Source organism: Ranitomeya variabilis, chromosome 3 (genome assembly GCF_051348905.1).
Source record: "Ranitomeya variabilis isolate aRanVar5 chromosome 3, aRanVar5.hap1, whole genome shotgun sequence".
In the NCBI taxonomy this organism is placed as follows: domain Eukaryota; kingdom Metazoa; phylum Chordata; class Amphibia; order Anura; family Dendrobatidae; genus Ranitomeya; species Ranitomeya variabilis.
The window spans coordinates 452779575-452885970 of record NC_135234.1 but is presented as its reverse complement, the minus strand read 5'-3'; the positions used below and the strand labels follow the sequence as shown (position 1 = coordinate 452885970).

Here is a 106396-nt window from a genome sequence, read left to right as displayed (position 1 = left end):
CTTAAAGAATGAGAGCGATGGCGCCAAAGAGTATATACTGTACAGTTGCTAAGGTGGGGCCCCGACATGGGATAATCACCACACCACCACGGGGATATGAACACACACACAAAATGCGCCACACACTACCACGTGCTCGAACACATATACCACCCTCAGCGCACATTTCACCACACATACACCAACCTCGCCACATAAAAGTCAAAACACAAAAGTCGCCGCTCAAAACTCGCCACGCGCAAAACTCTCCACATGCAAAACTCGCCACATGTGCAAAACTCACCTCATGGAAAACTCACCACACGCAAAACTTGCACACGCGGAAAAATTGCCACATGCACAAAAGTTGCAACACATGCAAAAGTTGCCTCACACAAAACTTGCACATACTCAAAAGGCACCACACATAAAACTCGCCACGCGCAAAACTCGCCATGCGCAAAACTTGCTGCACACAACTTGCTGCACTAACCTGTCACATGCAACTCAACACACAAAAAGTTGCTACACGCATGTCGCCACACAAAACTCATCTCACAAAAGTCGCTACATGCATATCGCCACACGCAACTCAACACACACAACTTGACACACGAAACTCGCCCTAAAACACACACAAGTCTGGTATTATCCTTCAAAAATAAAAATCTGATTAATAAGCAGACAAACTACAAGAGCAACAAATGTACCATATAGGAATCCGGCAGCTGTCAGTCACATGACCAGTCTATTATGTGTATGTGTGAGCTAATATATACTGCCAGGGGGTAGGCTTCCTGTTGGCTGGGGATTTACCAGGCTGCCAATTAAGCTTACAAATACTGAGGTAAAAATACTGACCAAATAACGTGTGAACGAGGTCTAATACAGGAGGAGATGACATACAGATATATACTATATACAGGAGGAGATGACACACAGGTATATACTATATACAGGAGCAGATTACCTACAGGTATATAGTATATACAGGAGGAGAGGACATACAGGTATATGCTATGTATAGGAGGAGATGACATACAGGTATATACTATATATAGGAGATGACACACAGATATATACTATATATAGGTGAGATGACACAGGTATACACTATATACAGGAGATTACATACAGGTATATACTATATATAGGAGGAGATGACATACAGGTATATATATACAGGGGACATGACACAGCAGGCATATACTATATACAGGAGATGACATACAGGTGTATACTATATATAAGGGAGATGACAAACATGTATATACTGAGGTGAAAATGAGTGGTGTGAGGTGAAAATGAAAAGGTGTGAGTGCAAAATGAGAGGAGTGAGGGAAAATAGTGGAGTGATCGGAAAATGACAGATGTGAGGTCGAAATGACAAGTGTTAGGGGGGAATGAGAGGAGTGAGGGGGAAAATAAGAGGAGTGAGGGGGAAAATGAGAGGTGTGAGGGAGAAAATGAGAGATGTGAGGGGGAAAATGAAAGATGTGATGGGGAAAATGAGAGGCGTGATGGGAAAATAAGAGAAGTGAGGTGCTATAACTAACCACAGATATTTACTATGCCCAGGCAACGCCGGGCTCTTCAGCTAGTTGTTAATAAATGAGGAAGGAATCCAGCAGGAGTGAAATGGAAGCACCTCTCATAATCTACCGACGCGCAGAAGGTCGTGAAGCAAGTTTGTGAAGACGACCGGAGGGACGACAAGTTGGCGAGACCACTCGGCACAAGGATGTTTCCCGACGCCAAGGTTCACTGCACTCTCACTTCTCATGAACCACAGCACGTACAGCCCAAATTTCAGTACAACAGATCGTCTCTTTTAAAAGTTACAGCAATTTTTACAGGTAAAGTATCGAGTGAGTCACCCTGTAGGTCGGGGCCCACGACTGAAAGAAACAGACCCAATATAGTCAAAGTGGGTCCGTCAGACAGTGCTGGTGTAAGGGTATGTTTCCACGTTCAGGATTTGCTGCGGATTGGATGCTGCGTGCAGCCGCAGCGTCCAGATGTTACAGCATAGTGGAGGGGATTTTATGAAATCCCATCTCCACTATGCATGCAGAGCCCTATCCAGCAGCCCTGCGTAACTGGACATGCGGCGTGTCTTTCCAGACCGCAGCATGTATTTATCTTGCGGAGACGCAAGATTAATAACCCAGTCTATGAATACGATGCGGTGATTCCGCACGGTTCAATGAACACATGCGGAATCACCGAGCATACAACAGGGGGCAGCGCGGGGGATCCGCTGCGTCCAAAGCGCTGCCAATACGCTCCGTGGACACATACCCTAAGCAGGAACAAACTACACATAGGACAGAGGCACACACCGCCAGACCAGCAAATATTTGACCAATGAACTGTCCGTGTGCTCAACAAACACACTGACTCAACCAGTGCACAAATGCCACTAGTTCATATGGCTGACGATATGTGTGAAAGTAAATTACAGAATGCACATGTCGGGTCTATGTAAAGGGAACCTGTCATATCCCCAAATGCTATTAATCTGCATATATGGGGTTAATCTGGAGCCTAAAAGCATTCTAAAGCGGTCATGCCGCTGCACTGATAGTGCGGCTACCAGGAGGAAATTAATTTTATTTGACTTTTAGCCATAGTCTCTAGGGATTCCCTGGCACATTGACTGACAGAGATAACAGTTATTCAATGTGCCAGGCGGTGGTTATAGTCTCCGCTCACTGTGTACCGAGCGGTGACTGAAGACAAGCCTTTATGATGGTGCAGACGAGAGCAGTAAATTTTGCCTCCTCCCTGTAGCCACTCTTTCAGTGCAGCTTTAGAATGCTATTATCCTACAGATTAACCCCATATCTGCAGGTTAAAGTGGTTGTCCTAGTAGTGGACAACCCCTTTGTTAAATTTAATGTTCAGCCCCAATAAAATAATAAAGCCTATACTCACGTCCCATGCTGGCGCCATTCCAGTGGTGTCGGCACTTGCAGTCTCGGGGCTGTGATACGGTGGAATGACACGTGATGCCCAGTGCCCAATCAGCACTGGCGTGTGTCTCCGCCCTCAGACAAACTGACCACGAAGAGGAAGCCAGGGATGAGATACAGCCCTGGCTGCTTCTTCAGTTTGTCCGAAAGTGGAGACAACTGATTGGACTCCAGCATCACATGTCACAACACCGCATCACAGCCCGGGGAGAGCTACTGCCAACACTGCAGGAACAGCACAGTAGGCGAGTATAGGCTTATTGTTTGATCGTGGCTGAACATTTAGTTTAAGAAGTGGTTTTCCTAGTAATGGACAACCCCTTTAATATCATTTGGGGACAGGACAGGTCCCATTTAATGGACCAGACTAGTGCATGTCAATAGCGGATAGCTTCCACACCTGTCTAGTATACAGACAAGGACACAGAGTCAGCTACACATGGATGTGACTTGGCCAAAGTTTTAGTACCGCCACAAGAACCTGGCATTGAGGGGAGTCACACAGCCATATAACTTGGATGAGGAGCCAGACCCTTCTAACCTTAATCTCATGTCAACAGTTCGATGGTACATTGATTTGGCCTTAGAATCATTTGTGCAGCCATTTCTCCATTGTCCTAGGAGAGGTTTTTCAACAGGACAATGCCAGGTCATTTGTTGCTCATGCTACTATGAGCAGCCTGTGCAGCCTAAATGAGACACCATGGCCTGCAGCATCTCTGGACTCGTATCCCATCAAACACATATGGGATGTAATTGGTTGGCAATTTCAAAGGAAGCTGCCATGTGCGGATTTTGACGATTTGCATGCTCAAGTGCATTCACCATGGCAGACCAGTCCTCAGGCAATAATAACCTTATTGTTAACATGCCAAAGCATCTAAGTGCGTGTATTTCTGCACTTAGCACTCATATTTAATACTGAGTAAATAGATTTTTCAAAATTTTGGTTTCCATTATTTCCATATTTGCATATTCTTAACATGTCTATCAATCTTGTTATTTCCAGGATTTTTTCTTCTTGGTCTTGCAATTTTAGTGTTGAGTGTTTTTTAGGAAAAATATGGCAGGAGTGTTGTCTAATATACACCTCCAATGCATGCTACTGTATAGCCATACATGAAGTATTCACCCCCAATGTAAAAAAATGTATAAATACAGGACCTGACCAACAAATGTGCTGGAGACATGAATTTCTCACACTTGATTCTGATTCTCTGCATTTAGTTGTGTTTGACCCTTAGATAGACTGTAGGCCACTTCTTGCCATGCTCCTGTTTTCCACGGCTTCTTCCATTTTGCTTGATGCTCATTCACATGTCATTCTAGATGGTATTTAGCCAAAGGGTCTTCGATCTCCAGTTTCCTTTTACCCCTGACTATTCCAAGTAGTATCTCCTTTACTAATGAATTTGCCCTCTTCACATGTCTAAAAAGTCAGTTTCTGTCTGGTGATCTTGCCTTCTAGGGACAATTCTGTCTTTATATGATCAACAACATCTTTGTTGGTGATCCTTGTTGATGGGATTCATGGCATACATTTTTCTGTATGCTTTCATGAATGTCCACATCTCACAGTCATGTGTTGCAATTGGGAACACATTTACAATGATCAGTTTTTGTTTGATGGTGACTGAGATATCCTTACACTTCCATGTTTGGTCCATGCTTACTACGGCTGAATGCCCCAGTGCTAATTGACGCTTGACTGCTGCCGTCAAACCATCACTTTGATTAATGAGGGGCCCAAGAAAAACAATGCTGTGGACAATTTTATTTCTTAATTGTTGATCTTTATGGGTACTTGGTTGGTGGTAGTTATGATAATCTTCTTGATGTTCAGGTAAAATCCATTCTTTTTGCTTTCACCTTCAGGATCAGTTTCTTCAGGTTCTTGACACTGTCTACCAGCAGGGTTGTATCTCCAGCATATCTTAAATAGCTGATGTTTCTTCCAACTATTTGCAACTCTTGAATCATCAACATCAAGTCCAGCTTCCACTTGATTACTTCTGGGTATAATTTTGATTAAAAAAAAGGATAGAGGATCTTTATCCTATGCCCTTTGTGATTATGAATCATTCTGTATCTCAATATCTGGATCTCACTGTAGCTTCTTCATCATCATAGGGTGACTTGATTAACAATCAGGTGCACTGTGACTAATACTTCCCTCAGTGCTTTCCAAAGCTTATTGTGCTCAGCGCAGTCAAAAGCCTGGGTATAATCAATGAAACACAGGTAGAGCTTCTTCTGGATACCTTCACCTTTTCTATATTCCACCTCAGGTTTGCAGTGTGATCACAGGTCCTCCTTCCTTAATGGAAACCAGTAAGGCATCAGAACGTTCTCCATCAATGATGTTGCCGAAGTGCTTCTGTTAGACAGCAGCAACACATGCGGTGATTACCTGTTTGTCCAGCAATCCCCGAATGTCAAACAGCCGAGAGACAAGCATCCGAGGGGACTCGAACATAATATTCGAGCAAGTCCAAGACACTCGGATAGCAGCCCAAAATCCAGACAAAAAAAATCTGCAGTGGCTCTGGTAAGTGTGAACAAGCATCATAGGTAACCTGTCTAAAAAGTGTTCTCGATATTTCTCGCTAGACTTCCCCAACAACTGCTGATCTATTTTCTTATTGTGGCAGACATTGGGGCTCCCTTTGGCACCTGTGTAGCTGCACAGGCAGTATGTTAACCTCTACTGTTTTTTGTCATTAGGAATCAAAGCACTGTATATAGCAGGGAAGACAAAAGTTTTCAAGTTGCTTGTGTTTTAATTTTAAGGTGAAGTTTCACTTTCAGTAAAACAACAATTACTCTTTATTTTGTAAATTCACAGAAATATAAGCACCTTTTATAACACTGGTTTACAAAAAAAAAAAAAAAAAATTTCTGGCATGGACTTTAAGAACAGTTTTAGGCCAGTCTCACACGTCTAGATAATTCCGGTACCGGAAAAATCGGTACCGGAGTTATCCGTGTCCGTGTGCTCACGTGGCACATCAGTGTGGAACACGTGCGGCAGCCGTGTGCCGCCCGTGTGCCCACTGAGGACCACACGGACCATGCAGGAGACAGCGCTAGAGATAAGCGCTGTCCCCTGCATCTGGTGCTGAAGCCGGAATTCATTCCTTCTTCCCAGCAGCATTCGCTGGAGAGAAGGAATGAAAAATCATTGTTTTTTTATTTTTTTTCTGGTTAAAATCAAGTTCCCGGCAACCTCCCCCCTCCCACCCCCTGTGCGCCCGCCCGCTGGAAATAAAATACTCACCTAGCTCCCTCGATGCTTCCTCTCAGTGCCGCAGCTTCTTCCTGTATGAGCGGTCACGTGGTACCGCTCATTACACCACCTATGGGAGGTGGAGCCGCATATTCATCACTGTAATGAGCGGCACCATACACTCATACAGGACAAGCTGCGGCGCTGAGAGGAAGCATCGAGGAAGCTGGGTGAGTATTTTATTTCCAGCGGGCGGGCGCACAGGGGGTGGGAGGGGGGAGGTTGCCGGGAACTTGATTTTAACCAGAAAAAAAAGAAAAAAAACCAATGATTTTTCATTCCTCTCCAGCGAACGCTGCTGGAGAGAAGAAATGAATGGCGGCTTCAGCACCACAAGCTGGGGGACAGCGCTTACTGTAGCGCTGTCTCCTGCACGGCACACGGACAGCATCCGTGTGCGGTACGTGTTTTACACGGACCCATTGACTTTAATGGGTCCGTGTGATCCGTGCGCTCCCACGAACACTGACATGTCTCCGTGTTTTTCAAACGGACACACGGTCTGTGAAAACACGCTGACATATGCAGAGACACATTGATTTTAATGTGTCTACGTGAGTCAGTGTCTCCGGTACATGAGAAAACTGTCACCACAGGTACCGGAGCCACTGACGTGTGAAACAGGCCTTAGATTAATTTGAGGGTGCTGAATTCAAATCTGATCTTATAATTTCTCTATCACATCACGTTTTTGCGCTACAGGTATAAAGCCCATTTTCAAGAATTCCATGATAAATATACCGTAAGTAGTGTAACTTTTACAGCAAATGAAGGCGGGCACCACTACTGGGGAACTCCCGTTGCATGCGACAAAGGGACCGAATCAACAAAAGCACAAGAAAAGAAGGCATGCATAAAACGGGGATCACCACACGAAAGTTATCAAAAGCAATAATACATTTTATTGAATGATAGCAAACACTGCAAAAAAGTTAAAAACATTTAACCCCTTACTGACCTCGGAAGTACTATACCGTCCGAGGTCAGCTCCCCTGCTTTGATGCAGGGCTCCGCGGTGAGCCCGCATCAAAGCCGGGACATGTCAGCTGTTTTGAACAGCTGACATGTGCCCGCAATAGGCGCGGGCAGAATCGCGATCTGCCCGCGCCTATTAACTAGTTAAATGCCGCTGTCAAACGCAGACAGTGGCATTTAACTACCGCATCCAGCCGTGCGGCCGGATATGACGTCATCGCCGACCCCGTCACATGATCGGGGGTCGGCGATGCTTCTGAATGGTAACCATAGAGGTCCTTGAGACCTCTATGGTTACTGATCGCCGGTGGCTGTGAGCGCCACCCTGTGGTCGGCGCTCACAGCACACCTGCAATTCTCCTACATAACAGCGATCTGATGATCGCTGTTATGTAGCAGAGACGATCGGGCTGTGCCTGCTTCTAGCCTCCCATGGAGGCTATAGAAGCATGGCAAAAGTGAAAAAAAAAAGTTTTTAAAAATGTGAAAAAAATAAAAAAAACGTAAAAGTTTAAATCACCCCCCTTTCGCCCCAATCAAAATAAATCAATAAAAAAAAAATCAAACCTACACATATTTGGTATCGCCGCGTTCAGAATCGCCCGATCTATCAATAAAAAAAAAGCATTAACCTGATCGCTAAATGGCGTAATGAGAAAAAAAATCGAAACGCCAGAAATATGTTTTTTTGGTCGCCGCGACATTGCATTAAAATGCAATAACGGGCGATCAAAAGAACGTATCTGCACCAAAATGCTATATTTAAAAACGCCAGCTCGGCACGCAAAAAATAAGCCCTCACCTGACCCCAGATCACGAAAAATGGAGACGCTACGAGTATCGGAAAATGGCGCAAATTTTTTTTTTTTTGTGTGCAAAGTTTGGAATTTTTTTTCACCACTTAGGTAAAACATAACCTAGACATGTGAGGTGTCTATGAACTCGTACTGACCTGGAAAATCATAATGGCAGGTCAGTTTTAGCATTTAGTGAACCTAGCAAAATAGGCAAGCAAAAAACAAGTGTGGGATTGCACTTTTTTTGCAATTTCACTGCACTTGGAATTTTTTTCCCGTTTTCTAGTACACGACATGGTAAAACCAATGATGTCGTTCAAAAGTACAACTCGTCCCGCAAAAAATAAGCCCTCACATGGCCAAATTGACGGAAAAATAAAAAAGTTATGGCTCTGTGAAGGAGGGGAGTGAAAAACGAAAACGGAAAAACGAAAAATCCCAAGGTCATGAAGGGGTTAAAAAATATACACACCACAACAAATACATTGACCCATAATAGGGTCATGCCCTTGTCAACCCCAAAAACAATAGATCGATGTAATAATGCTAAAGCTCAATCACAAGAACACAGTATTATCCTAATAGTACAATATAGTAAATGTTCATATTAAAGTGGTCCCAAGCTGATAAGTTACAGGGTGCAAGAATGCAATCTCCAAACTAATATGGGCAAATGCATGTCCTTTAAAGAGTAAAGGCAATAAGGCCACCTGCATGACATAAGCCTAAACAAAGGACTCACTCCAGTGCAAAAATACACATGACAAGCCTATAGGGACAAATAAACGTGCTTGTAAAAAAGCACTAAACTCAAGGGCAAACATACAATCTGAGGAAAGGGCTTCCTAAACCGGATCCATGTGAGGAGCAGCAGTGCAATATAAAATGAGCAAAGAAAGAGGGGTTGGCTGGGGCACTGAACGCCCGACGCGTGTCGCCAGTGAGCCTGGCTTCTTCAGGGGCAGTGATTGCAGTGTATGTGCAAGCTTATTAAATACCTTAATAATTTGAACGAGTCAGGAAAACAGCTGGCGTGCAGGGAAGTTTGAGTACGAGGCGCCACCAACATTAGAGGAACCGGAAGCGGCCAGAACGTGAGCGCTTGTGCAGAAGCATAAAAGAAGTCACCGCTCCTGTTTAAAGATATGTAAATATAACCATGAGCCACCAAATAAACTCGTTGCTGAGGGTAAATCACCCTCCCTGGACATCCCAAATGGGTCCAATACAAAGGACAACTCCAATTAGATATAAAACACAAAACAAGGAGTATATAGATCCAAATCATCATTTTTAAAAACCAGAACAAATTTTATTAGATAAATTACACAATGACAAATGTTAAAATGCAATTATTATTAACATATCCAGTACACAATAAAGCAGAGGTATCAAGAGGGAGACTTAGAGGTAGCCGGATCAGATGCATACTACAAAATACATCCCAAACATGGGTGATAGTGCAAAAAATCGAAAAAGAGGTATTAGCTGGGACACTGTCACAGGCAGTGTAAAATACACAATCTCCCGTGCCCTATACAGAGCACAGGGTCCACAGCCCACCGTTACAACATGTCAATAATTAACATTGCACGCTTACCCATTAATGAATTCAGAGGGAAGCAATCTGCATTTCACCCGGCGGCCCCGGACGCGCGTTTCGCGGAATGGCTTTGTCAACAGGGTTCACCCATCTCTCTGTCTCATGTGCTTTTAAATACCATACACCGGACGTGTGCTCGGTAATTGGTGCATGCGCAGTGACGCACCACGCCAACAAAACCTGAGGACCGTCACTGCTGGGCACACACCAGGCGGAAATCCGCCATGTGACGTCATGTAATGTGCGGCCAGCATCTATAGACGGACGCCAGGAGGAGCCGGTTAAAGGAGCACTCACCGCGCATGCGCGCATACCGGCGACCATTTCTAAGGAGCCCAACAGGCGCGGCCATATTTGTAAGGGCACAGAAGGAAGGACCTGGACTAAAGAAAGAATAACTGTGAGGTGAAGATATAAAAGTGAATGAAATACTATGCGGTTTCATGGCCAACAGTGCAGGGCATAGTGACCGCAATTAAAATTGTAAATCATACAAAAATATTGATAAATCCTGACAGAGTGACGTGTAATAGTACCGCCATGTGAACATATATAAGAGGCACCAAGGCCACAACATAATTATTACATAAATAACAATATATGAGTAGTGAAAATAATAAAAGTACAGTAGTGAAAAAAATAATAATAAATTGTCCAGAAGTCTTCAGAATTCTGTATACACCATCCAACAGTATGGCCAACATCCATTGCAAATCGTAAGGCTCATGGTAATTCTATATATAAGGATAGCAATAAGCTCTAAAAAACACAAAAGAATAAATTAAAATTGAGTACAGGGACACAGATCATCATCTATAAGAAGGCAGGAAATCCATGCCCAGCTTGAAATAAGCTGAGACACTCTGCACAGGACGAACGAAAAGAGGGGAACAGAGGAAGAACCCCCCTACGATATCATAAAAATGGAGCAAAACTAAACTGTTCATTCAGTCCTCTCAGGGCCATGGTGTCAAGGGTGACAATCCACTTGCATTCACGCTGTGCTAAGATCTTAATCATATTGCCACCCCTAATGCCACCATGAACCCTATCAATGCCTCTCACCCTAAGGCCAGTGGGATCCGAACCGTGATACAAGCGAAAATGCCTAGGGAGAGTTTTTAGGCCAGATATATCCAAGGCTTCCTTTCCCGCCGCTATATCCCGTACATGTTCGCGTGTCCTAACCTTCAATTCAATAGATGTGAGACCAATATAAATAAGGGAGCAGGGACACGTCTCATAATATATCACATGGGTGGTGTTGCATGATATAAATTCCCGTATCTTAAATTCCCTGCTCCCATTAGATGTTCTAAAGGTCCCACATCTCAGGATGTTAGAACACGCGACACATGAACCGCAGGGGAAACAGCCCTTTCTTGGGCCACTTGTACCAAAGGGACGTCTGGTTTGAGCCACATAGTGGCTTCTCACCAGACTATCCCTCAGGTTTCTTCCCCTGCGTTGTGTCATCAAAGGGAGTTGGGTAAGTTGGGAAGCCAGAATATTATCTGTTAACAAAACAGGCCAATGTCTATTGAGGCTTTCACGGATCAGATTCCACCGACAATTAGACGTTGAAATGAACCTAACCTCAGAAGCCTGAGTGGATTTGTTTGATTTGGCTTGACACAATAGGTCCTCCCTACGTGCAGACCTAGCCCTTCTATATCCTGCCCTGATGCAACGGCGGCTGTATCCCCGGGCTCTAAAACGTTCGGTGAGGATGGTCGACTGTCTCTCGAAGCGGGCCTCCGTAGAGCAAACCCGCCTGTTCCTCAAGAATTGTCCAACTGGGATGGCTTTAATCACTGAATAATTGGAGGCATGTAGTAAAGCATTTACGGATGTCTCTTTCCTATATAGGTCAGTCTCAACAGAGCCATCCTCGGCTACACACACAGTGATATCCAGAAAATCAATTTTACTCTTGTGCCAAGTATAAGTGAATTTTAAGTTAAAGTTGTTGTCATTTAGTTCCTGCATGAATCTGGTTAGGCTGGTTTCGCCACCGTTCCAAATCATAAGAACATCATCGATGTAGCGAAACCAGCCCACCACCGGGTCCGCGGCATGTGCCCCGTCACCCTGAAAAATGTGCCTTTCCCAAAAACCCAAAAACAAATTAGCGTAGGACGGAGCACATGCCGCGCCTATCGCAGTACCTTGTATCTGTAAATAATATTTGTCTTTAAATACAAAAAAATTATGGGATAAAACAAATTCCAACAACTCCAAAATAAATTCCAAAAAGTGGCCATCCCAGTTGGTGTTCTCGAGGAAGAAGCGGGCAGCCCTCAGGCCATCCTCATGTCTGATAGATGTGTACAGAGACTCTATGTCAATAGTGACCAGGAGCATGCCCGCCTCCAGAGACAGCCCCTCAACCCTTCTCAACACGTCAGTAGTGTCTCTGACATAGGAGGGCAGAGTCTCCACCAGTGTTTTTAGGTAGAAATCTATAAATTTGCATACATTTTCACATAGCCCTCCTATGCCAGAGACAATAGGACGGCCCGGTGGATTGACAGCATCTTTGTGCACCTTGGGCAGGACATAGAAGGTGGCAACCCTAGGGAATTTAGGCAATAGACCATCTAATACCTTTTTGGGTATAATACCCAGCTCATAAGCTGGTGCCACAATGTGTTCCAATTTTTTCAGAAAAACCTGAGTAGGGTTTTGAGCTAAGACACGATATGTCTCTTTATTTCTAAGCTGCCTAAGAGCCTCTCTCTCGTATTTCTCGACAGGCCAGACCACCACATTCCCCCCCTTGTCTGCTGGTTTAATAACCACCGAGTCCAGGGACTGTAATTCCTGCAAGGCCTCCCTTTGGGCCAGTGTCAAATTGTCCCTATATAGACCTCTGGGTATCTTCATAAGGTCCTCAGAAACCAACCTACAAAAAATCTCTATCTGAGGACACAGAGACAAGGAGGGGAAGGTGGTGGACCTGGAAATAATTGATGTCGGAAATTTACCTATATGGTCAGGCTGTTGTTCCTTCAATAGATCTTCTAATGCCAGAAGTGCCGTGGCCTCTGCATCATTCAGTGTACCACAACCAGCGTTTTTCTGACCATGTAGTTTCTTGAGCAGAAGCTTTCGGCAGAACAAATGCGTGTCTTTTAAAGCTGTGAAAAAATCAAAGCGATTAGACGGAACACAGTTAAGACCAAGTTTCAGCACTTCAATCTGTGTCTCAGATAGGGGATGGGTGGACAGATTAATCACCTCTAAGTTGGTATTTTTTGCCTTTCTCTCATAAATCGGTGGAGAAGTAAACTTCCTCTTATTAGTCGTGTACTTCCCCTTAGCAGCTCTGCCTGGTTGGGTCTTCCTACCCTTATCACCACCAGCCAGTATGGATTGATCAGATGCTGCACTTGACTCGTCCATGGATGTCATAGAGGAAACCGAGCCTGTTCTCATTTGAGATGGGGGGCGATTTTTGGTTCTATTCGTCCTCCATCGATACACCCTGTTCTCGCGGTAGTCAGAATTATCCGGCTGCAATTGTTTTGTTTTTATGGCACTAATCTCTTGCTCCCATTTAGAAAAGTAGGGGGGTTCTTCCTCTGTTCCCCTCTTTTCGTTCGTCCTGTGCAGAGTGTCTCAGCTTATTTCAAGCTGGGCATGGATTTCCTGCCTTCTTATAGATGATGATCTGTGTCCCTGTACTCAATTTTAATTTATTCTTTTGTCTTTTGTGTTTTTTAGAGCTTATTGTTATCCTTATATATAGAATTACCATGAGCCCTACGATTTGCAATGGATGTTGGCCATACTGTTGGATGGTGTATACAGAATTGTGAAGACTTCTGGACAATTTATTATTTTTTTCACTACTGTACTTTTATTATTTTCACTACTCATATATTGTTATTTATGTAATAATTATGTTGTGGCCTTGGTGCCTCTTATATATGTTCACATGGCGGTACTATTACACGTCACTCTGTCAGGATTTATCAATATTTTTGTATGATTTACAATTTTAATTGCGGTCACTATGCCCTGCACTGTTGGCCATGAAACCGCATAGTATTTCATTCACTTTTATATCTTCACCTCACAGTTATTCTTTCTTTAGTCCAGGTCCTTCCTTCTGTGCCCTTACAAATATGGCCGCGCCTGTTGGGCTCCTTAGAAATGGTCGCCGGTATGCGCGCATGCGCGGTGAGTGCTCCTTTCACCGGCTCCTCCTGGCGTCCGTCTATAGATGCTGGCCGCACATTACATGACGTCACATGGCGGATTTCCGCCTGGTGTGCGCCCAGCAGTGACGGTCCTCAGGTTTTGTTGGCGTGGTGCGTCACTGCGCATGCGCCAATTACCGAGCACACGTCCGGTGTATGGTATTTAAAAGCACATGAGACAGAGAGATGGGTGAACCCTGTTGACAAAGCCATTCCGCGAAACGCGCGTCCGGGGCCGCCGGGTGAAATGCAGATTGCTCCCCTCTGAATTCATTAATGGGTAAGCGTGCAATGTTAATTATTGACATGTTGTAACGGTGGGCTGTGGACCCTGTGCTCTGTATAGGGCACGGGAGATTGTGTATTTTACACTGCCTGTGACAGTGTCCCAGCTAATACCTCTTTTTCGATTTTTTGCACTATCACCCATGTTTGGGATGTATTTTGTAGTATGCATCTGATCCGGCTACCTCTAAGTCTCCCTCTTGATACCTCTGCTTTATTGTGTACTGGATATGTTAATAATAATTCCTGTTTAAAGATGTCCGATAGTATGATGGGACATTACAGGGCTGAAAGGACTGTTATAAACAGTCTGTTTATAACAGTCCTGTCAGCCCTGTAATGTCCCATTATAGCGGTACTGTGCAGGCGCCCGTTGGCGCTATGTTACTGCATCTATTTATGGCCGAGATAGACCCCTTAGACATTAATTGCTCCTGCTCGTACTGCGCACGCGCCGATAGGCGCATGTGCAGACATCATACTATCGGACATCTTTAAACAGGAGCTGTGACTTCTTTTATGCTTCTGCACAAGCGCTCACGTTCTGGCCGCTTCCGGTTCCTCTAATGTTGGTGGCGCCTCGTACTCAAACTTCCCTGCACGCCAGCTGTTTTCCTGACTCATTCAAATTATTAAGGTATTTAATAAGCTTGCACATACACTGCAATCACTGCCCCTGAAGAAGCCAGGCTCACTGGCGACACGCGTCGGGCGTTCAGTGCCCCAGGCAACCCCTCTTTCTTTGCTCATTTTATATTGCACTGCTGCTCCTCACATGGATCCGGTTTAGGAAGCCCTTTGCTCAGGTTGTATGTTTGCTCTTGAGTTTAGTGCTTTTTTACAAGCACGTTTATTTGTCCCTATAGGCTTGTCATGTGTATTTTTGCTACTGGAGTGAGTCCTTTATTTAGGCTTATGTCATGCAGGTGGCCTTATTGCCTTTACTCTTTAAAGGACATGCATTTGCCCATATTAGTTTGGAGATTGCATTCTTGCACCCTGTAACTTATCAGCTTGGGACCACTTTAATATGAACATTTACTATATTGTACTATTAGGATAATACTGTGTTCTTGTGATTGAGCTTTAGCATTATTACATTGATCTATTGTTTTGGGGGTTGACAAGGACATGACCCTATTATGGGTCAATGTATTTGTTGTGGTGTGTATATTTTTTAAAAGTTTTTAACTTTTTTGCAGTGTTGTTTGCTATCATTCAATAAAATTTATTATTGCTTTTGATACTCTTTCTTGTGGTGATCCCCGTTTTATGCATGCCTTCTTTTCTTGTGCTTTTGTAAATATAATTAGTGTATGAAAAGTACTGGTTTATACGGTTTACTAAGGTAAATTTAGTTTTCATTTAGTCTCCCAATAAATGTGAGAATATCTTTGTTTTCTTTGAACATGCATAATTCTCATTTGTTATGATAACACCCTTGTTTTCTGTGCTACTGGACAGTAGAGCTACAGCAGAGCATTGGGTGAAAACTGAATGGCCTCAGCGACAGAGTTTGGCATCTGGCGATAAGAATGTCATCCATGATCCTCTAGTGGATAGGAAGGACATTGTCTTTCCTCCCTTACACATAAAACTTGGATTGATGAAGCAGTTCGTCAAAGCTCTCAATCACAGTGGAGAATGCTTTAACTATATATGTTCAACTTTTCCTGGTCTTAGTGAAGAGAAGAAAAAAGGCTGGAATATTTAATGGACCTCAAAAAAGAAATCTTATGAGAGACCCAAATTTTATCACATCAATGAATGAGAGAGAAGAAAGAGCTCGGAATGCATTTTGTAATGTGGTGCAGAATTTTCTAGGGAATAAGAAAGCCGACAACTATGAAGAGATTGTGGAAGAGCTACTAATGAGTCTGCAAAATCTTGGATGTAGAATGAGTATCAAGATTCACTATTTACACAGCCATTTGGACTTTTTTCCAGAGAACCTTGGGGATGTGAGCGAGGAACAAGGGGATTGTCTTCATCAGGACATTAAAACAATGGAAGAACGGTATCAAGGCCGGTGGGACTCACATATGATGGCTGACTATTGCTGGAGCTTGATCAGAGACAACCCAGAAGCTCTACATCACAGATCAGCCAAGAAAAGAAAGTTCAAATAACTGCCATTTGTCATTCATCTGTGTGCCATATATATGTGTTTTTAAATTTTGTAGTTTAATTCTGTAAGTATATTTGATTTGCTGTAAATAGACTTTGTAATCTTTGTTATTCCTTGATTAAAAATATACAATGTAGTATCGAAAATCATGTGTTTTTATCATAAACCATTAGATAGGAGTAATTTTCATGAAAAATTGAAAATCTCGAAATCCTGATGTGATAGCCAAAAACGGAGGCCATATTCGTAATCAGCAGCCAAAATTGACTTAAAATATGTTTTAAAACATTTTGCCAGAAAAATTGCGTTGACCAGTGTAATATTTCTTTTCAGAGAAATGTGCTACTTTCTCCACATGGACTAATCTTTCACTCTCAAACCTGTATTAAGTGACAGAATTTCCCATAACGGAGACAGGAGATGGCAGTTGGTGCTTTTAAAATTCTATGGGGTGGTGGAAGAACTAGAGGCAGACACCTGAAATTCTGCTTCTTTTCTCTTGAAATGACAGCTACTGTTTTCCATAGAACTTTATGAGCACTAACTGCCATATCCCTATGACAGCAATTTGAAAATCTCAGATTTTACCTGTGAATTTAGAATTTTGAGAATGAAAAAAAAGCAGATTTCTATAATAAGATGTATTGCAACAACTTCATACTCCGTACACCTCCTCACCAATACTATTGCCAATGGATCTCCGCAGCCATATTCTTGTGAAAAGCCTTCTAATACAATACAAAGTGTAAAAGTCTTGAGAAAGGGGAAAGTAATTCACCGTCAGGCACAAAAGTAAAAAAAACACCCAAAACAACTTAGCTCAGGTGATATATTTAATAAGTAAAAAAAAAAAATAATAAAAAGGTTTTGTCCATCTAAGCATTTATTGTAGACACTGAAGAAAAATATGGTGCAAGTTGTACATTTTAGAGTAAAACAATTTCACATTATCAAACCAGAGTGGACAACAAATGCTCTTTCCTCTGTAACATATTAAAAGATTTCTCTTTTATATGTGATTAATTATACATCAGTGTAATACAAGGCAATCCACAGTACAATGTTAAAAAAGAAATAGGTGAAATACATCTTACAATGCTAAAAATGTAAAACCTCTGGTAGGTAACATACCATTAAACAGTTTCCAACAAGGGAAACTAGCAGTTCATGCTTCTCTGGCACTTCTGTGAGGAAGCAAGCGCTTCTTTCCCAGTTCAGGCAAAAAGTGGTGTGCCAATTCACATCAAATATCTAGATTTCACGGTGCAAAACAGTACGAAGGAGTACAATCAGCCTCGGTGCCCTGCTGCTCATGAGCTGTGGTCGGACATTGAAGTCTCCAGCATCATATCACTTTCATTCATCTCAATCTCAAGAGCTTCTTCCACTGGTGATCTGGCATCAGATGATTTCGGTAGCAAATGAGACGTCTCCAAGGCCATGATACCACTTTCATCAAGGGACTGGCGCTCAAGATCAAATTCTCTCCCTTCCCAAGGAGGTGAAATGATGTTCTTCAAGGTTTTCATTGTATGGACGTCAAAGTCATAACATCTTAACTTGTCTTTAATCTCTGTTCCTAAAAAACATAACAGTAGATATTTAAAGGGATACTCAGATCATTTCCTTTGAATATAAAGTTCCAACTCCTCAGCATATATTCCCACAGCATAATTGGTTTAATCCCATGATGCATTAACACGTAGACAGTTTCTACTGTGCGGATGAATTCCCGTGAACTAAAGGATGACAGCACCAACTATCAGATTTCCCTGGCAACTCTGAAGCAGTCCGACACACTCCCCTCTTCCCAAGCCCTACAGTCTTTGTTCATTTCTGTGTATGAGAGCAAAGACATAGTAGATGAGCCCAGACAATGGTTAGCTGTGCCCCTAAGAGATGTTGCATCACATTACTACCTCTTCTCTCCCGAATTTAATTAAAGCTGACAGGTAGAAACTCATCAAAAGCAGGGGACAGTGGAGACGGGTTATCATAGGACTACACAGACTCTGAACTGTAGTCAGCAAACAGCGGTCGTATATCACAGACTTTCTCTGCTGCCCTAACATAGGACTCAGAGCAATGCAGCGTAATCCCTACCCCTTTTGCAAAGGCATCATGGAAAATGTAGGTTTAATTAAAAGGTGTTTTCCAGCATATTAAATCATGGCTAAATGAATGTCAAACATAATAGCATATTCCTAATTGCTCCACGTTCGTGGTCTGCTAGTTAAAGGGAACATGCCATGTTGTACTTTCACTCAGATCTCTGGATGCTATACAAAAGGAGAAGTTGAGCAGAACGATATATAGATTTGTGGGAAAATAGTCAGTGTAAGGGTTCGTACACACCACCGTATAAATTGGACGATTGCGAGACAATTTTTTATTGGATAGATCTCGGACCAGTGTTATTTAATGAGGCAGGATTGATGACCAATTTTGTGTGCGAAAAAAAATCATCATACTGCGATTTCACTCAAATGGGTGCGAGGAAAAAAATGGGATGACATATGGAGGCACAGCATCTGATTTTTATGGCTACGTTACAATTCTGAATCATAGAAAACTGTAAATGGTCCTGTAAACAGTCAATGGCTGCTGAGTAAAAATATGGATTGCGTACGAACAGCACATGGATAACTAGTGAGAAAAAAATCATCCCACTTTTCAGAATGAAAATTGGACCACTCGTGTGACCCTAGGATAACTTGTATTTTCATCATAGAAATCTCTGGTGTTTGTTGCATGAGTCTATTGACCGCTCCTATTCAATGATTGACAGCTATCTATGCATACTATTGATCACAGAGTAGGACCATCTACTGGACTCCTATGTATACAAACACCAAGGATTTCAATGATTAAAATACAAGTTTTACATACAATCCCCCCCCCAAAAAAATGTATATCAATCTGATCAGCATCTCCTGTGCTATAACATCCCGCCTGCAGACCAGATATCAATTCAATATGGCAGGTTTCTTTTAATGTGTCAACTATCCTGTGTTGTGCATATGGCTGCCGTCACAGCAGTATTTGGTCAGTATTTTACATCAGTATTTGTAAGCCAAAACCAGGAGCGGGTGATAAATACAGAAGTGGTGCATATGTTTCTATTATACTTTTCCTCAGACTGTTCCACTCCTGGTTATGGCTTACAAATACTGATGTGCAAATTGACTCTTCAGAGAGGAAGAGGACTAGAACTCTAGTGCCACCTATTGGCACTAGAGTTCTAGTCCTCTTCCTCTCTGAAGAGACAATTTGCATATTTCCCAGAGGAGCATTGCGGCTTTAAGTCTCCTCACCTCGACATGCTTATCATGTCACTCTCCGGAAGGAGAAACGATACTTCTTAAATACTGATGTAAAATACTGACCAAATACTGCTAGTGTGACAGCAACCTAAGACTGGAAGCAGAATGGCAGACACCCATGACCGGAGAGGCTCCAGTACATAGGGGCACTAGGGCTTCTATTGAATTATTAATTACCTTATGAAACCTAGTATTTAATAATAATAATTTTATTTTTTCAGCAACAAAATATTCTGCAACACTTTACAAATACTTTATGTTCAGTTAGCCACAATTTTTATAGGTTGGAACACTCAGTACCAGTACAGACATATGACATACTGATACATCATATGCCGGCTCTCTGACTTTGATGCTGGCTCGCACGCCGACCCTGCATCTTTCCTGGGAAATAACGAATTTGTGCCCATCAGCGCCCCAGTGATGCGATTATGGCATTGATGGGTTGTCATGATGTTCTTCCTGTGTCTGGCGTTCATAGGGGTTCGCAATTTTCTCTATACATAGCAGTGCTGATGCACCGCTATGTATACCACAAGCGATCAGACAATCACAGCTTCAAATCCCCAAAGGAGAATATCAACCCCTTAACTCCTGGGCCATTTTCAGTTTTTGTTCCCGTTCTTCCCAGAACCATAACTTTTTTAATTTTTCGGTCAATATGGCCATGTGAGGGCTTGTTTTTTGCGGGACAAGTTGTACTTTTGAACGACACCATTGGTTTTAACCAATCGTGTACTCGTAACCGGGAAAAAAATTCCAAGTGCGGTGTTCACTAAATGATAAAACTGACGTGCCATTATGATTCTCCAGGTCAATACGAGTTCACAGATACCAAACATGTCTAGGTTTTTTATTAACGTAGTGAAAAAAAATCCAAACTTTGTTAAAAAAAAAAGGGCCATTTTCCGAGACCTTTAGCATCTCCATTTTCGTGATTATTGGCTGGGTGAGGGCTTATTTTTTGCTCACCGAGCTGACGTTTTTATTGATGCCATTTTGCTGTCGATACGATCTTTTGATCTCCCATTATTGCATTTTATTGCAATGTAACGGTGACCAAAAAAACGTAGTTCTGGCGTTTTGACTTTTTTTTCCCTAGCTACACCATTTAGCAATCAGGTTAATTCTTTTTTTATATTGATAGATCGGGATATTCTGAAAGTGGTGATACCAAATATGTGTATGTTTGATTTTTTTTAATTGCTTTATTTTGAATGGGGAGAAAGGGGGTGATTTGAACTTTTATATATTTTTTTTAATATTTTAAAAACCAACTGGGAGAATAGAAGCTGCAGTTGTCCGATCGGCTCTGCTACATACAGGCGATGATCAGATCTCCTGTATGCAGCAGAAATGCTCACTTCCTGTGAGCGCCGACCACCGTGCGGTGCTCATAGCAAACTTGCACTGACAACCATAGAGGTCTGCTGGAGACCTCTGGCTGTCATGCCAACCCATCGGTGACCCGCAATCACGTGACGGGGTCACGGATTGGCGGGATTTCCAGCACGCTTGCCGGAAGCACAAGTTAATTGCCGCTGTCAGAGATTGACAGCGGCACTTAACTAGTTAACAGCTGCGGGTGGATCGCGATTCCACCAAACGGCTGTTAGAGGCACCTATCAGCTGTTGAAAACAGCTGACATGTGGTGGGAAAGATGTGGGCTCAGCGCCAGAGCCCACATCAATGGGAGGGATTCCGACGTATTATTACGCTCAATGTCGTATAGGAGTTAAATACAGTAAAAAAAAAAAATTCAAACAAACCCACAAAAGCTCCAGTTACCCCCCTTTTGCCCCAATAAAAATAAAACAAAAAAACCAAAATGCATATATTTGGTATCGTGGCATTTGTAAAAGTCAGATCTATCAAAATATAAAATAAAGGAACCCAAATGGTAAACGGTGTAATGAGAAAAAGTCAAAACGCCAGAATTACGTTGATGAGGCAATCAAAACATCGTATCAACCTCAACATGGTATCAGTAGAAACGTCAGATCAGGGAGCAAAAAATAAGCCCTCACCTGGCCACAGATCACAGAAATTGAATGCAAAGAGAAACAGAAATCCAGGCTGGCGCTCCCGAAAATTGTGACATGTGATAGATTGGCTTATCTAAAAAAAAAATAATTTTATTCTGAAATGTACCAAGTAAAAATAACACGTTTCGGCTTAAAAAAAGCCTTCAGGTAAAACATACATCCCAAGGAAAAAACACGTTTCGGCTTAAAAAAACCTTCATCAGGTAAAATATACATCCCAAACTAGGATCTTGGAAAAACTAGGAAAAACTAGGAAAAAACACGTTTCGGCTTAAAAAAACCTTCATCACTCATCAGGTAAAATATACATCCCAAGCTAGGATCCACAGGGCCAATACGCTGTTCCTTCAACCTCAGTTTGGTGAGTACATCAGCTTTGCACTTTTATTTGTGATAGTTTTAATATTGCGCTTAAATCCTGAGCGGTGCTGTCCCTTTTATATTCGCTATCCTCAGGGTACTACCGTACTTTCGCTTTGTAAGATGCACTTTTTTTCCCCCAAACTTGGGGGAAAAATGGGGGTGAGTCTTAGAAAGCGAACATGCCTTACCGAGATTGTGGCTGCAGGCTGGGATGAGGGGATGTCCGGGTGTCTCCGGGTGCACGGCGGTTGCTGGCCTGTGCTGCGTGGGTGTCCGGTGCTGCCCAGGGTTCTGCCGACGTTTAGCGGCAGGCCAGAGCCCCGGCACTTCCACGGTTCCATGTCTCCAGGAATATGGGAGCCACCGGGGGCGGCGCATGCGCAGATGGTGATCTTGGGATCAAAATCTCGAGAGATGAGATTTCAGCAGCACCGGACATCCCTGCAGCAGTGCGCCGCACATCAGAACACCCCCTCATCCCAGCCTGCAAATTGTAGCATCACTCCTGCCTCCTCCAGCAGCGACCCTGAGACCCCGCTTCACCGCAGCCACCATCCCTGATAAGCAATAAGATGCAAGGATTATAAGGAGCACCATTTTATTAAAAAATATTTTCTTATTTTTCTTCTCTAAATTTGGGGTGTGTCTTATAACCCGGAGCGTCTTATAATCCGAAAAATATGGTATATAGAAATTGAATGTGTTAAGGGTTTCGAAAAATGGCGACAAACTTTTTTTAATTAATTTTTGAATTTTTTTTCACATTTAAAAAAAAATAATAAAAAAACAAACAAAAGAAAAACACACGAACCTATGCAGGTTTGGTATCGGGGTACTCATACCGACCTGGAGAATCATATTGTCAGGTCAGTTTTACTTTATAGTGAACATGGTAAATAAAAAATAAAAAAGAATTGTGAAAGTCCGTGTTTTTGTTTTTACAATTTCAATACACTTGGAATTTTTTTTCCCGCTTTCCAGTGCATCACAGAAAATGAATGGTGTAATTCAAAAGTACAACTTGTTCCACAAAAACAAAACAAAAAAAAAACAAAAACTAAGCCTCATACGTCTATGGGGATGCGAAAATAAAAGTTTTTACTCATGGAAGAAAAAAAAAAAAGAAAATGGCCACAGAGAGAGGGGGTTAAAGGAACCATATTAGAAGAAATCAAGATGATCCATATGACACATCAGCTATGAAAGGCTCACTGTAAATACTTTAACTCTGACATCAAGCTCAGAAGATACCACAAACTTAGGCTATGTGCACACGTTGCGGATTAGGCTTAGAAATTTATGGTGCGGATTCTGTCTCTACTGGCAGAAAACGCACCTGCGGTTTTTTGTGCGGTTCCGCAGCGTTTTTTTGTGCGTTTTTGCTGCGGTTTTCTTGCGGATTTGCTGCGGTTTTTACCCCTGCGGTTTTCTATAATAGAGTGGGTACAAAAACGCTGCAGATTCATAAAAAAGAATTGACATGCTATTTCTTAAAAACCGCAGCGTTTCCGCACTGGATTTTCCGCAAAGTGTGCACAGCATTTTTTTTCCCATTGATTTACATTTTACGGTAAATCAATTGCGGATCTGCAGCGTTTCTGCACCTCAAAAAACGCTGCGGATCCGCAGCAAATCCACAACGTGTGCACATACCCTTAGAGAAACAAAATGTACATTTAAGAGGGTACTGCCACTATTTACATTTGTCACCTAGCCACAGGATAAGTAATAAATGTATGATCCCTGGTGGGGGTAGGTTTTAACCATTGGCCCACCGATTTGAAGACCGATGGTTCAGCAGTCTGCATGTGTGACCATCGCTCAATCATGATTTTCATGGCTGTGGTGATTACGAGAACTTCAATAAACCCATAGAAATGATAAGAGCATTGGTCACACATGCTTACCACTGCTCCAATCACACAGGGGCCTTTGTCAGTCCCAGATTTTCTGTAATATATTTATGACCTAATCTATTTGGTGGAAAAACATTTTAAAGGGACTCTGTCACCCCATTCTGTAATGCTGTAGAAAAGCCCCCGATGTACCCTGAAAGATAAGTAAAACAGGTCATACTCACCCAGGGGCGGTCCCGTTGCAGTTTGGTCCAATGGGCGTCGCGGTCCGGGTCCGGCGCCTCCCATCTTCATGTGATCACGTCCTCTTCTTTGCTCCCTGCGGCGGCTCCTGCGCAGGTGTACTTTATCTGCCCTGTTGAGGGCAGAGCAAAGTACTGCAGTGCGCAGGCACCGGGAAAGGTCAGAGAGGCCCAGTCCCTGCACACTGCAGTACTTTGCTCTGCCCTCAACAGGGAGACAAAGTACACCTGCGCCGGAGCCGTGACAGGAAGCAAAGAAGAGGACGACATCATATGAAGATGGGAGGCGCCGGACACGGACCGTGACGCCCATTGGACCGCACCGGGACTGCCCCTGGGTGAGTATAATCTAACCTCTTTTTCTTATCTTTCAGGATACATCGGGGGCTTATCTACAGCATTACAGAATGCTGTAGATAAGTCCCAGATGGCGGTGGCCGCAGCTTATAGGCCAAAAATGGGGTGACAGGTTCCCTTTAAAGAACCCAGCAGACGGAAAAAAGAAACAAAAATATACAGGTAAGATGCATCTGTAAATCTTATATTTATAACTACTACTGCTTAAGCAGCGATTTTATTTGGTGCGGCTTACCAATGTATGCTTCTGAATCACCAATGTACATTTCTATGCAGTGTCCAAGCATTGTAACAGAAAATGTATCGTCTCTTCTTAATCCAAGTGCCTGGGAAAAATGCACAAGTTAAAAGATCAAGAAATGTCACATACGACTTCACAAGCATTAGCCTTGGATTCTCAAAAATGTACTGTGTATTACTGGTTTTAAACAACAAGCACAATTGTAGCTTAAATAGGATGTCCTATAACAGGAAAAAAGCATCCTCCGAGAGGAAGAGCAATCAAACTCTACTCCCACCTATCAGGGTAGCAAGACAAAGTCAATATCGACCCTTTAATGAGCCTTGTCACATGACATAGGATATAAAGCAAAACCAGACACTCATTTGCAGTCGTGTTTTGGGATGTTCTCTCGGCACTACTGCAAAGCACGAGATCTGATTTGGCTAGGTGAGAGGCCTCTGACATCTCATCTAAATGGGAATGTTTCTCCTTGGAGAGTGCCATGCTGATGCAACGCTCGTTAAAGGGTCGATAGGGCACTAGAAATTTAGACTTGAAGAGGCTATTTACATATTTAATTTCCCAGAGAAGCATTGCATGGCTCATAAGTCTCCTTCTGCCAGCTTTGAAATCTACATAAGGAGAATCAATCCCCCCTAGAACTTCTAAAAGACATTGATGGTGTGTCACTAGCACAAGGCGTCAAGGTCCGAGCCAACCGATGAGACCCATACTGTGCCTCTTTGTCTCCGGGCGGCTCTACCTGGCTTTCTCAAGAGACTGTAAAGACAAAAATTAGAGCAGCACTTGCCAATGCCACTTGGTTGTAGCAAATCAATGGGAGTTTTAACAGTTGCACCCCTGCCAATGTTCTCACATGCATATTCTAGCAACATGTCATCAATGTTTGCCCTGAGATAATCCCAGAAATTAAGACTTCTCACAACCAGAGCCTTTAGTCTGGACATTGAAATTGTTATATTCTTTTAACTTTGGGATTTATGAAAAAAATATCCGAAATAAAATCCTGAAATTGCACTTCTGTATCTGTGATTTTAGGAGCTTCATATGGAAGAATCAAACTTCACAAAAAATGGATACCTGAACAGCTGTGATCTGCCAAATTTGTTATTGAAAGTGTCAAAGCAACAAACCTTTACCTCTTATGAATGAGCCTATTTGGGACCTTCTAGACTGAGCTACCATTATTTTCATCTATGCATTCCAAGAGCTCTCATTTTTTATTATGATGTGGCCACACTCAGAGACCATTCATTTTCTACTTTTTGGTAAGATGGATTTGTATTTTTTTTTTCTTTTACACATATAATTGTAGACCCAGCAAATCTGTAATTCTTTTTGATGTACAAAGTAGCTGAAATAATGCAGTACAGGTAGTTAGGACTGCTGCAAGACAGATTTGAGCTGCGGATGGCAAATTCAGGTGGCAGGGGGAAGGAAACAGCAGCCTCAGGAGCCGCCTGGGTTGGATCCGTGGGGTTGCTGAAGGGTGAGCATGCCCCTGTTTATTATTTTAAAACCCTTTATGCATAAAAAAATAATTTAAGTATTGGACAACGCCTTTAACATTAAAAAAAAGAAAAACCTACATGATTAGCACATTCACGACTGTTCCTAACTAGCTTTAGACAAGTTCAAAGGTCAAAGAATTGCAGGAGAAGACCAGCTATACAGCCACTCATGTCAGGAGCCATAATCGATTTCTTGATATAACCAATTTATATATATATATAAGAGGCATCATGATTACTCACTAATCCCGCCCCGTGTACAATAGCTCCGCCCCCATACATCACCACACACAATCCCGCCCCCCACATTACCACACACAATCCCGCCCCCCCCACATTACCACACACAATCCCGCCCCCCCACCACATTACCACACACAATCCCGCCCCCCCACCACATTACCACACACAATCCCGCTCCCCCACCACATTACCACACACAATCCCGCTCCCCCACCACATTACCACACACAATCCCGCCCCCCACCACATTACCACACACAATCCCGCCCCCACATTACCACACACAATCCCGCCCCCCACATTACCCCACACAATCCCGCCCCCACCACATTAACACACACAATCCCGCCCCCTCACCACATTACCACACATAATACCGCCCCCCCACCACATATAACCCCGCCCCCACCACATTACCACACATAATCCCGCCCCCCGACCACATTACCACATAATCCCACCCCCCCACCACATTGCCACACATAATCCCACCCCCCCACCACATTACCACATAATCCCACCCCCCCACCACATTGCCACACATAATCCCACCCCCCCACCATATTACCACACGAGGCTCTGTCCCCACACATTACCACACGGGGCTCCGTCCTCACACATTACCACATGAGGCTCTGTACCCACACATTACCACACGAGGTTCTGTACCCACACATAACCAACGAGGCTCTGTCCCCACACATTACCATACTAGGCTCCGTCCCTCCACAGTACCACACGAGGCTCTGTCCCAACACATTACCACACGAGGCTCTGCACCCACACATTACCATACGAGGCTCCGTCCCTCCACATTACCACATGAGGCTGCGTCCCCACACATTACCACACGAGGCTCTGTCCTCACACATTACCACACGAGGCTCCGTCCTCACACATTACCACACGAGGCTCCGTCCTCACACATTACCACACGAGGCTCCGTCCCTCCACATTACCACATGAGGCTCCGTCCTCACACATTACCACACGAGGCTCCGTCCTCACACATTACCACACGAGGCTCTGTACCCACACATTACCATACGAGGCTCCGTCCCTCCACATTACCACATGAGGCTGCGTCCCCACACATTACCACACGAGGCTCTGTCCTCACACATTACCACACGAGGCTCCGTCCTCACACATTACCACACGAGGCTCCGTCCCTCCACATTACCACATGAGGCTCCGTCCTCACACATTACCACACGAGGCTCCGTCCTCACACATTACCACACGAGGCTCCGTCCCTCCACATTACCACATGAGGCTGCGTCCCCACACATTACCACACGAGGCTCTGTCCTCACACATTACCACACGAGGCTCCGTCCCCTCACATCACCACACGAGGCTCCGTCCTCACACATTACCACATGAGGCTGCGTCCCCACACATTACCATACGAGGCTCTGTCCTCACACATTACCACACGAATCCAGTTTGCTTTTGATTTTACACTGTGAATAAAATGTATTAGTATTATTCTGATTTTTAATTATTATTATTGTTATTAACTTAAAATTAAGTTAATTTACCACCTGCGTAAGCGCTATTGAATGTTGTCATTATTTACTTTAGTTTAATCACTAGCAGCGTTAGTTAGATAGCAATGAGCGTGCCGAGCGTTAGCTGGCTGGAAACCGCTAGTAACTTTATATGACCAAAAAGTATCCACAGCATTGACAAACATTAAGACGTTGGAGCTGAAGCCACAAACATCCTGACGTTGCATTTCAGTAGATGTGTATTTTTACACGGATGACATGCACTTGACTGTGACAGTCCATTAAAAGAAAAATGTAGACAATAGTTTCTCAATAAAGAAAATCTGTCATAATTCTTATCTTAATAGCTTAAAATGAATGTCAAAAGCTTATTAAAAGGGTTCCAATAGATTTTTCAAGTGATCAGCACTCAGACAAGAGGAGCACAGAAGGTTCACAGCATTAGCTACCTTGCTGCCAGCAGTCGTATAACCCTGATGGAATCAGAAGTGATTTCTACATCTTACCGTATGAAAGTAATCAATTGCACTTTCAAAGTTTCCCATTAAACTATGAATGTACCCAATGGCAGAATAAGTTGAAGCATTTTGGGGTATTAATACCAGGGCCTGGCGATGATATTCCAATGCATCTTCATACTTTCTACATTTAAGAAGAAAAAACAATTTAGAGAAAACAATTTTATATTCACAGTGTTAACAATAAATCTAATTGACGATTGGAACTATGTGTGTCGACAACATGGTGGAAATGGGCTCAGAATGTAAAGGCTTCTTTAAGACAATAGCATGTATTTTTTTAATCCCAGTATCCTTTAGGAATGGCCGTCTACGGCCGTGTAATGGTCTTGTAATTTCTGATATGTCACATTACCCTTGTTTTTTGCATAGGATGTCTGATTTCCAAAGAAAATTTCGGGGACAGAATCTTTATGACAGTAAGGCCTCATTCAGACTTACGTATGTGTTGCAACCTTTTTTTTTTCACGGATACAACATGTGGTTAACCACATTTGATGCCTCTAGCCAAGAGCACATGTGTTAGCTATAGCACCGTTTCTGTGCTGAAATTTTCCTTCAGACATGGAGATAACCACCACAGGTAGTCAAAACAATTTCTGCATTTACTTACTTGAGTTTTCTTCGGACATGACCCAAGTTGTTCAGCAAAGGTTCCCATTTATCAACTGTAACCTAGAAAATAAAGGCAAAAAATAATCTTACTAAATCGGTGCTCATCGAAATACCTGTGCAGACATTTAATCAGCATGAATAGGTGTTATAGGACTGTTAAAATACTTTTACCTCATTGCCAATTGCTCTAATTTTTTCAAGTGCTTCCAGAAACCATTTCTCAGCAGTTTTCCAGCTGAAAACAAGAAACAGAATTGCGGATCCATAAGTTCAATCAGAAGTGACAGTAAGAAAGACGAGTAGAAACGCTCAGACTTACTCTCCATTTTGAAATGCCACCACGCCAACTTCATGCATAACAAATGGATCTTCTGGTGCGATACTCAATGCTTGGCTGAAAAATCGTTCTGCTAACTTTGAATTATTCGTGAGCCCATACTCCAGTCCAATATACAACATTGGTAAATGACATCTAAAAACAAGTTCAAGAAAATAAGAAGTCTAGAAGGGGCTTCCACATAAAAAAACAAACATTTCTGACAAACCGTTTTAATAGATAAGAAATATCTAAAACAGTAACTGTAACTGATGAGACTTCGTATTGACCCAAAGTTATGAGTGGCTGGGTCTCCTCGCATGCATGGTCATCCTTATATGGGAAAGAAGGAAAAGCACCTTGTTCCAGATTACTGGAATCCCCATTAACCCTATCACGACAGAGCCCTTTTTCGTTTTTGCGTTTCTGCTGTTTTACCATACCGTGTATTCTAAATTGGTAAAAAAAAATTGAGTTCATAGACCCCAAACATGTCTAGGTTCTTTTTTATTTAAGTGGTGAAAAAAAATCCAAAGTTTGTAACTAACTGCATCATATTCCGAGACTCGTAGCGTCTCCATTTATCAAGATCTGGTGCTGGGTAGGGACTTATTTCTTGCGTGTCGAGCTGACGTTTTTAATTATACTATTTTGGTGCAAACACGATCTTTTGATTGCCCATTATTGCATTTTAATTCAATGTTGCGACGACCCAAAAAAATAATTCTGGGGTTTTGTCTTTTTTTTATTTATTACGCCGTTTACTGATCGGATTAATTATTTTTATAGCTTGATATATTGGGCAATTGTGAATGCAGCGATACCAAATATGTGTATGTTTGATTTTTTTATTGTTTTATTTTGAATGGGGCAAAGGGGGTGATTTGAACTTTTTTTTTTTTTCACTTTTTGCATGCTTCAATAGTCTCCATGGGAGACTAGAAGCTGCAGTTGTCCGATCGCCTGTGCTACATACAGGCGATGATCAGATCGCATGTGTGAGGCAGAAATGTTCACTTGCTATGAGCGCCGACCACCGGGCAGCGCTCATAGCAATCCAGCTATGACAACCATAGAGGTCTGCTGGAGACATCCGGTTGTCATGCCAATCCATCGGTGACCCGCGATCACATAAGGCTGGGTTCACATTACATTATTGGCGTCCGTTAGACAGACTACGTTACACCGCAGCATAACGCGGTGTAACGCAGTCCGTTAACGCCGCCATTAAGACAATGTCGGACGCATCGCTAGCGCACACCCACAATCGGCGTGCGCTAGCGATGTGCCGTCATTGAGTGACGGACCCTGGGACGCGGGCTGCAGCGTTTCCGGGTCCGTCACTGATAGCGCACATAGAGCATCTGCTAGCTCTATCTGCGCTAGCGCGCTGACATATCGGCACTTACGTTAACAGCAGCCCGTTAACGCAATGTGAACCTGGCCTAACAGGGTCACCGATGGTCGGGATTTCTGGCGCGCTTCCAGTAAGAGATTAACAGTGGCATTTAACAAGTTAACAGCCACAGTTGGATCGCGATTCTACCAGTGGCAGTTAGTGGCACATGTCAGCTGTTCAAAACAGCTGACATGTGTCAGGAAAGATGTGGGCTCAGCGCCGGAGCCCACATCAAAGGGGGAGACAAGACATGTGCTGTACGCGTACGGCACTTGTCGTGAAGGGGTTGAATAGGTTTATAGAAGTATAAACTGTGGCTGTCTAATCCTAAAAGTTTTCAAATCAAGAAACATTTTTTCCATTGCAAAAAATCAAGACAGTTTTGAGATAAAATTATATAGAAATGAAATCTACAATCACACATAACATACCCCTTCATCAGTTGTGCTGCTGTGAAATAGGCAGCCATTGCCTGGTCATGTTCACTCTCTACTGCAAATGAGTGACCATAAGCAATCCATGCAGGCCCATAGCTTCTCTCCAATGTGGTGGCCTTGCTACAAGGTAATAATCATAATAATAATATTTCAGTGGAAAATTTGGTAATTAACTATAGTGCATCATTAGTGCAAATGTGACAATCATATTAAAGGCAATCTCTTCTACTACACTGTTCTACAGCCAAATTGGTTCAGAGATAAAAACAGTTTAACTTAACTAATTTTGTGGTGCTGAAAATGAATATGATGCTGAAAGGGAACCTGTCAGCAGGATTGTGCATAGTAACCTACACACTTGAGTTAACATTTTTTTTCTCCTTGATCAATTAAACAAGCAAAAGGAATTAAGTGCTCAGTAACCATGCGATTATGCTGCAGTGCAGGTGTCATGGCCGCAGACCTGCCTGCAGAAGTGTTTATTTTTTTTAATTCAGTATGTGCTGGTATTCATTATGTAAACTAGGGGGCAGGTCAGTGAGGGATCAGTGACCTATCAGCAGTCTGCATTATGAATATCTAATCAGAGCACCACATACCCCAGCCCCGTCTTAGGGCACGGGCATATCATTAACACAAAACTGAAAATAAAGATTAAGAAACAACCACAAGACAGATTTCATCAACCAAGGTATCATTTTAATCAGTATAACAGCGCTGACCTGACACTGTGTGTAGGTTACTGTGCACAACCCTGCTGACAGGTTCCCTTTAAATTTGCTGATTGGCTTTAATTTTCAAGATCCAGAGGAGGTTGTAATTACTATGACACCTTTCATATAGACTTACAGAAAAATTGTGTCTTTATTATTTCATCATCATTATTGCTCTGTTAGTAGCTAGGCTATTACACCTTCTATTTAGTATCGAGCCTTCAGCATTCTATCATTTTAGGGTGACAAAACAAAAACCCCAACTCAGTTCTGATGATGTAATCCTAATTACAGTTGCATCACCTTCTTTTACAAATGCTCTCTATGTAATGTATACAGATTTAGGATTTCTTGGCTTAGTTTCTTAGCATATTGACAGGTTACAATGTGTTTTTTTAAGATATGCCTTATTTTTGCATTAACAAAGCGAATAATTTTCACTACATATGCAGAGAAGTTACTTTTGTGTCACAAAGGTAAAACTTGACCACCATGATAAGGAAAGCCTACAACCTGTATTTTGGCTGCAGAATAAGAGATCAGGGCAAGAGTATGGCTCCACACATATGCTGAAATATATGCGCATCACATCTTACCCAGTGGCTTCATGGGAAGAGGCAATCTGCCTATTGCAGTCCCAATGATCTGGAGAGAGCCAACTGATCACACTACCAATTGCTATTTCTGCATGGTAACCCCCATTATGAAAGGAGTTTCAAAGAAGAAGTGGACTTTACAGTATCCAAGCATTCCATCTACACTAAACCCAGTACCACATACAGAATAACTGTCTGTTCCAAAAGCACCAGAAACATTTTCAGTCCAGTGAAGTGAGGAAGAAGAGGGTGATTGGTGTCATGAAGCATCTACTTCTCACGACCCAGACTTTCTGTCAGCAGCCTCAACTGAACCACACCTTATAACACCAAGTGAACTGAATGATCTTGTTAGAGATTTGGATCTGCCCAATGTTAAGGTTGAGCTCTTAGGTTCCAGGCTACAGCAGTGGAATCTCCTAGCAGGCGATGTTCAGATTTCTTTGTTCTGCAACCGTGACCTTGCCCAATACTTCTTCATGGAGGGCGATCTTGTGGCATGCAACAACATCAACATTTGAATAGAAACTCTGAAGAGAAGTAATATTTCGGAGGAATGGAGGCTCTTTATCGATTCGTTAAAAACAAGTCTAAAAGTTGTCTTTCTGCATAATGGCAATGCGCGAAATTCAATTCCAGTTGGTTGTGCAGTTGGCATAAAAGATACCCATGACAACATGAAACAGCTGTTGAGGTGCCTGAACTATGAACAACATTTGTGGCTCCTCTGTGAGGAGTTAAAGGCGATTGCCCTCTTACTTGGTCTCCAGGGTGGATACACAAAGTACTACTGCTTTCTGTGTGAGTGGGATAGTTGTACAACAGAATATCAATAAGACTGACCTCTCCGATATTCACTTCAGCCATGGAGTAGAAATGTCCTGCATCCTGCACTTGTTGACCCACATAAGATTATTACTACCATTGCATATCAAGTTGGACCTACCTAATGAAGAACTTTGTAAAGGCAATGGATACAAATGCAAAAGCATTCAGGTATCTCATTGATAAATTTCCAAGGTTGAGTGAAGCAAAGAAAGAAAGAGAGTCTTTATTTGACCTCAGATTTGTAACATTCTTCAAGATGAGGAGTTTCACGGCAAAGAAAAGGCTGCATGGGCAACATTCACATTAGTGGTAATTAACTTTTTGAGAAACTCAAGAGCAGATAACTATAAAGAGTTGGTGGAAAATCTCCTCAAAACATATAAGGATCATTGGCTGTATCATGTCCTTAAAGAGGTATTTATTACATTTGCATTTAGACTTTTTTCCACCAAACTGCAGAACAGTGAGCGACGAGCACGGTGAGGAATATCACCAAGATATTGCGGCTATGGAGAAACGATATCAAACAAAATGGAATCCACCAATGCTTGAAGATTACTGTTAGATAATTGTAAGAGATGATTCGACAGAGTACAGGAGTACAGTACAAGAGACAAGCAAAAAAAAAAGCTGTCACTGAATGAGGACCAAATTTTGTAGTGCAATTTCCATATAGTGCCTTGCGAAAGTATTCGGCTCCCTGGAACTTTTCAACCTTTTCCCACATATCATGCTTCAAACATAAAGATACCAAATGTAAATTTGGGCAATGAGGCAAATGGGCAAGAATTTCAGTCTCTCGATGTACAAAACTGATAGAGACATGCCCCAAGTGACTTGCAGCTGTAAATGCAGCAAAAGATGGCGCAACAAAGTATTAAGTTAACGGGGCCGAATAATATTGCACGCACCACTTTTCAGTTTTTGAATTTCCCCAAAAATTTTAAATAACCAATAAATTTCGTTCAACTTCACAATTGTGTTCCACTTGTTATTGATTCTCACCAAAAATTTACATTTGGTATCTTTATGTTTTTTTTTTTTTTTTTTTTATTCGTTTATTAGTTCAGAATAAACAAACATTGCACACATTTGCAATTATCGTCATTAATTATAACATGAAATACAAACAGTTGCAAAATGTCGTAATACCAGAGGTTACAAAGGTAATGGAATGTGCACGTTAAATCATTAGTTCCTTATAAGAAAATACCTATCATAGAACTTTAACAACTTTAACTATTAACAGTAAGTCGCCAAAAGAAAAACAGATTTAAATCCTGCTCTATGAGCGATGCCCCTGAAAACCACAAGCCCACCTTCCTATGTAGATGTCTGGTCAGTGCAGACTATAGAGTGCGATAAGAGGAATTCCATCCCATATCTTCTCGAATTTACCTGGACATCCTCTATTTTGATACATTGTTCTTTCATATGGGATAATTGAATTCACCAGGTCAATCCAAACTCTAAGGGTCGGGGGGAGCCACCCATCCATCTTAACGCCAATACCTTCCGTGCCAAAAAGAGCGTCTCTCGGAGAAAGATCCCAGTATAATGATCCCAAGTCTCCGTATCCCACACCCCGAACAAACAGGTCAGTGGTTCGAGCGGGACAGGGATCGACAGTAAAGATGTTAATAATGTCGTTACCTCTCTCCAGTAATGAAGAACTACAGGGCACCTCCAAATCATATGAACAAAATCTGCATCAGGCACATGACACCGTAAGCAATCTGACAAATGTAAGCGGCCCATTTTAAAGAGTCGCGTCGGGGTCAAATAGGTCTGATATATGATATATAACTGGGTCATCCTATTATTGATTGAAGGGGAATCTTTAGTTGGAGATTCTAGAATATCTTCCCATTCCTCTCCCAGTACATCGGGAAGGAGTTCCTCCCATTTCCCCTTGACAGAATTGATGACAGACCCATCTCCCACGGATAGTAGATATGTATATGGTATCTTTATGTTTGAAGCACGATATGTGGGGAAAAGGTTGAAAAGTTCCAGGGAGCCGAATATTTTCGCAAGGCACTGTAAATGTTTATAATTTGCAATATTGTTTAGACATATTTTAGTTATTTGAATTGTTGCCAAGTTTCCTTCAAATAAATAACAGAAAATTTGCATAACAAAACAAAAACATACACCCATGGTTAACTGTGTCCCCCAATGAAGTGATAAAGAAATAATGTTTTCAAAGTACTGAAACTTTTATGCATTAATTATATGTAGCAGTAAAAAGAAAAAACTCTTTGACATCATAGAAACAAGAACCAACTAAACATTTTCATTGTCATATTTGAAATCAGGAGGTCAAAATTATTAGGAAATGGCTGATTTCATAGCTGAACCTGACAACTTTTGAAAATATGTAGAACAGTGCTATTAATGGTGAATACAATTTTTCGCTCTCTCATTTCCTCCGGATGTCTGGTTTGTTCGAAGGGGTTGAAAGTGAAGCTGTGGCTGAATGGCCGCAAAATCAGCGTGACATAATAGAGGAGGCATTTTAACACATTTAATACATTCATTTTATATTTCCTGTAACTGGAGCTTGTATATTAGCAACAGTTGAAGGGGAAATTCAGCCTCCCTTGTCTGTATAACAGAGCTAATTAGGTCCTCTTTGACCAAGCAACTACTGCTTTTTCCCTACACCCAGAGATCACATGACCATATGTCTGGAGGAGGAAGCACTGTCAGTGCTTCCTATACTGTATACACAGCGCTTGTTCATCTCTGTGCATACAGTGATCTGGAAGGCTGCGACAGTAAGGCTATGTGCACACGTATAATGGTGCACTGCAGATTTTTCAGCAGCGGATTTGATAAATCTGCAGGGCAAAAACGCTGCGTTTTTTCTGCAGATTTATCGTGGATTTACCACGGTTTTTCTGCGGATTTCACATCGGTTTTACAACTGCGGTTTTCTATAGGAGCAGCTGTAAAACCGCTGTGGAATCCGCAGAAAGAAGTGACATGCTGTGGAATGTAAACCGCTGCGTTTCTGTGCGTTTTTTTCTGCAGCATGTGCACAGCGTTTTTTGTTTCCCATAGGTTTACATTGTAATGTAAACTCATGGGAAACTGCTGCGGACGCGCAGCATTTTCCGCATCGTGTGCACATAACCTAATAAATACACCGAGGGTCAGAGAAATTGTGTTTGAATGCGAAACAGCCGACACCCACCCTTCTCCCTTGAATATGCACTTTTTTCAATAAAGGAATAATTTTTTATACAGATTGACGAGTGAACCATTTCTTCTCAGATACTATGGACTTTTGCTTTCCTTACATTTAATATCTGAGCACCACCAATACTGTTATAGCCTAAAACATGCGTTATGTTTTCTAAATGCCTTAGTGAGCAGTGCAAAATGCTATTTTCTCTGTGTTGGACAGTAATAAATAAATCTCTGCTCTGTCTACGGGGAGTCTGGCTGTGTCTGACAGAAGATTCCTGCTGCACGATGTGATGCAAGCAGCTTACTATGCATTGCATGGATGTTCTAAAGTGTCAAAGTAAATTGCAAACCAGTCTATCAGCAGTCTGGAACCTATTTAATAATCTGTGTAATTTAATAATGGAGGTACTTCCTACCTTAGATATCGCCTGGCATGTTCATTCTTATGGCCAACCATGAGATAATAGCACCCTACTGCAAACCAGGAAACCTGAAGTAATATAGACGAAACACAAGAATCAGTTTTTTATATATTACAGAACAAAAACAATCTTAAGAGGTATTATCATCTAATGACATCATGACATAACTAGATTATGCCACATTACAATACGTGTGGATAAGACCTCCAGGACTTCTTTTGAATCATGAAGACAACGGGAGAGATGTCCCATCGGCATATATCGTGTACAGTGACACTTGAAGCCACCTAATGTGCAGGGAACAGCAACAAAGATCCGTTCAATTGAACCAGTGAAGAATCTAAAACCCCTTATCCACCCGATATGCCATATGATGGCATAGCCTAGAAAGCCTAGGCAGTGCAGTACTTTATATTGGTGGCCTATCCTTAGGCTAGGTCATCAGTACCATTCTGGTGAAGATAGGACAACGGCCCCCCACCAATCAACTGTTCCCTGTGCTGGCGGCTGATGGAATTACTCAGTTGTGGAGTTGCATAGCTCTGTCAGATGTATCGTGGTCGCAGTCGGGTACTACACATCCGCGGCTAATCAAATCAATCCATATGTCGTACTCGGCCAAGGTATGAAATTCCAGTCTTAAAGGGGTTGTTCGGTCTAATTCGATAAGTCTGCAGTCACTGTGTGGTTTCTGGGACAGGAGGGTATGCATGAGTTATACATAGTACCAGCCAGTGGGCGTGGCATCACTCTAATCAAGTGTATGGAGGATGAGGCCAGGCCCACCAGACAGCAGTATGTATAATTCATACATACCCTCCAGTCTCAGCTCAGAAACTGGAGAATCCTTGCAGCGCACAGTGTCTGCACTTTTGGGGGATTCATAAATCTGCAGTCACACAGAGTATTGATTTAGACCAGACATCCCATTTAATTAATCAGGGCTATTGAGCAGAAATAAAAATTATACCGAAAAAAAGCCGAACATTGACATCACTTAATAAATGAAATATTAATACTTACAGGATTATTAGGATATAAATCAACCAGTTTATGGGAAAGATAGAAAAGTTCTGGAAAGATAAAGTCATAAAGTTTAAAATATCAACTTGAACTAAGAAAATATTGCATTGATGTAGTAAGGGCATGACAAAATCTCTATTGAGGGAACTTACCGTTTGCTTTGTTCAGCTCTACTAGAGTGCCTATATGTACAGGTAGACAGTTTGCATGGAAGGGATCTTTCTCCATTACTCTGAAAAACAATGAACGTAATAAGGCCACATATGCCAGAAAATGCTATACACTACAGTCAGCGAAACCTTTATATACTGCAGTAGTGAAGGAGTACTGTGCAAAACTGATTGACTGTTGCACCTTGTATATTCTCAAATACAATTTTTTCATTTTGAGTGTGTCCTTATTTTACCCATAGTGAGGTTCTTTACCCAGACTAATGTAAAGACGACCCCGACAAAAAACTTCCACAACATTATAAAAACGATATCCCCCTTGTGCACATAAGTGACATCTCATCTCCAGAAATTGTTGGACCCAGTGGAAAACATAACTGTGATTTCCAAGTACCGTGGAGTGAATTGCAAGGTAAGGGATTAATATTTTGTCTTTTTTTTTTTTTGCTTAATTTGGCTGTACAAGACTAGAAGCAGGAGGGGGATGTTTGTCTCTGGAGTGCCTTTAAATATCAAACTCTACCCTGAAGGCTTAGTGCCAATGTCATAGATTTACTTACGCAGATGTAAGTTTATAGCACATCTTGAAGTCACAATTGTAGTAATGTCTTTCTGCTAAAGAAACTACTACATCCAGGTTATCTTGAAGACCATCTGCAGATTCTGGTATGACGGTTTCACTGGGCTTGTTGTACTGGGAAAAAAAAAAAAAGATTAAAAACAAGAAAAGCAACAAAAAAGTATAAATATTTAACAGACCACTAACAAACTGGCCACCGAAGGTGAAATCTTTTTTTTCTTTATATGCATAGTACTCTCATATGCAGGTATGCATGTTTCTTTTTGCTGAGATCACATCAGGACCTTTGCTTTCTATATAAAATATAATGTAGAAACACACAACAAAAGGTAATACAAACATTAATGGGAATCTGTGAGTACGATCAATCTTCCCTAAGCGCATATATAGGCTTGCAGATCTTTGAAGTGTTCTCTATTGCTGCACTCCAGAGTCTTCATTCATGTGCAAATCAGACACACTCTGGGCATGACAGAGCACTAAAGAAGCCACTGCCTCCCTAGGTTGTTTCCCTGCCCAGACCAAACCGGTTTAGCTTAATTGATAGCTCACTGTCTGATTTAATTGTCTGGTATCTGACATCACACAGTCAGTGAGCTATCAATCAAGCTAGAGAGTCTGATGCAGGGCAGAGAGGCAGTAGCTGCTTAAAGGGAGGGTGCTGTGATTTTAGTTTTTGTATTAATAATTATTGATTATACAATCAATTATTTTTAATACAAAAGTAAATGTACCTCTTTCATACTTTTTTTATTTATTCACTTTTACATTCACCACTGGAGGCCGCCATTTTCATTAGTGTGGGTGTAAGTGTCTGGGCACGACACTTGCACACCTCACTTACGGCAGCCATGTACATAGGAGCCAACGGTCAGGCTCCGACCGCATCTCCTGCCTCTCAGCTGTGACTTGGCCACGCCCACTGAGCTGCCGCGTCACAGCTGTGAGAGGAGATCGCGGCCATTTTGTTTATTTCCCTCTGCCATCGCACACACAGCTCAGTGCGTGCGATGGCAGAAGCTGCTGCTGGGAGAAGCTGCTGCCGAGGGTCCAGGGTAAATATCTGCAGCGAGGAGCTGTGATTGCAGCCTGTACTTAGTATTACATTACAGGCTGCAATCACTGCCGACCTGTTCAGAGCAGAGCAGGGAGATCGTCACACTGCTCTGCCCTGAACATGAGTCAGCACTTCCTGGGAGAGGAAAGAAGGTAAGTACAGGGTTTTTATTTTCTTATGCATCTACCACTGCTACCAGCCCCTATATACCACCTAGCACTGCCTGCCTCTGTATACCACTGCCTGCCTCTGTATACCACTGCCTGCCTCTGTATACAACTGCCTGCCTGCCTCTGTATACCACTGCCTGCCTCTGTATACCACTGCTGCCTGCCTCTGTATACCACTGCCTGCCTGCCTCTGTATACCACTGCCTGCCTGCCTCTGTATACCACTGCCTGCCTGCCTCTGTATACCACTGCCTGCCTGCCTCTGTATACCACTGCTGCCTGCCTCTGTATACCACTGCTGCCTGCCTCTGTATACAACTGCCTGCCTCTGTATACCACTGCCTGCCTCTGTATACCACTGCCTGCCTCTGTATACCACTGCCTGCCTGCCTCTGTATACCACTGCTGCCTGCCTGCGTATACCACTGCCTGCCTGCGTATACCACTGCCTGCCTGCGTATACCACTGCCTGCCTGCGTATACCACTGCCTGCCTGCGTATACCACTGCCTGCCTGCGTATACCACTGCCTGCCTGCGTATACCACTGCCTGCCTGCGTATACCACTGCCTTAGATACACGGCTCAGCAGTCGGTATCACAGGACAGGATTAGATACACGGCTCAGCTGTCGGTATCACACAGGACAGGATTAGATACACGGCTCAGCTGTCGGTATCACACAGGCCAGGATTAGATACACGGCTCAGCAGTCAGTATCTAATCCTCTCCTATGCACTCCTCTCCCCCCGCGTGTCTTTCCTCAATGTGGTTTATTATTTTTGTTGTGGGAGATGAGGGAGTCGAGGATTATGCATTCGGTATGGATTAAAAAAGATTAATAAAGGACTTTATTCTGGCCGAGTCTTTATTTACAATACAACTATAGGATTAGTAATGGATGGGTGCCTTATAGACGCCTCTCCATTACTAAGCCGTGGGCTTGATGTCACCGGACAATATGAAGGTGACATTAACCCCACAAATATGAACCCCACTTGCTACCGCTACAGGGCAAGTGGAAATTGCCAGGCAAAGCGCCAGAAAAGGTGCATGTAAAATGCGGCTGAGAGCTGATGTTTTTAGCCTGGGGGGGACAGTATCCATGGCCCCTTCCTAGGCTATTAATGTCAGCCCGCAGCTGTCTGCATAATATTTGATGGTTATTAATTATAGGGGGCCCCACGTCTTTTTTTGGGGGGTGTCCCCCATTTTAATAGCCAGTAAAGGCTATAAGTACAGTTGCGAGCGTGTGAGTGTGAGCACACCCTCCCACCCACAGACCAGTACACTGCTCTCCTGAAATACTGTGCTCCTGTCACCCTGCTCCTTCCACCATACGTCTCTCACCTCCCTAGAGCAGCACAATACCATATGGATCACGTATAATTCCGCTATATATATTTATCACATAATACTCCCATAAAGACCACACATTATGCCGGGATATTATAATATATATATAATATCACACATTATGCCGCCAAGTATTGTGTGATCTATGTGACGGTATTATATGAGATCTATATGGCAATATTATGTTTGATCAGTGTTGTGGAATGATGTAAAAACTATATGACGGTGGTATATGAGAACTATATTGTGGGATTATGTGTGATCTATGTGGAAGTACTAGGTGAGAATTATATGGCGGTATTATTTGTGATCTATATGGTGGTATGTGAGAACTGTATGACAGTATTGTGTGATCTATTTGATAGTATTGTGTGTGATCTATATGGCGGTATGTGTGATCTATATGGCGGTATTATGTGAGAACACTATGGCAGTATTATCTTCAGAAAGCGGACCTATTCTATGGTGGTTCTGGCTGAGCACCTGCACGCGGGTCTGGGGTAATAGAGGGGGCAGCATGACCTTCAGTTAGGTGCAGTCAGGGCTGGTGAGGCAGCTGAAGAGAGGGGTCTCATTTTTATCGTTACTATATGGCTACATTTCCTTCCCAGCATCACCCCGGACTGCGCCTGACGTCTCGCTTTCACACATCGCCAGGACAGGATGGAGAAGACAGGATCTGAGGAGGGGAATGGGGTCTTTGCATGCAAAGTCTGGATCAGAACAGGCCATCTATCCGCAGAAATGTTTCCTGGATTTCTGTGGAGCAGACGGTCCATCCATGTGTATAAAAGACAGCGCTCTATGTACAATCCCTGGCTGCTCCGCGCACTGAACATGGTGCCCCCCCATAGACCAGCACACTGCTCTCCTGAAATACTCTGTGCTGCTGTCACCCTGCTCCCTCCACCATATGTCTCCCAGAATCCTTGCTGCCTGCCATCCTCGGTGACTGTCTACTTGTCAGTATAAGGCTGCAGTCACACTATCAGTATTTGGTCAGTATTTTACCTCAGTATTTGTAAGCCAAAACCAGGAGTGGGTAATAAATACAGAAGTAGTGACGTGTTTCTATTATACTTTTCCTCTAATTGTTCCACTCCTGGTTTTGGCTACAAATACTGAGGTAAAATACTGACCAAATACTGAGGTAAAATACTGACCAAATACTGCTAGTGTGACGGCAGCCTTACTCTGCAGTCACCAACAAAATGGCTGCTCACTGTGTTCCTGAATATCATCCTCTTATCCCTTAGCAAACACCCAGAAGGGGAGGGGAGGAGAGGAGTGACATCACACACGTCAGCAGACTCCGCCCATAATTACTGCAGTGCAGTAATGTGAGCTAGTTGTACACTAGGTTTTTCTGAAATTTCAGCAGCTGCTCCCCCTAGTGTTTAAAAGTGGAAATTCCAAAACTTTTCAAATTATTTTTCATATTTTACTAAATTATAAACAAATGAAAATATTTTTTAAGAAAATTTAAACATTAATTCTTTACATTTTTACAATTGCTGTAAAAAAATTTTTTTTTATGGCACCTTCCCTTTAAGTGCTTGGTTATGCCCAGAGCACTTAATGCCTCATTTGCATACAGATGAAAATGCTAATTTCTCAAGAATGCCGCAACAGATTGAAATATAAATCCATCTTTATATACTGTAAGACCTGTATACTCATGTGTGGTTAGGGAAGACAGATTTTACTAACATATACCCTTTAAGCACAGAAATAAGCACTAAACTATACTCATCTAGTCATACATGTCTAATTTTATTCATGTTTTTTAACCCCTTTCCGACGCTGGGCATATTAGTATGCCAATGTCACACTCCCTCCCTTTGATGTTGGCTCTGGCGGTGAGCCCACATCTTTATCAGCACATGTCAGCTGTTTTGAACAGCTGACATGTGCCCGGAATAGCCGCGGGTGGAATCGCGATCCACCCACGGCTATTAACCCATTAAATGCACCTATCAAACGCTGACAGCGGCATTTAACATGCATTTCCGGCAATCACGCCTTTCGGTGGTCCCCTTCACGTAATCAGGGGTCACCAATGGGTTAGCATGACAACCAGAGGTCTCCTGGAGACCTCTATGGTTGTCACCTCCGGATTGCTATGAGCGCCACCCGATGAATCTAATCATCACCTGCATGTAGCAGAGCCGATCGGGTTATGGCAGCTTCTAGTCTCCCATGGAAACTACTGAAGTATGCCAAAAGTGAAAAAATATATATTTTTTTTAAATATTAAAAAAAATTATATAAGTTAAAATCACCCCCCTTTTGCCCCATTCAAAATAAAACGAAAAAAATCAAACATACACATATTTGGATCACCGAGTTCAGAATCGCCTGATCAATAAAAACGATTAACCTGATCGCTAAACGGCGTAGCGAGAAAAAAAAAAAAGTCAAAACGCCAGAATTAATTTTTTTGTTCGCCGCGACATTGCATTAAAATGCAAAGATTGTATCTACACTAAAATAGTATCATTAAAAATGTCAGCTTGTACAGCCAAATTAAGCAAAAAAAAAAAAAAAGCCCTCACCTGCCCCGAGATCACGAAAAATGGAGAGGCTACGGGCATCGGAAAATGGCGCTTTTTATTATTTTTTTTAACTAAGTTTGAATTTTTTTTCACCACTTAGATAAAAATAACCTAGACATGTTTGGTGTCTATGAACTTGTGATGACCTGGAGAATCATAATGGCAGGTCAGTTTTAGCATTTAGCGAACATAGTTAAAAAGCAAAACAAAAAACAATGTGAAATTGCACTTTTCTGCAATTTCACTGCACTTTTCTGCAATTTCACTGCACTTGGAATTTTTTTCCAGTTTTACAGGACACAATATGTTAAAACCAATGGTGTAGTTCAAAAGTACAATCCATCCAGCAAAAAACACGGCCTCACATGGCCATATTGACAGAAAAATACAATAAAAAAATAAAATAATAAAAAAAAAAGTTATGGCTCTGGGAAGAAGGGGGATCAAAAAACGGAAACATGAAAATAACTCCGGTCATGAAGGGGTTAAATACCATGTTTCTCTGAAAATAAGACAGGGTCTTATATTATATTTCTCTCTGAAAGATGGGTTGGGTCTTATTTTCAGGGAATGTCATTTTTTTCTCCATGAGCAGCAATCCTCAATAATTCAAATATAATCATGTCATCACATACTACACACACACACACACACACACACACACACACACACACACAGTTGTGCTCAAAAGTTTACATACCCCAGCAGAAATGTTGTTTTCTTGGCTTTTTTTCCAGAGAATATGACAAGGCCAAGTCGACCTGTCATTGGCTACAGCAGAACAAAGTGAAGGTTCTGGAGTGGTCATCTCAGTCACCTGACCACAATATCATTGAGCCACTCTGGGGAGATCTCAAGCGCGCAGTTCATGCTAGGCAGCCCAGGAATTTACAGGAACTGGAGGCTTTTTGCCAAGAAGAGTGGGCAGCTTTTACCATCTGAGAAAATAAAGAGCCTCATCCACAATTACCACAAATGACTTCAAGCTGTCACTGATGTTAGAGGGGACAATATACGGTATTAAGAAATGGGGTATGTGAACTTTTGATCAGGGTCATTTGGATGTTTTGGGTTGTCATTATGATTTAAAAAGAGAAAACACAGTAGTTTGACAATAAATGGCTTCACTCAACCACTAACCATGAGTGGAGATTAAGTTTTGGTGTTATCGTTTATATTCTCTGGAAAAAGGCCAAGAAAGCAAAAATTCTGCCGGGGTATGTAAACTTTTCAGCACAACTGTATACGTACACTGCACATAAGGGTACTGTCACACCGTGCAATTTTCGTCGCTACGACGGCACGATACGTGACGTCGCAGCGTCGTATGAGTATCGCTCCAGCGTCGTAGACTGCGGTCACACTTTGCAATCACGGCGCTGGAGCGATGCCGAGGTTCGCTGGTAACCAGGGTAAACATCGGGTTACTAAGCGCAGGGCCGCGCTTAGTAACCCGATGTTTACCGTGGTTACCAGCGTAAAAGTAAAAAAAAAAAAAAACCGTACATGCTCACCATCTGATGTCCGTCAGGTCCCTTGCCGTCTGCTTCCCTCTCTGACTGAGTGCCGCCGTACAGTGAGAGCAGAGCGCAGCGGTGACGTCACCGCTGTGATCTGCTCTCACTTTCCGGCCGGCACTCACAGTCAGAGCGGGAAGCAGACTGCAAGGGACCTGACGGACATCAGATGGTGAGCATGTACGTTTTTTTTTTTTTAACTTTTACGCTGGTAACCACGGTAAACATCGGGTTACTAAGCGCGGCCCTGCGCTTAGTAACCCGATGTTTACCCTGGTTACCAGCGAACGCATCGCTGGATCGCTGTCACACACAACGATCCAGCGATGACAGCGGGAGATCCAGCGACGAAAGAAAGTTTCAAACGATCTGCTACGACGTACGATTCTCAGCAGGGTCCCTGATCGCTGCTGCGTGTCAGACACTGCAAGATCGTAACGATATCGCTAGAACGTCACGAATCGTACCGTCGTAGCGATCAAAATTGCACTGTGTGACAGTACCCTAAGGTACATACCAAACTGTCTCCTCTTCAGTTCCTCTAGACTCCTGCAGTTAGTTGACCTTTGGTGACTTCATGATCACCTGTCCTTGATATCACCAAAGACCCTTAACCAGTCTTAATCTCAGAATAGAAGTGCTGGGGGCCCCTAAGATAGTGGGGGCCCTTGGCAATTGAACAGTTTTCCCACTCCCTCCACCAAATGCCGATTCTAACTGTAACTAGGGCTTATTTTTAGAGTAGGGATTATATTTCAAGCATATTTCTCTCCTCCACAATCATACGCTCCTCCTCCCAATTAATTGCAAGACTTCTCCCAAGCATACGCCATCATCTGGAGTTCTGTGGCCCAACATATCTGGAACTTGAAAACTCTTCTCTTCAGAACAGCTTACAGCCTGCAATGACCACACTCCCACCTCACCAACACTGGAGCTGCTGCAACCTCCGAACCTACGGTCTCTTCCCCATTATCCTGTAGGATGTTCTCTCCTCTGTACCGGTCTGTCACTATTAGTTTGTTCATTGTAACTTCTATTTGGGTTTTGTATGTAACCCCTTCTCATATACAGCACCGTGGAATCAATGGTGCACTAAAAATAATTAAAAATAATACTCCAAAAATCCTGTAAAACCATGCTTCGGCTTATTTTTGGGGTAGATCTTATTTTTGTGGATACACGGTATATATGAAAATGCACATATTAATGATACAGGTAGCAAGTAGACTATTTTATCTGGTTGGCAATATAAAAGTCAACTGCTACCTTTTTCAGCTTGTTTTCAAATAGGAAACAAAGGAGTTCTTGATCTTCTGGACATTTCTTAATAAGAGGTAGAGAATCAAGAAGTTCTTTTTCTGTGTAAAAACGAAAAAAACTTAGATTAGAAGTTTGGGTTTGTCAAATCGTTTAAATTACATTGTGAAGCCTTGCCCCCTGTTAGCGGAGCCTTTTTCTCTGTACAGCACCAATCTCATCTTTTAAAAGGCGCAGACAGAGGTACATGTAAGATGTCCCCATACATCAGCACATCACAATGAACAGCACAAAACAAGTACAAGGAGTTTCTATAAAAAAAATGGTGATTAATGGATTGCAATACTCCATTGTGACTTGCAGGATCACTACTTCTAACAGGTGGCGCTACAGAGTTCAAGTCCCCTTTTTCTCTGAAGAGGCAATTTGCATAGTAAGTAGCAGCAAAATCATGCTTGATCTTGTGACGCTGTCTCATCATGTATACATGACATAGAAATCATTAAAGCATACCTTCCCTTCAGAAAATTGATTGTTTAATATCTATAACTGCTTTACTTGTCAAAATATCCAAATGACATTTTTGCTCCATACAATGAAAGGTATAATATGGTTTTATTTTCTTACTAATCTGGGTCCTACATTTTAGAGGATATTGAGAGATCACGATTTGTTGAGTGGTCTCCAGATCTAATATAGGAAGCACTTTGCTTTAGCCCTGTGTATGTATTGAGGAAGCCCTTGCCTTCTCAGTAGCATGTCTTGCTGTGTTTCACCACCTGAAGTGTATAATTGTTGTTGTGTTGATGCAAGGACTATAAACCAGCACGCACATTGCTAATGGTGCAGAGTCCAGAACCAAATGTAAATTTACAATGCAGCCTATAATCCTTCACTGGTTAAACTCTCAGAGTTATTACTACTGTGTCCTATTCACACTATAGACATCCCATATTCTGCTTATGGGATTTACTCTATTGTATACGTTCTTCTCCATCTTTATCACTACTGCACTCGTAAAGGTTTTAGACGTAAAGGCATAATCGTCTGGTAGACACTGTTGGTTATTTGTTCTTCCCCAACTGTTGTAGTGCTAATATATACTGGAATAAGCAGAAGGGGCTTTAACTACAGTACTTGTGGATACTTGAGGAACATGTAGATGTCCAACCTTCTTGAGCTGTCAGCATATGGTGTGCTGTCAATAGATCAAATGCTTCAAAGCAGTAAACATCAAACTTCAAGGCTTCTTTGTAGCTATACGTTGCCAGGGCTCGGTTATCCAGGGCATCATAGATCTTTCCACGTAAAAGGCAAATGGAGCTTTTGATCTGTTATAAAATCAATCATTCACAAGAATTATGGTTTTAGGACTCCCTCTATACATCCCAATATAGCACAAACAGATGAGACACAATATGGAAAAGCATCTAACTGCTGCCCTGGTCTGTATTATACTAATTTGTCAACTGTTTTTCTGGATTATAATTTGTACAGAAAAATGTACGGAAATGTTTCCATAAAAATAACATGTCATGCTGCCTTCATCACATGCAGCCTGAATCAGAGCCTGGCGATTGCAGCCAGGTAACACTGTGATGTAATAAAAGCTGGCCAGGGATTGTGCGTCTCAGATGAATAGTCCGATGACGTCCCCGGCTGGCTTCTCTCCTCCCTGCTCCAGTTGACCGATTTGTCTCTCCCTGTGTGCACAGATAGGAAGAGACCTGTTGTTCAGCTGGAAAACACATGGGAACATCATCGGACTAGTCAGGTCTCTCACTATAGAACCCAGACAGTTTTGTATGGGTAACATGAATCTGATGACAGGATTCCTTTAAATGAGTATCCACTTCTTTAAAATAAAATTGATATTGATGGCATATTTAAAGCACCACTCCAGCAAAATCATCTTCTTTTATTTCACTGCTAGGACGCATTCAGAAGGCCATATAAATCGGACCAAGATCAGATCACAATAGTTGGACTGGCTGCGGCTCTCCTGACAAGAGCATGACAGCTGCATAGAGATATTTACACTGCTCAAAAAAACTAAAGGGAACACTAAAATCCCACATCCTAGATATCACTGAATGAAATATTCCAGTTATAAACCTTTATTCATTACATAGTGGAATGTGTTGAGAACAATAAAACCTAAAAATTATCAACGTAAATCACAACTAATATCCCACGGAGGTCTGGAGTTGGAATGATGCTCAAAATCAAAGTGGAAAATGAAGTTACAGGCTGATCCAACTTCAGTGGAAATGCCTCAAGACAAGGAAATGATGCTCAGTAGTGTGTATGGCCTACACGTTCCTGTATGACCTCCCTACAACACCTGGGCATGCTCTTGATGAGGCGGCGGATGGTCTCCTGAGGGATCTCCTCCCAGACCTGGACTAAAGCATCTGCCAACTCCTGGACAATCTGTGGTGCAACGTGACGTTGGTGGCTGGTGCGAGACATGATGTCCCAGATGTGTTCAATCGGATTTAGGTCTGGGGAACGGGCGGGCCAGTCCATAGCGTCAATGCCTTCATCTTGCAGGAACTGCTGACACACTCCAGCCACATGAAGTCTGGCATTGTCCTGCATTAGGAGAAACCCAGGGCCAACCGCACCAGTATATGGTCTGAGGATCTCATCTCGGTACCTAATGGCAGTCAGGCTACCTCTGGCGAACACATGGAGGGCTGTGCAGCCCTCCAAAGAAATGCCACCGCACACCATTACTGACCCACTACCAAACCGGTCATGTTGAAGGATGTTGCAGGCAGCAGATTGCTCTCCACGGCGTCTCCAGACTGTCATGTCTGTCACATGTACTCAGTGTCAACCTGCTTTCATCTGTGAAGAGCACAGGGCGCCAGTGGCGAAATTAGCCAATCCTGGTGTTCTGTGCAAATGCCAAGCGTCCGGCATGGTGTTGGGCTGTGAGCACAACCCTCATCTGTGGACGTCGGGCACTCAGACCATCCTCATGGAGTCAGCTTCTAACCGTTTGTGCAGACACATGCACATTTGTGGCCTGCTGGAGGTCATTTTGTAGGGCTCTGGCAGTGCTCCACCTGTTCCTCCTTACACAAAGGCTGATGTAGCGGTCCTGCTGCTGGATTGTTGCCCTCCTACGGCCCCCTCCACGTCTCCTGGTGTACTGGCCTGTCTCCTTGTAGCACCTCCAGTCTCTGGACACTTCGCTGGCAGACACAGCAAACCTTCTTGCCACAGCTCGCATTGATGTACCATCCTGGATGAGCTGCACTACCTGAGCCACTTGTGTGAATTGTAGAGTCCGTCTCATGCTACCACGAGTGTGAAAGCACAACCAACATTCAAAAGTGACCAAAACATCAGCCAGAAAGCATTGGTACTGAGATGTGGTCTGTGGTCCCCACCTGCAGAACCACTCCTTTATTGAGTGTGTCTTGCTAATTGCCAATAATTTCCAGATTCAGAGGTAATGGTCACAAACTCTCAATGTAGGTTTATGAGATCCTTGTCCTGGCTCTTGTAGACTTAAACAGGCAACTAACCTCAGGCTCGCCCAGCAAACACTGGAGCCATCTGGCAGATCACAAACAGAAGAAGACGACAGGTGCAGCGCTGAGAACAGAAGACGATGGCAGCTGGCAAGTATAATACTAGGTAAAGGGAACTTACATTAATAACAAAACTCAAGAGATAAAGTTTAAAAAAAAAAAGCCGGAGTGGTGCTTTAAAGGATAACCTATTGATATTAGATCAAGGAGGTCCAACTCTCTGCCTCCAAGCAGATAAGGCATTCATTTAAGTCAATGACACCTTCATTTAAAATTGGAGTTTTCTGCTGGAAAATAACCTGGCTTGGACAGAATTGTATAGTGTTCTCTTTCTAAAATTAAAGAAGCTGTGGTATATTTTTTTCCCATTATGAGGTTTTCAAAGCCATGACATAAAACTTTTGTTAAAACATAATATGATTCAAACAAAACTTTACCGAAGACTGTGAAATCTGCCATTCTCCAGAACTATCACGTAATAATTTGTCATCCTTTATACTCTTTTCAAACAGTTTTTTACTAATCGGTTCTTCCATATCCAGAATATCAAGAGATTGCTGGTACTCTTTTGCAGCATACTTATTAGGTAAAGAGAAAAGAAAAATATATTTTATAAGTAGTAATAATCAGAACACAAATCAGATTACTAAATCTTTACAATAATGTGTAATAATCTATGAACAATATTTGCATAAATCAGTTTTTGGGGACTCTAGAACAGTGGTCTGGCAGTAGGATACACCATTAATATATTGTGTTGTCAAACAAAAATAGCTCCAATAACCATGGCAGCTGCTCTGTCTGTGCGGCTGTGTCCAGCACCATTCACTTGAATGCAGACACATCAGCATAGAGAAGAGCAGTGATGTGAAGATGGCGCTCCAGCAATCGAGGCTCCTTCTTTCGCCAATTGTGGGAATCCTAAAAGTCATAACTTCATCAATATGACATTGACGGCATATCCTAATAATAGGCATTAGATGTTAAGACCCACTAGGATCCTTCACACAAAACTACTCCTTTAGGTATTCTTGTCAGCAGTCCATTTGATACACTGAATGTAGGGTAATGCTGTACAAACTTTTCAGTCAAGTAAAGCATACCCCTGTAAATGGAGCGGTAGTCAATAATGCGCACTGTCGCTCCATTCATTCTTACGGGACAGCTGGAGATAGCTGAGTGTTACACTCAGCTGGTCTTTGCTACTCCAATAAGAATGAATGGAGCAGCAGCGCTCATGATTGACTACTGCTCCATTCACAATTCACACGGGGCTCTCCAGAGTTGGGATTGTGGGGGACCACGTGGTCAGACCCCCAGCAATCGGGCACTTATTCCGTATCACATGCAAGCAAAACTTGTGACAGACTGCAATTCACAACTGGCCACTGGGTGGCCAAACATAGCATATGCAACTCATGATATAACAGTCGCTCAAAATCATATTTATTTTCAAAGCTAGTCAACTTACTCCGCATCTATGGATCTGAATAGCCAAGAGAAATGTCAGGGGGACACATCTGTAGCATTTACTTGCTGTCAACATGTGGTATATGACCAAATGGGCACCACCTGTGTCACCCAACCCTAAGCATAATGTGGTCATTTACCTAGAGGGGAAAGTGGTGTATTTTGATAATACTTACATGACACCGAGCAGCAAGGTAGCGACATGCCTCATACGCCTATTGAAGAAAACGTATAAAATACGTATGAGCAAGAAACACGATAGACATCATGTACTGCACCAATTTTCTCGTCACAATAAAGGTGAAAGTCGCCACCGGATTTATCTAACAGTTGATCATCTCCTTGAGATGAAGAAACTAACTTATCAAAATTTTATAAGTATGGCACAGAGCGATCGACGTACTACTCAGCACTATTACAAGTCCAGAAATCACTCACTATGATCGTAAAAAATAAATTCACAGTTGAACAGTACACTCTGTGCTAGGAATGAATCTTCACCACACCAGTGTAGATATATATTTAATTTCACAGAGCTTTACACACATTATCAGCACTGTCCCCATTGGGGCTCATAATATAAATTCCCTATCGGTACATCTTTGGAATGTAGGAGGAAACCCACGCAAACACGGGGAGGACATACAAACTCCTTGCAGATGTCCTTGGTGGGATTTGGACCCAGCACCCCAGCACTGCAGGACTGTAGTGCTAGCCACCGTACTGCCCACTGTTTGTTCTTAAAATGTGGGAGCAGACCCCTGCAAACTTCCTAACTCCAAAACAACGCTGCAAACCTCTGCAAAATGTATTGCCATTTCTCAACAGATTGCCAGTAAATGTAATGCAATTTTTGAAAGCCATTACCTGGGAATTCGAGAATTCTCAAAATGAAAAGTAAAACTTACCTTATCCAATTTTCTTGAGCGCAGTGCATGTGAGGCTCTGTGATACTGAGCAGTCAGATACAGACATTGTGCAAGCCAATAAATATCTTGTGGTTCCTCTAGAACAAAGAAACAATGAACACAATGTTAGTATACATCTGGTAGATAATAGAAAAAAAATTATTCAGCCCTAAAAAAAAAAAAAAAATTGCACATATGGTTGTGCCATAGGCCACTGACAATGCAGCTTCTAATAGAGGTCCAAGGTCCAAGCATCCATCATGGGGGAGCCTAAAGACAGGGCTGTATGGATGAGCTTTCCGCTGCCCCTAAACCTGTGTATTTATCTATGTATTGTAGTATCAGGGTGTTACGTCTCAGGGTCACACTGCGCTCTGCGTAAATCAGAAGTGACTGTTACAATGTAATCCTGTGGGGCGTCAGAACGAGACTCCATATGCTTACATTGTAAAAGAGACTTCTTGCTCACATATAGAGGCACAGGGACCCGGAGAGTCAGAAGAGTGGTGACGTCACAGAAGATGACAGTAGGTGAATATATTAACACACTGCAGTCCACCTACATTCAGATTTAGGCCACGTTCAGATGTTCCGTATTTTACCTCAGTATTTGTCAGTCAAAACCAGGAGTGGGTGATAAATACAGAAGTGGTGACGTGTTTCTATTATACTTTTCCTCCGATTGTGCCACTCCTGGTTTTGTCTTATAAATATGGAGGTAAAATACTGACCAAATAATGTACATGTGAACGTGGCCTTAGAGGAAAAAAGTTCATGGGGATTCCTTTTTAAAAGGAACCTGTCAGGTTTGATAATGCTAGTAACCTGTGGACGTGGGGTTAATCTGCGAGATAATAGCATTATGAAGGTGCCTGGTTCCTGTACAGAAAGTCCGGCACCCAGGGGAAGAAAAAAAAAAAAAAAAAAGAAGAAGAAAAAGATTCTGACGGCCACCTCGAATGTGACTAGAGAGACACATCAGGGGAAAAAAAATTACTCAGATTTCTGTCCTCTTGGTCATGGCAGTAAAGAGTCCGAATTTTGCCTCCTAATGGCTGCTCTCTCCAGCAGTTTTAACACTAGTACCCCGTGTAAAGGCCCCGTCTCACTTAGCGACGCTAAAGCGATCCCGACAACCATACGACCTGTCAGGGATCGTTGCTGCGTCGCTATGTGGTCGCTGGTGAGATGTCAAACAGTGAGATCTTCCCAACGACGTTGTGTCGTGTCGTTGGTCGTTGTGACCCTGTCACATGGCAACTATTATGACGATTCAGACCTCGATGAGGGACGTCCTGTGTGAACGAGGTCGTTGGTAAGGTGTCAAACACAGCGATGTGTGCTACCCAGCGGGACCTCAACGATCAAAAAAAGGTCCAGGCCATTCCGACACGACCAGCGATGTCACAGCAGGGGCCTGGTGTCACACATAGCGAGATCGCTACTGAGGTCGCTGTTGCGTCACAAAACTTGTGACTCAGCAGCGATCTCGCTAGCGACCTCGCTTAGTGTGACGGGGGCTTTACTCATCTATGAAGTGATCTTCACAAAGGACACTATTGTTTCTTATTTTACCACACGGCTGGCAGAAGTCAAACTATAGAAGTATCGGAGAAAGGATTGGCAAAGTGTAATAGCTGGTGAGTGATTCAGCAAATCCTGACTTACATAACATACAGAATATTACTGATAATGGCAAAAACAAAGAGCCTTACCATGAGATAAAGAAGCAACCTTATCTGCCCAAAATAAGGCACTCTGGTATTGTTGCTGCAAGACAAAATTATTTGACATGTTTACCCATAAAGATACAGTACGTAACACACATATTATACCAGCTACAGAATGCATTATTGTATTACAGCAGCTCCGAACAATTCTATTGGTAAAGAGGATTTTGGGAAATACAAATTGATGGCCGATTCTTAACATAGACTATCAGAGAGTGTGTCAATGTTTATCCAGGCACAGTGATTTATCCAAGACGGATACTGGTGCCCTACTCAAGTACTGCTGATATGAATGGGAGCTGAGCTGCAGTACCTGTGAATAGCCACTATACAGTGGACAGCGCCGTGCTGTTTCAACTCTGTAAGGAGAGTTGCACACTAGCGTTTTGCTGAGCTGCGGACTTCCTCCGTGAAGCCCCGTCCATGGCAGCACCTCCGCCGCTCAGCTCCTCCGCATGCGTCGTTTTGATGATGCAGAGAAAAAAAGAAATTTGAATCAGCTGCGTTCACCACGGGTTGCCGCATCGTCAAAACGTCTATGCGGAGGCATCCGCATACATCCGCACGACCTGCGTACCTAATGTTAAAGATAGGTACGCAGGCCGCATGCGGACGTGGGCGAAGCTGAGCGGCGGGGCTTCACGGAGGAAGTTCGCAGCCCTCCGCAGCTCAGCAAAACGTTAGTGTGAAACTAGCCTAAACTGCGTCCAGCGGGAGTTGCATATAGCTAATCCAATATCTATGACCTATCCTTTGGATGCAACATCAGTATCAAAGTTCTTGAAAACTTCTTTTAGAATTAGCAAAAAATAGAGATGGGCATGCCCGTGGATGTTTGCGTCCGTCAGGTTCAGCCGAACTTTTACAAAATTTTTTAGTTCGGGTACCCATTCAAGTCAATAGGGGACTCGAACAGCCGATGGTTCCCAAGCTTTCCTCTACAAGTGACAGCTGCTGGGTATCGTGGACCACTGCAGGTGTTCATACTGTCACATGAGGATAGATTGTGAGCCAGCAGCTGTGACCGATGGTGGCAAGCTTACCGCCGGTCAGGCGCTGGCTGATGACTACTACTGTCATCATTGTGCGCCTGGTCTCGCTGATGGCAGCAAGACCAGGCGACGCTGATGAGAGTATTCATCACCCAATTGCCAGTGCATAGTGGTAGCTTTACTGCTATCCACAGGCGCCGGAGACAAAGAAGATGAATGTGGATTATTTTGTTTTGATCACTTGATTAATAAATTGGTGAACGAGGGCTAGTGTCGGAGTCTTTAATAAAATATAGGGTTTTCTTTTCTGTGTGCGCTTATTTATGTTTACTACTGGGTTAGTAATGGGGGTGTCTGACACTTCTCCATTACTAACCCCTAAAACAATTACCACGATTGCCATCGCACCAGGGTAATAGGGAAGAGGTGAGGCTAAGCGCCAGAACTGACGCAACAAATAGGATACTCCACTTCTGGGGCAGCAACAGGACCAAACCTGTCTGCTTTTCCTTAGCTGGTTATTAAAAATAGTGAGGACCCCAAGCCATTTTTTTTCTTTTATTTCTAATAAATGAATGAATGAAAAAAAAAATTATGTGGGGTCCCCTCTATCTACTATATGATTGTCTAAGGGGTACTTCCATCTTTCTGTCTGTCCTTCTGTCACAGATATTCATTGGTCGCGGCCTCTGTCTGTCATGGAATCCAAGTCGCTGATTGGTCTCGCCAGCTGCCTGTCATGGCTGCCGCGACCAATCAGCGACGGCCACAGTCCGATTAGTCCCTCCCTACTCCCCTGCAGTCAGTGCCTGGCGCCTGCTCCATACTCCCTGCAGTCACAGCTCACACAGGGTTAATGCCAGCGGTAACGGACCGCGTTATGCCGCAGGTAACTCACTCCGTTACCGCCGCTATTAACCCTGTGTGACCAAGTTTTTACTATTGATGCTGCCTATGCAGCGTCAATAGTAAAAACACCTAATGTCAAAAATAATAAAAAAAATAAAAAATCATTATATACTCACCTTCCGCCGCCTTTCCCGCTCCTCGCGATGCTCCAGTGACCGCTCCATGCAAGTGGCAGGTTCAGGTGGCAAGGATGGTATGGCGAGAAGGACCTGCCATGACGTCACGGTCATGTGACCGCGACGTCATCACACCCTGGGACCGGAAGCTGCCGCCTGCACCGCACACAGGCGACAGAACTACAAGGGGCCCTCGGAAGGTGAGTATTTATTTTTTAACCTGTGACATACGTGGCTGGGCAATATACTACGTGGCTCTGTGCTGGATACTACGTCGCTGTGCAATATACTACGTGGCTCTGTGCTGTATACTACGTCACTGGGCAATATACTACGTGGCTGGGCAATATACTATGTCGCTGGGCAATATACTACGTCGCTGGGCAATATACTACGTGGCTGCGCAATATACTACGTGGGCTGGGCAATATACTACGTGGGCTGGGCAATATACTACGTGGACATGCATATTCTAGAATACCCGATGCGTTAGAATTGGGCCACCATCTAGTTTTTAATAATTAGCCAAGGGAAAAGCAGACAGCTGAGAGCTGGTCGTATTATGCTGGGAAGGGCCATTATCCATGGAGCTTCCAAGCCCACTAATATCAGCCCGTTGTCTGCTTTGCCTTTGCTGGTTATTAAATATGAAGGGGGGCTAAAAAAAATGACATGAAGTTCCCCTATTTTTAATAACCAGCTAAGCCATTCAGTCAGCTGGGGGCTGATATTAATAGGCTGGGAAGGTGCCAATATCCATGGCCCTTCCCAGCCTAAGAAAATCAGATCCCAGCCACCCCAGAAATTGCACATCTATTCTGGCACTTAGCCTCGGCTCTTCCCGACTGCACTGGTGCGGTGGCAACCAGGGCAATGGTGGGGTTGATGTCAGCTGTGTAATGTCCGCTGACATCAAGACCACAGGTTAGTAAGGGTTAGCTAACCAAAGCAGACAGCTGGGGGCTGATATTAATAGACTGGGAAGGGTGATGGATATTGGCCCCATCCCAGCATGATAACACCAGCATGATAAGACCAGCTGTCTGCTTTCCCTTGGTGGATTATTAAAAATAGGCCTCCCCCTTCACACCTGCCCCCAAGTCATTTTTCACATTTATTTTTTAGTATTTTGATTTATTAGTAATAAATAAATGGAAAAAACGGCGTGAGGTCCCCTCTATTTTTCATAATCAGCTAAGGGAAAGCAGACAATTCCAGGCTGATATTATTAGGCTGGGAATGGCCATGGTTATTGCGCCATTCTCAACCTACAAATATCAGCCTGCAGTCACCCTAGGAATGGAGCATCATATTTGATGCACCAATTCTGGCACTTTGCCCGACTCGTACTGCTTGCCCTGGTGCGTTTCCAAACAAAGTACTATTTTGGAGTAGTGAAGGTGCCACCAAAAATTTTTTTTCCAGCGATTGAAAAAAAATGTAAAGAATTAATGTTTACGTTTTCTTAAAAAATATTATCATTTGTTTATAATTTAGTAAAATATGAAAAATAATTTTAAAAGGTTTGGCATTTCCACTTTTAAACACTAGGGGGAGCAGCTAATGAAAGCAGGGTGACAGCAGCACAGGAGAGCAGTGTGCTGGTCTATGGGGGGGCACCATGTTCAGTGTGCGGAGCAGCCAGGGATTGTACATAGAGCACTGTCTTTTATACACATGGATGGACCGTCTGCTCCACAGAAATCCAGGAAACATTTCTGCGGATTGATGGCTTGTTCTGATCCAGACTTTGCATGCAAAGACCCCATTCCCCTCCTCACATCCTGTCTTCTCCATCCTGTCCTGGCAATGTGTGAAAGCGAGGCGACAGGCGCAGTCCGGGGTGACGCTGGGAAGGAAATGTAGCCATATAGTAACGATAAAAATTAGACCCCTCTCTTCAGCTGCCTCACCAGCCCTCCCCTGACTGCACCTAACTGGAGGTCATGCTGCCCCCTCTATTACCCCAGACCCGTGTGCAGGTGCTCAACCAGAACCACCCTAGAATGGGTCCCCTTTATGAAGATAATACCGCCACAGTGTTCTCACATAATACCGCCATATACATCAATACCGCCATATATATCACACATAATACTGTCCTATAGTTCTCACATAATACCATCATATAGATTGCAAATAACGGCGCCATAGTGTTCTCACATAATAACGCCATATATATCACACATAATACTGTCCTATAGTTCTCACATAATACCATCATATAGATTGCAAATACCGATGCCAGTGTTCTCACATAATACCGACATATAGATCTCACATAATACCGCCATATAGAGCACACAATACTGCCATATAGAGCACACATAATACTGTCATATAGATCACAAATAACGACGCCAGTGTTCGCACATAATACAGACATATAGATCTCACATAATACCGCCATATAGAGCACACATAATATCGCCATATAGATCTCACATAATACCGCCATATAGAGGACACATAATACCGCCATATAGAGGACACATAATACCGCCATATAGAGCACACATAATACCACCATATAGAGCACACATAATACCGCCATATAGATCTCACATAATACCGCCAGTGTTCTCACATAATACTGCCATATAGATCACACATAACGGGGGAGAGGAGTGCATAGGAGAGGATTAGATACACAGCTCAGCAGTCAGTATCACACAGGACAGTATTAGATACACAGCTCAGTCAGTATCATACAGGATAGGATTAGATACATGGCTCAACCATCAGTATCACAAAGGATGGCATTAGATACACAGCTCAGCAGTCAATATCACACAGGGGAGGATTAGATACATGACTCAGCAGACAGCATCACACAGAAGAGGATTAGATACACGGCTCAGAAGACAGTATCACACAGGACAGGATTAGATACACATCTCAGCACAGTATCACACAGGGTAGGATTAGGTACATGGCTCAGCAGACAGTATCACACAGGAGAGGATTAGATACACAGCTCAGCAAAGTATCACACAGGAGGATTAGATAAACAGCTCAGTTAGTATCACACAGGATAGGATTAGATGCATGGCTCAGCAGACAGTATCACACAGGAGAGGATTAGATACACAGTCAGCACAGTAACCCACACGGGAGGAGATAACTGCTCAGAGTCAGCACCACAAAGGATAGGATTAGATTCCCTCTCCCCCTCCCCACTGATACTTACTTCACTGCTCCGCTGCTGGGTCCTTTCTCCCTCCCGTCCTTGGTCTCCTCCTCCTTCTCCTCCTCCTATAAAAGCAGGGCTCCTGCGATTATACTGGGAAACTGGAGCTCACAGATGCACTGTGAGCTCCAGGAAGATGGCGCTGATCTCCTGCCTCTGCTGTGATGTGATCAGGGGGCGTGGCCAGATCACAGCAGGGAGCAGCACAATGTAAACTATACGGTCGGACGCCGACTGCAGATGTCTATTCCCAGGGCTGCCGTATTTGCAGAGTGTAAGTGTCGTGCAGCTACACTTACACTCCTGCAAAGCAAAATGGCGGCGCCCAGTGGCTGAAAAAAGAATAATAAAAAAAATGTTAAAGTTAAAAAATGTAAATTTGTATTAAAAATAATTGTTTATATAAACAATCATTTTTAATACAAAAAATAACATGCGGCACCTTCCCTTTAATGCTTAATCTGGCATATTCTAGACCTACATAGGTCAAAGGGATCCAAGGTTCAAAGTGGAGTATGGAGAAAATCCCCATAACAGGATATAAGTAGCATGTCCTCTACTGTCCTCTATTTGCATCAGAATCCGTTTTCTAAATTCACGTATGGTCTTACCCACACACATTTTAAAACATGAACATTTAGAGAGGTAAACAATGTCCTCATTACAACAATTAGTAAGTCTTCTATTATAATAAACTTTTCCAGTTGTATCGCTACTAAATTTGTTCTCCTTAGCACCGAAATCACATGCTTTACATGACCCACACTTGAATGTAGCTGTAAACGTTGTTCTACCCCGCCATGCGGGATCTGGTCGGTCCACCTGAAGGTGACTGTGGACCAGGCGGTCTTTTAAGTTCCGCCCCCTACGGTAACTTACCGACGGTCTACGTGTAATGGCCTCCTTTGTATCGGGATCAAGTTTTAAAACGTCCCAATAAGTCCTAAGGACATCCATCACCTCACTAGAGCTTTCATCACATGTCCCAATCAGACGTATCAAACCATCCTTTTGATATCTATCTCTAAGCACCAACTAAGATGTTCTGTTGGCTGCCCTAGCGTGGCCGTTTTTAATAGATTCATCAAAAGAGGTTATCCCAAGAATGTATCACCCAATTCCCCTGTTCTATTCTCGAAATCATTGAGCGAAGAGCAGTTACATCTCAGCCTTAAAAACTGGCCTTTGGGGTTGCCTCTTTTAAGTGGTAGAGGGTGATGACTTTGCTACTGAAGAAGGCCATTCGTGGCCGTTGGCTTTCTAAACAGAGGTGTCATAAGAAAGCCAGAGGAGTTAATGCAAATAGAAATGTCCAGAAATGAAATCTGACGTTCATGTATGGTGGAAGTTAGCCTCAGCCCAATATTGTTTGTTTAGCCTCAGGTTTAAATACTATCAAATTGTTTCACAGTCCCGGTCCATAATGAGGACGTCGTCTATATATCGTACCCAAAGGGGTACCTTAGACGTCCTTACCTCATTCATCTCCTTAAAGACCGGGACTGCTTCCCATCAGCCCAGGAATAGAATTGCATATGTGAGAGCACAGCGGCTCCCCATCGTAGTACTCCTGACATGGTGAAAGTAAAGTATGTCAACCAAAAAATAAAATTAAGTTAAAAAATGAACTTTAGAAGGTCCGTGTCAAACTCATTATGTCTCCCGAGGTGCATTCTTCTCGTCTGCAGGAATTGTCTCACTGCTTCACAGCCCACCTGATGTGGTACTGAACTGTAGAGTGCCTCTACATCGAGACTAGAGATGAACACTCCCTCTTCAATCAGCAGATCCTCCAATGTCCTGAGGACGTCCATCGTGTCTCCGACATAGGAAGAGAGGGCTAACAAAAATGGTCTTAAAATTGTATCGACATATGTGCCAATGCCCTGTGTAACACTTGCTATGCTCGAGACATTAGGACACCCCCTGAGAGGAGTTCAACCATTATGGATCTTAGGGAGTCCATAAAAATTTACAGTAGTTGGGTCCTACCGGAGAACTTCATAACAATCACGATCTGATATGTCGAGACATCTTTTTATATAGAGGTTTGTCCATGACAACAATATTGCCCCCCTTTATCAGAGGGTTTCAATAAAATAGTGGGATCTTTCTCCAACTTGAGAAGGGACTGCATTTCTACACGCGTTAGGTTAGCATTCCAGAAGCAGAGTCACCATTTCCTCGCAGATGTGCATTTGACTCGAGCTGAAATTCGGTGGTGCCCTACTACTTTCGGGTCTTAGTGTTGTAAAGGGACCATCACCAATGATACCCTGTACCTCACGCCATAAATCCTCCAAAAGTATTAGATTAGGCGCCTCATTTTCAGGAACACCAACATCCCTACATTTACTCTGTTCGTTCTGTTTAAGAAACTTGGCCCACCTCAGCTTCCTTGTAAAGAGGGCAACATCCTTTGTCCACTCAAAATTGTCACATTTTGTTGTTGGTACCAAGAAAGTACCCCTAGAAAGTAGAGCCAACTATTCCCCAGTGAGATCCCTTGTAGACAGATTTATTATTCTTAGATCATCATCTCTTTTGAATCTGATGTTCCGATCATGACCCTCAATGCACTGAGTAACAGGTCCCTCATTTTCTCTCTCACGTTAGTTTATCCTCCGTTGGTGTTAATTTCTTCTTAGGTATAGCCCCACTTGTTTGACTTTCTATATTAAAACCTCTTTCAGGTCCAGTCAACTGTAGTGTCTCAAGGTACCCCTTGGCCCCATGAGAGCCATCGTCATTTAGATAGTTTTCTTTCTTTCAGCAACCTCACTGGTGCCAAAGGGAGTCCCCATGCTGATGACTAGTTCCGGGGCATGACTGCTTGTCCAATGATTGTGTATTATACTCAAATCTATTTCTACTCCTATCCATAGCCCTACCTCTACCCCTACTTCTGCCTCTAGTTTGTAATCCTCTCTCAATGTCTAAGGTCTCGTAATCATATGATGAATCACCCCTTCCTCTCGTTAAGATTCTGTGGGTCGTAAGCCCTATTCTCGATGAAGTCCGCCCGAGTATCTCTGAAACTGATAATGTTTTCTCCCTTTAATAAATTATGTAAACTTCTCTATATTTAGCTGGAGAGCTTTTTCTTTTTTTCCCCCAAATTCTGACTGATGAGAATCTCTTTCCTTGTTCAATTCCTTCCTTGTACAATTGCTTCCTTTAATGATTTTCCACTTTGTTCTAAAAGCAACCGCTCTTCTTTTAATAGTATAGAAATAAACCTCAGCGAACTTTCCGTGGCCGCCTTCTCCCACTTCGCCACCTAGGTTGCTGATCGCAAACCTTTTATTTGGGACCAGGGGTATACGTAGTCCTCTTGGGACAATTCTATGCTGTAGATAGTTTTGTAGGCCCTGAACCTCCCACCAGGTGCGTATATAGTCTTTATAACCTGAAGTTATTTAACAGCTAGATTCATAGACACTGGGCCTGTATCTGTGGGTAAATCTTTATCTGAGAAAACATTTTTAGCTTCCTCTAACCATCTATCCTGTTTACATTAGATGACAGACAACCTGCCACTGATTGATCTAAAGGGTGAAGAGGATTCACGTATCACTGAGGGCACCCCAAAGCCCATTTTTTGTACCACTAAATAAACAAAATCACTGAATGAGATGGAAAAAAAATAATATAAAATATAACTTATTGATTGCTAAATAAAATTAATAAATGTAACCACCGTGCTTGTGTGTAGTCTATCCACCTTTCCCCTGATGACAATCAAACCAGGGTATTATAGTGGATACTAACAAAGTCTAAAATAAGGCAATAATAAATCCTACAGAGATATCTTATCACACATAAATACCCCCCACACTGTATCTACAGTGGAGAGGGATAATCCATATGATATTCCATTATTGAGGAAAGCACCTTGGGAATATTGCACTGAGCCCTTAATTCAATAAGCTAATAGTACGTCAATTATTAAACTTTACTGAAAGACCCTTCCTACATTATGGAACATCAGTTTAGTAAAGTGCTTAGCCTATTGCACATTGTCCTCATTGGGCATATGATAATTGTATGTGATAGTCTAACCAATTAGCACAATCTAGTCCCAATCCCTTGAATTGCACATCATCCTCTTTGTATATATAGTGATCCCATTCCATGCACTATGGCTAACTATATACCGCCACCTAGTGCCATTTACTTAAACCAGTGCCACTAAACGGAAGTGCACAAACCGAAGACTCCTGCAATTAGGACCAAGCAGAGAGATGGGCCATAAATGGGAGTGTATGGAGATGGGACCAGTCATGTGCACGGTCCTCACATACAAAGGTTACAAAAAGCTGACGGGGCTGGTATCTACTATAGACTTACATGTTGTGGGCCGAACACCAACCAGTCCATAAACCTCCTGCAATTGTTAGCCAACCAGAGACAAGTGTGAAGCCCCGTGGTCCGTGTGAATTACCAGCACCACCATTAGTTATTAATTAGTGGGGATAGTTTGGGGCAGGAGAGGGACAGCTGGTTCTAGTGTCTTAGACCCAATATGGCCAAAGAAAGCCCTGATGAGTTTAGAAACTGGTATCCACCATTGTTACTAGACACATGAAGCCCTCACAACCATGATACCCACACACATTAATAAAAGTGGGAAAGCCTTGTCCTTTTGAACACTACACCTGACTTGAGGTCTTCACCTCTTGGTTGCCCAATGTTTTTGCATCTCCAGGGTTGGCAGAAAACAAGCGTTGTGCGTGTAGTTTGGCTACTCTTCAGCCTCTTCTGATAGAAGGTAATGGCTCTATTTAGCGTAATAAACTTGTATCTACTGTTAATGAGGCTCCCGTCATGGTGCGGGATCGATAGGCCTCTGCCAGGTGCACCCTGGTGCTGTAGGACCCTCATTTCCCCAATACAGGAGCGTTACATTATCCCTCTCAGAACGAGCTGTTCCAAAGAAATATTCATTAGTTTATTATTGTTTGTAGGATTCGGACGATTCTCTTCTGCAGTTAAAAATTACATTTGGGAGGATGACTATTAGATCGCAGGTATAGTTACCAAATGTAGGAACATCTTATATGACTTCTGGGCTTTCCCACCCGGTCATTGATAATTGGACTGTTCATCCAGAGCCCCCTGGATCTTAAGATACAATGCCAGAACTACAGTGAAAACTGAAATAGATTTTGGGGAGGGATTTAATTGCGAAATGGGGTCTGTGTTAGAACCCGTGGGCACTACAATGGCTATCATGAGTGGTTGAGCACCTGTGTGAGGGCATTCAAAAGAGAATGAACAAATTAAAAGAAGGTTTACACTGAAGATTTTTATTTTTTTTAAGGGTTCAGACTGGCTTACAAATAAAAAAGTAGCAATATTTACCTATATTTTATTAGATCCCTACTTTTCTCTACTTCCCGATTCTGTCTGAACAGATCAAACAAGGACAGGGACAGGAAGTGCAGGCTCAGCCAATCACAGCCACAGCAGGGACCTCCTTAGTCAGTGATTGGCTGAGGAGGCATCTCCAGTCTTTTTCATTAAGTCAAGGACAGGACCAAGAAGTAGTGATCAGTAAGGACTGGATAAGGAACAAGAGCGACAGGAGATTGCTGGGATGAGTAATGTTTCATTTATCAGGGTTCCAACTCGTGTACCCCCATGTATTGGAAGAAGGAGGGTCCCAAGAGGGGGGGGGGGCAAAATGATCCTTCCATAGAAGTGTATGAGTTTAGACACACTATTGACCTCCTCTCCATTCTTCTCCTAGATGCAGTGGCCACTTTCCACTGATTTGCCATCAATGCCCACGGTGATAGTCTAGAGTTTGTATGATGCCATATTAAAGGGACTGTCCTGTGAATGCAAGTTTAATAACAGGATAGGTGAAAAATTACTGATGGATGGGTGGTCCACACTGATTGGGAATTTTCATGCCAGGACTTTTAACCCAGTTACAAAATGAAGCCAAATATTGGATGATCAACTGTCGCTCCATTTATTTTCTATGGGTCTACCAGAAAAAAGCCGAGAGCAGCACAGGACACCCACATAGGGAATGAATGGACTGGCGGTCGAGCAGGCGCACTGGTAATCCATTCTACGAGAATAAACAAATTCCAGTTCCCAGTGGTCAGACCTCCTTTGGATAGGTAACTTATTTTTTCCCAAACTACCCCCTTTTAAGGAATTTGTGTCAATAATGAAATGCATCCACATAATGCACCACAATGAGAAAACTTCTTTTATTGTACACCATCTCATCTGCGACAGGTAAATGATGTATTAGTAATAGGCCCAAGCGAGTGATTCCAGAAATAGTCACTAAAGTAAATCTTATTGCCCTAATGTTAATAGGGATCTGCAGAGGCCTCCAGTCATGTAAGGCTACTTTCACACTAGCATCGTACTCGGCCCGTCGCAGTGCGTCGAGCCGACATACCGACGTTAGCGTTGTTTGCGATGCACAACGGGTGCAGCGGATGCTGTTTTTCAGTGCATCCGCTGCCCCATTGTGAGGTGCGGGGAGGAGGGGGCGGAGTTCCGGCCGCGCATGCGTGGTCGGAAGAAGCAGACACGTCGCACAAAAAAACGTTACATGTAGCGTTTTTTTGTGCCGACGGTCCGCCAAAGCACGACGCATCCGTCGCACGACGGTTGCGACGTCTGTCAATGCATCGCTAATGTTAGTCAATGGGGAAAAAACGCATCCTGCAGACAACTTTGCAGGATGCGTTTTTTTGCCAAAACGACGCATTGCGACGTATTGCAAAAAACGCTAGTGTGAAAGTACCCTAACAGAGGCTATAAACTACATGCCGCGTGTGTGAATTGTCCATACATAAAAAGCCCAGTGCAGGAGGAAGGTGGAGCAGGACACATCTAATACCCCAAATATTAATAACAGCTTGTAAATGAATCACAAGCTGTAATTATCCACCATGGGGGTTTTAAACTATTAAACCAGCTTTTTCTTGCAAAATTTGAAATACCAGTGACAGCAATGATGACATCACAAGGCTCATGACATCACAGACCTCACATGACATCACAATTGGTGTAGAATGTACGAAGCTCCGCACTGGAGCCATCTTGTATCACTAGGACCCGACAGCTGGACGGGGACGAGTCCAGGTAGGCCACTGGGGGAGATTTACTGTGATGGGGGTATTTAGTGTAATGGGCCTGGGGGAGATTTACTGTGATGGGGGTATTTATTGTAACAGGCCTGGGGGAGATTTACTGTGATGGGAGTATTTAGTGTAAAGAGCCTGGGGGAGATTTACTGTGATGGGGGTATTTAGTGTAATGGGCCTGGGGGAGATTTACTGTGATGGGGGTATTTAGTGTAATGGGCCTGGGGGAGATTTACTGTGATGGGGGTATTTATTGTAACAGGCCTGGGGGAGATTTACTGTGATGGGAGTATTTAGTGTAAAGAGCCTGGGGGAGATTTACTGTGATGGGGGTATTTAGTGTAACGAGCCTGGGGGAGATTTACTGTGATGGGGGTATTTAGTGTAATGGGCCTGGGGGAGATTTACTGTGATGGGGGTATTTATTGTAACAGGCCTGGGGGAGATTTACTGTGATGGGGGTATTTATTGTAACAGGCCTGGGGGAGATTTACTGTGATGGGAGTATTTAGTGTAAAGAGCCTGGGGGAGATTTACTGTGATGGGGGTATTTAGTGTAACGAGCCTGGGGGAGATTTACTGTGATGGGGGTATTTAGTGTAACGAGCCTGGGGGAGATTTACTGTGATGGAGGTATTTAGTGTAACAGCCAATTATTTATTACGGGGCTTAGTGTAGGGCAGATATTTTTATTCAGGAGCATTATAATGACACTTCTATCTTTAAGGGCGTCGTGTGGGGATGTGCTGCAGGAGACCGGAGAAGATGGAAGTCTGCAGAGACTAGCTGTGGATGATAAAACACATCATGGTGTCTGGACAAGATGTAGAAGAAAAGAAATGTCATGTATCAGGTACCTGGATGTAAATGTTTTTTTGTGATACTGACTAATTCTCATGGTTTTAGTGGTTAGAAGCAATAAAGGGGTTTCCAAGTTTGTGCCGAGCCTACAGTCATTCTATGTGACTGCAGACTTCTGAATTCTCTCAGTGCGCACTACACGCTGTCAGGATTCTCTTGTGCCTGTGATTTGCATACATGCAGTCATGTGCCAACTAGACATGTGCGACCTCACTCAATGAAAATGAATTGAGCGAGGCCAGACAAGTCTAGATGTAATGTGGCCAGAAGAATACAAACCACATACTTGTGCTCCATACAGTTTAATGGCCCCACATAGTCCTCCATACAGTATAATGGCCCCACATATAATGCGCCAAACTGTAATGGCACCATATAGTGCTCAATACAGTATAATTGATCAACAATGTGGGGTTATCATGCTGTATGGAGCACTATGCAAGGCCATTATACTTTATGGAAAGCAATGTGGGCCCAAAATACTGTATAAAGCACTGTGGGTCATTACACTGTATGGAGAACAATGTGGGGCCATTACACTGTATGGAGCACTATGTGGGGCCATTCCACTGTATGAAGCACTATGTGGCGCCATTTCACTATATGGAGCACTATGTGGGGCCACTACATTGTATGGAGCACTATATGGGGCCTTTACACTGTAAGAAGTACTATATGGAACCATTCAACTGTATGGAGTACTATGTGAGACCAATAGACTGTATGGAGCACTACAAGGGACCAATACACTGTATGGAGCACTATGTGGGGCCAATACACTGTATGGAGTACAACGTGGGGTGAATGCACTGTATGGAGCACTATGTGGGGCCCATAGACTTATGGAGCACTATGCGTGGCCACTACACTGTATGGAGCACTATATGGGGCCTTTACACTAAGTAGTAGTATATGGGGCCATTCAACTGCATGGAGCACTATGTGAGACCAATAGACGGTATGGAGCACTACAAGGGACTAATACATTGTATGGAGCAGTTCGTGGGGCCAATGCACTGTATGGAGTACTACGTGGGGCGAATGCACTGTATGGAGCACTATGTGGGGCCAATATGCTGTATGGAGCAATAAATGGGGCCTATACACTGTATGGAGATCTATGTAGGACCAATACACTGCATGGAGCACTATATGGAGCCAAAATAGTGTATGGAGCACTATGTGGGGCCATCACAGTGTATGGAGCACTATGTGAGGCCATTATACTGTATTGAATTGCTCCACATAGTGCTCCATACAGTATAATGAGCCCACATAGTCCTCCATCTACTATATAATTGTCTATGAGGTCCTTCTGTCTGTCTGTCCTGTTTATTCATTCGCTGATTGGTCTCGCCAGCTGCCTGTCATGGCTGCCGCGACCAATCAGCGACGGCCACAGTCCGATTAGTCCCTCCCTACTCCTCTGCGGTCAGTGCCCGGCGCCCGCTCCATACTACCCGCAGTCACAGCCGCTCACACAGGGTTAATGGCAGCGGTAACGGACCGTGTTATGCCGCGGGTAACTCACTCCGTTACCGCCGCTATTAACCCTGTGTGACCAAGTTTTTACTATTGACGCTGCCTATGCAGCGTCAATAGTAAAATGATCTAATGTTAAAAAAAAAATAAAAAAATAAAAAATCATTGTATACTCACCTACGCCGCCATTCACGCTCCTTGCGACCCAACGGTAACCGCTCCGTGCAAGCGACAGGCTCCGGTGGCAAGGATCGTATGGGAGAAGGACCTGCCATGACGTCACGGTCATGTGACCACGACGTCATCACAGGCCCTGCGCGAGAAGGACCTGCCATGACGTCATGGTCATGCAACCGCGACGTCATCACACCCTGGGACTGGAAGCTGCCGCCTGTACCGCGCACAGGCGACAGAACTACAAGTATGGTGAGTATGTTAGAACTACAACGGGCCCTCGGATCGGAAGGTGAGTATTTTTTATTTTTTAACCTGTGACATACGTGGCTGGCCAATATACTACGTAGCTGGGCAATATACTACGTGGCTGGGCAATATACTACGTGGCTCTGCGCTGTATACTACGTCGCTGTGCAATATACTACGTGGCTCTGTGCTGTATACTACGTCACTGGGCAATATACTAAGTCACTGGGCAATATACTGCGCCACTGGGCAATATACTGCGCCACTGGGCAATATACTACGTCACTGGGCAATATACTACGTCACTGGGCAATATACTACGTCACTGGGCAATATACTACGTCACTGGGCAATATACTACATGGCTGGGCAATATACTACGTCACTGAGCAATATACTGCGTCACTGGGAAATATACTACGTCACTGGGCAATATACTACGTGGGCTGTGCAATATAATACGTGGGCTGTGCAATATACTACGTTGCTGGGCAATATACTACGTGGGCTGTGCAATATACTACGTGGCTGGGCAATATACTACGTCACTGGGCAACATACTACGTGGACATGCATATTCTAGAATACCCGATATGTTAGAATCGGGCCACCATCTAGTATAGTATAATGGGCCTCACATTGACTTACATACCGTACATTATAATGGCCTTGCATTGCCTTCCATACAGTATAATGGCCTTCCATAGTACTCCATACAGCATAATGACCCCACAAAGTGTTCTATACAGCATAATGGCCCTACAGTGCTTTATACAGTATAAAGGCCTCGCATTGACTTCCATACAGTAAATTGGCCTTGCTTAGTATTCCATACAGCAAAATGACCTCACATTGTTGGGACATTATACAGTATGGAAGGCAATGCAAGCACATTATACTGTATGGAAGACTATGAGGACCCATTACACTGTTTGGAGCACTGTGGGGTCATTATACTGCATGGAGGACTATGTGGGCTAATTATATTGTATGGAGAACTATGTGGAGCCATTCCATACAGTATAATGGCCCAAAAAAGTGCTCAATACAGTGTAATGGCCCTGCATAGTGCTCCATACAGTGCAGTAGCGGCACATAGGGCTCTATACAGTGTAATGGTTCCACATAGTGCTAAATACAGTTTAATGGCCTAACATAGTGCTCCATAAAGTGTAATGGCCTCACATAGTGTTTCATACAGTATATTGGGCCGGCATTGCCTTCCATACAGTACAATAGGCCTCGCATTGCCTTCCATACAGTATAATGGGCTTGTATGGAAGTCAATTCAGAGCCCATTATACTGTATGGTGCACTATGTGGGATAATTATACTGTATAGTGGACTATGTGGAGCCATTCCAGAGTATAATGGCCTCACAAAGTGCTCCATACAGTGCAATGGCCCCATATAGTACTCCGTGTAGAAGCCCCACACAGTGAAGGCAATGGAGGGCCCATTATTCTTTATGGAGGGCTATATGGGCCCATTATACTGTATGGAGCACTGTGGGGACACTATATTGTATTGAGCCCTATGTGGGGCCATTATACTGTATGAAGCACTATAGGGCACAATTATACGGTATGGAAGGTAATACAGGACCTATTAAACTGTATGGAGGACTATGTGGGGCAACTATACTGTATGGAAAACTATGGAATATTTGGGGCCCATTATACTGTATGGAGGACTGTGTGTGTTTCATTATACTATGTGGGGATTAGAGTTGGGGAATCTTACTGGGATGGGGTCACCACACATTGCCAGGGAAAGGGGGGTAGGGGGGTACAGTAGGGTCACCATTACGAGCATGTGGAGGAATTCACTGTGGTGAGGTGTCTTATTGTGTTTGGGGGCACCGTTTTTTAGCATCATACTATATTATCTGCATTATTCAAGGTATTTTATCCTTTGTTATTACTTATTTAAATTACCGTAGACAATTGGGCCATATGATTTTTACTGCTCTATAATAACATATTATATTATTTAAATATAGTAAGTTCTATTAATTATTTTGTACTTTGCCCATGGGACAACCCCTTTAAGTTTGTTTCTGTATGTAAATATTCATCGATATATTTGATAAGGAAAACTTGCTCAGTTATAGACATTTTTTAATGAATTGCAAGGTTTCTCGCGACTGTCTCCAAATTTTTAATCTTGTCCCTCTGTGTATTTGAGTTTGACATCCCTGGAATAGAATGTTCAAAGTTCTAAGCCTGAATCATTTTGTGTTTTTAGACCCAGACAGTTTGAAGATGACTGGACCAGGTAAGTATCTCTTCAGACAATTTTGGGGGCCTGTTCACACTTTATGTAGCTGAGGGTGTTTATGGTGAAGTTCAGAACTTTACCATTTATCCCCCACAAAATCAGAGACAACACCTCTGTGTGATGTGTTCATTACTATTGTTATCAAGGTGATGCCTTTACAGAAAGACATTTCTAAGAAATATCCCTTAGGCCTCATTCATTAGGCCTCAGATGTTAAAGTTTGTTTTTTGCGTCCGAGAAAAAAAATGGATCGCACTGGGTCCAAATTTCAACCAATTTTGGTCCCTGTCTCTATTCAGTGTGGAAACAGATTTTCTTATACGCAAAAACAAATAATAAAAATTACTGCTACTTACCAGGAATTTGATTTACCGGAACTTCATAACAGCAACCGAAAGAAAGGGATTTACACTATAATTGGACAGGAAGCCAAGAGCTCAAAATAAAAAGGCAAATACCAATTGCTCCTTCAATGTGGTTTCTAAAAAGTCACCAAATTTATTATCATTCTTGTTATTATAAATTAACTCAAGACCATTCTTCATTGTGAGAAGAGAAGACTGAGAACCACCAACAATCATAAGCCAGAGGGAGGGAAGAAATAGGAGTGCCGTCATGTGTTTCAGGAAAATCTAATTACCGTTAAGTAATTATCATTTTTCCCACCACCCATGACCAAGGAACCCTCTGATAGGCAGGGAACACCCCTGTAAGATCTTACACCTGAAGAAAGATCCCAAGATTATCCTAGTTCAAAGGATAGTGCTTAAGGAAAGTAGATTGTGAAAGTTTTAGATATTCTCCAATCAAGATAGGAGGATCAACTGGACGTACACTAATTTTGCTCAGATCAGCCATAGGGACCTTACAAAATGCCACTAGACGGAAAACCAGGAAACTAAATGGTTAAATGGGCAGCCCACCAGACGCAGGGCCAGTCCCGAGGTGGGCGGGTGGCCCACCACACCAGACACGAGGCCAGACCCAAGGCCAGCGGCCCGCCACACCAGACCCGAGGCGGGCGGCCCACCACACCAGACGCGAGGCCAGACCCGAGGCGGGCGGCCAACCACACTAGACGCAAGGCCAGACCTGAGGCAGGCGGCCCATCACATGGGGGTCAGACCTGAGGTGGGCGGCCCACCACACCAGACGTGAGGACAGACACGAGGCAGGTGGCCTAACAGACGCGGGGCCAGACTCGAGGTGGGCAACCAACCAGACGCGGGGCCAGACCCGAGGCGGGTGGCCTACCAGACGCGGAGCCAGACTCGAGGCGGGTCGCCCTCCACACCAGTCGCTAGGCCAGACCCGAGGTGGGTGGCGCACCACACCAGACACGAGGCCAGACCCGAGGCGGGCGGCCCACCACACCAGACGCAAGGCCAGACTTGAGGCGGGCAGCCCACCACACCAGACATGAGGCCAGACCCGAGGCGGGCAGCCCACCACACCAGACACGAGGCTAGACCCGAGGCGGGCGGCCCAGCACACCAGACATGAGGCCAGACCCAAGGCGGGGGGCACACCACACCAGACACGAGGCCAGACCAGAGGCGGGCGGCCCACCACACCAGACACGAGGCCAGACCCGAAGCGGGCGGCCCACCACACCAGACACGAGGCCAGACCCGAAGCGAGCGGCTCACCACACCAGACACGAGGCCAGACCAGAAGCGGGTGGCCCACCACACCAGACAGGAGGCCAGACCCGAGGAAGGCGGCCCACCACAGCAGACGCGAGGCCAGACCCGAGACTGGCTGCCAACCACACCAGACGCAAGGCCAGACCTGAGGCGGGCGGCCCATCAGATGGGGGGGTCAGAACTGAGGTGGATGGCCCACCACACCAGATGCGAGGCCAGACCCGAGGCGGGCGGCACAACACACCAGACGTGAGGCCAGACCCGAGGCGGGCGGCCCATTACACCAGATGCGAGGCCAGACTCGAGGCAGGCGGCCCACCACACCAGACACGTGGCCAGACCCGAGGCGGGCGGCCCACCACACCAGACGCAAGGCCAGACCCGAGACTGGCTGCCAACCACTCCAGACGCAAGGCCAGACGTGAGGCGGGCGGCCCATCAGATGGGGGGGTCAGACCTGAGGCAGATGGCCCACCACACCAGTCGCGAGGCAAGACCCGAGGTGGCGGCCCACCACACCAGTAGCGAGGCAAGACCCGAGGTAGCGGCCCACCACTCCAGTCATGAGGCCAGACCTGAGGTGGGCGGTGCACCACATCAGACACGACCAGACCCGAGGCGGGCGGACGGCCCACACCAGACATGAGGCAACCCGAGGCGGGCGGACGGCCCACCACCCTAGACACGAGGCCAGACCCGAGGCGGGCGGCCCACCACACCAGACACGAGGCCAGACCCGAGGCGGGCGGCCCACCACACCAGACACGAGGCCAGACCCGAGGCGGGCGGCCCACCACACCAGACACGAGGCCAGACCCGAGGCGGGCGACCCACCACACCAGACACGAGGCCAGACCTGAGGCGGGCGGCCCACCACACCAGACACGAGGCCAGACCCGAGGCGGGCGGCCCACCACACCAGACACGAGGCCAGACCCGAGGCGGGCGGCCCACCACACCAGACACGTGGCCAGACCCGAGGCGGGCGGCCCACCACACCAGACACGAGGCCCACCACACCAGACACGAGGCCAGATTCGAGGCGGGCGGCACACCACACCAGACACGAGGCCAGACCCGAGGCGGGCGGCACACCACACCAGACACGAGGCCAGACCCGAGGTGGCGGCCAACGACACCAGAAACAAGGCCAGACCTGAGGCAGGCGGCCCATCAGATGGGGGGGGGTCAGACCTGAGGCGGACGGCTCACCACACCAGATGCGAGGCCAGACCCGAGGCAGGCGGCCCACCACACCAGATGCGAGGCCAGACCCAAGGAGGGTGGCCTACCAGACGCGGGGCCAGACCCGAGGCGGGCTGCCAACCAGACGTGGGGCCAGACCCGAGACGGGCGGCCCACCACACCAGACGCGAGGCCAGACCCGAGGCGGATGGCCCACCACACCAGTCGCGAGGCAAGACCCGAGGTGGCGGCCCACCACACCAGTAGCGAGGCAAGACCCGAGGTAGCGGCCCACCACTCCAGTCGTGAGGCCAGACCTGAGGTGGGCGGTGCACCACATCAGACACGACCAGACCCGAGGCGGGCGGCACACCACACCAGACATGAGGCAACCCGAGGCGGGCGGACGGCCCACCACTCCAGACACGAGGCCAGACCCGAGGCGGGCGGCCCACCACACCAGACACGAGGCCAGACCCGAGGCGGGCGGCCCACCACACCAGACACGAGGCCAGACCCGAGGCGGGCGGCCCACCACACCAGACACGAGGCCAGACCCGAGGCGGGCGGCCCACCACACCAGACACGAGGCCAGACCCGAGGCGGGCGGCCCACCACACCAGACACGAGGCCAGACTCGAGGCGGGCGGCCCACCACACCAGACACGAGGCCAGACCCGAGGCGGGCGGCACACCACACCAGACACGAGGCCAGACCCGAGGCGGGCGGCACACCACACCAGACACGAGGCCAGACCCGAGGTGGCGGCCCACCACACCAGATGCGAGGCCAGACCCAAGGAGGGTGGCCTACCAGACACGGGGCCAGACCCGAGGCGGGCGGCCAACCAGATGCGGGGCCAGACCCGAGACGAGCGGCCCACCACACCAGACGCGAGGCCAGACCCGAGGCGGGCGGCCTACCAGACCTGAGGCAGATGGCCCACCACACCAGTCGCGAGGCAAGACCCGAGGTGGCGGCCCACCACACCAGTAGCGAGGCAAGACCCGAGGTAGCGGCCCACCACTCCAGTCATGAGGCCAGACCTGAGGTGGGCGGTGCACCACATCAGACACGACCAGACCCGAGGCGGGCGGCACACCACACCAGACATGAGGCAACCCGAGGCGGGCGGACGGCCCACCACCCTAGACACGAGGCCAGACCCGAGGCGGGCGGCCCACCACACCAGACACGAGGCCAGACCCGAGGCGGGCGGCCCACCACACCAGACACGAGGCCAGACCCGAGGCGGGCGGCCCACCACACCAGACACGAGGCCAGACCTGAGGCGGGCGGCCGACCACACCAGACACGAGGCCAGACCCGAGGCGGGCGGCCCACCACACCAGACACGAGGCCAGACCCGAGGCGGGCGGCCCACCACACCAGACACGAGGCCCACCACACCAGACACGAGGCCCACCACACCAGACACGAGGCCAGATTCGAGGCGGGCGGCACACCACACCACACACGAGGCCAGACCCGAGGCGGGCGGCACACCACACCAGACACGAGGCCAGACCCGAGGTGGCGGCCAACGACACCAGAAACAAGGCCAGACCTGAGGCAGGCGGCCCATCAGATGGGGGGGGGTCAGACCCGAGGCGGGCGGCCTACCAGACCTGAGGCAGATGGCCCACCACACCAGTCGCGAGGCAAGACCCGAGGTGGCGGCCCACCACACCAGTAGCGAGGCAAGACCCGAGGTAGCGGCCCACCACTCCAGTCATGAGGCCAGACCTGAGGTGGGCGGTGCACCACATCAGACACGACCAGACCCGAGGCGGGCGGCACACCACACCAGACATGAGGCAACCCGAGGCGGGCGGACGGCCCACCACCCTAGACACGAGGCCAGACCCGAGGCGGGCGGCCCACCACACCAGACACGAGGCCAGACCCGAGGCGGGCGGCCCACCACACCAGACACGAGGCCAGACCCGAGGCGGGCGGCCCACCACACCAGACACGAGGCCAGACCTGAGGCGGGCGGCCCACCACACCAGACACGAGGCCAGACCCGAGGCGGGCGGCCCACCACACCAGACACGAGGCCAGACCCGAGGCGGGCGGCCCACCACACCAGACACGAGGCCAGACCCGAGGCGGGCGGCCCACCACAACAGACGCGAGGCCAGACCCGAGGCGGGCGGCCCACCACACCAGACACGAGGCCCACCACACCAGACACGAGGCCCACCACACCAGACACGAGGCCCACCACACCAGACACGAGGCCCACCACACCAGACACGAGGCCAGATTCGAGGCGGGCGGCACACCACACCAGACACGAGGCCAGACCCGAGGCGGGCGGCACACCACACCAGACACGAGGCCAGACCCGAGGCGGGCGGCACACCACACCAGACACGAGGCCAGACCCGAGGTGGCGGCCAACGACACCAGAAACAAGGCCAGACCTGAGGCAGGCGGCCCATCAGATGGGGGGGGGGTCAGACCTGAGGCGGACGGCTCACCACACCAGATGCGAGGCCAGACCCGAGGCAGGCGGCCCACCACACCAGATGCGAGGCCAGACCCAAGGAGGGTGGCCTACCAGACGCGGGGCCAGACCCGAGGCGGGCTGCCAACCAGACGTGGGGCCAGACCCGAGACGGGCGGCCCACCACACCAGACGCGAGGCCAGACCCGAGGCGGGTGGCCTACCAGACCCGAGGCGGATGGCCCACCACACCAGTCGCGAGGCAAGACCCGAGGTGGCGGCCCACCACACCAGTAGCGAGGCAAGACCCGAGGTAGCGGCCCACCACTCCAGTCGTGAGGCCAGACCTGAGGTGGGCGGTGCACCACATCAGACACGACCAGACCCGAGGCGGGCGGCACACCACACCAGACATGAGGCAACCCGAGGCGGGCGGACGGCCCACCACTCCAGACACGAGGCCAGACCCGAGGCGGGCGGCCCACCACACCAGACACGAGGCCAGACCCGAGGCGGGCGACCCACCACACCAGACACGAGGCCAGACCCGAGGCAGGCGACCCACCACACCAGACACGAGGCCAGACCCGAGGCGGGCGGCCGACCACACCAGACACGAGGTCAGACCCGAGGCGGGCGGCCTACCACACCAGACACGAGGCTAGACCCGAGGCGGGCGGCACACCACACCAGACACGAGGCGGGCGGCCCACCACACCAGACACGAGGCCAGACCCGAGGCGGGCGGCCCACCACACCAGACACGAGGCCAGACCAAGGCGGGCGGCCAACCACACCAGAAACAAGACCAGACCCGAGGCGGGCGGCACACCACACCAGACATGAGGCAACCCGAGGCGGGCGGACGGCCCACCACTCCAGACACGAGGCCAGACCCGAGGCGGGCGGCCCACCACACCAGACACGAGGCCAGACCCGAGACGGGCGGCCCACCACACCAGACACGAGGCCAGACCCGAGGCGGGCGGCCCACCACACCAGACACGAGGCCAGACCCGAGGCGGGCGGCCCACCACACCAGACACGAGGCCAGACCCGAGGCGGGCGGCCCACCACACCAGACACGAGGCCAGACCCGAGGCGGGCGGCCCACCACACCAGACACGAGGCCAGACCCGAGGCGGGCGGCCCACCACACCAGACACGAGGCCAGACCCGAGGCGGGCGGCCCACCACACCAGACACGAGGCCAGACCCGAGGCGGGCGGCCCACCACACCAGACACGAGGCCAGACTCGAGGCGGGCGGCACACCACACCAGACACGAGGCCAGACCCGAGGCGGGCGGCACACCACACCAGACACGAGGCCAGACCCGAGGCGGGCGGCCCACCACACCAGTCACGAGGCCAGACCGAGGCGGGCGGCCAACCACACCAGAAACAAGGCCAGACCTGAGGTAGGCGGCCCATCAGATGGGGGGGGGTCAGACCTGAGGCGAGCGGCCCACAACACCAGATGCGAGGCCAGAACCGAGGTAAGCGACCCAACACACCAGACATGAGGCCAGATACGAGACGGGTGGCCTACCAGAGGCGGGGCCAGACCCGAGGTGGGCGGCCAACCAGACGCGGGGCCAGACCCGAGGCGGGCGGCCCACCACACCAGACGCAAGGCCAGACCCGAGGCGGGTGGCCTACCAGACGCGGGGCCAGACCCGAGGCGGGCAGCCCACACCAGACATGAGGCCAGACCTGAGGCGGGCAGCCCACCACACCAGAAACGAGGCTAGACCCGAGGCGGGCGGCCCACCACACCAGACAGGAGGCCAGACCCGAGGCGGGAGGCCCACCACACCAGACGCGAGGCCAGACCCGAGACTGGCTGCCAACCACACCAGACTCAAGGCCAGACCTGAGGCGGGCGGCCCACCACACCAGTCACGAGGCCAGACCGAGGCGGGCGGCCAACCACACCAGAAACAAGACCAGACCCGAGGCGGGCGGCACACCACACCAGACATGAGGCAACCCGAGGCGGGCGGACGGCCCACCACTCCAGACACGAGGCCAGACCCGAGGCGGGCGGCCCACCACACCAGACACGAGGCCAGACCCGAGGCGGGCGGCCCACCACACCAGACACGAGGCCAGACCCGAGGCGGGCGGCCCACCACACCAGACACGAGGCCAGACCCGAGGCGGGCGTCCCACCACACCAGACACGAGGCCAGACCCGAGGCGGGCGGCCCACCACACCAGACATGAGGCCAGACCCGAGGCGGGCGGCCCACCACACCAGACATGAGGCCAGACCCGAGGCGGGCGGCCCACCACACCAGACACGAGGCCAGATTCGAGGCGGGCGGCACACCACACCAGACACGAGGCCAGACCCGAGGCGGGCGGCCCACCACACCAGACACGAGGCCAGACCCGAGGCGGGCGGCCCACCACACCAGTCACGAGGCCAGACCGAGGCGGGCGGCCAACGACACCAGAAACAAGGCCAGACCTGAGGCAGGCGGCCCATCAGATGGGGGGGGTCAGACCTGAGGCGGACGGCTCACCACACCAGATGCGAGGCCAGACCCGAGGCAGGCGGCCCACCACACCAGATGCGAGGCCAGACCCAAGGAGGGTGGCCTACCAGACGCGGGGCCAGACCCGAGGCGGGCTGCCAACCAGACGCGGGGCCAGACCCTAGACGGGCGGCCCACCACACCAGACGCGAGGCCAGACACAAGGCGGGTGGCCTACCAGACCCGAGGCAGATGGCCCACCACACCAGTCGCGAGGCAAGACCCGAGGTGGCGGCCCACCACACCAGTAGCGAGGCAAGACCCGAGGTAGCGGCCCACCACTCCAGTCGTGAGGCCAGACCTGAGGTGGGCGGTGCACCACATCAGACACGACCAGACCCGAGGCGGGCGGCACACCACACCAGACCAGACATGAGGCAACCCGAGGCGGGCGGACGGCCCACCACTCCAGACACGAGGCCAGACCCGAGGCGGGCGGCCCACCACACCAGACACGAGGCCAGACCCGAGGCGGGCGGCCCACAACACCAGACACGAGGCCAGACCCGAGGCGGGCGACCCACCACACCAGACCAGACCCGAGGCGGGCGGCCGACCACACCAAACACGAGGCCAGACCCGAGGCGGGCGGCCTACCACACCAGACACGAGGCCAGACCCGAGGCGGGCGGCACACCACACCAGACACGAGGCCAGACACGAGGCGGGCGGCCCACCACACCAGACACGATGCCAGACCCGAGGCGGGCGGCCCACCACACCAGACACGAGGCCAGACCCGAGGCGGGCGGCCAACCACACCAGAAACAAGACCAGACCCGAGGCGGGCGGCACACCACACCAGACATGAGGCAACCCGAGGCGGGCGGACGGCCCACCACTCCAGACACGAGGCCAGACCCGAGGCGGGCGGCCCACCACACCAGACACGAGGCCAGACCCGAGGCGGGCGGCCCACCACACCAGACACGAGGCCAGACCCGAGGCGGGCGGCCCACCACACCAGACACGAGGCCAGACCCGAGGCGGGCGGCCCACCACACCAGACACGAGGCCAGACCCGAGGCGGGCGGCCCACCACACCAGACACGAGGCCAGACCCGAGGCGGGCGGCCCACCACACCAGACACGAGGCCAGACCCGAGGCGGGCGGCCCACCACACCAGACACGAGGCCAGACCCGAGGCGGGCGGCCCACCACACCAGACACGAGGCCAGACCCGAGGCGGGTGGTCCACCACACCAGACACGAGGCCAGACTCGAGGCGGGCGGCACACCACACCAGACACGAGGCCAGACCCGAGGCGGGCGGCCCACCACACCAGACACGAGGCCAGACCCGAGGCGGGCGGCCCACCACACCAGTCACGAGGCCAGACCGAGGCGGGCGGCCAACCACACCAGAAACAAGGCCAGACCTGAGGCAGGCGGCCCATCAGATGGGGGGGGGGGGTCAGACCTGAGGCGAGCGGCCCACAACACCAGATGCGAGGCCAGAACCGAGGTAAGCGACCCAACACACCAGACGTGAGGCCAGATACGAGGCGGGTGGCCTACCAGAGGCGGGGCCAGACCCGAGGTGGGCGGCCAACCAGACGCGGGGCCAGACCCGAGGCGGGCGGCCCACCCACCACACCAGACGCGGGGCCAGAACCGAGGCGGGCAGCCCACACCAGACATGAGGCCAGACCCGAGGCGGGCAGCCCACCACACCAGAAACGAGGCTAGACCCGAGGCGGGCGGCCCACCACACCAGACAGGAGGCCAGACCCGAGGCGGGCGGCACACCACACCAGACGCGAGGCCAGACCCGAGACTGGCTGCCAACCACACCAGACGCAAGGCCAGACCTGAAGCGGGCAGCCCATCAGATGGGGGGGGTCAGACCTGAGGCGGACGGGCCCACCACACCAGACCCGACGCGGGCGGCTCACCACACCAGACACGAGGCCAGATCAGAAGCGGGTGGCCCACCACACCAGACAGGAGGCCAGACCCGAGGCAGGCGGCCCACCACAGCAGACGCGAGGCCAGACCTGAGGCGGACGGCCCATCAGATGGGGGGGTCAGACCTGAGGTGGACGGCCCACCACACCAGATGCGAGGCCAGACCCGAGGCGGGCGGCACAACACACCAGACGTGAGGCCAAACCCGAGGCGGGCGGCCCACTACACCAGATGCGAGGCCAGACTCGAGGCAGGCGGCCCACCACACCAGACACGTGGCCAGACCCGAGGCGGGCGGCCCACCACACCAGACGCAAGGCCAGACCCGAGACTGGCTGCCAACCACACCAGACGCAAGGCCAGACCTGAGGCGGGCGGCCCATCAGATGGGGGGGTCAGACCTGAGGCGGAGGGCTCACCACACCAGATGCGAGGCCAGACCCGAGGCAGGCGGCCCACCACACCAGATGCGAGGCCAGACCCAAGGAGGGTGGCCTACCAGACGCGGGGCCAGACCCGAGGCGGGCGGCCAACCAGATGCGGGGCCAGACCCGAGACGGGCGGCCCACCACACCAGACGCGAGGCCAGACCCGAGGCGGGTGGCCTACCAGACCTGAGGCGGATGGCCCACCACACCAGTCGCGAGGCAAGACCCGAGGTGGCGGCCCACCACACCAGATGCGAGGCCAGACCCAAGGAGGGTGGCCTACCAGACGCGGGGCCAGACCCGAGGCGGGCGGCCAACCAGATGCGGGGCCAGACCCGAGACGGGCGGCCCACCACACCAGACGCGAGGCCAGACCCGAGGCGGGCGGCCTACCAGACCTGAGGCGGATGGCCCACCACACCAGTCGCGAGGCAAGACCCGAGGTGGCGGCCCACCACACCAGTAGCGTGGCAAGACCCGAGGTAGCGGCCCACCACACCAGTCGTGAGGCCAGACCTGAGGTGGGCGGTGCACCACATCAGACACGACCAGACCCGAGGCGGGCGGCACACCACACCAGACATGAGGCAACCCGAGGCGGGCGGACGGCCCACCACCCCAGACACGAGGCCAGACCCGAGGCGGGCGGCCCACCACACCAGACACGAGGCCAGACCCGAGGCGGGCGGCCCACCACACCAGACACGAGGCCAGACACGTGGCCAGATCCGAGGCGGGCGACCCACCACACCAGACACGTAGCCAGACCCGAGGCGGGCGGCCGACCACACCAGCCACGAGGCCAGACCCGAGGCGGGCGGCCCACCACACCAGACACGAGGCCAGACCCGAGGCGGGAGGCCCACCACACCAGACACGAGGCCAGACCCGAGGCGGGCGGCACACCACACCAGACACGAGGCCAGACACGAGGCGGGCGGCCCACCACACCAGACACGAGGCCAGACCCGAGGCGGGCGGCCCACCACACCAGTCACGAGGCCAGACCGAGGCGGGCGGCCAACCACACCAGAAACAAGACCAGACCCGAGGCGGGCGGCACACCACACCAGACATGAGGCAACCCGAGGCGGGCGGACGGCCCACCACTCCAGACACGAGGCCAGACCCGAGGCGGGCGGCCCACCACACCAGACACGAGGCCAGACCCGAGGCAGGCGGCCCACCACACCAGACACGAGGCCAGACCCGAGGCGGGCGGCCCACCACACCAGACACGAGGCCAGACCCGAGGCGGGCGGCCCACCACACCAGACACGAGGCCAGACCCGAGGCGGGCGGCCCACCACACCAGACACGAGGCCAGACCCGAGGCGGGCGGCCCACCACACCAGACACGAGGCCAGACACGAGGCCAGACCCGAGGCGGGCGGCCCACCACACCAGACACGAGGCCAGACCCGAGGCGGGCGGCCCACCACACCAGACATGAGGCCAGACCCGAGGCGGGCGGCCCACCACACCAGACACGAGGCCAGATTCGAGGCGGGCGGCACACCACACCAGACAGGAGGCCAGACCCGAGGCGGGCGGCACACCACACCAGACACGAGGCCAGACCCGAGGCGGGCGGCCCACCACACCAGTCACGAGGCCAGACCGAGGCGGGCGGCCAACGACACCAGAAACAAGGCCAGACCTGAGGCAGGCGGCCCACAACACCAGATGCGAGGCCAGAACCGAGGTAAGTGACCCACCACACCAGACGTGAGGCCAGATACAAGGCGGGTGGCCTACCAGAGGCGGGGCCAGACCCGAGGTGGGCGGCCCACCACACCAGACGCAAGGCCAGACCCGAGGCGGGTGGCCTACCAGACGCGGGGCCAGACCCGAGGCGGGCAGCCCACCACACCAGAAACGAGGCTAGACCCGAGGCGGGCGGCCCACCACACCAGACAGGAGGCCAGACCCGAGGCGGGCGGCCCACCACACCAGACGCGAGGCCAGACCCGAGACTGGCTGCCAACCACACCAGACGCAAGGCCAGACCCGAGGCGGGCGGCCAACCAGACGCGGGGCCAGACCCGAGGCGGGCGGCCAACCAGACGCGGGGCCAGACCCGAGGCGGGCGGCCAACCAGACGCGGGGCCAGACCCGAGGCGGGCGGCCAACCAGACGCGGGGCCAGACCCGAGGCGGGCGGCCAACCAGACGCGGGGCCAGACCCGAGGCGGGCGGCCAACCAGACGGGGGGCCAGACCAGAGATGGGCGGCCCACCACACCAGTCGCGAGGCAAGACCCGAGGTAGCGGCCCACCACACCAGTCGCGAGGCAAGACCCGAGGTAGCGGCCCACCACTTCAGTCGTGAGGCCAGACCTGAGGTGGGCGGTGCACCACATCAGACACGACCAGACCCGAGGCAGGCGGCACACCACACCAGACATGAGGCAACCCGAGGCGGGCGGACGGCCCACCACACCAGACACGAGGCCAGACCCGAAGCGGGCGGGCGGCCCATCACACCAGACGCGAGGCCAGACCCGAGGCAGGCAGCCCACCACAGCAGACACGAGGCCTGACCCGAGGCGGGCGGCCCACCACACCAGACACGAGGCCAGACCTGAGACGGGTGGCCCACCACACCAGACACGAGGCCAGACCCGAGGCGGGCAGCCCAACACACCAGACCCGAGGCGGGCGGCCCACCACACCAGACACGAGGCCAGACCCGAGGCGGGCACCCCACCACACCAGACACGAGGCCAGACCCGAGGCGGGCAGCCCACCACACCAGACCCGAGGCGGGCGGCCCACCACACCAGACACGACGCCAGACCCGAGGCGGGTGGCCCACCACACCAGACACGAGGCCAGACCCGAGGCGGGCAGCCCACCACACCAGACCCGAGGCGGGCGGCCCACCACACCAGACCCGAGGCGGGCGGCCCACCACACCAGACACGAGGCCAGACCCGAGGCGGGCGGCCAACCACACCAGACACGAGGCCAGACCCAAGGCAGGCAAGCCCACCACAGCAGACACGAGGCCAGACCCGAGGCGGGCGGCCCACCACACCAGACACGAGGCCAGACCCGAGGCGGGCAGCCCACCACGCCGGACACGAGGCCAGACCCGAGGTGGATGGCCCACCACACCAAATGCGAGGCCAGACCAGAGGCCGGCGGCCCACCACAACACCAGACGCCAGGCCAGACCCGAGACAGGTGTCCCAAAAGAAGGAGGGGGTGGGGTTTCAGGCCTGTGGCGGGCAGCCCACCAGACGCGGGGCCAGACCCGAGACGGGTGGCCCACCAGACGCGGGGCCAGACCCGGGACGGGCGGCCCACCAGACGCGGGGCCAGACCCGGGACGGGCGGCCCACCAGACGCGGGGCCAGACCCGGGACGGGCAGCCCACCACACTAGTCGCTATGCCAGACCCGAAACGGGCAGCCCACCACACCAGTCCTAAGGCCAGACCCGAGACGGGTGGCCCACCACACCAGACGTGAGGCCAGACCCGAGGCGGGAGGCCCACCACACCAGACACAAGGCCAGACCCCAGGTGGGCAGCCTACCACACCAGACACAAGGCCAGACCCGAGGCAGGCGGCCCACCACACCAGACACGAGGCCAGACCTGAGGCGGGCGGCCCATCACACCAGAGACAAGGCCAGAACCGAGGCGGGCGGCTCACCACACCAGACAGGAGGCCTCTCCAGGACTCATTCAGTATTACACGGCCCCTGGTGATAGGATGGGTGACTATGTAATACATGGATGTTCTGAGTCTTCCAGAACCCGATCTGCTCTTTGTATTGGCTTGTCACTGTGGCTAATAGAGGGAGAGCATAGTTGGATCTCACCCTCTATTACATCCATATGTTTTAATACCTACAGGGATGGTACAGTTGGTACTCCTTGAGTCTGTTGTTGGGTATTCTTACCACTGATGTTCACAAACCATAGCATTTTGTAACAAAACTTTGCAAAGTGCTAGTGTTCTCTGTTGTCAGCAGTTTTGCTGCGGCCAGGAATTCCAGTATGGAGTCCTGTGAGTAGGTGATATGTACTAAAGGAAGCGTCCCTTATAGGAATTTGCCAGACATTGGAAGGATGATTTATTACCTACTAGTCTTCCTGTCCTTTACCACTCATCAGTCTTAAAGAGGTTGTCCGGTCACAAGATATTGTTGACCTATTATGGTAATTTGCCATCAATGTAAAGGTACCGTCACACTAAGCAACGTCGCCAGCGATCTGTGACGTTGCAGCGTCCTAGGGAGCGATATCGCTGTATTTGACACGCAGCAGCGATCAGAATCCCGCTGTGAAATTGCTGGTCGCTGCTAGAAGGTCTGCACATTATTTGGTCGCTAGGTCGCCGTGTATCGCCGTGTTTGACAGCAAAAGCAACCATACCAGCGATATTTTACACTGGTAACCAGGGTAAACATCGGGTTACTAAGCGCAGGGCCGCGCTTAGTAACCCGATGTTTACCCTGGTTACCAGCGTAAAATGTAAAAAAACAAACAGTACATGCTCACCTGCGCGTCCCCCAGCCTCTGCTTCCTGACTCTTACTGATCGCCGGCCCTAAACTGAAAGTGAAAGCACAGCGGTGACGTCACCGCTGTGCTGTTAGGGCCGGAGCTCAGTCAGCGTCAGGAAGCAGACGCTGGGGGACGCGCAGGTGAGTATGTGCTGTTTGTTTTTTTAACTTTTACGCTGGTAACCAGGGTAAACATCGGGTTACTAAGCGCGGCCCTGCGCTTAGCAACCCGATGTTTACCCTGGTTACCCGGGGGCCTCGGCATCGTTGGTCGCTGGAGAGCGGTCTGTGTGACAGCTCTCCAGCGACCAAACAGCGACGCTGCAGCGATCGGCATCGCTGTCGCTATCGCTGCAGCGTCGCTTAGTGTGACGGTACCTTAAGATAAGTGGGGGTCCGACACTCGGCATGCCTACAAATCAGCTTTTTAGCACCAACGGTGGTCGGAGGTGAACACTGAACTGCACTGCACAGCTTCATTCACAGTGTAGTGGCCGCTGCTGGGTACTGGAGATCAGCCTCTATTCAAAAGGAGAGCTCATCATTATCAAGTGACCGGACAACTCCTTTAAAGTCCGCAGTCACAAGTCACTTCTTTGGAGGCCATTTGGAGCCTCTATTATATTTGCCAAAAATAAAAATGATGCTGCATGCAATGCAAAGGACACCTTGGCATTACCCAATAGACCCTGATAAGAGTCAACGGCAACTTATCTCTGAGCTAAAAATGTTGACATTCAACCTGCTGGATCCTTCTTTCCCTGACATCATCTGTCGGGAGAAAGTTGGGAGGTCCCCCATGTACATGAGGTGGGTGGATGTTCCCTACAAAATCTGTGAGTCCACCATCTTATCTAATATGTATGGGGGTCTTTAGCTGGCAGAGAGTATATTGTATATTAGTCTGTAAGAGCAGAGCACCCACTGTAGTAGATTGTGAGCTCCTATGAGCAGGTTGCATGTCTTTCTTTCCAGGGTCGGCTCTCCTGAGCTTATAATTACATACAGCAATATGCAGCAGGACAGACGAGATCCAGGGAGATATCCGATCGCCAGAATTGGGGTCAGGAAGGAATTTTTTTCCCCCCTGAGGGGGGGTTTCTTCGCCTTCCTCTGGATCTTTGGGTCCAGTGGCTCTCATCAGGTCCGCAATGTCAGCAGCAAGTTCTGTGGTCTCCATCGGGCCTGACCTGAGAGTCATTGTGACCTTTTATTTATTAAAGGGCCGGTAATATTTGCATTACAATGTTGCTTATTGCTATTCCAATAAAAAAAAAAAAAAATTACAAATAATATATTGTGTCGTGTGTTTTATTTGTGTGCACTTCACCCTACACAGTGACAATGACGAGAGTGATCGCCGACACTCAATGTTACAGACTTGGCTGCTGATCCGGCACATAATGAAGTGTCTCATCTGCTATATACATGGCTGCAGCTGCTGCAGGACCAGGGCTATAGGGGGCGCTGTATACACAGAGACCAATGCAACAAGGAGAAAAACAGGAGCTTTCAATATTTGTGTAAAACATGATATCCAAAAGTTTATTTGAAAAATTCAGACATAAAACACACATATACATACATAAAATCAGGACACCAAGCTGACCTCCCGCAATACATTGAATACCTTAAGTTGTAACCAGCCCATAAGTAACTTCACTTAGATAGGAAGGTATACCCCATCCGTAACCCCTATACAGATCAATATGTAATACTATCCGTAGTTAAAGGGAAGGTGCCATCAAAAAAAATTTTTTTACAGCGATTGAAAAAATGTAAAGAATTAATGTTTACATTTTCTTAAAAAATATTATCATTTGTTTATAATTTATTAAAATATGAAAAATAATTTTAAAAGGTTTGGCATTTCCACTTTTAAACACTAGGGGGAGCAGCTAATGAAATTTGACAAAAACCTAGTGTACAACTAGCTCACATTACTGCACTGCAGTAATTATGGGCGGAGTCTGCTGACGTGTGTGATGTCTCCTCTCCTCCCCTTCTGGGTGTTTGCTAAGGGATAAGAGAGGATGATATTCAGGAACCCAGTGAGCAGCCATTTTGTTGGTGACTGCAGAGTTATATTGACAAGTATAAGCAATAAATTACTTGGCACTCAGGAGAATTTTTTCATGATAAGAGGTGAACAATTCGTTTATTTGGTGCATCCAGTTCAAATTTAAACGTTTTCGGTCTAATCACAAGACCTTCATCAGAAATCGTTTTTTGAATACTGTAGTTAGTATACATGTAGAAAAAACACAGAGATATCCTTAAGAGAAAATTTCATGATGCACAATATCCATACAAACATGATAGAGCCTAGTCAAAATAATAACATAATACATCACTTGTTATATGACAGACAACAACAGTGGAGGTCTTAGCGGATCCGGCCTGGTGTTCCGTGAGTCGTGAGCTTCGTTCAGGGGATACTATAGACTGTGAACGTGTATAGGAAAATTGTACAGTGACGATAATATATCCTGCCAAGGGATAAACCGAGCGAGAGGCAGAATGACCATCCGCAAAGGATGCAGAGTATGAGGTGACCTCCCAAGACACGGGGTCACAGAGCTAGAGTGCAAGGTGAAACTGGCCTAAAATACAAGAGTAAAAACAAGAGTAAAAACAAAAGCACATGAGTATACACATTAATGCCATCGTGCAGATACCGTGCAGAGTGATTTTGGCGTGGGGCCCTGTAGCGCTACTGCTCCTGCGAGTATCTCGCCTCTCCATAGCGCTTATCCCCCGCACCTTTGGACTCCCAGGTAACAGTGGCTGCATCAGGGCATTCTCCCTGTCTCGGACTCTTTAGCCATTTTTATGCGATATGTCATATTTCTTCTTCATGTTATGATTCCCAGGCACTCTCATTTTCCGGACCCCGTCCGACGTCGGCACCTTTGTGGGCCCATACATGATCTCTGTGTCTTCCAGGTATTATCTTGAGGCCTCTGGAGGCATATTATCATTATACAGTATACTTATACTTTCTCTGACCAGTATATGCAGGCTCTGGGTGGTCACATACAGGGGCTGGTCCTTGTATCCAGAATATCTATAGGGCCCCACGCCAAAATCACTCTGCACGGTATCTGCACGATGGCATTAATGTGTATACTCATGTGCTTTTGTTTTTACTCTTGTTTTTACTCTTGTATTTTAGGCCAGTTTCACCTTGCACTCTAGCTCTGTGACCCCGTGTCTTGGGAGGTCACCTCATACTCTGCATCCTTTGCGGATGGTCATTCTGCCTCTCGCTCGGTTTATCCCTTGGCAGGATATATTATCGTCACTGTACAATTTTCCTATACACGTTCACAGTCTATAGTATCCCCTGAACGAAGCTCACGACTCACGGAACACCAGGCCGGATCCGCTAAGACCGCCACTGTTGTTGTCTGTCATATAACAAGTGATGTATTATGTTATTATTTTGACTAGGCTCTATCATGTTTGTATTGTAAGGTTTCTCTTACTGAGAGTGTTGGGGGACACTCGCTTAGCCGCGATATTTTAGCACACAGCATGGGTTTTATATCAAAACAGTCCATACGGTTTATTAAGCCACATAAACCGGGTTTAAACACAGTTCATTACATGGAACACAACGGGCACCAACAGTCTCTTTGGTACCTGACGGGAGCTCCTGCTCCACCTTGCCGACTCTTCAACAGCCTTTGGGTAAGCTGCCTAACGGGGATCACCAACTTGCCTGGTCAATACACAGTAGTCAGTCCAGACCTCACCGAAGGACTCCAGCTTCCCCACACAGTAACAGACACCGGCCCAGCAGATCCTGGTGCTCACCTCGTACCCACAGGTCCTGGACCCCGTCCTCCACCTGTTAGCTTAGGTCCTGGACCCCGTCCTCCACCTATCAGCTTAGGTCCTGGACCCCGTCCTCCACCTGTCACAACAGGTCCTGGACCCCGTCCTCCGCCTGTCAGCTTAGGTCCTGGACCCCGTCCTCCACCTATCAGCTTAGGTCCTGGACCCCGTCCTCCACCCATTACCTTAGGTTACCAGGATCACGCCAGTGGCCTAGTCCATGTTCTCAGGTGCTTGTGGGACCCTGGTCATTCCCAGGCCAATCCAGCACCTTCACCTCGTTCTCTGGTGCTTGCAGGACCCTGGTCATTCCCAGGCCAATCCAGCAGCATTCAGGACCCTAGTCATTCCTAGGACAGTCCTGCATCTTCGGGACCCTAGTCATTCCTAGGACAGTCCCCGGGACCCTAGTCATTCCTAGGACGGTCCCACCGGTCAGCGTTGTTCGATCTCAGGTGCTCTCCGGACCCCAGTCATTCCTGGGCCAATCCAGCACCATTCGGGACCCTAGTCATTCCTAGGACAATCCCCGGGACCCTAGTCATTCCTAGGACAATCCCCCCGGCCAGGTCCATACACAGGAACCACACAGGTTTCACACAGGACCTGCCGGACACGCCTCTCATGTGACCCACAACCTGGTCACATTATATACCTGAAACCACACCCCTGGATGGGTGTGTGGATGTGTGGCTAGTCTGACCCTCCCGTCTCTCATGACTAGCCTAGTAAGTCACCCAAACTTAACTATACACATTGCAACAAAACTCTTGAGGGACTACAGGTCCCAGCATAACCACAATACATCTGACTTACTACGCAGACTCCTTCCGCGACACACATCGGCCATTCATAACACTGCCGATTACAGGTACACCATGAATATCACCACCACAGATACGCTTCCATGCATATCTCACAGAGCGCACATAGCGCCCCCTAGCTACCACAGGGGTCACTACACCATCACATATATCACAGTATGGATATTGTGCATCATGAAATTTCCTCTAAGGATATCTCTTTGTGTTTTTTCTACATGTATACTACAGTATTCAAAAAACGATTTCTGATGAAGGTCTTGTGATTAGACCGAAAACGTTTATATTTGAACTGGATGCACCAAATAAACGAATTGTTCACCTCTTATCATGAAAAAATTCTCCTGAGTGCCAAGTAATTTATTGCTTATATTTGATGGGTTGGATACCTAACTTGTGCACCTTCAAGAAGCCCTGAATGCCGTGTCTTCTATTATTATATTGACAAGTAGACAGTCACCGAGGATGGCAGGCAGCAAGGATTCTGGGAGATATGTGGTGGAGAGAGCAGGGTGACAGCAGCACAGAGTATTTCAGGAGAGCAGTGTGCAGGTCTATGGGGGGCACCCTGTTCGGTGCATGGAGCAGCCAGGGAGTCTGTCTTTATACACATGGATAGACCGTCTGCTTGTCTGCTCCACAAAAATCCAGGAAACATTTCTGCGGATTGATGGCCTGCTCTGATCCAGACTTTGCATGCAAAGACCCCATTCCCCTCCTCAGATCCTGTCTTCTCCATCATGTCCTGGCGATATGTGAAAGTGAGACGACAGGCGCAGTCCGGGGTGACGCTGGGAAGGAAATGTAGCCATATAGTAACGATAAAAATGAGACCCCTCTCTTCAGCTGCCTCACCAGCCCTGACTGCACCTAACTGGAGGGCATGCTGCCCCCTCTATTACCCCAGACCCGTGTGCAGGTGCTCAGCCAGAACCATCCTAGAATGGGTCCCCTTTATGAAGATAATACTGCCACAGTGTTCTCACATAATACCGCCATATATATCACACATAATACTGTCCTATAGTTCTCACATAATACCATCATATAGATTGCAAATAACGACGCCATAGTGTTCTCACATAATACCGCCATATAGATCTCACATAATACCACCATATAGATCACACATATCGCCATGTAGATCACTCATAATACCGCCATATAGAGCACACAATACTGTCCTATAGTTCTCACATACCATCATATAGATCGCAAATAACGACGCCATAGTGTTTTCACATAATACAGACATATAGATCTCACATAATACCGCCATATAGATCACACATAATATCGCCATATAGATCACTCATAATACCGCCATATAGAGCACACATAATACCGCCATATAGATCTCACATAATACCGCCATATAGATCACACATAATATCGCCATATAGATCACTCATAATACCGCCATATAGAGCACACATAATACCGCCATATAGATCTCACATAATACCGCCATATAGATCACACATAACGGGGGAGAGGAGTGCATAGGAGAGGATTAGATACACAGCTCAGCAGTCAGTATCACACAGGACAGTATTAGATACACAGCTCAGTCAGTATCATACAGGATAGGATTAGATACATGGCTCAACCGTCAGTATCACAAAGGATAGCATTAGATACACAGCTCAGCACAGTAACACACAGAATAGGATTAGATACATGGCTCAGCACAGTAAGGGTACTGTCACACTCTGCAACTTTCCAACGATCACGACCAGCGATACGACCTGGCCGTGATCGTTGGTAAGTCGTTGTGTGGTCGCTGGGGAGCTGTCACACAGACCGCTCTCCAGCGACCAACGATGCCTAAGGCCCCGGGTAACCAGGGTAAACATCGGGTTACTAAGTGCAGGGCCGCGCTTAGCAACCCGATGTTTACCCTGGTTACCATCGTAAAAGTAAAAAAAAAAAAAAAAAAAAAACACTACATACTCACATTCCGGTGTCCGTCAGGTCCCTCGCAGTCTGCTTCCCGCTCTGAGTGCCGCCGTAAAGTGAAAGCAGAGCATAGCGGTGACGTCACCGCTGTGCTCTGCTCTTACTTTCCAGCCGGCAGTCAGTCAGTGCGGGAAGCAGACTGCAAGGGACCTGACGGACACCGGAATGTGAGTATGTAGTGTTTTTTTTTTTTTACTTTTACGATGGTAACCAGGGTAAACATCGGGTTACTAAGCGCGGCCCTGCGCTTAGTAACCCGATGTTTACCCCGGTTACAAGCGAACGCATCGTTGGATCGGTGTCACACACACCGATCCAACGATGACAGCGGGAGATCCAGCGACGAAAGAAAGTTCCAAACGATCTGCTACGACGTACGATTTTCAGCAGGGTCCCTGATCGCTGCTGCGTGTCAGACACTGCGATATCGTATGGATATCGCTGGAACGTCACGGATCGTACCGTCGTAGCGACAAAAGTGCCACTGTGAGACAGTACCCTAACACACAGAATAGGATTAGATACACGGCTCAGCACACAGTATCCCACAGGAGAGGATTAGATACACATCTCAGCACAGTATCACACAGGGTAGGATTAGATACATGGCTCAGCAGACAGCATCACACAGGAGAAGATTAGATACACGTCTCAGCACAGTATCACACAGGGTAGGATTAGATACATGGCTCAGCAGACAGTATCACACAGGATAGGATTAGACACACGGCTCAGCAGACAGTATCACACAGGAGAGGATAATATACACGTCTCAGCAAAGTATCACACAGGAGAGGATTAGATACACAGCTCAGTTAGTATCACACAGGATAGGATTAGATGCATGGCTCAGCAGACAGTATCACACAGGAGAGGATTAGATACACAGCTCAGCAAAGTATCACACAGGAGAGGATTAGATACACAGCTCAGTTAGTATCACACAGGATAGGATTAGATGCATGGCTCAGCAGACAGTATCACACAGGAGAGGATTAGATACACAGCTCAGCAAAGTATCACACAGGAGAGGATTAGATACACAGCTCAGTTAGTATCACACAGGATAGGATTAGATACACGGCTCAGTCTATCACAGGAGAGGATTAGATGCATGGCTCAGTCAGTATCACAGGAGAGGATTAGATGCATGGCTCAGCAGACAGTATCACACAGGAGAGGATTAGATACACAGCTCAGCAGACAGTATCACACAGGAGAGGATTAGATACACAGCTCAGCACAGTTACACACATGGGAGGAGATAACTGCTCAAAGTCAGCACCACAAAGGATAGGATTAGATTGCCTCTCCCCCTCCCCACTGATACTTACTTCACTGCTCCGCTGCTGAGTCCTTTCTCCCTTCCGTCCTTGGTCTTCTCCTTCTCCTCCTCCTATAACCGCAGGGCTCCTGCGATTATACTGGGAAACTGGAGCTAACAGATGCACTGTGAGCTCCAGGAAGATGGCGCTGATCTCCTGCCTCTGCTGTGATGTGGAGACAGCTCAGGGGGCGTGGCCAGATCACAGCAGGAAGCAGCTCAATGATAGGTATGGGGTCGGACGCCGACCGCTGACTCCTATGCCCAGGGCTGCCGTATTTTCAGAGTGTAAGTGTCATGCAGCTACACTTACACTCCTGCAAAGCAAAATGGCGGCGCCGAGTGGCTGAAAAAAATTAATAATAAAAAAAAAATGTTAAAGTTAAAAAATGTAAATTTGTAAATGTAAATTTGTATTAAAAATAATTGTTTATATAAACAATCATTTCTAATACAAAAAATAAAATGCGGCACCTTCCCTTTAAAAAAAAAATAATAATAACTAAACACACAGGAAAAAAATACTTTATTTGAATAAAGACTCCCCTACACTCCCTTGTTCACCAAATTATTATTAAAAATGGTCACACGAATCTCTGACTGTAATCCAGTAAGGAATATAGACTCCCCCTTTCCTTCGTTTACCAATTACAACTAAATCCAGGAAGTACTGATGGTAATCCAAGAGTGTAATATCCAACAATGTCTATCGAATCCCATGGAGTCTCGTTCTGAGAAGGAGGCTCAAAAGGGTTACTCACAATCAGCGGCAGGCACGAGCATGAGAATTTCCATGCCTAGACGTGAACAGGAGTGAACTATGAAGTCTCGCTCTGAAAACTTTCTCAGAACAAGACTCCATAGGATTCGATGGACGTAGTGGGAGATTACACTCTTGGATTACCGTTTGAACTTCCTGCATTTATTTTTAATAAATTGGTAAACAAGGGAGTCATTCTACAAGTTAAGTATTTTTTCCTGTGTGTCTGTTTTGTAAATATTCACTTACCGAGTTAGCATTGGGGGGTGTCCGATAGATGCCGTCCCATTTCTAACCTCTGGGATTGATGACAGAGGACACTACAAGGCTGACATCAATCCCAAAAGATTACCTAGTTTGCCAAAGCACCAGGGCAAGAGGGAAAAGCCTGGCAAACTGCCAGAATGAGCGCATGTAATCAATGCGCCCTCTCTGGGGTGGCTGTAGGCTGCATTTTTAGGCTGAGAAGGGCCCAATAACCATGGACCTTCCTATCCTGAGAACACTTCGTCCTTAGCTGGTTATCAAAAATGGGGGGACACCACGTCGTTTTTTAAAATTATTTCTTTATTACTACTAAACAAATAAATGAATGAAAAATACTAAGAAATAAATAATAAAAACTAAATGGGGCCCCTCTATTTTTGATAATTAGCAAAGATAAAGCAGACAGTTCAAGGCTGCTGCAAGCAGCTGTCTGCTTTATCTGTGCTTGTTATCAAAAATAGGGGAGAACCTCATGCCTTTTTTTATTATTATTTTTTTGTTTTTACATGGCTGTGATGGGGCCGGAAGTGCTCACACTGGAAAAGCCTGTTGACTGGCTGCACTGCAGACTTTTAACAAGTTTTGTTCTGGCTGTCGAACCCGAACAGTAAGGGCTCATTTCCATTTGCGAGGAAAACGGACGAGTGCAATCCAATAAAAAAAAAAAAAAAAATCAGATTGCACTCGGACCAATGTTATTCAATAGGTGTCTTATCATTTGCGATTTTTTTTCTCAGCCGAAATCGGACTGAGAAAAAAATCGCAGCATGCTGCGTATTGCTGCGATTCTCGGACGAGACTCGCCAATGCAAGTCAATGGGTGCGAGAAAAAAAAAAAAAAAAATCGCATGGAGTACGGACCATCCGTATTCTGTCCGTTTTTTACGGACACCTTACCATTCTGTGGCATAGAACACTGTAAATGGTCCTATAAATGACTGTATAAAAATAGTTGCAGAGAAAAAAAAACGGATTGCATACGGATGTCATACGGATGTAAAACGGATGGTGCGATTAAAAAAAAAAAAAAAATCGCATTGAACTCACATGACAAACGCATGCTTTTCATCCCTTTTTTTCGGTACAGATTACGGACCGTTTTTTCTCTCGCTAGTGGAAATGAGCCCTAAAACTGACTAAGACCGGGATCACACATACGCGAGATACGGCCGAGTCTCGCAGGTGAAAGTCCAGCTCTGGCGCCAGCACTTGGGAGCAGAGCGTGCAGCTCCATGTATTGCTGTGCGGCTGCACGCTCCGCTCCAGAGTGCCAGAGCTGGGTTTTTACCTGCGACACTCGGCCGTATCTCGCGTATGTGTGATCCCGGCCTTAAAGAGAAGTCCGGGAACGGACCCAAAACATTAGTGTTCAGGTTCGCACATCACTAGCAACCAATGATTTTCTCAGACAAATCTTTAGCTTCTTCATAGAGAAGGAGCACTCCAACCAATGGACTTTACTATCACTAGCAATAGAAATTTCACACAAGGAACCACTAGTTTATACAATGTAGTGTCTGGGATCTGTACAACTGCATCCATCTCTCCTTTGTTACAGTGTTAAAGATGTTTATTTCACTGTGTAAAAAAAAAAAAAAAAACAAATACACTCATTCCACCCTAAAAAAAAGCACCAAAATCCACAATAAAATTTACATCTGTTAGCATCGGATTTTATTGTTGATTTTGATGAGGAATTCACTCAATGCAATATTTGATGAGGCATGGACCAGCGCTTATAGCAAAAGTGCTGGGTCTGTTTCAGCACAGAGAAAGGCAGCAGTTAGGTATCATTCCATGTCCGTGTTGCACGTACGTATTGTATACGTTTTCTGCATTGATACAACACATACCTATTATAACCTATGGTGCTATGCACATGTCCATTTTTCTACCCGCAGCATGGATAACAAGGAATACAAGACTATGGGTCTGTGAAAAACACGTACTGCACAGGGATAGCAGCCATGTACCATCCATGTGTTTTACCTTGCAAAGTACTGTATAGGAGAAGCTTTGTCATTTTATTCATCCACCTGAGGAAAACACTGATGGTAAAAACGGACACATTGATAGGAAATAAACGGACACACAGATGACAGAATGATGGTAAAAACAGACACAGTGATGACACACAGATGGTAAAAACGGACACTGATGACACACTGATGGTAAGACAGGACACACTGATAAAAACGGACACAGATGACACTGGTGGTAAAAACAGACACTGATGGTAAAAAAGGACACACTGATGGTAAAAACGGACACACTGATGGTAAAAACGGACACACTCATTGTAAAAAACGGATGCACTGATGATACACTGATGGTAAAAACGGACACTGATGACACAGATGGTAAAAACGGACACTGATGGTAAAAATAGACACACTCATTGTAAAAAACGGATGCACTGATGATACACTGATGGTAAAAACGGACACTGATGACACAGATGGTAAAAACGGACACTGATGGTAAAAATGGACACACTCATGGTAAAAACGGATGCACTGATGATACACTGATGGTAAAAACGGACACTGATGACACACAGATGGTAAAAACGGACACTGATGGTAAAAACGGACACTGATGGTAAAAAAGGATGCACTGATGATACACTGATGGTAAAAACGGATACACTGATGGTAAAACAGGACACTGATGATAAAAACGGACACAGATGATACACTGACGGTAAAAACGGACACAATGATGACACAGATGGTAAAAACGGACACACTGATGACACACTGATGGTAAAAACAGACACACTGATGGTAAAAACAGACACACTGATGACCCACTGATGGTAAAAATGGACACACTGATGGTAAAAATGGACACAATGATGGTAAAAACAGACACACTGATGGTAAAACAGGACACTGATGATAAAAACGGACACAGATGATACACTGATGGTAAAAACAGACACAGTGATGACACAGATGGTAAAAACGGACACACTGATGGTAAAAACTGACACACTGATGGTAAAAACAGACACACTGATGGTAAAAACAGACACACTGATGACACACTGATGGTAAAAACAGACACACGGATGGTAAAAATGGACACACTGATGACACAGACGGTAAAAATGGACACAATGATGGTAAAAACAGACACACTGATGGGAAAAACATACACACATATGCACAACACTGGTTGACACCAGTACCATATTTTACACGTACATGTGAATGAGGCCTTGTAGTTAGAATTAGCACAGCACTCCCCATGCTTGTGCTGCTACCATTTAGGAGATGGTTAGGACATGGAGAACAGGGCACTGATCTCAGACAGGAATAACCATCAGCAGAGCGGAGCCCATTAGGTAGAGTGACTTTGGCCCCGATTCATGAAGACCAGGTTGTTCTTGTCAGGAGCTCCTGATTCATGGAAATGTGCACGCCTCTTTATGAATCTCAAGCATTTGACGATCAGTGTGTGCCATGCCAGAAATCTTACTCCAGTCAGGGACTAGAGTGTGAATTCTGGACTAGGGAATGTCACAGCTTGTCATGAATTAGACGAGCTATGGTGCTACGCCCTCGCTGTGTCCCCAATGCACCCATTTGGCCAGAGCTGGGAGAAACTGGAGTGAAAATGATAAAAGTCACAATATTTTTTAGGCACTACTGCAAGCCGTGCCTAAATTTTGCAAAGCTTTTCAAAGCATTTACCCAGAATTAAGGCATGAAAGGTCTGATAAATCAGCACCTACTTATTAAAAATGTATAGTCACATTTACTATGGGTTGTGGAGGGTCACCTTAAAGAGAACCTGTTAAAAGATGAAAAGTAGACAGGTCTTGCTCTTATTTAACTCCCTATGTGTTTTTTTGTTTTTAACACTGGAATTTCAGAGAAGATATACTTTAGTGATCTGTCCGAGGATCCTAGGCAGAGAGGACACTACTCCGGCGCCACCCCTGGCCAACTTCTCCAAGATGACAGGTCTTTCACTATGAAGGGCCAGTCGGGTGCGGTGGCAGACTAATTTCGTCTCTGCTTAGGGTCCCCGGACGGATCTTTAAACTATATCCTCTCTAAAATGCCGAGTGTTTCAAAGAAAAGTACATCTGCCTGCAAGCGTCCAGCCAGGCTCTGATTCAAGCTGCACATGGTTTGGACTTGCATGAATCGCCTGACAGGTTCCCTTGTAAAAATTAATAATCACTTTATCTGGTGACAGGACCTATTTAAAGCCCATTTCACTAGCACTGTACAGTACTTCGCTGTAGAAATTTAGATTGCAGATTCTCCTACTGAAATCCCACAACTAGGATGCAGTATATGAATCCAGCCATAAGTTTATAAAGAATTGGCTACAGCCACTCAATGGTATTAGGAATAGAAAGGTACATTAGTCAGGAGCCACCTCTGGGATCTGCTTCCATCTTTATTATCTGATCTTGAAGGGGTAATCTTACAATGGAAGGCTTCAGAATAGTCATACCAGACAGCAGAGTCCAGGCTGTAGACTGTAGGTCCAATGAACTCGGAGGCAAAAATAGGCAGTGGGTGGTCCAGTTGGGGTACGTGCACATGGTCAGTAAACGCTGCGGGTTGGTTGCTGCGTACCTCTGCAGCGTCCAGATGTTACAGCATAGTGGATGGGATTTCAAGAAATTCCTTCTCCACTATGCGTGCACAGACGCCCGCGGCTCCCCTGCGGAGACGGACATGTGCCGCGTCTTTTCAGACCGCATCATGTCTATTTATCTTGTGGAGATGCCCAGTCTCTGCAAGATAAATATCACCCCCACACAATGTATTGGACACGGTGATTCCACACGGTTCAATGAACACATGCGGATTCACCTGCGTACAAAAGCTGGCAGTGATTTGGATGCAGCGGACATGTGCTGTGCCCAAAGCGCTGCCGATTACTTACAGTGGGGACGTAGCCTTATTATTAGGAAATCTGTGCAGCAAATCAAACTTACCCACCAGAAAATGCTCTGGACATAGGGTATGTGCACACGTCAGGATTTCTTGCAGAAATTTCCTGAAGAAAAACGGAAATTTTCTGCAAGAAATCCACATTTTATTTTTTTTTGCGTTTTTTTCCCGTTTTTTTTTTTTAGCATTTTGCAAGCGAAATTAGCTTGCAGAATACTAAAGTTTTCCAAGCGATCTGTAGCATCGCTTTGAAAACTGACTGACAGGTTGGTCACACTTGTCAAACATAGTGTTTGACAAGTGTGACCAACTTTTTACTATAGATGCTGCCTATGCAGCATCAATAGTAAAAGATAGAATGTTTAAAAGTAATCAAAAAAATAAAAAAAATGGTTATACTCACCTGCAGACAGCCGATCTCCTCAGCGGCGTCCGTTCCTATAGATGATGTGTGTGTGCAGGACCTTCGATGACGTCGCGGTCACGTGAGCGGTCACATGACCGGTCTCGCGACCAATCAAAAGACCGTGACGTCATCGCAGGTCCTTCACCACGCCATCTATAGGAACGGAATCGGCAGCATGCACCTGAGAGGTGGGAACACTCCGGGGGCCATCGAAGGTGAGTATATGACTATTTTTTATTTTAATTCTTTTTTTTTTTTACCAATTATATGGTGCCCAGTCCGTGGAGGAGAGTCTCCTCTCCTCCACCCTGGGTACCAACCGCACATGATCTGCTTACTTCCTGCATGGTGTGCACAGCCCCGTGCGGGAAGTAAGCAGATCAATGCATTCCTAGGTGTGCGGAACCCCGCAATTCCGCAAATTTAATGAACATGTTGCTTTTTTTTCCGTGATGCGATTTTGTCGTGGAAAAAAATGCAACATTTGCCCAAAAAATGCGGAATACCCTGAAAATAATGGGAGGCATATGTTAGCGTTTTTTTCGCGTTTTTATAGCAAAAAAACATGAAAAAAATGCGAAAAATACTGAACGTGTGCACATGGCCATATACTGTAACCCAGCAGCAGACTGTGCCTTCCTGTATAGAGGGGTATGGGTTTCGGTGTTTGTTTTGCAATCAGGCCTATTGGCAGAATACCTCAGCATCCATTCAGACTGTGACCACTCTGTCATAAACCTTACTGCAAACAGAAAAGCAGCGTGCACCTACTCTTATAGAAGTTTTTCACTTCTTTCACAGCTCCTTCTCATACCCCTTGCTTGGCCCCCGATTAAATTATAAGGTCGGGGTCACAATACCGTAGAATACGGACGAGTGCTAGGTGAGAAAACATCTCATAGCACTCGGACCAGTGATAATCTCTCGGACCAGTGTTATCTAGTTTTTCTCCGGCGTATTCTACGTGCGAGGGAAATCGCAATTGTACGCATATATCGTCCAAGTCTCACCAATGCAAGTCTATGGGTGCGAGAAAAAAACACCACACGGACCATCAGCGTGACTTCCAAGAAATATGCACACATTTTCCTCATTTCAAACCATTGAGCCATAAAATTAAGTGGGGAAAGTCAGTGAGAAATGTAAGGCCATACGGATACATAGGTGGGAGAAAATCGCATCCTCACATTGCAGACGCATTACACACGGATGACCATACGGAGAACACTTGTGTGACCCCTCGGCAGGGAGACTCGGACCCATTCTCCATACGTTTAGTGTGACCCCGGCCTAAACCTTATACTCCCTCCCGTGCTGGAACTGTTCCCGCGGGGTCGGCACTAGTTCTCCCGGGACCCTTGTGGTGGGATGACACGTGATGGCGGCGCCCAATCAGCACTGGCGTCACTGTCCCCGTCAGGGTGACCCCAGTGCTGATTGGGCGCCGGGGTCACATGTCACAACAACTGCACCAGAGCCCTGACACAGAAGGGGAGTATAGGCTTCACTATTGGGGCCGAACATTCTGATGGCCGTCCGCCATCTAACTACCTGCGAGCGATATGTAAGCGCGACATCGCCGCCTCTCTCCAAGTCTCCAGCAGATTTCTGCTAGGCGTGCGCAGTGTTCCGATGAAGGAGGGGACACGGGCACCTTGCACTGTCGGACACGTTGGTGACAAGGCTCCTACAAAATCACCACTCTCACACCCACAAGGGTGGGCTTACATGACTGGGGGGCTTAGTCTGGAGAATCTTAGGGTAGGAAGAGGTTGGAATCCAGACATGGGGCAGCTGGCAGGCTCCCTGCACATACATGGCCTCCAGAACACCGTCTGCATGAACCATTCCTCCACTCACAACATAGGAGGTCCAGCAGGCAGAAGCGATGCCCAGTCACGTGACGTGCAGCGATCACGTGCTCTTACCTGCTCTATATACTGCCGCACTCTCTTCCTCAGACGGTCTAAATTCATGATCGCCGTGTACCTCAGGGAGACAGGAGGCGCGCTCACGGCACAGGAGCGCGCTCCCGACCTCCGCCGATCCGCGGGCGACCACAAGCTGGGCTGTGCTAATAGAGTCCACGATCTGCACCGCTCCCCCTCCTATTACTCCCTCTCGGGAGTGTGGCGGTATCAGTAGGGCTGCAGCTGGATGAGTGTTACACACACTGTCCGCCGGGCGGAAACTAAGTCCTAATCCGGAGGTTCCGGGCAACCAGATGAACTCACGTGCAGAGTGATACCTACATATCAATGTGACGGTGACCCCCATATACTTATATAAAGTGTCACCCCCATATACTCCCATATACAGTGACCCCCATATACCCACACATAGTGTGACCCCATACTCACATATAAAGACCCCATATATTCACATATAAAGTGACCCCCCCATATACTTACATATACAGTGACCCCCATATACCCACACATAGTGTGACCCCCATACTCACATATAGAGACCCCATATATTCACATATAAAGTGACCCCCCATATACCCACATGTAAAGTGACCCCCCATATACTTACACACAGTGTGACCCCCATATACTCCCATATACAGTGACCCCCATACTCACATATAGAGACCCCATATATTCACATATATTCAAAGCGTGACCCCATATACTCATTTAACGTGTGACCCCCATATACCCACACACAGTGACTCACCTATACTGGCATATAGTGAGGGATTGCCAAACAAACAGTTAATCCCTGCATGCGTTGCAGACGTCGAACCGTCGTGAGACATGCAGCTGCGGGGACTCTGACATAGTATTAGAGCACGCCAAAGACATTCTATTAGCACACGAGCATGCTCAGATAACACCTTACCCTATAAGGCCATGTTCACACGTTGCGGATTTTACAGCGGATCCGCATAGTTTTTGATGCTGCGGATCTGCAGCAGTTTTCCATGCGTTTTACAGTACCATGTAAACCTATGGAAAACTCAATCCACTGTGCACATGCTGTGGAAAAAAAAGTGCAGAAACGGAGCGTTGTTTTTTCACATCATGTCAATTCTTTGTGCGGATCTGCAGCGGTTCTGCACCCATTGACTTGCATTGAGTCGGGCACATCCACAGCAGATGTAAAAAAGATCTTCAGTTTAGCTGCGGGGGAAACGCTGCAGATTGGGAGGAGGGAAGTGTGTGGGCGGAGTGTGAGTGGAGACTGTGCGTGTGTGTAGGTCTGCGGGGCTGTCGGGGGTCTGCCGGGCTGTCGGGGGTCTGTGCTGGGCTGTCGAGGGTCTGCCTTGTCTGTCGGGGGTGAATGTGTGCAGGCATCGTCCGATGGGACTACACGTCCCATCGGGCTATGCCTGCTACAGTGAGAGTGATTGACACATTAGCCAATAATGGGACAGTAGTAGAATGTAAAACAAAAAAAACACAAACATATAACAGTACATACAACATATAACAGAACATACAACATATAACAGTACATACAAAATATAACAGTACATACAACATATAACAGTATATACAACATGCAACATATAACATACAATACATACATTACATACAATACATACATATAGACATACAGTACATACAACATAGAGTACATACTCACCATCACCTTGTCAACTTGATCCCCGAAGCCATTATCACCTGTAAACAATATTAAAATAATAAACAAACAATATACTCCCAGCTGATGCGACCGCTCTCCAGGGGCTCCAGGAATACAATGACGGAAGGTAACCTTCCACAATGTATTCCTCCGCCACTGTAAAAAAATAGTCCCTAGTCTCACTTGTGGCACTGCTGTGTGGGAAAATTCCCACGCAGCTTTGCCATAAAGTGAGACCCTGAACTAAGGTAACCTCAGTGATGCACTGCAGGAGCCATTGTCTCCTGTCAGTGTTTCACTGAAGGTCTATAGAGCAGTGACATCACCTGATGTCACTGTTCTATAGGGGGATCGTCGTGGGACACTCATTAATAATTAGACTGCGTCGGTCAGGGAGTATATGGTTTATTATTTTTAATTGTTTACAGGCGATCGAGTATGGTAAGTATGGTGAAATTAAGAATATTAAAATACTTTTTTCTGGCTGTGTCTTTACCTTTTTTTAACCCTTTCACTACTATAGGATTAGTAATGGATAGGCATCTTATTGACGCCCCTCCAGTGACGCTGCTACCATGAGGCGACTTGAGCTCTTTGGCTCAGGCGGCAGAAGAGAGAGGGCGGCAGATTCTGTAACTGGATTTGCGCTGCTAGGTTGTTTTTTTTTAAACTCCGGGGTCAAGTGCCCGCCCCCCCTCCTCCCTCCCTCCTTCCCGCCCCCCCTAACCCTCCTCCCTCCCGCCCCCCTCCCTGAAGACATAATACTCACCTTCCTCCAGCGGTGGCTGCAACTGTGTCTCAGCGCCGGCTGCAACTGTGTCTCAGCGCCGGCAGTGCGTCCTGTCTTCAGCGGTCACATGGTACCGTCATTAAGGTCATGAATATGCGCATATTCATCACCTTAATGAGCGCTACCATGTGACCGCTGAAGACAGGAAGGAAGACGCTGCAGAGATGCCAGGAAGTTCTGCGCCGCCCGGTGAGAGTTGAGTATGACAGGGAAAAAGTATGGGGGAGCCATGCACGCAGGGGAGAAGGATGGGGGAGCCACGCACGCAGGGGAGAAGGATGGGGGAGCCACGCACGCAGGGGAGAAGGATGAGGGAGCCACGCACGCAGGGGAGGATGGGGGAGCCATACACGCAGGGGGGGAGGATGGGGGAGCCATACACGCAGGGGAGAAGGATGGGGGAGCCATGCACGCAGGGGAGAAGGATGGGGGAGCCACGCACGCAGGGGAGAAGGATGGGGGAGCCACGCACGCAGGGGAGAAGGATGAGGGAGCCACGCATGCAGGGGAGAAGGATGGGCGAGCCACGCACGCAGGGGAGGATGGGGGAGCCACGCACGCAGGGGAGGAGGATGGGGGAGCCACGCACGCAGGGGAGAAGGATGGGGGAGCCACGCACGCAGGAGAGAAGGATGGGGGAGCCATGCACGCAGGGGAGAAGGATGGGGGAGCCACGCACGCAGGGGAGAAGGATGGGGGAGCCACGCACGAAGGGGAGGAGGATGGGGGAGTCACGCACACAGGGTGGGAGGATGGGGGAGCCACGCACGCAGGGGGGAGGATGGGGGAGCCACGCACGCAGGGGAGGAGGATGGGGGAGCCACGTACGCAGGGTGGGAGGATGGGGGAGCCACGCACACAGGGTGGGAGGATGGAGTATAAATATGGAGTATAAATACTAGGCCCTATAGGGGGGACACAGTGTGTATAGAAAGGAGAGGTCGGTGTGAAGAGCATGTACCATAAGAGGGACAGTGTGGGGGTCATATTTTGACAATATAGTGAGGGGCAATTTTTTTTTCAGGAGCATTATAATGACACTTATATCTTTAAGGGCATCTTGTGGAGACTTTCTGCAAAAGAGCGGAGAAGATGGAAGTCTGCAGAGACGGCTGTGGATGAGAAAACTCATCATGGGGTCTGGACAAGATGAAGAAAAGGAGAACGACTCCAGAGACGACGTCATCTATCAGGTACCTGGATGTAAATGTTATTGGTGATACTGACTAACTCTCATGTTTTTATTTATGTTAGGAGCATTAAAGGGGATGCCCAGGTTTGTGATGAGTCTGCAGTCATTCTTTGTGACTGCAGACTTCTGACTTTTCACAGTGCGCACTGCACGCTGTCAGGATTC

General features: G+C 47.1%; 1 protein-coding gene across 1 annotated transcript; it reads right to left on the bottom strand.

The window, feature by feature from the left end:
• Window positions 1–17053: 17053 nt before the first annotated feature.
• CDC16 (cell division cycle 16) lies at window positions 17054–102854 on the bottom strand. The gene is made up of 18 exons (XM_077296565.1): window positions 102584–102854; window positions 54296–54350; window positions 52581–52678; window positions 51849–51887; window positions 50640–50780; window positions 47829–47988; window positions 46667–46758; window positions 38725–38858; window positions 38147–38226; window positions 37995–38044; window positions 36966–37039; window positions 31212–31337; window positions 29385–29537; window positions 29237–29300; window positions 29064–29125; window positions 28439–28574; window positions 24656–24746; window positions 17054–17812 (listed from the first exon to the last, which is right to left on the bottom strand). Exons 1-18 carry the CDS (start codon window positions 102629–102631, stop codon window positions 17544–17546), a joined length of 1872 nt encoding a protein of 623 aa, XP_077152680.1. The 5' UTR covers window positions 102632–102854; the 3' UTR covers window positions 17054–17543.
• Window positions 102855–106396: the final 3542 nt, after the last annotated feature.

Bases quoted from the DNA above. Each gene is read 5' to 3' on its own strand.
- CDC16 (XM_077296565.1), bottom strand. From the start codon at position 102,631: ATGAATTTAGACCGTCTGAGGAAGAGAGTGCGGCAGTATATAGAGCAG. The intron at 46,759-47,828 runs GTTGGACATCTA...GTTTTTACACAG, and splicing joins TATGCTGACAGCTCAAGAAG to AAAAAGAACTTCTTGATTCT. The intron at 31,338-36,965 runs GTAGGAAGTACC...ATTACCTTGTAG, and splicing joins CATGCCAGGCGATATCTAAG to CAAGGCCACCACATTGGAGA.